At 44.1% G+C, this 141,451-nt stretch overlaps 5 protein-coding genes across 11 annotated transcripts; 3 read left to right on the top strand and 2 right to left on the bottom strand.

Moving 5' to 3' along the window:
* Positions 1–1,758: 1,758 nt before the first annotated feature.
* MAATS1 (MYCBP associated and testis expressed 1) lies at positions 1,759–33,702 on the bottom strand. The gene is made up of 18 exons (XM_030469230.1): positions 33,674–33,702; positions 32,670–32,746; positions 30,398–30,552; positions 27,256–27,339; positions 25,976–26,032; positions 24,885–25,066; positions 24,023–24,200; positions 23,569–23,726; positions 23,108–23,290; positions 22,854–22,996; positions 15,427–15,543; positions 12,702–12,773; positions 11,009–11,155; positions 7,824–8,045; positions 6,428–6,576; positions 5,149–5,240; positions 2,197–2,366; positions 1,759–2,116 (listed from the first exon to the last, which is right to left on the bottom strand). The coding sequence occupies exons 3-17, from the start codon at positions 30,538–30,540 to the stop codon at positions 2,215–2,217; spliced, it is 2,079 nt and encodes a 692-aa protein (XP_030325090.1). The 5' UTR covers positions 30,541–30,552; positions 32,670–32,746; positions 33,674–33,702; the 3' UTR covers positions 1,759–2,116; positions 2,197–2,214.
* Positions 33,703–46,636: 12,934 nt separating this feature from the next.
* LOC103532841 (cytochrome c oxidase copper chaperone) lies at positions 46,637–49,477 on the top strand. Of its 3 annotated transcripts, none has more exons than XM_030469231.1 (4): positions 46,637–46,740; positions 46,831–46,980; positions 48,804–48,914; positions 49,274–49,477. In XM_030469231.1, the coding sequence occupies exons 2-3, from the start codon at positions 46,862–46,864 to the stop codon at positions 48,886–48,888; spliced, it is 204 nt and encodes a 67-aa protein (XP_030325091.1). In that variant the 5' UTR covers positions 46,637–46,740; positions 46,831–46,861; the 3' UTR covers positions 48,889–48,914; positions 49,274–49,477. The 3 variants fall into 3 exon arrangements, with proteins under 3 accessions (XP_030325091.1, XP_030325092.1, XP_030325093.1); XM_030469232.1 differs by having other exon boundaries at positions 46,637–46,735; XM_030469233.1 differs by having other exon boundaries at positions 46,656–46,663.
* Positions 49,478–54,501: 5,024 nt separating this feature from the next.
* On the top strand, positions 54,502–66,045 carry POPDC2 (popeye domain containing 2). Of its 3 annotated transcripts, none has more exons than XM_008498624.2 (4): positions 54,502–55,424; positions 57,789–57,897; positions 61,238–61,693; positions 65,484–66,045. In XM_008498624.2, exons 1-4 carry the CDS (start codon positions 54,934–54,936, stop codon positions 65,556–65,558), a joined length of 1,131 nt encoding a protein of 376 aa, XP_008496846.1. In that variant the 5' UTR covers positions 54,502–54,933; the 3' UTR covers positions 65,559–66,045. The 3 variants fall into 3 exon arrangements, with proteins under 3 accessions (XP_008496846.1, XP_030321839.1, XP_008496848.1); XM_030465979.1 differs by having other exon boundaries at positions 61,238–61,748; positions 65,473–65,556; XM_008498626.2 differs by having other exon boundaries at positions 54,503–55,424; positions 61,238–61,610; positions 65,473–66,045.
* A 1,995-nt stretch (positions 66,046–68,040) lies between these two features.
* On the bottom strand, positions 68,041–87,539 carry PLA1A (phospholipase A1 member A). 3 transcript variants are annotated; one of them, XM_008498623.2, is made up of 12 exons: positions 87,054–87,539; positions 82,851–83,020; positions 80,860–81,061; positions 79,567–79,744; positions 77,964–78,072; positions 76,421–76,522; positions 75,470–75,559; positions 74,486–74,653; positions 73,383–73,472; positions 72,841–72,949; positions 69,992–70,156; positions 68,041–68,643 (listed from the first exon to the last, which is right to left on the bottom strand). In XM_008498623.2, the coding sequence occupies exons 2-12, from the start codon at positions 82,921–82,923 to the stop codon at positions 68,559–68,561; spliced, it is 1,371 nt and encodes a 456-aa protein (XP_008496845.1). In that variant the 5' UTR covers positions 82,924–83,020; positions 87,054–87,539; the 3' UTR covers positions 68,041–68,558. The 3 variants fall into 3 exon arrangements, with proteins under 3 accessions (XP_008496845.1, XP_030324091.1, XP_030324098.1); XM_030468231.1 differs by having other exon boundaries at positions 79,681–79,744; positions 87,054–87,244; XM_030468238.1 differs by lacking the exons at positions 73,383–73,472; positions 74,486–74,653 and having other exon boundaries at positions 87,054–87,244.
* On the top strand, positions 86,874–104,650 carry CD58 (CD58 molecule). The gene is given in 9 exon segments (XM_030450526.1): positions 86,874–87,133; positions 93,757–94,041; positions 94,715–94,969; positions 95,494–95,586; positions 97,806–97,859; positions 98,072–98,131; positions 103,572–103,643; positions 104,466–104,534; positions 104,637–104,650. Coding segments are annotated over 9 exon segments (942 nt in total). The 5' UTR covers positions 86,874–87,093.
* Positions 104,651–141,451: the final 36,801 nt, after the last annotated feature.

Genomic DNA, 141,451 nt, shown 5'->3' on the forward strand with positions numbered 1-141,451 from the left:
CTAGATTGATCTGCTGTTGTGCTGCATCAAGTTTTCCATGTCTCTCTCATTGCATTGGATCTTGTGATTCATGTTATGCCCCCCCCTTTCAACCAGGCTAAATTTGTCCAAGGTGGCCTGAGGCAAAAGAGCCGATCCCTGCACAGCTTCTCCTCCCACGCTGTGGAGAGCATTTCTTTTTATGCATTTCCATGTGCAGCCTCCCCTTTTACTGACTTGCTATGCACGCGATGAGAATTTTCCCAAGTCCCAGCAGCCTAACAGGATCATCCTTGCAAAGTCCTAACTGAAATTCACTGCCCATCTCTGACTCCTGCCAGATTTTGCAATACTTACAGAGGCTGCCTGACCCCACCAGTCACCTGGTACCCCTGGTTCAGTGATCTGGAAACTAGCAGTAGTTTTCTTGATGCAGCTCTTTCATTTTGTTCTTTCCAGTTCTTATTTACAGCCCAGTGGAATACAGGGGTATTCTGAATTCTCTCTTCTCCTTCTCCTTCTCTTCTCTTCTCTTCTCTTCTCTTCTCTTCTCTTCTCTTCTCTTCTCTTCTCTTCTCTTCTCTTCTCTTCTCTTCTCTTCTCTTCTCTTCTCTTCTCCTCTTCTCTTCTCTTCTCTTCTCTTCTCTTCTCTTCTCTTCTCTTCTCTTCTCTTCTCTTCTCTTCTCTTCTCTTCTCTTCTCTTCTCCTCTCCTCTCCTCTCCTCTCCTCTCCTCTCCTCTCCTGCCCTCTTCACTTCTCTCCTTTTCCCCTTCCCCATCCCTTTCCCCTGCCCCCTCTCTTTCCCATTCCCCTTCCCTTCTTCTCCTGTCTCCGTCTCCTCTCTCCTCTCTGAGCACTCACCTCATCCACAAAACCAAATCCTGGTGTAAAATTTTTCCCAAGAATGCATTAATGAGCCTGGTTTTTGCCTACCTGCTGTATTTTGAAGGAGCAGTGCTGTGTTTAGGATTAGTCAGCTGGACCACTCCTGAGGCTTTACAGACCCAGCACAAAGAACAGGCTATCAGTTACAGAGAAATAGAGGGTAAAACACAGAGATCAGCCTATTACCACGTTACCACTCAGAGCTAACACTGCCATTTGTTGCCTAAGTTGCAGCCAGCACACCAATGAGTAAGCATTTTGGGTGTGGTGGTGTGGCTGTGCCTGCTCCTCCAAAAGCTGGTGCCTTTCATGTTGCTATCAGTGTCAGTGTACCTTTCTGATGCTGAACCTACAGGCATCAGGAATTTTGACAGGTGGGGTGCTGGAGAGCTGAAGCAGGTCCTTGACAGCTCTCTGATCAGCAGCACTGCGCCTGTCTGCAGCCTGCTGATTGCTGACATCTGAGCTGGAGCACCCCCGTGCTTGTAAACAAGGCAAAGCCAGCATCCTTTCTGGCAGAGTGACTAACTCTGGTCTAAGAAAAAAATAAGATTCTTTCCAGAATTGTCCTCCTTTGGGATGATAAAAAGCAAGCAGAGGTCGGCTCAAAGAGTAACATTTCTGGAAAAGCTGTAAGCACTAGCTAATGGGTTCTTTGCACAGGACACATCAGCCCCTGCGTGTCATTCTCCTATCATTTAGCCTCAGTTATTAGTGCCAGACACTGCCTGGTTGGCAGGAACCACTCTGCTGAGGTCAAGGGTGCCTTTTCTTTATGCAAGGACTAATTATGTGAAAAGATGATGCAAGATCTGACTGTTTTTATTCAACTTCAGTGCTTTATTAATAGCAGTGCTAATGCAGAAGGCCACTCTTTGCTTTAATTCTCTAAGGAAACCAGTGGGACATGCTTTAGGAACGACACTATCCATGGTGTCAGCTCCAAGTTTACCACAAATATTTTTTCGTTTAATGTTATAGGTACAAGGAAATACCATGGAAAGCCCAGGTGCACATCTTTATTGGTCTGTGCTGGGAAAACAAACAGGGAATGCTAACACTGCTTCCTCATTCAAGCTTCTCTCAATGATTAGATGAGGAAAATTAGCTAATGAGGTTCAAAACTAGCTGGGGAGGGGCTGGACTAGGGCTCCCATAACAAAATGTATACAGTGTGGTTCCAAGAAAACATCTCTGGTAGGCAGGAGGAGGGACAGACAAAGGAGAGAGAGGATGTTCCATTCTGGGTGTCCTGAAAAAAGTAAATTTAATGTGCTTCCCTCTTGTTCATCATGCTCGGAGCTAAAATCACAGAGGGAAAGGGAAACTCACGTGGCTCATCTTCTGTCTCTAGGAGGCTGTGGGATCCTTGTCTGATCCATCTCCCTCTATCTTGCTGACAGGTGTCTCCTGATGTAGTGTCAGATCAGCCAGTACCTTCTCTGTATCCCTGTGGATGATCCGATGAGCAGCATAGATGTGTTTTCTCTGGGCCCGCCTCACTGCACATAAAAAGAAGTAAGATTTTTACTTGGAAATGTACAGCTAAGTGGTCTCCATAGGAGAAAAGGGAAGGATAGCTTTTAGCCTTCCTGCAGCTATGGGAAAGCCTATCTCAGTTAAAAAAAAAAAAAAATCACGCCCATCTAACTTCAGCTGAAAGTGTTCTACTGCCACCTAATAGCAGCAACCAACTCTGCATTTCACTTTGAAGACCAACCCCTACAGTGGGGCTATAAAGTCCCTTCTTCACAATTTTTTGCTCGCTCTTTCTTTCTCTAGACTAAAGATGCTGCTAAACAATTATGGGAAGTGAAATACTGGTTGTGAGGAAGGTGTGGGGAACACTGCAGGAATGAGCTCTCACCGTGTCACTTCTCTGCAAAAGTCCAAGACTTCCTTGTTCTTAATGTTGTAAGGCTGAGCTGTAATTGAACTGTGAGTCTGAACCACTGGTCTCTTTCTTGTTCTCATACATTTGCACAACATTACTAACCCATCCTGTTTATGTTTACCTATCTCCAGCCTCCATTTTGTTGACAGTGAATGCAACTGGATCTCACCTGCATTTGAAGACCTGACTTTTGCCAGACAGCTCTCGATTCCCAGACCCAGAGACCTTGTTCTACCCAAGGCATTTTGGCTTCAATCATGTATGCATGAAATGCATCAACTATGCCAGGAATACTCTCCTGGTATCACTGCAGTCCCTTCCTCCAGCCACAGTGAATATCATCTAAAAGAAAGCTGATTAAAATTGGTGAGTGACTCTTTTTAAAATCAGACTTTTTTTCATATCAGCACATTGACTTCCAGTGAGTGAAGGTTCAGAAGCAAGGCACAGGGTGGTTTCAGGATGTGCCAGTATTGAATAATCCCTGCTTTCATGATTAGGAGTGCAAAAAAAAAGGGGGGGGGGGGAAAAAAAAAAAGGTAATGGTAAAATAGAGGAAAGCTAAAGTGTGGGCAAAGACAAAAATTTGCAGGCCCTCAAATCTTTGCTCTACAAATAGATTTGCTCCTCTGGCAGGGCAGACAACTGTGATCTCAGATCACTTCCTGCTAGTTTCAAGGAAGGTGCATGCTCAAGCATGTGCCAAGTTGCTAAAACACAGTTTCATAATGCATAATCTGGCTGAATAGAGGAAAAGCTTTAAAAGCTGCCACAGAAATGCAATACACTGGTGTACTCAAGAGATCTAATACCATTCTTTGATAATATTTCCTTTGGATTTACATGGAATAATTACTGATTCTGCTTCCCTGAATGCATCACTGTGCAGGGGGTTAATGGCAGGGTGTGTTCATCAGAGCACACATTTAGTAGAATTCAGCTGTCTCTTAAGCATGTGAAGTCCCTTCCACTCCATGCCACAACACCAGAAAAGAGCATGAGCCAGGTTGCTTCCTGACATTTGCTGTCAGCTGTCAGAAGAATATGGTAGCAAATTTTAGCTGATCACATTTGAAGGAGCTTTTACTACATACCTATAGCTCCAATTCTTTTCCCCCAGAACCCACGTTTAATTTTTGCCTGGGTCTAGCTCTGCTTTCCAGGCAAACTCACTGCAGTTATCATAGATTTTGAAGATTTTTTTGCTCTGCTGCATGGGAGTGCTTTGGAGGTGCTTTGTTCATCAGCTGCTGCTGCATTTAAGCCCAGTCTTTTCTGGCCCGGTTTTTCCTTCCTTGCTGGTACCTCTATTTGTCCAGAATCCTAGACAAACTCCAGGTCTTATCTTTCTGTTCTCCCCTCTGAAACAGGCTAACCTGTGTGTGTTAGAGCTCCATGCTTCATTGACTAAAATTACATCACCTGCTTTGGCAGGCTTGCAGAAGCAGAGCTAAGAAGTAGTGAGCTGATTTAAGCTCACACAGAACTGCCAGCACACTGCTGCTGTGACAAATACACAAACTATGGAAGAAAGGAGTTTACACAATTCAGAGACCAGAAAATGCGTTTGCAGGTTTGTGTTTTCATTCACAAAGCAACAAAAAAAGAAAAGAAGTAAGTACCTTTGTTCTCAAGTCCTACTGTAAGGACCAGTTCAGACCCTCTTGTGCTACAATTGCTTTTCTTAGGATATACCCATTTTCTGTGGGTTTAGTTATGGTCTTCTAAGTGTATTGGTCAGTGGAAACATGCCACTTAGGAATAGCCATTTATTCATGACACTCAGTGCAATACATAGGTTTCCAGAGTCTTCTCCTCTGTATTTTGACAGATACTGTACCATTTTGGCTAAACAGAAGCACCCTTTGCAAGGTTATCTGCTTAAACCACAATGCCACTACAGCCAACCCTAAAACCTTATCTTTACTTCTTGCTCTCAACCAACTGGGGGGGAGGAGGAAAGCTTAGGAAAACAGTGTCTTCCTTTTGTGTATGGCATATATTCAAGTAATCTGCCTGTTACAAACTTGTAGTTTTTAGAAATTACCATATGACAGACAATGCTACCATATAATAGACATCCACGCTACTTTAAGACTTATCCCAGTTTGGTTTTGAAGGTTAATGGGCTGTTTCTTCTCATGTAGTTTTATTGTTGTAGATACACCAAATTCACATCTGGTTTGAATTCAGGCCACTATTTTAAAAGACTAAAGCTTGTGAGAAATTTGTGAAAAAGGGATGGAGGACTTGACTTTCTACCTGCAGAGTGCAAAAGTGGAATCTCAGAGAACTAAGACAATTCTTGGTACTGCATCTTTCCTTTCAGTGAGCTAGAGTGAGGAGGGTGAACCAGCTCACAAAGAAGATGAAGTTTTTGGACTCCTTACCTTTTTCTCTGATTGATGTTTTCTCAGCTTCTGGAATCAAGAAATCATAAACCAGCTCTGCTACAATCTCTTCTGACTGTAGGCGAGTTCTTCTACAAAACAGATGCAGAGTGGTATTAATATTTTGATTTTCTTTCCAGAAATCCTCTGCAAACACAAGATTCCCTTGTAAATATTCCTGATATTTTCAAAAGAGTGTATTGTCAGGGCACGAATTGTCAGCTGAGCCTCTCTTTATTGTGAGAGTGTGACTATTGCCCTTTGCACTGCACTGCCAGTGTGTTCAATACTGCATTGGAAAGCAATATTTCCAGGGAGATCACTCTGGATTCCTTACCCTCAAGGGTATTCAGGAGCCCAGTTCTCACTGATGACAAACTTGAGTTAGACATGCAGATATGTCTGAGGATTTGTGTCCTTGTCAATGGAGTCTTTGGCCCCCTGCTGAGTTTGCTAAATTCTTCCCTTCTGTGACTCTGCATTTGGCTGGTCCCTATGCTCTTTTCCATGCAAGTGTCTGGTGGGTTCCCAATTGGCCCAGGGGCTGCATGCATTATCTATGCTTCAATCTCCCCAAGGATTTCAACATTCTGCTTGTATTCATCTAGTTATAAAATACACAGCTGCTGTACCATAGGAGAGTCACTGTGTCACTGGGATTTTTATGGCTCAATTCCAAAACAAGAGCATAGAAACTTCACTGGAAGTTTGGCAGGCCCTAAAAAGTATTCACTGCCTATGCCCCAGCCAAACACAAGACTGTGGTGTTCTCAACAACTTAATCTACTCAAAGTGCCCTGTCAGGCAGCCATCAGTATGACTGACCCCCATGGAAATTGGCAGTTTCTTAAAGAACAGCCACCCCAGAATGAAAGACTGCTCTGTAGCTGTATCTTTTAGCATCTCTTTCAAACTAATTTTCTCTAGGAGTGTAAATAACTGAAAAGACCAATATGAATGGGTATTGCTTTAGGCAGTTCCCAGATTCACTTAGAGCTCAGTCACAGCATCACATTGGCACGGAGAGGTCTAAAAAGGGTGATTCACAGATCCCGCAAGTGATTTGCAAAGGGAATCTGGCATATGCTGTATAGAAAAAAAGGCTTTGATGGATTTATATGTATGTACCAGGTAGCAGCAGCGTGGTTCCCATACACCAGTTTCACGAATGAAGCCATCACCAACAGTTTTGCTCTGCCCTTCCCATCTCTTAACCACAGATGCAGATGGTCAGGCAGATTCTAAGCTGCTGCAAATAGTCTGCAGTTTAGTAACATACCGACTTTCCATTTCATAAGCAATGTCATTGATTTCTGCAGCCATTCTCTGAACCTCTTCTCTGGCTTGTTCTTCAGCTGTGTTCTCCATGGTACTCAGGATAATGTCTTCCAAGTAGGCGTCAATAGTTCTCTGCTGCATTTTCACTACCTGAAACATAATACCAGAATGTTGTTCCTCTGCCTATTGCTGTGCCAGGAGCATGGTGGAAGCAGATTTCCAAAGAAGGAAGAACAACAGATTTTCACCAGACTCCTAATTTCAGGCAGGACAGCCTAGAGATTTGGTTATAAAGCTGCTTTCTGGGAAGAGTAACTTGTGTAAAAATTTATTTTCTAATTGAACAAAAACAAGTGTGGGAAAGAACCAGTGGTGGGAGAAAAACTTATCCAGAGAGCCATTACTGCTGCAGCAGGTTAGTTCTCTGAATGCAATGGCAGGTGCTTCCTCAGTTCTCATGGTTCCCTGAGCAAGAACTGTCAAATAATGATCATCATTATGGACCTGACTAAATCAATCTGCTTTGATTCAAGCAAATCCTGAAGGAAAATATTCCATCAAGCCAGTCAAAGTAATATGAATAAAAGCAAGACAAAACTATTGGTTTCTTTATAACAGTTGTAGAGCAGATATTCTAGAAATGTGTCTTTCCCTTCTGAAGGGTGTAAACTTCTGGCACTTTGACCCTCCTTGCCTCCCACTCAAAGACATAGAAAAGGTAAGAGAAGCTAAAATTAAAAGAAAAATAAACATGATGCCAGACTCTCTTGGTATTAACCTCCTCCCACAAAGTTGGAAAATTATTGGTTTAGTCATTTAGGCTCCCACTCCTTCCTTTCAACTAGAAGAAAAATGCTTCATGCAGTCAGGAGTTAGGGAATAGGACTACAGAATTTATAGAATATGGCAATTCAGGATTTTTGTTTCTGGACATCAGGGTTATGTTATCCACTACCATTACTTCAGAATAATTTTTGCACATATTGGTATTTGCAGTCCACTTTATTATCTTTTCAAAACCTTGCTTAAAGGCATTGCTCCTGGGAGAACACTTAGTAGTTCTTCTGGACAGACCAAGTGCTGACAAAACATTGTTCCTGAAGATGATCCAGGTGCAACTGTTCTCCACAGAATTTTGTTATGGAAATTTAGAAAGTTACATCTATTAATGATATGACTAACAGAACTGTCTGCTGGGTATTGAGATCATTCTTAATTTAATAGCCATGACTCTTTTAGGAAGGAATTACCCTCTCTTCACTAAGTCTTCCCCCCTAAATTTTAAAACTAGCTATCACCAGAGTCAGAGCTGAAGCATCTCCTTCCCATCTGCACCTTCTCCAGAAGGAGGCAGTTCCTACAAACCACCCACAGTCCCACCAGTCTCCTTCTCTTGCCTGTTTGAAAATCTCATCCTCTTCCTGACGCTGCCTCTCTTCCACCTGACGCCGTCCGCTCTCCTCCGCTTCCCGCATCCGCCTCTGCCTCTCAGCCAGCATGACAAAAGCATGGATCTTCCTTTCTTCCTGCAGCCTCACCAGTTCTTTAGATAGGAAATCAAACATGTTTGCCAGTACCCTTCCTTCTTCCCTGGCCAGGTGTTTTTCTACTGATGACAGCTTTAAAAAAAAAAAAAGCAACAAAGAATTGTTTTACAATTTCCAAGAATGTTGTTGGAAGCCCCGGGACTACTACAGCCATGGGACAACCCCAGGAGTTTTGCATTCTTCTTGTTCTACATGTGCTGGCCTGGATAATGTAATGTTCCTGTATGCAGGCTTTGATGGCAATTGCAGGAATATTTCAAATACTGTAACACTAGGACAAGCAGCCCCTATGCTTGGGTGGGTGGTGATGAAGCACCAGATGCAGTATATTCTACTACTATGAACCACTTCTGTGGCTGTGAGGATATTAAGTTGATGAGGCCTTTCTGGGGAGTGCTCCACTGCCCAGACCAAGGAATGGGAGGTATAAAAGTGACAATGAAATAATTTCAGCTCACACCCTTTGTCTTTCTTGCTAAGCTTAGCTAGAACAGAACAGAAAAATATGAGCAAAAGTTACAAATGAAGCTTCTTGCTAGCATTTGGAAAGTAAACCCTCAGTCTTTATGAGTAGGAAGCTTGAGTAAAGGTTTAGAAAACTGCAATTGTGAGTACATACAACCACATTTCTGTCATTTCCTAAGGATTCAAAATGGTTTTTATAGTTCAAAGCCACCTCAGCAAAATGGTACATCTTTGGTTGGACATTCATGATGCAATCAAACTGATATAACTTGCTGAGGTAACACAGCAGCCATGAGTCCCTAAAATTTTAAGTACTGAGTCGCTACCTAAAACTTTACAAGTTACCAACTGCTAACAAGTTCAAATAAACATTAATTACATTGGATTTGCAGAAGGGCAAATAAGACTAAATTCCAAGTAGTGGAAAATCAGGAAGACTGTGACAGGACTGAGACTAGATTACAGGTGTTCAGCTGTGCCATCCACTCCTTACTCCAGGCACATCAAGTGTTACGGTTGGGTATGTGTGACTGCACTTCGGAAAAGGACAAGATCTATGGTTAAGTTCTTTATTTCCACTATGGACTATGATGCCACAGTCCTTGGCAGGAGAGAATGTTGGGAATGGGCTGGGATACTGTCTCTGTAGGAATCAACAGTCTGTAACAGAGTAGACCTCAATATAAAACTCAAAATGGAGCTGAAATAGGCCAAGAACAAGCAGTAAGAAAATGGCTTTCTTGTAGTGCTGCACCACTTGTTCATGCAGCATCTCAAGACAGTGGGATTGTCAGTGTTGCACATACCCAGAAGTGACAGTGCTTAGCCTGGGGTGGGGTCCTCCAAGATGAAGATGCAGCAATGCACTAACAGCAGGAGCCCACCAGGAGGGACAACATGGAACTAATTAATGTGCTGCTTCCTCTCTATCGCTCCAGGTGCTGTGCCTAAAACCAGTGTGAAATGGAGGAAAGTAACCCAGGAAGTTTTGTTATATACACAGTCACAAATTTTTAACCCCTCGTTGTTGATCATTTTATCTGGAGTTCCTATCTTCTTTCTGCAGGAAGCATTGCTTGAAAAAAATGTTTCTTTTTACACTAGACAGGTCAAAAAACTGAAAAAAATAAAATGTGAGCATCAGAACTGTAGAGCTCTGTGTCATCAGTGAAATTCTGAAATAGCTACACATAGAAAACTGCTGCACATACATACAGTTTTGTAGTTCAAAATGCTTGAAGACCTGAGCCTTGGACAAACATAATGGAAAAAAACAAGAGTAGAGGAGGTAAATACCAGCAGAGGGAGGTAGTGGCTCTCCCCATTTGCTTGCTTCTCCTCTGTGAAGGTCATTATGGTGTCTGAACTGCACTCTCCTTCATTCTCACCTGGGCTTCCAGGAAAGTAGCTTTTCAATTTTGTAATGCCTGAGGCTTTTTTGGTTGTTTTTTTTTAATTCCCCAGTAGAAAAAATCTGTGTTCCTGCATTCCACACCTGAGCTGTGTATGAGGAAGCATCTGGAAATGGTAAATTGTAAACTGCAGCCACCTGGTTCAATTTTTACTGAGATCTCATGGGTAATTTTATTGCTGCCCACCCATCAGGAAGCAGTGGTCTGACTTAAACTCCGCCAGGCCAGCTAGCCAGCAGATGTTGTTATTGTTATCTGGAACCTGCAAAATTGCTTTACAGCTGGTCATTGAAAAAGCAGGAATGCAGTGAAAACTATAGAAAAAATCTGCAGTAATGTGGGAAATACTTTATATCTGAGATGCAGTGAAGTCTGCACAAAATTTCTTTACAATCCATTTCAGACCAACATGTGCCATTTGATTCACTTTCCTCTGGAAGGCTGTGGCCCTGCAATGAACTAGGATGGAAATTTGCATCTTCAGCTCTCACATCATCCTTGGTAGAGGATGGAGACTAAATTTTTTCTTCTCTGCATAACAGTGGTGAGTACAACAATGTACCTTACCTATTGCTAAGGTCCTAGAAGTCTCAAGCCCAGCGATATTTACAAATTAAGTTTGCTTTAGCTTCTTCTGTGATGTTTTATGCCTAAGGGAGGGCCCTGAGAGGGTACAAAGCTAGAAAAGGAATATGGAAATGACAGAGCAGTAACACACATTCAGTAAAATATCTGACAGATATGAGTAACAAGCACGTATTGTGATGCCAGGTCATACCAGTCAAATGGATTGAAATGTGGGAAAATGGAGGTTATTGTGACAGTGTGCTTTGTTCAAAGCCTTGTTAATATAAATAAGTGCTGTGTCTGCAAACAAAGCCAAGTGCAGCCTGGGCAGCAGCTGTGGTAAGGGCACCTCAGTCTGTCCCTGAGATTCCCCAGAGACTCCACAGCAGTGAGAGCAATTTTAGCCCCTCAGGCATTCAAGGCTTGGCCTATGCTAAGAGAGCATTTTTGTAACTTGGAGTGCTTCCTGTACTGTGGATAATAAAAAACATAATGAAATTTAATGCAAGACTGTTGGTGGTACTGCAAGCACGGAATGCCTGGTTAGGGCAGTGTTGTGAATCAGCCTCCACAGATAGTATACAAGCAAACCTGGTGCATTTTCAAGTCGTGCTGTTGCTGTAAGGCCAGTATCATTTCCTTCTCTGCCTTCAAAAGCTGCCATCCATCCTCGTGGAGTGCGTGAGTTGTGCGCAGTTCTTGGATCAGTTCCAGCCGCTTCTCCTTCCCTTCAAACATCTTCAAAATAAAGTTAAACAACCAAGCACATTAAATGGGTAATACAGATCAACATGTTTTGCCAGCAGAGCACACCCTTTTTCTCCAAGTTGCAGGGTCAGCTCTTTCTGTCTAATACTTAATTCTCTACAAGAGATTTGTGGCTGCATTTAGGCAAACACTACTGCTGTCAGGTAAATCTTGCCTAAACCCTTCTGCATGGAAGATGCCAGTTGAAACCTTCTGCTGTGGAACATAGATGACACATTGCTACTTTATAATATAATAATTTTTTTTTAACTTCTGTTTGCCTTCACACCAAACTCAAACCACTGGAATGCAGAACAGCAACTCTACTGTCCAGCAAAAAAGGAGATATCCTTTCAGATGTTCTGTTATATGAGCATCAAGGTTAAAGCTTCCCAGGGTGAGCACCATCCCCTTTCCTCAGTTCAGTGTCAGATGCCTCCTTTTTCAATAGCTACTGTTCTCTGACCCTCCTTCTGAGGGATCTCAGCAACAGCTCTAAGCAGTAAATTACCAGGAAGGCTGCTGATTCTGGTGCTGTTCCTGTTACAGAGCTGTGATCTACCCCTTGCCTGACACATTTTAGTCCCCCTCTCTTCCAACATCCAAGAACAAAGAATCACTCAACCTTTGCTCACATCTGAGTCTGACTGAGTCAGGTACTTCTGATCTAGTAGTAGCTGGCAGGAGATTCCTAAAAATAATGTGCTATTTCATGGTGTGAAAGTCAGCAGTCTGGCAGTGGCATCAAGTATCCATCTTACAGACCACCACAGAAGTGGAGAAGACTGTGAAGTCTGTATTCCATCTCAGGACACTTTCATAGTATTGCATGTTTGCTATAGCTCTCATCAGGGTCCCACACAGGAACATTTCACAAACATTTTACAACTAGTGCAAGAGATAACATCAATGATCCAAAAAGAAGACAAGGATGCATCACACATAAAAACAACCCCTCTGGACTGGTCTGATCAAAAGTGAAAGACTTGTTTAATACAAAGCCCATGAGGCATGGTTACTCAATTAATTTTTACCTAGACCCACTTCTATTCCTCTGAATGTAATTGGGTCCTGTACTTCTGGAAATCATGTTGGTACTCTTCAACTGCTCCTCATCTTAGGAGATGTGATGCTCACCATCACAGGAAACTGGAAAGATGGTACGAAATAGAAGCTGCCCTGCTGGGGTGTAGGAGGTTTCTTATGCCTGGGATCTTGGCATAATTAAGGCAAAATGTAGTCTAGAATTTGCCATTTGAGTAATTCTGTTATGAAGTCTCTAATTAAACAGCTGAGTGTAGGGTATGGCAAGAACAAGGGGACATTTACAGATGTACAGGAACATAGAAGTTCCTGTAAGAAATTTGGCCTGGAGAGCAAAGACTTCAGCCTTGATGAACTTTAGGTAACAGGCAGAAGGACACGCTCTAGAAGCCTCATTACCTTTGATTAGATCTGTGGAATAAAGACAGCAAACACACCTTCGCTCATTCCCATAACTCTGAAGAAAGATAGTAAAAAAAGAGACACAGAATACCATGTTCTGAACTGCCCTGCCTCGGAGCAACTTCTGCAGGAAGATCACTGCCAGTTCTGTTTCCTCTTCCCCCTGCTGGAACACAAGAAAACACACATAATATTTAATTGTTTCTTTGGAGACTGAGATTTCTCTAGATTATCCATTTTCCTGTCAAAAAGTCTAACTTGTATCCAGCTTTTCCTCAGTTGTTTCTGAACACCATTCTTCTCATTTCTAGGGAAGTGAAGGTGAGTCAGAATAATACATATTTCTATTTTACAAAAAATTGGGGGAAAATGTGTTGTGATTAGTATCTATTTGAGATTTTAGAGGGTCTTTAGAGGGTAGTACCTAATAGTAAGGAGATGTTGATGGAGAGAATTACTGTATGCATTAGAAATACTATTTTATCTTGACTGACTCTGATGTTGGAAAATGGGCATCAGCAATATGAATTTAACAGGTCTAGACACCGAAGAGATGGAATTATTATTGAAGGAGGTGAAAGGAGCTATTAATCATAAATAAAGAGATAAATTAAAAGGGAACATACACAATTTTTCTTTTGAAATTTAATCCAGTGGTGGCCTTTATTATATATGTAATATATATTATTATATGATATATGGCCTATATTATATAAATATATTAACTCAGTATATTTAAGACCTGGAAAGTGATAGTTTGGAAGTAATTTTAAGTAAAAGTACAATAAAATTAATGACATTATACTATGATTTGTCTCTTTGAGAACTTTGCTGGCCTACTATTATGTGACTGATACCAGCTTGGAAGAATGATGGAATATAGTGGGAAATGGAAAGTGACCATGGGGCAAGGGGGAAAGGCTTATTTTAACACAAGGAAGCATAACTGGCAGCACTGTTTCTTGCTGACAGGTCTAGTCTTGAGTTGACAGTATCAGAATGAAAGAGCCCATTGGGTGCCTGGGAAAGATAAAAATAAAGCTAAAGAAAAATGCAAATAAGATTTTTTTAATAAAAAGTCTCTGAGGTCTGTTTTGAAATGCGGTATTTTAGAAGTGCCAGAAAAACAGGGAAGAGTGTGGGATGAGAGAAGTGGTGTGGGCTTGAATCTTTCTCAAGTGTTACAGATGAAGTTTTCCAAAAGAAAAAGGAAGTATTCCTGCCGTTCCATACCACCACCCAGGAGGAGCAAAGCAGAACTAGCCAAAAGACTGCCTGATGATTTGGTATGTTCTCTTTCTCTGAAAAGAAAGGATGAATTTCCAGTCAAGTTAGTGTTAGATTGTACCACATCTCCTGGCTACATGTGAAACCCCTTCAAGACAGAAGTTTGAAAATGGAAATGACCCATATACTGGACACATAAGCCAAACTCTTTGGTTTTAATTTAAATTTTTGTGAGATGCAGTTTTCTGTAATTGTATTATCCACTGTTGCAAATGATGCCTTAGTAAGGGCAATCATCAGCTTCCCCACCTCCCTAGTAGCAGGCAGAGAAGCAGGAAAGAGGGAGAGGAGACAAAAAGCCTATCATTCCTGCAGAAAAAGGAAAAAGAAAAGAAAAAGGGGAATTTAGGATATAGAAGGCTCTAGGAGCAGGCTGAAAACTAGAGAGGGCTGGGAGAAAGTGATAAACCAGTGAAGGAATTCAGAAGTGCTCTGCTGTTGTGGTTAGTTAAGTGTATAAGGAATGACTAGGGAAGAGGAATTCAGAAGGCCTTCAATATTGCCTCCACTACTCTTTCTTTTATATCCTTTGCTGCACATGTCCTCAGCCTGTCACTCTGGCATACTTTCCTTTTGAGATCCATAACTGCAGTGGAAAGAGAGTGGTGCACTTAGCAGTTGGTATCTGTGTACAGCAGGAAGGGAAATATTAACAAAGAAGAGCCTTGCTTTCAATGCTTCTCATAGCCAGCTGGTAGGAGAAACCTTACTTGGATTCTGCAAGGCCAGAGATGTTAGTGCTGCTCTTCAGTGGCTGAAGTGGCCCAATTTTACAGATGGAGCTTCACTGGAGAGCTCCACTCTTTTATGTGTTCATACATAAAGATACTTGAGAAGATAACAGATGTTGACAGAATTAATTTAGGTGGAATTCTGTTGTATTGGAGCTCCTTAAAACAAAACTGAAATCTGTAATCACTCTCAAGAATGACTACAACTGGCAGATAAATCTGATTTCTTTCCATACTACCTGGAAGTACTTAAAGATCTGCTAAACAGGTAATTTTAAATAATGTAAATCTACCACTGCAATACAATATCTAATATCTAATAGGAGTTACTAACACTGGGGAAAGCTCTTCCCAAGGAGATATTATTTTTTCAGTCATCTTAAAATAGACTGTATAAAACAGGATACCACACTATACAAAAGAACACAGCATGGGTGATCTAGTGAGGCTTTCTCTCACTTTCGTGGTTGTGGAAAACACAACAATAATAATCATCTGCCTTCTTGTTGCCCCAAAACAAGGAAATAACATATCAACTAACTTATGACTTTATAAAATAAAATTTAATCAAGGAATTGACCAAGAATATTTTAAAATATTTTTAATAATTTGGCTGCTATCATCTTTATAGAACAAAGATAGGCTGAAAGAGTCTTAGGGAAATAGTGATGGCTATTTCTAACATGAATATCCACAAAAAAAAAAAAGCTCCCTTCCTTCTCTGAACCTTCCTTTAAAAATGTGTAGGAAATACTCAGGGATCAACAGAAAAAACAGTGCTAAAACCAGCCCACTTACAATCAATGTTTTTTCTAGGTATGGAGTGGGTGGCCGGGGAACAGGCTTTTCTACTTTTTCAAGATAACGAAGGGGCTTCTTTGGCTCCTTGATTTTATTCTTCTTCTCCAGTAGTGCCTGGAATAGAAATACAACTTAATCAGAATTGGACTTGAGAGAACACCACAATAAGGCCAGTTCTTTAGATGCTGACTGTTGCTGATCACAGGGACTACAGGGAGCTTAAAATATTTTGGACTTTGCAGGATTGTGGCTTCCATTTCCTACTGCACATCAACTGAAAGACTGGATACGGTCACCAAATGAGGCTACTGGGTGGTGAGAAGGTACTGTTAGGAGCTTCAAAATACTATGTAGAAAGGAAGTATGAATTATTTTACCCTTTTCACAAATAAGTCATCAGCAATTGTGTAGAGTGAGTCACCTAAAATCAATCCAACATTGGTATTCTCTAATACATCCCTAAAACAAACTATTTCAGATTTATTTTTTAATTTTAAAATGGGAATCTCATTGAACTAAGTTAAACACTGACAAATATTCAAGCAGAGGCAGCTGTGTGTATTACTTTCCATTTGTAATGATGAAAACAAAAAAAAATTTCCTACAAGATATAGGTAAGATTCTTTCAAAAATGAAAAATGGGCAGGAATATCACAATTTTATTACAATTTACATAGCACCAGAGAACGGTTCTAACTCTTTGCATTTAACTATAGGTATAATGCTTGTTACTGCAGGTTAGAAATGTGTAATCAGGAGGTTTTATGAAGAGGTCACTTGAAGAGTGTACTGTCACAGTTATGTGGCCCTTCCTTAGTGAAAAGTCTTTCTTTGTATCATACAGTGTTACTGTGCAGGGCTGAACTGGATGACCCTGCACCTCTTCCTTGCAAAACATTTCTGAAACTTTTCTCTGTTCATCTGAAATTGCCCAGCAGCCCTGTGGCATCCACAGTAATTTGTGCAGATGGACTTGCTTGAGAGCTTCCTCCTACCAAGAAAACATAGAAGTCCATTAAAGGTGGAGTTTATCTTGCTCACAGCTGTTTGGTGGCAGACAACAAACCTTGTCAGTAAAAGCAGGTGAGGAGAGAAAATGCCAGCACAGCCTCAACTCTTTCAACACATTTTCAAACTGTTTAGAGAGCCCAAGTCCTGCCAAGCTACTTAGAACAAGATATGCAGATAATCATTTCCAACTGCATGGCAACGCTTGCCTGCTGTAGGGCATCACACTTTGGCTCACAAAGAAAAGGGAAGAGAGTATCTACATTTAAAGCTCTTTCAAAATTCTAATCCTACTGCTGTATGGGTTGGATCTGTAGTGTTACTGAAAGCACAGACCTGGAAGGAAAAGTGCACCTTTTATTTTCTTGCTTGCTCTCTCTCATATGTTCAAATACAGTGTTTCACTAGGGAGGGAAACAAAAGAAAAACTTAAGAAAAAAATCCCATGCTGAATCTCTCTATCCAGTAACAGGGAATTGATGGCACTTGCAAATAATTTAATTGCAGAATTAATGAAGTTTTGAAGCTCCAGTGGTCATTGTACAAAACTCTTCTTGCATTTGGAGCTGACCTTTCAGGCTAGGATAATTAATGGCTCCAGAAAAGGAGAGAGATTTCTAGTGAAGGGAATAAAATGCTTTATTATCAAAAACTTCTGAAATTGACCACGTTACAATGCAAGGATGAAAGCCTATAAACTGCTTATAAGCCATGTGAAATGGTTATAGTTATGTTGAGAGATTTTTCTGTTTCTTGTATTTTACAACCTTTGAGCTCTCTGGCATGAACATTATACCAGTGCTTGCTATGATTTGTAAGGTGGTTTGCATGCTGTTGGGGGGGAGGAACTGAAAGAAAAAAACTACTGTAATTGTGATTCTTTTGAAAACAACAGATCCTATCTTACATTTGTAAGAATTTTTCTAATAAAACCTTAACTTCCAAAGAGATTTCTTGCTACCCAGAAAAACAAAATAAAACCAGTGTAACAACTTCTAAGGATAGAAAAATCTATTGAGCACTTCTGACAAGAGGGAGTTCTTACTATCGTAGACTTGAGAAATACTTCAGTTTCCAGAAATCATTTTACTTCATCATGTCAGCATAGTCTTTGGCCCACTTTTCTGTCTTTACTAAGTCAAATTGCTTATCACTTCCTTTCTCTAATCTGAGGTTTTAAGTTATTGTAAGACTTTAATGTAAGAAAAGAAAAAAGTGTTTTTTTGCACTAACTGGTTCTGCCTATCCTAATAAGTTACCCTTCTTCAAAACAGGGAGACCAGGGCCCCAGAATTGCTGTAAAATGCTTTCTTTAAAAAGAAAAAAATTGCTAAATTTCTGAAAACCATAATTCAAATGTTACTGCCTACATATCACACTTGAATTTTTCTGAGATGGACTACATTACTTTTTTCAGGTAATAGGTTCAGAGGTAAGGTATGATCTGGCTGAACTGGGCCACCCAACAAATCTCCTTTTCATTTTTCTGGCAAATGCAGTGACCAGCAAATGGCACCCATGCTATTTGCCATACACTTTAGCTTGTTTGCTAGTTTCAGATAGTAGCTTTAGAAACAACTCTGTTCAAAGAAATCATTCTTTAGATTCTTTCCTTACCTTCTCTGTGATCCCCTCCTTTTCACAAGACACTAGGTGTATTTTATTTTCATGTACAGCATGCACTATACAGTTGTGTTTCTCCTCCTTTGTCTCATGAATGAAGAAAGTGAGACCATCAGGGACAGAGACTGACTACCTATTTTGCAATGCAGCATGGATGCTACATCTTTGCAGATCAAGACTGACATAACAGCTCTTAGAGCTTGTCTGAGCATGAGCCAACTAACTATGTGCAGGAGATCTCTTCTTGATGAAATAACTGCTTGAACAGGTTTTCTTATGCTTTGAAGTTCACAGATTTTCTCCAGAAACATTCTTGGGGGCCCCCATCTCCTTCCTACTCAACTGGATAAAGGAAAGCCCACATGACATAAGTTGCACTTCATGCTTAGGTGAGAGATTCTTTGTACTGACATCATCCTGACCTAGCACTTTGAAACTACTTGACACTTCACCCCCCTTAGGTCACCAGAGCATATGGAGTCAGCCTAAAGTCACACATTGTTCTGCACTGGGATTTCTTCAGCAGCTCCTCCATTCCTTGCTGTATTCAGTTACCTAGTTGCATTTCTTTCCTATAGTAATTACCTGTATCACTATACTATCTCCTTAATGCCTTGGATTTTCACACAAGGCTGTCTACATAATGGCTCACTTACATTCCTTAAAGCACTGTCATCTGCCCTGGCTATGAACTTGCTTTCCTTGTCATTTTACAAATCTGGCTTAAGACACAGATCATTGTTTTTACTGTATATCTTGGGTCACTCCTATTTCAGCCATGTTCTCTTGTTTTAGACAATTATTCAAGGAATACTGAATGCACATAATACTCTTGCAAAAGGTTTCAGAATGGTCCTCCGAAAGTCTGCTTCTGAAATCACTTATTTTTTGCATAGTTTCAAGTCTGGAACAAGCTGTTCTTATTCTCAAGAGATCTTCTTTGTAGCTCCTTGGATAATTGCTTATTCTTTCTTACAAGCTTTAAGCTTAAACCCTCAATATCATAGGCTTACATAATAGTTTGGGTTGGAAGGGACCTTAAAGATCATCTAGTTCCACCCCTCCCTGCCATGGGTAGGGACACTTTCCACCAGACCAGGTTGCCCCATCCACCCTGGCCTTGAACACTTCCAGGGATGGAGCAGCCACTGATTCCCTGGGCAACCTGTGCCAGTGTCTCACCACCCTCACATTAAAGATTTTCTTCCTAATATCTAATCTAAATCTACCTTCTTTCAGCCTAAAACCAATTCCCCTCATCCTATTACTGTATGCCCTTGTAAAAAGTCCCTCTCCAGCTTTCCTGCAGACCACCTTCAGGCAGTAGAAGGCTTCTATAATTTCTCCCTGGAGCCTTCTCTTCTCCAGGCTGAACAACCCCAACTCTCTCAGCCTGTCTTCATAGGAGAGATGTTCCAGCCCGCTGATTATCTTCATAGCCCTGCTCTGGACTCACTCAAACTGCTCTGTGTCCTTCCTGTGCTGAGGGCTCCAGAACTGGACACAGCACCTTAGGTGATGTCTCATGAGTGGAGTAGAGGGGAAGAATCTCCTCTCTTCACCTGGTGGTCATACTTCTTTTAATACAGCCCAGGATATGGTTGGCTTTCTGGGCTGCAAGCACACCTTTCAGCCTCCTGTTGAGCTTCTCATCCACCAGCATTCTCAAGTTGTTCTCCTTAGGACTGTTCTCAGTCTATTCTCTGCCCAACCTGTAATTGTGCTTGGGATTGACCCGACCTAGGTGCAGGATCTTGCACCTGGCCTGACTGAACTTCATGAAGTTTGCATGGGCCCACATCTGAAGCCTGTCAAAGTTCTTCTGGATGGCAACCCTTCCCTCCAGTGTGCAGACCACACCACACAGCTTGGTGTCCTTGGCAAACTTGGTGAGGGTATGCTCAGTCCTACTGCCCATGTTGCCAACAAAGATATTAGACAGCACCAGCCCCGATAAGGACCCCTGAGGAATGCCACTCCTGAGTGGTCTCCATTTGGACATTAAGCCATTGACTGCAACTCATCCACTAAGACTGCCTTTCTCCAATTTAGAAACAAGTTTATCATTCAGGTCAGTCAAATGCTTTGCACAAGTCCACACAGACTACATCAGTTGCTCTTCCCCTATCTACCAATGCTGTAACCACATTGTAGGAGTCCAAATTTGCCTGGCACAATTTGCCTTTGGTGAAGCCATGTTGGCTGTCACCAAGCACCTTCTTATTTCCAGGTGCCTTAGCACAGTTTCCAGAAGGATGAGAGGCTACATAACCTTGTGAGGCACAGAGGTGAGACTGACTGGCCTGGGTCTTCTCTGGCAAACCAAGAGCAACATAATAAGGAGGACTAAGTCCATCCTGACACTTGCTTGGCCAGTGAAGCAAACCTTGGAAACTTCCTTTATTAAGATTAGTTAATTCCAAGGCCAAAATCTAGCATTACTCCTCTTTTTACTACCTCCTACCACAGATTACCCAGGGAAAATCAAACTAACTCATTCTAGAGCTAGATCTCTCCTTACTCCAAATTTTCTAGAGTTCTGCTTTATTCGTAGCATTACGGGAGAAAAAAAATAGATTAAACATACCAGGACAGCACTAAAAAGAGGCTTTTCGAAAGTGATCTACCTGCTCAGCTATAGGAATAATGCAAAGCAACACAGTGCCCTTCTAAGATGATTTCTAATTGCCTGCTTTAAACCTCTTTCACAATGTGTGTGAAGGAGGTTGTTGGTGTAACTGCAACTGCTTTGCCAGGTGGTAAGAGAGCTGTCCTTTTAAATGCTAAATGCTGTTAACTCAAGTACTGTGCACTCCTGTTCTTGACAGCTCCAGTAGCTTATGAGGTGAAAATGTCAAGAGAGGCTCTGCTAAGGCAGAACATTCTATAGTCACCAAACCTAAGAAGCAAAAGCCTTTGATAGGAGAAGTGAACAGTAACAGCGCCACAGAGTTCAAGCCCTAATCAGGTCAGTAATTTCTTGTTGCACCGCACAGAAAGCTTGTTGAAATCTAACAGTGGCCGAGGCAGTCTGGGTATTTCACAGTATCAGTACTTTCTGCTTGTCTGAACCAACCAGTCTGGTGTCTACTTCTGTATATCTAAAAGCAACAGTAAAATTTTGCATTTTGGATTTATCATCTTTGCCTGCAAAGGAAATGCTTTGTGATTTTAAAACAGTAAATCACAAAATTTTGCATTTCTGTGGTGGAAAAATTAGTATGAGTTTTGATAGCCCCTTAGCTGGTATAAATTAATGTAGACCAAGTGATCTACATTGATTTAAGAGAGAAAATATGCAGAACTGTCTGTCTGTATTCTGCATGCCATTCATCTTTGGCCACCAATTTTTCTTTGAAGAGACATAATTGTGTGAGCAGCCAGCATTAGGGCATACTTCTTCCACATGATTACATTTTAGACACTTCACTGCAGTTTTTCAGGCCATGAGAAGTATTTTAAACAAACAGAATACAATTGCTGTAATTGGAGTCCAGGTCTGAATGCTTGGGCTAACATTCTGCTGCCTGAGAGAACTGTGCTATGATCCAGATTATACAGAGTCATTACTTGAATTTCATGCAAAAAGCACCCAGACTCAAATCCTTGTGATATTACTGCGTCTTCTTCTCTAAAACTATAGTGAATCCCTGTCCTTAGTTCTTGAACACTTCCCATAGCACTTAAGATTTTCTTTGAAATTTTCCTTCTGGATAACAATCAAATGCAATGTTTCATCTTTTACAAGATCCAATGGAATTTACATTAGAGACAATACAATTGATTTTGCAGAACAAGATTTCTATTTAAAATTCATTAGTAGAAAGTTACTATCTATATTGAGAGTATAGTTAAATTACACTACAAGAAAAAAGCCATACAGGTAACTTCCAATAAAAAAATATTTCTTCACTAAATAAAGCACAATTGAAAGTTGACAAGCTTTACAAATGAAAAATCAGTATTTTTCAGAAATACAGCAGCCAGGCAAGAATACACGTGATTAAAAAAAACCCCAAACATAACCTTCAAGAGCACCACAAGAAGCACACTTAAAAGTGCACGTAATTTACAAATATTGTGATTGTAGATGCAAATGAGGTCCTTCTTTCCTTAGTGGTTAATTGCATAAATGGACACCACATCTGCATGAATGGTTGTGATATATTAAGATATGCAAAACGCTATTAGCATGTTAGCAAATCAGCTGCTGTTGTTTGGGAACAACAGTGATGGGCATTCACCATTCTGATCCCATTTTATGAGGGGGGTTACTTTAATCATGTTTTGCTGCAGGTGTTTTTACAACATGTAGTTAAGATGTACATGTTTTAAAATGTACAGAACTTTTAGAACACGAACCCAGATTTGGTTTATTTAATTATCAGTAGCTTTATGGTGTAAGCAGAATGTTTGCCACATGTGCATTATAAAAGCAAGGGAGAAATGAGAACAAGCAAACGGCAGGAGAGAATTTCTAACTTACACAATAGGTTCTGATTCAAATACCTGGTCTGTAGGAGACAGAAGCAGCTATGCTTGTTTTCTAGGGTTGAAGCAGAAGTATAGATGTGAGGGAGACAGGGTACTGACAAGCTGAGATCCAGAACAATACTGATCATTGGCCTACAACAGTCTGAGTGTCTGATCCATTCTGTCATTGAAGTTGTCTTACAGAAAATTTTAATTTAGCACAGGAAATGGGAAGAAAGCTTACACGTGTTTTCCTGACTGCAATTCTGAGCAGTTCAAATCTAAAAGGAACTGACATGCTGGTGGATGCAGCTCCATACCTGGTGCACCTGCGCCAGCTCCACCTCTAGCCTTGCTGATCTTTTAACATATCCAGTCTCTGTGATCATGCACTTAGGCTTTGGAGCTTTAATCTTGACATGGGTGACAGAATCTGGAAGGCATGCTTCCAGTTCACACAGTCCTATGAAATACAAATGAACAATTAAGTCATGGAGGTGGGGAGAGAAATTTGAGTTTTCTTAATATTTTAAGTACCTATCTCATACAAATCAAGTCTTCAAAAATGTCTTACCTGCAAAGGTGTTAAGATATAAATTTTCTACCACATAGCGTTGAGAATGTTTGTCTGGGAAATAACCAGTTCTAGACAAAGGAGCATATGTTTGTGATGCAAAGTCAGAATAGTCTCTAATGATATCTCGTCTCTCCAGCTTCCCCATCACATTCTTCCTCTTAGCTATCAGTTTTCTGAGCACTGAAAAGGAAATATGAATGTGAGAAGGTTCTTCAAACAAATAGTTCTAAAAAATTGTTTCTTTGGAAAATCACAAGAGCTTTTGCTGCTTAATATAACTACATGACCTGCTTGACCAAAACAAATGCTGGCCATGCATATATATATATATATATATATATATATATGGTGGCTGCAAGCTATTTCACTTTGCATAAAGATAGTAGCCCTATGAAAACTGAAATGGCTCATCCCAAAACTAAGTCTCATGCTGCTCTCTCCCTGTCTTTCAAACCTACTCAGTGCACAGTCATGCTCAATTTTTTTTATTTTCTCTTCTTTAGCCTTCTGATGATTTTGCCAGTGATCATCCAAGCGCTTGGACCGCAGCTCATTCTGAATCTGCTCTTGCCTCCACAGCAGCTTCTTAAAGACTTCCAGTCGAAGCTCCTGCAACCTGAAAGGACAGGTATGACCTACTGTATTCTGCAGTCTGTTGTTCAATGCTGTCACCATCAAATCCTACATAGCAACTGACTACATATTGCATATTGTCTTAATATTTAATTTTAAAAAGTAAGTATTGTGGTAGCAATATCTTGTATTAAATTTCACAAAAATATTCTTTCCCAAAATCAGGGATCTTTTACAGAAACAGAAGACTTGTGCCCTTCAGCCAATCCCTTAAACCTTCATGGTTCTTCTCCACTAGCCCATACTTAAAAGAAATAAAGACTACAATCAGACTCCTACTTTTCTATTTCCTTTTCTCTAAAGGCCCACTCCTTCCTCTCCATATCTTCCATCATTTTCCTCCACTTTGCAATTTGAGAGGGACTGTCCAGGGGTGGAAGAGTTGCTTCCCATGCACGTTTTTCCCGAGCACGTTCAATCATCTCCACTTCATCTAGTCCTGCTGGCAGCCCCCGACCTATGTAAGGACAAGAGGCATAAGATCTTCAGGAGAATGGTGAATCCAGTAAATAACTACCACCAAGAAGGTATTAGAACGTTAGATGGGCACAGTCCTCTATGTTAAACATGAGCAGAACAGTCAATAGCAGAAGCAAATACTTGTAAGGCCAGTAAAATTCTACAGTATGACAAAAGGTAGGACCTACAGTTGCTATAGCTTACTTGACATTACAATTATACTAGCACTTTATTCCTCTACTACAGGCTGCAAAAGAGTAAAAAATTTTCCAGGAGACACTTTCTGAATTGAGCACTTTCTTTGTGTCCATTTCTACTGCAGGTATGACAAGGGGAGATGAGGATCACAGGTAAGCAGTTTTCATATTGTTTTTTTACTAATGTCTAATTGAGATCAGCTGAAGAACTCCAGATAAATAGAAAAACTGCTACTAGTTCACACTTGTAAAACTTTTGACCTTTTTATATTGAAAAAGTTCAAAACTTTTTATGAAATGGCCCCAAAATAGCACTGTTAAGTAGGTAAATATCATACTGATTTCAGAAATAGAGAAAATAAGTGCCCCAAAAGGAAGACTACAAAGGGCTGCCAAGGCTGGGAATAAACCTGACACAGAAAAAAAGAATCTCCTGCTGAAGATGGGACATGATTACTATAATTTATCTTGTTTTTTCAACTCACCCCAAGTGAGTGTAGCAAGTGTCAGAAGCTCAGGGACTGAGCTACCACGAGTTACATATTCAGGGGAATAGGGATCTGTCTGAGCTTCACCATCCCTGTAATCTGTTTGTGTGCCCAAAGTTCGTGACTTGGGACCAAAGACCTTGCTGCCTCTTGTAGCTGAAGGGACATAGGGCTCTGTCCTAAAAAGAGATGCAAGATGGAAGAAGATGTATCACTTTCTTTAAAAAAACCCAAAACAAACAACAAAAACACAACAGATACCCAAATGTAGTTTGTTTTATATTAGCATTGCTCAATTTGATGTTAACTCCATCATGTTTAGTAAAAGCAGACTGAGGCTACACCAAGCCCTCTCAAGTCTCCCTCCTTAGGTAAGCCATCCAGAAATCTTGTGGTTTCAGCCCTCACAAGTTACTACATGCAAATCTTCCTTATGTACCCATTATGTAGCATTGCTTTTAAGGGGCACAAAAAATTTAACTAATGGTTGAAGGTAAATTGAAACTGGATTGCTTCAATTTAGCTTACAGTTTGTCTTTCCAGCACTTCCTGAACACAAATTCAATTCCGAAGCAAGCATGAGCAGCTTCCAATTACTCTAGTAGGAAATTAATCTTCTTCTGTTACCTCAAAATTTGATGCTCACGGAAAACCACATTAGATTACTTCGTGGATGCTCTACACCACTGAACAGTATTCCAACTATCACAGAGATTGTCATAAAATATCAGAATATTTTCCAAAAACCTGGCTGTACTGGAAAATCTTCTTTGTATTAGTATCTCTTCTAGGGTTCAGGGACAATTGGCTTTCTGGTTCAGGCCTCATAATCATAACACATTTGACATGCATGTACTTTACCCACAAAGCACTGTTTTTAACTGCAAAGCACTGCTAATGCAGTACTACAAACAAACTCCTAACCAGTCAGTCACTTGTTTCCTTGGGAATTCTCAGTGGTGAGCAAATTCTGCCTTACCTCTGAACAAGTTTTTCCTCTTGGTAACCATCTCACTGGTTACCCAATCTTTTTTTCTGGTTGAGATATAACCCATTACACCAGTATTATTCCATGACTGATTACTTACTTTGCCATTGTGTAAGCACCATATAGTGGAAGCAGCTTACTATAAGTCATGAGAGGTCTGGAGAGAGAGAATGCAGGTATAAGTCAATGCCATGAGCTTAAAAGACCATTACAGTTTAGAAAAACTGCAGTTCACTATTTTCCGTGGAGTTACACTGATTTTCCACAGCTCAGGTTCTGTACTTGTGTATTTAAGAACTGTGCCTGAATATTAAACAATTCTTTCACGGCTAAGCAGCACCAGAGAACATTTCACCAGTAGGAGTCGTATTCTTCTCTCAAAGTAAAAAGTAGAACTTTAATCAATTGTCAAATAGACAATTGTAGAACTTGACAATAATCAAAACAAGTTGGGTTTGAGCATGCTTACCACATTTTGTGTTTCACTAATTAGTTCACTTTTTTGAGCTTTAGAAGGAGGTTTTTTCCATAACCTCTTGAAATCCTGATATGAATTCCTACCATCAGCTGGTGGGGTAAATTTTTCACCAGTATTTTATAAAGTATTTTGAAAATTATATGGGCTCAATAATGTATTAATAATGCCTTCTTAGGCATTTCTATGGTTTGCACATTGCAGCTGACTATCAATTTCCCTTAGCCTTTAAGAGGATTTAATGTACAACTTCAAATGGTAGAAGATTGCATCACTGCTGTCCTCTTTTTGTTGCAGTTAAAGAGCCAAAAATTTTCAATTTATTAAACTTGGCAATTTTTTATATTTAAAGTGGACTGGCTAATGGTTGTTGACTGTAATAGTGAATGTAATTCAAGGTATATATCACTAAGCTGAGAATGTTTGTACACCAGCTGTTGATTTGGAACTTGAGTCCATTGCTGACCTGCAGTGTCATTCTGGATGAAGCAGAGCAATCCTGCAGTACAGAACGTTGATAAAAAGGATTCCTTTTTCTCCCTTTCTGCCAGAAACTGGGAGTTAAAAGGTTCCTCCATAAAAAGGCAGCTTTCCAGGAGCCTGTAGAACCATGATGGCTTTGTGACCATCTTCTTCCATTGTATTGGAGGATCTATAGCTTTCTACAACTACTTATTAAGTACAGAATGCCTGGTCTGTTTGCCTATATGGTAATTCATAACCTGAAAATTATAGCATGATATGAATTTTAAAAGACTTTGTGATTTAAGATTACTATTTTCTACAGCAATGATAAAAGAATAAATAGAAAAGACAAAATAAATAAGTCTCTGGTATATATAGGTGCTCTTTAAACTGCACAAAAGCAAGCTTCAAACTTTCTTTCAAATCAGTTCATTTCTTACCGTGCAAAATATTTGTAGCGATTCCTTCCACTAATTCCAGGATCTTCATGCACAACTTTAGGGATTAGAAGAGAAGGTTGAAATCTAAAAGCCAAAATACAGGATTCCTTACTATCATTTAAGAAGTACATTCAGAGAAGTTCTTAACTTCTTTTTCTTATGTTTTTTTGTTTGGTTTTTTTTGTTTTTTTGGGGGGGGTTGTTTTTTTTTTTTTTTTTTTTTTAATTTCCTTCTTCCTCTACTTCTCTGGTTGCACAATCAGACATTCATGCTACACAGTCTGCAAAATCCCCATACTTATATAAGCAATTGTTTTACTTTTTTCATACTTAGACACGCAGAAAGACAGTTTGATACTTTATGTATATTCCCCATCACGTGTGAGCAAGAAACAGTCATTTTTTGCCTTTAATAAAACTTTCTTTCGTGCTTGTCATGAAAAATTCGGCCACTTGTAAGTGCTTGACCTTGTAAAGCAAACTACTTCTAATGGGAGAGAGGAAGCAAGCTTGTTTCCTTAAGAGTGAAAAACTTTCTGTAACAGAAAGTATGTGTAAAGGAGTATGAGGAACACAAGGGAAGACTACTGCTGTCTACCTTTCAAAAATAGCTACAGAGATTTTGAGCATATGCAGAAAATTTTAGAATCAATAATTTCAATTTGAATTCTCCAACAGAGGAGAAAAAATAGGCTGGCAACATGAATTTTGAAAACCTGTGCTGAAACAAGTGTAGCTTTTGCAAGAACAGTCTTCCTTCTTTATCCTCCTTTTTTGTATTTAAAGTAGGCAGACTATTGAAATTTTTCACTGTGATACCCCGGACGTTTTTCTTTATTTTAAAACTTCGTAAGACCTCATGAAGGCAGTCACTGAGAGAATGGATATAAATTAGTCCTTTGAAAGCTATGCACCATGAATGCTATTTGATTTCTTGGTCATTTATACTCCAGTCTTAGAATCATAGAATCATAGAATTAGCCGGGTTGGAAGGGACCTCAGAGATCATCTAGTCCAACCCTTGACCCACCGGAGCAGTTGCTAGACCATGGCACTGAGTGCCACATCCAGTCTTTTTTTAAATGTCTCCAGGGACGGAGAATCTACCACCTCACCGGGAGTCCATTCCATAGCCTGATCACCCTCTCCGTGAAGAAATTCTTTCTAATATCTAACCTAAACCTCCCCCGGCACAACTTAAGACTGTGTCCTCTTGTCTTGTTAACTGGACACTTGTCTTAAACTGGACAACACAAGAAACGCAACTTCTCATTTTTTAAAAAAGCAGTCTACGTCACACCATCACAAAGTAATTTGCTTAATGATAGACAGACAGACAGACTGATGGATGGCAAGTCCTGAAGGTCATGTTTTCTGTAAGACCATTTTTGGCAACTTGTAAGAATCTTTGCCTCATGGGATTGTGGATGCTAGAGTTGGTTGCTGCTGCCTGATTTTAAAAGCAGAGGCATATTTACAGAGATATGGTTAAAAATATGTGTAATTGCTCAGCAGCTGGCATCAAAACACAGGACTGCTTCCTGACATCAGTTGCCATCAGAGACCTCATCTAAGCCCTGTGAGCTTCACTGTGAAACTCAGGGAGCCACAGTCTGGCTACTCACTAGAGCAAAGCCTATAGAGAGATGCTTCATTAACCTCCCGTGACATACAGTTTTCTGCCAAGATAACTTTAAAGTTATCTTTTCCCAGCCACTTTCAGTCATGTAACAAAAGAGAGGGGAAGGTTTTCAGATGCAGTGCAGTAACCTGAGATACTTGCTCAGCACTTATCAGCCTATTACTGTGAAGCTGTGTTTGTAATTCAAATGACTAATTGAGCTGATGGCGAGTTCCACTGGCTGGCTCTCTATGTATCTGACTGTTGATCCACCCTGATGGATTTGTGTTTCATTCAGCACAGGTAAGCACTTATTCTTATGATCTAACTTTATTAGCATAAGCTGTTCATCCTATTATAGTTATAGGCACTATGGGAACCCAGTGAAATAGCTCCTTTTATTCGACTGATCCTGCTTCTTGCGTGTCCTCGACTTATATTTGCTGACTTAACCAAAATAAATGAGCATTTATTCCTGGTAACCTTGCAGAGGCAATGCAAGTACTGAGAAGACAGCTGGGAAATACTCTATCTTCTGTATCAGCAATACTGTCAATCAGTGCAGGGTAAGACAGAGGGTATGTATGTCTCATTTTTTGTTAATTTCAACACTCTTCGCAAATTCATATTGTTGAAATGTGAATACACTTTAAAGCAGAGCAGGCATCGAGTAAGCTCTTGTTACAGAATAATGGGCAAAATACAAGAAGCCGCTGAGACTTTCATTTGCTGGGAACATTTCTAACTGCTGAAAATAAGGTGGAAAAAAAAAAAAAAGCTCCAAATATCTTATTGTAGAAGTGAGAAAACTAGGCTTTTCAAACTGAACAAAACCAGGTAAGAAATGCAACCTATCACTTTTAAATCATATTTCATTATTGCCTGACATGGTGGTAGAACTCCATCAACCCCAGAACATACATCATATTAAAAGCTTGTGGTCTGAAGTTTGTTAATACATCAAAAATCTCTGAAAACAACTATTTACGCTGATGCTTACGGTCTTGAATACAGCTCCAAGACTCCAAACAATGGATGGTGTGGCGAAACACACACATTTTTATAATTTTTTTAGTATTTTCTGAAGCCACAGTGAAAATTCAGCAAAGAAACACCTGCACTAAAGATGTTGTGCATTGGTTCCGGCCCCATAGACCCCTGAATGAGCAGCAAAAGCAACCTAACCATCTGCAACTGCAGAGGACTAAAAGGAAACAACACCCACTGAAGTAACACATGAGTCACTGAAGTCTTCATAACTTATCTGATTTATAAGAGACCGAAATAACTCTTTTCTCTTTCCTGGCATCTGCTGCAAAGCAGATAGCACAGGGATGAAGGAATGTGCAACATTCACCCTCTAAGAAACAGATGGGCAACCATACTCCACAACAGCTGCAATTTCTTAATTTCAAGGGAAATATAAGTAGGAGCAAATTGCAGTCAACTCCACTTCAGTGCGCATAAGGTTTTGTTCACTTTGTTTGTGTGTTTTAAATTATCCAACCAGAGAACACTTACGTAGCAAGCTGATAAAGAGCCGTCAGGCGCTGCTGAGTCCTTCCTCTCCATCTTCTGTCAATAAATGGCACAAGATCTTTGCCCTCCAAGCACAGACTGTACCCCGGGAAATGGATCAAGGTACTAAATATACTTCTGAGCATTGGTGCCTTTACCTAACATTTGTGTGGACACAAAGAAGAGAGGTGGTAATGTAACCATTTCAAATAGCATTCAAGAGATCAGAACCAGTTTGCCATGATTTACAGGACTGTATATTTGAGATGGGGAAAGAAGGCAGTATACATATGCTAATGATGTCAGCTGGTTAGATGTTACTTCTCAACATGTGGAGCATACCGGACTAGCAGCAGATGCAAAGATATATCTTCTGGCTGTTTTCCAGTGTCTAAACTTATACTTAAAATCAAAGGGTTACATTCAAGGGCTGTTACATAAAGTAGTTAGCATGCAGTAACTCTGAATGTGCAGTATTATGAACTTCTAGCACATTACCTCATGTAACTCCTGTTCTGTGGGCTCTAGAAGTGAAGCAACATATTCCACTTGCAAAGTTATATTATTTTAAACTGTGACAGTTTTAGCATACATTAAAAATATCTCAACAGGAGTTAGAACACAAAAATGATCACATTAAAAATCCACACCCTTCCTTCCCTTCTATGCACTCATTTCCCTGGGCAGATATGCCTTAAACGCCTCAATTTATGGCTGCCAATAAATTTTTGCAATAGTGACTCAAGTATAGCTATATAGGTTTGAGCTTCTGTAAAGCCTGTGAAATCAGATTTGAATTGTGAATCACCCCTTTCATTTCAGCAGGTGCTAACTCAGATGCATATAAGGCAGTGGTGACATTTCAAGTCCACTAACTCACCACAGTGTAAAAAGAGTGTCAGATGATGAAGATCTAGGCAACCTACTATGAGTACTTGATTGCTATGCATGAGACTGCATTTTTGTTTCCTTTCTCTTGAATGGGAATTCAACACTTGGGTTTGGAAAACCCAATAAACTAGTATTGTCACAACCCCTGTCCACCCCATTTTGTGATGCAATAGATTGTACTGTTTTCAAGAGCATATTATGCTATTGATGATTCATATGCTTAAAACATGTTTTCTGCAAGTCAGAGTCTGTCACAATACCTTTTTGCAACACCTGTGGTGTGACAACATTGGTGACAGTATTCCTGTTCACTTTAGCCTGAAATGTTAACATAGCCATATTGTTGCAAGGATCTCTATGATGACAGGCAATGTTTCCAGTTCCATGTGTATACCTGTCTTCAGAGAGGCAGACAGACATTTCTTTCATGTAGATATATATTTTTATAAGGAAGAGCCTAAGACAGTGGGGTAAGAGACAATGAAACCATTATTCAAAAAAGTGTTCCTTGATTCCACTGTTGGAAAGCTGCTCAGCAAATTCCTCCTTGCTGTACAGCAGTGGAGCTTCAGAGTTCAGAGTATCTGTTTTGAAGGCTCGGTCAAGTGCATAGCTTCAGGAGGACCCTCTGTTTAAAATCCCATAATTTACTGTGCAGTTTAACCAAGTCTGTTTTCTTTTGGCACTCTACCTCTATGTAGCCTGGCTAAAGGTGTGACTGCAGCTCCCACAGAAATGCCCACAGAATTGCTGGTTTTAAACTACCTAGGGTGAATACAGACAGCAGGGGAGCAATTGCAGCAGGGAGCTAAGCCTGAGGTAACTAGCTAAGGGCTTAGCTTAGAAGCTAAATTGTTCTAGCCTATTATGAACACACTCAGGATGGGTTTTCAGTCTTTACAGGCTTAGTCTTTCCAGTCTTTACTTAGCTGTTGCTATCTAGTTAGTTTTAAACTAAGTATGCTCCTTGAGCTGTAGTGTAAGTACATCCCAACATGAGAAGGCACTGTGTAAAGTAACACATTTTAACTGCTCAGCTTTAATGACTGCCCAACAGTTGTTCAATTCTTGTATTAGATCTCAGTAACATAAACAAGCTGCTGTTAACACCATTTGGAAACATTCTATTAAAAATAGTGATACACAATTTAGGAAATTACCTGTGAATGCCATGAAACTGGAGATGCCTAGGCTGGTGCTACAGGCACCCTAGGCCAGAGATTATGGTTATTCCCCGTGTTAAATCATGTTTTAAATAAAACTACTTCTTTTGCTTTGCATATTTAGGGAGCTGCTTAGAACTGAGACAGAATTTCTACCCACATATATGCATATACTCAGAAATGTAAGGTGCACATATGAGCTATCTTTGGCCAACACCTACCACTTTACCACGGAGAAGTTGAACGCAGCCATTTGACTTTGAATGGTCCTTCTTACTTGACAGTGTGTATAGAAGGTCTGGAAGATAAGTGAACAAGTGGAACTAGTTACATACTTGAGGAATCAGCACAAAACATCAGACTCCACTTCCCTCTTCAGAAGTCTCTCATATATGAGAGACTATAAAACAAACTAGGAAAGAAGAAAACCTGAAATATATCTCCGTACTGAAAAACTCCGCCATCAGACAAATGAGCCTCAAGGCTGAAACACTACAGCTCTGTGGACCATGCACTCGACTGAAGAAAAATCTACTTTCTTTCAGTTTTTGAAAGCTCTGACAACTTAACAGAAAATAAAGACGTGGAACAGAAAAAATAAAGCACAGTGCAATTGCAGCCAGTGGAAATACCATACTGTACATGCTGCTTCTCCCTGGGATATAGATCTTGTGCTGGCTTTCCTACAGCTTGCAAATGTGCAAGACTCCCAAGCCTTCCCTCCTTACTCATCACTCTTACTGCTGCCAAACCTAAAGCCGTACCCCTTTGTGGCTCTGTCCTGCTCCTTGGGCGACACCCAAGGCCCCAGACCTGGGGCACCTTGGGCCCCAAACCTGTTTTCCCTGCCTTGCCCGCTGCCAGTCCCTCCGTGGGAGTCCTCCGGCCAGCTCAAGCGCTGCGCCTCGCCTTGCGCTGCCACTGCGGGGCGAGGTGCGTGTGTGTGTGCGTGTAGGGGGGGGGGAATGGGGCAGGCTTTTCGCCCTCCTGTCGCCGGGAGAAAACTAGGGAGAGGCGACAGGCCTTCTCGGGCAGCCCAGCCGCTTTACGACCGCCTCCCCTCACCACCTAACTTCCCGCCCCGGGACCGACCGGCCCCGTTGGACGCGGCCTTCCACCCCGCAGAAGCTACGGGGCCTCGCCGCAGCCATCCCCCGGCCCCGCAGACAACAGGCGGGTTAGGAGGTGCGGGGAGGACGCTGGCCCTCCCGGTCGGGGGAGGTACCGTAGAGGCAGTCGAAGGTCCCGCCGGTAGCCATTTGGCCGCGGCAGCGGTCCCCGAGGAGCGAGGTCTGCACCGCTCCGGTCACCGTGCGGCTCATGGCGCCGCCGGCTGCCGTTCCCATGGCGACCGCCGGAGAGCGGAGGGGGCCGGGCCCCGGTGCAACGCCTCTTTGCGGTGGGACCTTCCCTCCGAGCGCCGAGATCCCTTTTCTGCGGGGGTGTTGGAGGCTGCTGGGCGTTTCCCGGGGAGAGACCCGGGCCTCGTCATTTCACACCCCCCCGTGCCGCTCCCGAGGCTGTGCCGCCGTTCCCTCCAAATCAGGGGTGCCCAGGGGTGTCCTTTCAAGTCATCCCGGAAAGCCCTGAAGCCTGAGAGGCGGCGAGGCCCGCCCGCCTCCGTCTTGTTCCATCGCAGGCGGACCGGGCTGGAGCCTCCGGGAGAGCGGCGGTGGTGCGGGTGGGAAGGTGAGGTGGCGGGGAAGGACGCCCAAGGCGCTCCCGCTTCAGTGTGAAAGACGGGGACACCAGCAAGTGCTGCTCCGTAGTTGTCGTCGCTGCCTCTGAGGCTCGTTACCGGGGCGGCAGGGTAGCCCTGGCGCCAGCTTCGCTCCCTTCCCCGCAGGTGACTGTTCCCCCCAGCGAGGAGCCACAGAGAGCCCGTGTCATGGGCTGGGCAGTGAGAGAGGTGTAGGGGTGGCTTGGTGAGAGCGGGGAACCATCGCTGGTTCTGGGAAGGACAGGGCCCAGGTGGTTTTGCTTTTGAACAGCTCTTGCTGAGGCTGTTTGATTTGATGCCCTTCAGTTCCCCCGCATCCTCACGTAGTGCTTAAGAAAATTGGTTTAGCAGTTAGAGCTGGGGACTGGATTCATCAAGCCTGGATATTCTTGATCCCGGCTCTGTTTATTACTGCTTTGGACTTCTGCTGCTGTTAACGTGGTGGAAACAGTCTTGGGATCTACCTACAAGGGAGGCCTCAGGTAGCTGCAAAGCGTTACAGATAAATACTACACTCTTCATAAGATGCATTACTGTTTTTACAAGGAGGCCTTTGTCTTATATGAGGAGCAAAGTTAGACACATCTTTGTGCTGTTAGATAGGAAGGACCAATGCTTTTGTCAGCCTGAGGAGATTTGGAGGCAATACTGCCAAGGCTTTTGGTATAGGAAACCAGTTTTTCTGTATAAAACCCAGCAGAACTGCAGATGGGCTTCTCTCTGCCTGTAATTTTGAAGCAGGTCTGGTCGTTTGTTTTAGTTATTTCAAATCTTGAAGTGGTCTCTTGTGTTACTTATTTCATGTATAAAACTGTAAAGCAAAGAATTATTCACAGTTTGCCATGTCTGACATAAAATTTTGGCTCCTTTGGCTCAGGAGCAACATTGTGTTTCCAGATTCCTTGACTGCCAATTTTCACGAAGACATTTTAATTCAGTTTGGATACTGGCTTACTTTCTCAAAGCCCCATCACTTGTTTGACAACTTCTTTCTTCGGGTACTTGATCAAATGGCTTAACTGAAGACTCAGATGTGGGTCTGAACTAAAAAATGCTGCCACAGCTTAGTTGCTGACTGACATCTGTAGTATACTGTTTTCCCCAATGGACTGATCCATTCCCTAAGGATACTCAGCAGGCTACAGTGGCCCTCATTTTATTAAAGAGTTTTACAAAATTATACTTCTATAATTACTGGCAGGGGCTGTGAAGGTCAATTGTTAATAGAGTTGCCCAACATTTCTCATTATCATGTTCAGTTTTCCTTTTTTTATATCATTTCATTCAAACTTTATAATTTCCATTGTGAAGTCTTCCATGCTGAACATCTGCCTTGAGGTAATGAGGTGTGTTAACTGTATTTTAGCCAAAAAATGACTCATCACATCCACCCTTTCACATTTTTACACTTTAAGGTTTTCAGAGATGCCTGAATATAGGTGGTCTGTACTTCTGTTTTTCTGATGAGGCACGGAATTGGATAGAAACTAGATAGAGAAAAAACAACGAAATAATTATCTGAGATATTGACAGAGTACAGCAAAATCCTAGAATGTAGTTTAACAGATGAGTACTTCCGAGTTGTGGAAGATCAAAGAGGAACGGTCTTGTTATTAACTTTAACTGCATTAAAGTGGACTAAATTTAAGATGTTGACACCTTGTTTGTTCATCATGAGCTGCCCGTCCCTACTGCTGTAGATTTTCCAGAGCAAGACTGATCTGGGGTGCTGTCTACCTGAGGATTATTTTTTTTTTCCTGCCAGTTGGCTCTAAGGGGACACCAGGTGCTCAGATATATGGGTAAACTCTTTGCTCCTTCACTGAGTTACAGTACAGTGACTGAGTGGACTAAATTTGTGCCAATGCTTAGCATGTTGCAAAATTGTAGTAAAGTGCACTAGTTCAGCTGCCCGTGAAAGAGGCTGAGCCAAATGCATTTCTACCTCACATTAACCTTGAGATAAGACAGTGTAATTTGCTGCAAAATGAATTACTGCTACTCTACTGATGGGTTTGTTATGCTGTGATGACTTGCTGATGTGTCTGTAAAATACAGACAAAGAGAAGTGGAAAATTTAGACAAGGGTGGCTTTAGACTTTAGTTGAGAACAGAATTATAGCTGCACAGAGAGAAGGTGGATTGGATGTGAAATTGTAGATTTAGAGGAAAAACTTGTCTGACAGAGGAAAGAAAAGTTAGTAGGGGAGTCGGGCGGTAAAGAGCCAGCGTGCAGGGGGAGAAGGGAGAGACAGGGTGAGCAGCAGAGGCGAGCTGGAGTGGTCAGGAGAGGGAAACCGAGATGAGGAGCTGAGAAAGTGGTGAAGGGTGTGGAGAGGGCTAAAGGCAAAAAAGTTGAACTAATCAGACGATGAGTTTCTCTACTTTGTCCTCCTTCTGTCCTCCGAAGCCTGGGGTGGAACTGGGTTTCTTAAATGTAACCTTTCCTCTGCAGTCCCCCAGGATCTGTGAATTCCCTGACGAGATATTATCCATCTGGCTTTAAGCTCAATTATGTAGATAGTCCTCTAATGCACTCTGTTAGCAGTTGTTGAATGGCAGCACTGTTGCGGTATTGGGCGCATGTGATAATTCGTGGCCGCTTTTTCTACCAATGTAAAGAATCTAAGTTAAAGGCAACAAGTTATAAGCATTAAAGGCACTGTTGAGCCTTTTGATAGCAGGAAATGCCGGAACTGAAGCAATCCATTCAAAATGAGTATCCGCTAGCGTGTCATTTCCCATTCTTGCCACAGGATGTCCCAGTTTCTCCATGTATGGTTCTTTACAGTCTAACCTGGGTGGCTCTAGTTCAGCACTTCTGTTAAATATGAAATGACATAAAATGAATTTGACTCTCGGACCCATCCAAGGTAAACCCTAATCCCTATGCCATGTCCGATCTCCCCAGGGTTTAAACTGTCTATAATAAACATCTCTTTCCAGATGTGTGATTCAGAAGGAGCAGGAAAGCAGCAGCACAAGATTGCAGACAATGTGGTTGCTAGGTTTCTAATCCAGGAGAAGGGGGCCCTCCTCCCAGCCCATCAGAAGTGACAGTGAAGGAGAGTGAGGAAAAGAGGAAGAGGAGGAGGAGATGATGAGTGCTCCCAGCAGGATGCAGTGGTAAATCTTAATGAGAGAATTCAGGTGCTGTGAAATATAATGTTTTGTGAAGCTAGACCTTGTCTCTTGGCTGGCTGTTGGCTATAGTAAGGCATTATATCCATTGAAGAATATCTTCCTTGTAACTGGTGAGATCTTTTGTAAAAATAGCCTTGTAGTAGTGATTATGGTAAATGGAGCTTTGCCAATGTCATCTTTGGTATTTTTGTGATGTTTTTACTTGGAGCTCTCCTAAGAGAGGCATCTTGAGATACAGGTACTGAAATGGAAAAACAGATGAAAGTCTTTGTAAGACCTACTCTGTCTTGTGTTTCTTTTCTTGGCATGACCGTTGGCACATTTCCTGTATCTAAAGCAATCTACAGATGAGGGTAGCCTAAAAAGTCAGTTCAAAGAAAATGAATTAGTAGTATTTTGTGATCACCGTTAAAGGATTCACGTCAAAGCCTGCTGCAACAATGTAATGGCTTTCATTAGCATAAAAAAAAAAAAAAAAAAAAAAAAAAGCTGAATTAAGGAAATTTTCAGCCCATGGTTCAGAGAAGTTAAATTTGTGACAACACCCCAAATTTCCCAGTACTTCAGGAATCCTCTGAAGGACATTAATATACTCAGTTTCACTTGGATTGGATGAGCTTTGGTTGAGCTTCTCAGTGAGCAGGGATGACATTCCCACAACATCCATCTTTCTAAATTGGAGATACAGATTTGATGGATAGACTGTTTGGTGTATGAGGAATTGGTTGGATGGTTGTATCCAGAGGGTAGTTGTCAATGTCTCAATGGAGACTGATGGAGATCAGTGATGAGTGGTGTCCTTCAGGGGTCCATACTGGGACCAGTACTCTTTAATATCATCACCAGTGACATAGATAGCAAGACCCACTGACTGAGAGAAGGCATTTGAAATGCAGGGAGGGAAGGAAGGCAAGAAGCATCTTTAACTAGAAGGAACTTTAGGAGGAATGTGAGATGCAGAGGGACCTGGACATACTGGAGAGTTGGGCAAATTCCAACGGGATGAGGTTCAACACGGCCAAGTGCCGGGTCCTGCACTTTGGCCACAACAACCCCATGGGGAGCTCCAGGCTGGGGGCAGAGTGGCTGAGAGCAGCCAGGCAGAAAGGGACCTGGGAGTCTGGATTGACAGGAAGCTGAACATGAGCCAGCAGTGTGCCCAGGTGGCCAAGAAGGCCAATGGCATCCTGGCCTGTATCAGGAACAGCGTGGCCAGCAGGTCCAAGGAAGTGATTCTGCCCCTGTACTCAGCCCTGGTGAGGCCACACCTCGAGTACTGTGTTCAGTTCTGGGCCCCTCAGTTCAGGAAGGAGATTGAGGTCCTGGAGCAGGTCCAAAGGAGGGCAACCAGGCTGGTGAAGGGACTCGAGCACAGACCCTATGAGGAGAGGCTGAGGGAGCTGGGGCTGTTCAGCCTGGAGAAGAGGAGGCTCAGAGGAGACCTCATCACTCTCAACAACTACCTGAAAGGGGGGGGTAGCCAGGTGGGGGTTGGGCTCTTTTCCCAGGCAACTCTCAGCAAGACAAGAGGGCATGGTCTTAAGTTGTGCTGGGAGAGGTTTAGGTTGGATATTAGAAAGAATTTATTTACGAAGAGGGTGATCAGGCATTGGAATGGGCTCCCCAGGGAAGTAGTGGATTCTCCATCCCTGGAGATATTTAAAAAGAGACTGGATGTGGCACTCAGTGCCATGGTCTGGTAACTGCAGCAGTAGTGGAGCAGGGGTTGGACTTGATGATCTCTGAGGTCCCTTCCAACCCAGCTGATTCTATGATTCTATGTTTCAAGGAGTGGAAGGAGTTCCAGCCACCATCTTCTGGTTCTGGTGGTATACATTTCTGTATCTGCTAAGCTGAGAAAAAGCAGTTCTTAAAAAAAAATTCCTAAAAAAACATTTAAAGCCTGTTAGTAATTTGTGTGGGATAGATGTGAATTGCTCTATTTTATTCAGCCAAGCCCAAGGAGAGGCCCTACTGCAGCACTGGTCTCCCTTACACTTGGTGGTACCCATTCATCCTGCAGAGATGAAGGGAGGATGCTGCCACCAGAAATTACCATCCTGCCCAGTCCAGTTGATCACATTTTCCAACTCTGCTATCTCCCTGACTAGACAGGGGGCTGGCATGACTAGAAGGGGTGGTAAATCTCTTAAGAATGTTAAGGGCTGTACAGAGAAGTCTATCTCCTTGAGCCAAGGAGATCTCTACCCAGAAGCTCAGGAGTTCAGTAGTTAGATTTTTACTGGCTGCTTGATGGTTGGGTTGTACTGAAGCCTGCGGTAGCTCAGGGTGGTTTAACAGTTCAGCAGACAGAGAGACACATAGTATCTATTTATCTGCCTTGTCAAAAACTATGGAATGGAGTACCTTGCTGATCTCTGCAACATTTCTGCTCTCCTTGCTCTTTCTCCAATTGTTCTTGACGGTGCCTGGTCAAATCTGGCTTCTAACTAGTTGGGAAAATGTTTCCAGCAAGTGAATGTTTGTGCTTGCCTGATATGAAGGGGGGGAGCACTGGGGACTCTTCATTTTTCCATGACGTTTTAGACACTCTCTTTATGGAAATTAAGTAGCTGGACAGAAGTGCTATGGAGTCTCATTTCAGCTTGTTATTATAATATAGTATAGCTATACACTACACTTTGATTTCCTTTTAAACAATTAGTGCAACATGATCTTAATCCTGTCAAACCTTTTGAAAATGTTTACATATCATCCTTTAATGCACTGGACAAGGGTCAGCTGAGGGCTAGCACACACCTGAGGACTGGGAAAGGCCTGCCAGAATTAATAGGGTGAGTGACAAGATACTCAGGTCAGGGGAATAAAATAGCTAGAATTAAGTGGAGGCTGGAAAGAGTCCTTTCAAAGATTGGGGAAGGATGTATAAGTATCACTTCCCTCATTCTATAAAACGTTTATTCTCTTTCTGGCCTTGAAAGTTCCCCTGACTTTCCCCCCTGCCTTTGCCTGCACGCACACAGCCCTTCCCACTTCATTCCCCAGTCTAAGATGGTGGAAACTGAACAGAACACAGGACCTCTTAGAGCACATCCCTGGTGTCCTGTCATATCAACTGTGAGAGCATGACAGGAACTCAGCATCTAGAGTGTTCATCTGGAATAAAGGACTAGAGTAGTTGAAGCTAATGATGTGCCAGTCTGGACACAATGTGTTGAGTAAAATTTAGTGGTTGCTACACAGAGTAAGTACCAACCCAAGACATTCAGGACTTGGAGTAAATACTGCACAGCAAACTGTAATACACAGTATGCACAACATATTAGAAATAAGGGCAGAACAGTCAGGGTATTGGTTAAAGACAAAAGCTTAGATGAAATTTTCTGCCAAGGAGATTGCTTGTATACCCATGTCACTAATTAAAAAATAATTGTACTCTAGCTACATAATGTATTTAGGAGGATGTCAATGCAGATAGACTCTTGAGAATCCCTTGACCTGCCTATGGAGATGCCTTAGTACTTCTTGAAATCTGACCCTCAAGCACCTGATAGTCAAGTCCAATTGATTTTTGGTAGGAGTAACAATTTTAAAGGTCTTTCAGAAAATTCAGTAAGTAATGCTTATTGAACTCACTTACAAATTAATCTCCAGGGTCAATGATAAGAAAAGCAGAAGGAAATAAGTGCAAAGGAATTAAATGATGAAAGCCAAAGTCTAGCTTGACAACTGATGTAAAATAAATTATTTAAGAGTTAATTTTCTACACTATTTTGTAACTTTGCAAGCTGTGGGGATTTTAAATGGATTCAGAAGATTCAGTTGCAGGCTCTTTAGAAGCAGCTTACAGCACTGTACAGCATATGTCTTGATGCAATATTTAAAAGGAGTGAGATGCTGGGATGTGAGTACACAGAAGTATGAAGGTGCAATCAGTGACATCTCAAAAATGAACTGAGTCATATTTGTAAATCTAATGATTCCAGTTAGCTCTCACAGTTTGTTGTGAATGTTGAACTATTTGCTGCATTGTAGCTTCACATTTAATAACACATGATAAAGAAAGACTTGAATAGATTAAAACAAGCCAGATTTGCTACCAATACAGATATCAAAATGGCATGCCACCAAGCAGAATGAAATTGTTAACAGGGTCAACACTTTGGGGAAAAAAATGATGACTGGAATGTGTGCATTGAAAAAGAAGTTATCAGATTGTTCAGCTGTCTCATTGCTTGGGGTCACCTTCTGATCAGTTCTGACAGTTCATGTAGGGTATGCAGAAGTTTGAGAGCCTTACTCTTTCAGGTCATGAGAACTGAGAATGGAAGAGGCTTCCTGTTTGGAAGGAACTAGATAGGCAGCTGTCTGTTAGTTCTGCAGTGGAGGAAATAAAAAATGTCTGAGGATAACAGAACTTCCTTGAGTAACTAGCATGTGTCTTCTTCATGCCTAAACACTTCTAAACCTGGGCTATTTTTTTCTGTGGTTTTTTTTGTTTGTTTCTTTGTCTTTGTTTTGTTTTGTTTTTGTTGATTTGTTATGTTTTGTTTTTAACTGAAAACAGAGAGTCTGACTGCACCTGCACCAGAGGGGTAGGCCTTTGAAGATTACTTTCTTTTGGAGGATTAGTGATGTTATTTTACAAATCCACGCTAGGATTTTCTGAATTATAGAGACTGTCAGACAGCACATACTTGTCTTCTGCAGCCATGCTCTTTTGTTGTATTGGTAGCATGTGCAGCCATGCTAGTACAAACACCTGGCCTTTCTTTACCACCAGTATGGACAATGGGATCTATTCCAGAATGCTTGGTTTTTCATGAGTGTTCCCTCCATGAAGGGGAGCAGCTGGTCAGCCACTCCAGCAAGCACTGGGGTAAGCTTGACCATGCTTGAAATGTGCATCCAGCATCAACAGCTGCATAAGTGTAATGTGGAAAAGCTGCTGTGTTGCCAGAGGCTCAATCGTCCCTGCCTCGAGTACACGCAGAACAGGCAGATAACTTTGTGGCACGGTATAAAATGCCAGCTTCCTTCTTTTGCCAGGTTACCAGGGAGACTGCACACTGAATTTGCTAATCTGGCTTCTCAGTGTTGCATGGCCAGTTCATCTTTACTAATGTTTGGATATGCTTTCAGTGGGCAGTGAAAATAAGAGTCATGACATGAAAGTGATGATCATTGTAATCTTAGCACAAACTTAGGATCCTTTAAGTTTATACAAAAACCAAGCAATTGTGTATTTTTTTTCTATTCCTGCACAGGCATCCAGACTTCATTGCAAAAGTCATTCATCGCTGGGAATAGTGGCTTCTTAGCAAAAGCAAGTAGCGGTGGCAATTCTTGAAATTAATTTTGATGCAAACTTTTGATTGGAACAAAAGTTTCCTCTCTGCCTACTAATGTAGGTAGGTCACTATCTTTTTTACTGTACCAGGCCAGAGACTCCTGGTCCCAGCATGAGACCCCAGAATTTCTGGGACTCTGTGGGCCAAGTCCTGCAATGTCAGAGACAGCAGTTCTGTTTCTAAAGTGAAAAATGACTGCATTCTTGTTTCGAAAGTGGGAAGTGACCACAATCTTGTAAACTGACTTATGTCTCCAACTGACACTGATGGGGGCTTACCCTACCTAACAGCAACAATGTAAATATATTCTTGAGTTTCCTTTAAAAGTCTGTTCTGTCCATTTGAGTCTTTCTAACAAATACTTTTCTTTTTTTGACAACCATTCTTTTAGTGTGCTGAAACTGAAGATACAAGGACCCAACAGCATAGACTACAGTGCTACTGTGATGTTTACACATCACAAATCACTGCTATATGTTCTTTAATTCTATGTACAGGGAAAATAATTTGGAAACCCACTGCAACAATAGTCTCCTCCTATCTCACCCATTACTCCTTGAAACATAGAGCTGGAGCTGCAAATGCCCAATGCTATCTGTAGTCCTTGTACTCTTACGTGTGGCACCAGGCTGTGAAAGTGACATGGTAGATTGAGGGAGGGCCTTTTTTCATTATTCTTTCAGAAGCTCTGAGATTTTCACTAAATCTCCTTTCCTGGGTCCAAAAACTGTTTCCCAACAGGTTCTGAGCAGTCTAAGATCAGTAGCCTGCCCTCAGCCATTCCTCTTTGATGCGCAGATGAATTAGTTCATCCTGACACGTACTCTTCATTTTTTTTTCTTTTGCTACCGTCAGCTGGCAGAGGACAAACAGAAAAAAAAAGCACCAAATTAACATTCAATCCTTATGCATAGTAAAATGTCAAAAAAGGCTGTGATCTCTCCTCTGCACTGTGCTCCAGATCTGTACCATCAGTATGAAAAAAATGCGTTAGCTGTGCTTTAATGTCAGTTAACTTCCTTTTCCTCCTTCCCTGCCCTGTCATCCCACTAAGAAATAATTCCTTCTTCCAGGGTGATTCTGCTACAAACTGTCCCTCCTTAACATATTTGGAAAGCTGCTGGAGCTAAAATGGAGTGCTGCTTGCTGAGGGTGTTCAGTCTCCACAAGCCGTATCTTTGTGCAGATGCCTTCAAAGTCTTCTCCCAAGATGACTAAATTTTAACCTCCCCCTATCCTTGATATAGCAAGACTATAAAGTATGTTTTGTAAAGAGGATGTTAAATAAAACTATTCACTTGCAGTCTTGGGAAACCCCCTTTGAGGTTTGTTTTTTTTGCCTCAGGTTTTCCCTCAGAGTTTGCGTTGCTGTCTGCAGGTCTATCTAGACCTTTGGATAGTGGCCAATATATAAAGCTTTAGGAAGAAAAGACACAGCTAGATAATTTGAAAGGAAGACATGCTTAATACATTAAAACAAGCTAATAACAAGGCACTGTTTTGGAGAGCTGATGCATGCTGTCAGTAGGCATTTCAGGCTCTGCTCCATCTTTCAGTATGTCTGTGTGCTGTTGGGAAAAGCATAGACTGTTCAGTGCCGACCCTGTGCATCTTACAGAACTCATCGTGTCTCATGCATTGCCTCCCACTGTGTTCGTGTTGGACTGGGAGGGTGCCTGGGTGCAGGTCAGTCTGAACAGTTTTCCCAGCTAGATGGGATAGCTGGGGGCAGGCTCCTGAGCTGAGATTCATGGATAACTACTTAGTTAAGTAGGTGATTGATTGGGTGAGTGAATGTTACATGATGTCATTTCAGAGGTGAGGCATCAGCAAACTCCTCAGGAGCCTGGGTTGCTGAGTTGCATTGACAGGGTGCCACTGCAGTGCCTCAGTGGTGAAAGGAGGAGAGCTTCATCTACTCATGCAATGAAAATTACGACCTTTAAACTTCTTGAAAAGACCTGGGTTTTATTTCTCATCTCTCAATGGGATGAGGAGACAAAAAAATAATCCTCTTCTATCATTTATATGTTCAGGTAGTATGAGTCAGTGGTGCTGGAATTCACCTTGATGATCCAAAGAAAAAGAGCAAAATCTCTCAACAGAGAATGACCTCACTTTTGGTCAGGCTTATTGGAAGGGTGAATGCTGAAAGCAACAAAATAATTCTGTCTTCCCCAGGGCAAGCAATGGGATTGCTTGGTACTTTGTTCCCCTTATAGGGTGGGACCCTTTTTAATCCTTAATCTGACTGGAGTGTTCAGATCCCAAGCAGATATTTTGAGCCTCCTGAGTTTTACCAAGGCCATGTAACATTTTATAGGAGCTAGTGCTATTCTCTTGTCATCACAGACAAAAATAAATACCTCTGTGATTGAAAAGTACAGGATAACCTGCCCCAAGTGTAAAAAAACTCATCCTGGAACTCAGAAATTAACTTAGGCTTTCTCTCCCTGCAGATTGTCTTTTTAGCATTCCTGCAATTTTGGATTCCCATAGTACCTGCTATAAGCTGCCAATTCTTTAACTCTTGCTGAAGCCCATTAAAAGGCACAGCAGCAGCCTAGTGGGCACATGCTTTTCTCATTCCAGGCTCTCAGCACTGTTGCTCACATTCACTGATGTGCAGCCCTTCCCACATTACCTGCATGGGGTGTGCCTTTGCTTTGCAGTGTGTTTGCCAGTCTATATATGTGCAGAAATAACCCTTTCATCATCAGGGCTGGTTGCAGGCACAGCTGTAGCATCCTGTTTCCTCAGAGAGCTGATTGTGGCAAAATTATACAGATTTTTCAAAGACAAGAGTAACTGCTAATGCCTGTTTTGGGGCAGACTACAAAGGAAAAGCAGCTCTCTATCTTTTCCCATATTGCTTATGGCAGGGACAGGCCAGGCCAGCCCCCAGCCATGGAACAGCAACACTTTATGTTGATAATGATGATGGTTATGCTCCTGTGTGCAATACCTGCATAGCCCTGTGTTCATCACTCCCACAGATGGGACAGTGTTCTGTGCACAACTGCGATAAAGGACTGAGTCCCAGTTTTCCCAACTGCTCGGGCAGAAAAAAAGAAAACTCCCTTGCTCGAAGGAGTTTGAGAATGGTTACAGCTGGGCTTAGTTGCAGGCGTCACATCTTCTACTGGTCCTGCTGGAAACCTGGAAGGGTAACTCAGCTGACATCTGCCCTAGCACGGCTGGGAGCTCCACTCACTCTCACTCCCAGCCCTGCCAGCTGGAATAACCAACCCGGGGTAGTACTTAATGGTCAAACAAATTATTGCCTGGTCCGTGGATGCGAGGCACTGGCTGCAATCTCTTTTACGAGTGTAATTGTAGGCAAAGCTCAGCATGCTTACAGGGGGCTGGGAAAGCTACATCTACCCTCTGGCTATCACAAACTGCGTAGCCCACGGCTGTCAGTATCTGGGCACAGCTTGGGCGTGCTCCGAGGGGAGCTGCCCTTGCTCTCGACAACTTTTATTTTATTTTATTTTATTTTATTTTATTTTATTTTATTTTATTTTATTTTATTTTATTTTATTTTCAGGAGGCATCTGGTGATGATTACTATAATCATGACCGTCACCCACAAGAGACAGGTGGCTAGGCCCGGACAGCATACCCGGTGCCACTCTGTTACTTCTCTGGCTATAACTTTCTGACCGTGGATCCCGGCTGCGGTAGAACAGAAATCCCCTCAGCCACCCGCTGCTCTGCATAAGGGGGTGTCAGGTGCCCTCAGCTGCCGGCGCCATTTTTCAGCCTTCCTGCCGGCTCCTCCATCCCTTTTCTTTCCATCTCGTTAAGTACCGAGTGTTCCTGGGGAATGCCTCTTTCGACACGCCGACTCATCGTTGGAGAAGCGAGGACCCCTTCCTCGCACAACCGGTCGCCCTGGCACCGCGGGGGTCACGGCTGAGTCCGGCGGGCAGAGGCGGGTGGGCAGCGCAGGCGGAGGCGGGCGTCCCCCTCCGAACTACAACTCCCAGAATGCCGCGGGCCTCCGGCGTGCAGGACGGGCTGGCGGGGGAGGAAGGTGACCCGGAACGGCTGTAGGACCGCGCAGGACGCCGGCTCTGCGGTGTCACACAGCGCTCGCTGCGGGGCAGGCAGGTTCGGGCCGGGTCGGGGCTGCCCGGTCCTGGGGGGTGGGGGGGGGAGGGCTGTAAACGGCGATTAACGGCGTCCCCTTCTTCCTCGCAGGGGGCTGCAGCTGCCGGAGAAGCCGCCCGCCATGTCGACGGTGGCTGCCGCCAGCTGTGACGGGAAGGGTGCGGGGGAGGCGCGGGAAGAGAAGAAGCCGCTGAAGCCTTGCTGCGCCTGCCCTGAGACACGGAAAGCGCGGGACGCCTGGTGAGGGCACAGACCCCCCTCTCGCCGCAGAGAAGGGGAATGGCCTCTGGGAGAGCTCCCTGAGGCGGGTGGAAGCTCCTGGTCTGGTATTCCCCTTCCCTGGCTCGGCCCGGTGTAGGGCTGCTGAAGCGTTTTAGCCAGCCCTCCGCCCGGCCCGGCCCATTTCCCTTGCAACCGTCTAAGAGTTTCTGCTCCTGACAACCTGCCCGGGTGACTTTGTGAGCCCACCACGCACCGAGGGTGCTGGAGCATCCAAGAATGGTGGGAGTGCATAGGAGGAGGAGAAAATGTCTTAAAGGGATAATTAATATTCGTAGCAGTAGTTTAAAACAGGTTTCAGACGTTAGCTTTTAATGCTGCTTGCACGTCTGCACTAGTGTTGACTTACTGAAGCAACAAGTACCAGCAGGTAGTAACATTTCTGTTGTTTAATTGGTTGCAGAATCATAGAGTTTTTCTGGTTAACCCAAGCACACTGCCAAATCCACCACTAAACCATGTCCCTAAGCACCACATCTACTTTTCTTAAAAATCTCCAGTATTGGTGGCTCAACCACTTAGCCAGCACTGAAGTGCTTGGAACTGTTATAGTGCTGTTGTTATAGTATCTGTTCTCTTTTAAATAAAGAAAAACACTTTTGGTTTTTAGATCTTTCTCACAGAGGTGCACAATTTGACAGTTATGTGTATAACTGCATTCTTAGTTATAACCATAGCCATTATTATAGGAACTACAAAATAGCATGAAATGCACCTCTGAAATACAGTTCCTTTGTCTGTAAATTATTTAGTCTGGTGATGAAACATTTTTACCTAACAGGTGGTACACATGGCGTTCAGTACGTTCCATGAAGTTAGAGATGTGAGTTTTTGCTGAAGTTAAAGATGTGAGTCTAGCTCTGTACTAGAGGGAGGTGTAGTCCTGGGCCCTTGTAAGAAAAGGGAGGTGGGATGCCAGTCCTGGGTCAGATGGAGCTGCCCTGGGCAGCCAGCACACCTAGCCATGTTTATTGTAATAAAACTAAAGTGATTTAAGAAAACAAGATGTTTTATTCACATTTTGGTAGTTTTCTCATTTGGGAACAAGAATAGCATAATGTGGCAGATGAGGTTTGCTCAGAGCTGTGATTTATGCTCTGCAGTGTGATGGTAGTGCTGGGGACAGGAAGTGCTCTGCAAGTCTATCAAAGAGTGAGTCTGAACTGCTTTTATGGTATATGTGATACATTAATGATGGTAGGCTTTCACCACAATGCGAATATATATTAGATGCTTGGATGGATGAGTAACACCAAAAAGTTACTATAGGTGTCAAATCATGTTGCAGAAGAGTAGGTTGACAGGTTGTAGTATTGTTTTTTTTCACTTCAGGTTCCCTGAATACAGATTGAAGCTGGACTAAAATGTCATTAACTGGTCAACCTATTCTGTACTGGTCTTTTATTGGAGAAATTTTGTTGCTTCCATATTGAATGATTTGAAACTGGGCGCTGATGAGATCAGCATACTTGATGGAGTGATGTGACAGCATTGTATTCTGTAACAATCCCAGTCTAAACTTGGCCAGAATAGACACTGGCCTTTTAATAGGAAATGCTGTTACACATCTCAGCAGAGTTTTAAGTGCACTGCTCCAGGCTCAGGCATCTTTTTGACATAGTGTACTTTCCAAAACAGCATTACCCTGGACAGGATGGGCAAAAAGATCTCTGGAGCCTAATAGGTTATTTTAATTGTTCCCAACAGTTTGTCAGTCCTGTGGGTTTGACTAATAGTAAGCTAACGTTTTGTTGCTGAACCTTGGATGTGTTTTTGTTTTGCAGCATCTTTGAGAAGGGGGAAGAAAATTGTGAGCACCTAATTGAAGCTCACAAGGAGTGTTTGAGAGCTCTGGGCTTCAAGATATGAGTGAGATGAGTGGGGCTCTGAACGTGGTGAGTATAACCTTCAGGACCTCTATCACTGAAGGGCAGGGGCATCTCAGCTGGTGCTGCTGGGGGGCCCAGACTACTGTAAAGGTATCTTCCTTGTGAGGAGGCACTGGGGTAAGTGCTGCTGGCCTTGTGTGGGTGGTGAAGCCTTCTAGCAGTAAACAGCCTCTGTGAGTAGGTCTTCAGCAGCAGGGAATGGTTCTGTCTCTGATCTTTTAGTAGATCTGAACTTCAGCTTAGATTTCTAACAGTGTGGAGGGTTGGTTTTTGTGGGATGTTGCTGGGGCTTTATGGTTAAACTGTCCCTCAGTATCCAGTGAAAATCTGTATTTTAATGAAGATGTTTTCCCTCTCTTTTCCAGATGGTGACTGTGGTGTGACTGTGTTCTGGGAAGCTGCAAAATAAATTATTTCTACAAATTACTTCAAACAACAAATATAGACAAAGATTATTTATAAAGAGTCTCTAATGATAGTCTGTGCATCATGTCTATAGCTTTTCCACTGTTAGCTCTTCTCCACTATAGAAAATGTATTTTTTCCTCTTAATAAAAACCTGAAAATGACTGGTGTTCCTGACCTGTTTCTTATAAGTATAGAAGTTACAGTGCCCACCTCATTCAAAGCACTGGAATGGAGAGAATGAGAAGAGCCTGCTACTCAATCAAAATGAGAACAGTGATTACTCTGGTGGTGTGGCTGAACAGATGGGCCTTTGGTGGGTTTTCTCTCTGATGCAGGCTGAGGAACCATGCTAGTAACATGGCACTGTTACTGCTTTCAGCAGAGTCATGCTGAAGCTTGTTGTGGTGTTTGTGATGACAGGTGTAACTATAGTTGTATACAAAGATGTCTACTGTTTTATGAAATGAACTTTTCTCAAGAGTCAAAACTGGATTTGCTTTCCCCTATTGAAAACTACTGGAAGAATTCTAGCAGCTTGATTCTACGATTCAAGCTTTGTTACTTATAGTGAAGAATTAAGCACTTTCCACGTCAAACTCGAATTCGTGTGCCAGTTGTTCTTCAAGGGAAGAGAAGCAGTGGACTGCCAAGGTATGTACAGGTCATTTGCCGAAAAGAACTGTTGGTTTGTTGGGGTTTTTTTTATGCTCAATTTTTCTTGTCTTGGTCTTGGGCTATGGGTGCATGGGGTTTTGTTTTCTGTTTTTTTTTTTTTCTTCTCTGGGTGATATGACACTGGTGAAGTGATTGTGGCCTTTTGATTCCTTCTTATAATCTAGAGCAAAATAAGTGCAGTTGGTAATTTTTTGCACAAGTGGGACTTTGGCTTCCTCCTGTGGCTTTGTACAATGTTTTTCTTCCTTTGGTGAGCTGACTGCTGAAGATGGCATCACTGATTATTTCCTCTTCTGCTGAGTTTTCAGAAAACGACTGCAAAATCTGTGCTTTGTCTTGATTGTTCTCTTGGCTTTGATTCTGCTGGGGAGGGATGGGTACAGTTGAGGTAATTTCTCTGCCTACTGGGACCTGCATATTCTCAGTAATGAGGCTGTGAATGCTTAGGATGGGACACTGAGTACTCTGCTGAGACTCACAAGTTGAGTGAGAACATTCCAGGAATGTTTCACAAAGGTACTGGACTCTGAGGAAATGGTGTCTAAAAATGCTTGCAGGGGGCGAGCAGAGCTGTCAGACTTAGCTTTGTGCTGTTTATCTACCCTCCTGAGGTAAGGGCTGTGCCCATGTTGGCTTCTAGCCTAAGAGAAGGGACACAGGTGTCCTGGCAAAAAGAGTTCAAAGCTGCCTGCAGTGTTGTAGCTGGCTGGGAAGCAGGACCAGCTGCTCCACTCAGTGTTTATTTCCTTGATGTCTTGACTTGAGTAAGGCTGTTTATTGTTGAGTGACTGGGCTTGAAATGAAGAGAATGTTAAAAGTTGGATGAGACCAGCTTTTGTGGTTCCCCCAGTCTGGGGGAAACTGGAAATGGTGCCACAGTTTTCAGAGGTGGGCAGGGGATGCAGTGGTCAGGTAACAGAGTGCCAGTTAAATCAGGTCGAGAAAATTTAAAAATGGACCCCCATACAATTTTACACAAATTCTAGAGACTTGAGGAGTGGGGCAGCTAGGCCTGCATGAAGATAAAAGCATGGTAGATACTTTAGAAAGCTTTTGGAAGATGATGAGTAAGATGCTGTAATAACCTGTGTGAAGCAGGTACAGAAAAGATTCTGGAGAACTATATACTCAAAAGCAACACCAGGAAAACCTCCTAATCAAAAATCATGTTTCTTGCTTAGGGGATTAATTTCTATCACAGGATTTTTGTGGTGTGGATTCCAGGCTTGGTTTAGGGTCTGGGGGCTACTGGCACCATGTTACTACTTAGTAATGGAGCTGGGGGCAGATACTGCCCTGCACAGTGTTTGGTGTAGCTGCAAGGGCATAAAATGTGGCAGTAGCAGGAAATCTGACTGAAGCAGTAGTCCAACTAAACACAGTACATCCTTGTCCTTTTGCCATTCACCATGAGCTTGTCTGGAGCAGATATTAGACCTCTCCCAATGGTTGTAAGCTTGAAACACTAACTCGATATTCTGGAGCTACAGGGTTTATTAGTGAGTTAACAAACAATTTTGCAGACTAATGTCAGTGATTTACTATTTAATAAAAAAGCAGATAATTTATTATGTCCTTTCTGACTTAAAGCCATCAAGGTCTTGGTGCCCTCAGCACAGGTGATTAGACTACTTTTCAGCTTATGAGATCAGCAGTGAACCTGTAGGGTTGAGCCATATAGCCAGTTGTTTAGCTGCTGTGACTGACATCTGGGACTGGCAATCTCTCAGTACTGGGCTGCTCTCAGGGGCAGAGGATTTGTTTGCCAAGCATAGTGCAGGCTGCATCTGGATTGCATCACTGAATGGAGCTGAGTATCAGTTGCTACTGGCTGAATTCATTATATGTGGGGAAATCAGCAGGATAACTATTTACACAGTGCTGAAAAGTTTGATGTGTCTTTTTTTGATTCATCACAGACTCATTTTCTTGTAGTGTCTGCCTTCTTCCAGGCCAGAGTCACCTGAGTGCTGCTTAGGTGTTTTCTATGCACTTACTTGATTACCAATCAATTTGGGCCTTAGTATCTCCCTTTTTTGGCTTTTGCACACTCAGATGAACTCCAGCATCCCTGGATGAAAAGCCTGTATTGGAATTCAATGCAAGGCGTGACAATAAACTTTTATCTTCAGAAAATTAAAAAAGCTTTCTGAACTCTTGCTAGGTGGAAAACTGTGAATGTGCTGTGGAAGTCTATATGGCCACAGTACTCAAGAGAGAAAGGAAGATGTGAACTTTGGTGGTTCAACCATCATGCAACTCTTCCTTTAAAAAAGTGTGCCTGAAAATGCCTAAATTGATTTCAAGAGTGGGCTCAGAGATCTACCTTTTAAAAATTGTATACTTTTCTACAATGTCACATTCACCTCCAACAGAAAAGCTGTGTAGTTTCTAAAGTGATAGCTTTGTGCTGTGAGTTTAAAACTTCCTGTCTTCCTTCCACAGGGAAGTTGCAACGACCTGTTCTCACCTGTGGTGCTGGCCCCACCAACTCTGCCACTGCCCATGTACTGGAAGATGCCAGAGAAAGCATCTTCTCTGTCCTAAGGAGTCATTTACATTTTCTTCTAGAGTACCTTCTAGCTCAAGAATTTACCTGCCTGAGCAATGACATTAATAACTTTTGGGGTTTTAGTTTCTTTCTCTGCTGCTGCAAAAAAAAAAATTTGGTAGAATGGAAAGGCAGGAAAAATTGCAATGCAGCTCCTGAGAATGCTTCCTCTACTGCAGTTCAACACTGCTATTCATAGCAGTTCAGTTTTGTCTTGCAGATCTTCATAACATATCTTTTTCTTAGAAGTCTTCCCAATCTTGATATCACAACTCCTCACTATATCAAATGTCAGTATCTTGGAAAGAGTGCCCCTTATAATACTATTTTTTCTGCAGGGGCCTAAAGGTAGACAAGGTTTTGGGATCATCTGGCAAGTGCATGGCAATGGTATGAAAACCAGAACTTGGCTCCCAATACTTTTACAGTAGTGCTTTGGCTATAAGACCATTCTTCTTTCTTTGTAGATAAGGTCAAAAGAAATGAAGTTTTTAATTTCCCCAGAGCCTTGCTCTGCTTCATTTAGTAGGATTTACCTCTTCCCTTAAATAAGGGATCACTGGAGACAACGTTCCCTGTCTCATTTCACCCTTAACAGAAAGCATCTTTGAGTGGCTCGTACTCACTCCCTGTGCAAAGCCTAATCTCTCTTCCTTCCTTCCCACATGGCATCTTGTCAAGATGGCACAGCCTTTGCTCCTCTTCAGAGCTCCATGTTGCACATGGGATAATCATTGTAGAGACAGACTGTGCTGTCCAAGACTATGATGAATTCTTTAAGGTTGCCATAAAGCATTGCTTGAACCTCTCCCAATAGACAGTGTTATTCCAGAGCACTACTAGTAGAAGAGCCAATTAATGTGTCTTTAAGTGAATGGTGCCAATGGGAATGGCATGCTAGGCAGGGCAGCTGCAAGCTTGGCCTGAAACATGACCACCCTGGAAACCCTATCTCTACTCCACAGACCCATGCAGGCTGACTTCATCCTGTTGACTGACCATGTGGGTTGCGTCAATGCCTGAAATGTAGCTGCTTCCTGGCAGCAAGGAAGATCCTGTCTCTGTGCCTGACAATGTGTTACTCGAAGCAGAGGAAAAAGTGCATTTATTCATCTTTTCTGTAGCTGACCACAGAGGACTCAATTTAGTGTGTTCCTCTCATGCCTGCAATCCCAGACAGTCTGAGGGGGAAGTGTTCACTTTCCTCTTTGTGCTAAGTGAAGGTTTGGGGGTTCCAAATAGCTATTAAAAAATGAAAACATGGAATGATATTTCCCAAGGACTTTTCCCAACAGAGCTTGTTACCCGTGGGGTGGGAGAACCCTCCCCCAACTAGGATTTCCCTGCAAAACACGCTTCCATGTGCTACATACCTAAACTTCTACGCAGGACAACGCTTCCCTCTGTGAGAGAGAAAGCTGTGTCCCTGCAGCTCATTTGTCCCTTGCAGTCCCAGCTTTCTGCTTGTGCAGAGCTTTACCTTGCACCCCTTGGTCTAAAATGCCCCTTGAGACAGAGCTGCTTGATGCAAAGAGTGTGGGGTGGAGTGGGGGTGTCCATGCTGCAGTGCCTGGAAATTTTTCTCTAAGAATCAGCCCCTCTTCTTTTGCTAAGTCCCTGCCACTGCTCTGAGCCACACTGGGAGAAGGATGACCTTTCTCCTGTTTTGTGCTGGGTGAAAGTCACTCTCACAGGAGGGCAGAGGGTAGCAGAGCCCCATGTGTGTCTGGAGCTCCCCATGATAAGCTGGTTGTTTTCCCTTCTCCTTTCCCTTCCTGGCGGTGCATTGGGCTTATCTGCCCGCTTGAGTTATGTTAAGTAGCGAGTGCACGCCTGCTCTCTGTTCTCCTCACTGCTTTTGCTCCTTGGATTTCAATTCCAAACATGGTTATCCATTTGGGGTCTCAGTCCTTTCCGCTGCCAAGTGATACACATTCCACATTCAACACCAGCTCCCTCCGCTGCTCTCTCGCAGTCTCTATTTCCAGTGCCAGGAGGCTGGTGAGAAAGAGGCAGCACAAGGAGACCTCTGTCCTGTCTGCAAGTTTTCCAGCTAATGGCCTCCACTCTTTCTTTGACCGAGCTCTTTTGGCCTCCTATTTGCCATTTCCTTTTCCCACTGGTGTGGCTAAGGAGGGGGCCAGCTGCCAGTTTGTGAGCCACGAAGAGGAGAACTGAGCCCTTTGGGGATATTTTTGGGGGGGCACAAAAACATTCAGTGGCACTTGAACATGTCGCTCTGAAGGGCACTGCTGTGGGACCGCCTGACGCTCAAGAGGAGGAAAAGGAGGAACAGCTACTCCCCAGCAGCTCTGGTTTCAGACCTCTGCAGCAGCCTTTTGTGTATGACAATTTGTTCTGAGCACAGGACGGCTGGGGAGGGTGGGGAGGATGAGTGCAAGCAGTCTTCCTTGGGACCAGGCTATTTTCCAGCCTCCGGTGTGCCATGCCTGGAAGGAGGTTATGGAGGAAGCAGCCTATCATCTGGCCAGCTGCATCGTCCTCCTGGGTTACATGGGGGGAAGTGGCATCTTTGGGTACCTCTATATCTTTGGCCTCCTGGCCCCGGGCTACTTGTGCTATGCTCTGTGGGGCTGGCTGAATGCCTGTGGGCTGGATATCTTCACCTGGAACATGCTGCTTGTCCTCCTCTGCTTGCTTCAGCTGGCTCACCTGGTTTACCAGCTGCGCAGAAACACCATCCTGGGAGAGTTTGACCTTCTCTACAAGACCATGTACCTGCCCTTGCAGGTGCCCCTGAAGGTCTTTAAAGAAATTGTGAAGTGCTGTGAAGAGCAAGTCCAGTCACTAGCCAGAGACCAGAATTATGCAGTGGAGGGCAAGACACCCATTGACCGCCTCTCCTTGCTGCTGTCTGGCAGGTAAAGGCTCTCCTTCTGAACAAAGTCTGTGGCTTATTTTTGTGTTTTCACCCTCTGTAGAAACTAGCATGATGATTGTTTCCTTCACTCTGAAAGGGCTTTGATATATGCATCTGCTTGTTTGGGAGAAGGGTAATTTGCTTTTGGGCATTGTGTGTGTTTTGGTTTTTTTTTTCCTAAGTTAGAATATTTCAGGGAACAGTTTGCAGAATCAAACTGTGTGCAGTGAAGCAGCCAGCTCAGCCTTACTTGTGATCTGTTTTGGGGGCCCTTTACCTCTTTCTCTGTCATTTTAAAGTGATCTTATTTCTGATGGGAGCAGTCTGGCTGCAAGAGAGCGTTTCTCAAGGCAGGAAGGTGGTGTGTCTGGTGATGTGGTCTCTGGGGGTGCCAGACATACATCTCTGATGTGAATGGCTGAGTAGTGAGTACACTGAGTAGGAGTCGTTGATTCACCTGCTCCCCCTGACCAGCAGTATTCAGGGAGATGTTTTCATCCCTGTTCCCAACATCTCAACCCCCTCAAGGCTCCAAAATGTTACACTCCTCAGAGTCATTTCATAAAAAGAGAGCAAACTGTCCTGTGGTGGATCCTGCATCATGAGGCCTCTTTTTTGCCCTGTGCTCTCATAAACTACTGATGTTCCTACTACTGATGTTCCTTCCTCTGGACCAACAAGAAGGACCTCAGAAACCTCGAGATAGTTGCACTGGGGATTTGATTATTGAGTGGACTGTGCTGATAAAGTTCTGGCATTTGTTTGCCTGAGATCCTCTGGCATGCCTTTATGAACATATCTCTTAACCTCTTGCAAAATCCAAGTGCAAGGCAAGCAGTAATGATACTGGCTTCCCAAGCTGCTGCCAGGTGCTTGGCACCTATGTCAAGTGAGACTGGGAAAGAAAGGAGATCTGTAAATGGGAAAAATGCTGAGCTATAGAAGGTGTGCCCCACAAGGATTTTCTTTGGAAGACAAACAAAGCATCACCTGGAGCTCATGATTTACTGTTGTGGTTCATCTTTTCTCATAAGGGTGAGGGAGTGTGTAAAGAAGGGTTGTCCTTTTTTTTTTGGTGTCTGTCCCTTTTATAGGATGTGTTAAGAGCATTGTAGGACCACTGATAAGTGCTGAATGGCAAATGACTGGGAGGAAATTGGGTGTGTTTCCATTAGATGTCCTGCCCCTTACCAAACATCTGTGCTGAGCAGCTTGCTCTGAAGTTTAACATATCTGCAAATAATATTGGTAGGGAAGAATTTGTGCTGTCTTGCCCTGCACTGCATAATATGATGCTGCTCTGTGGGCATGAAAGTGCTGCAATGGACAGGAAGGCAGTGCTAGTGGGAAAGTTGTTCTGCTCCCTTTTGCAGTGGGAAGTATGTGCTCTGGCTGGCATAGGATCCTCTATGGAGGTTGAATTGGATCTGCATTTCCTGGTGTGCACTTTATTAATTTGTGAGGTCCCTGCTGACCCAGCAAATCACTGCTGCTGTTGTGATGCCCCTCCTTAAACCGAAAAATAGCAGGACAAGGAGGGCTTGGAATGTGCCTGGATCAGGACACCCGCCTTGCAATCTCTGACCCTTCCAGGCAGCATTCCCAGCTGGAAGTCAACAGTGAACTGAGCCTTGTGACTTCTGAAAGCTAGAATTTCCTTTGTGCAGCATACAAGAGGGGCATGTGGCAACAGTGAGGCAAGAGGCCCCAGATCTGGTGGTGCAGAGCTATGAACAGAGAGCTTCAGAGTGCTCTGCTGCTGCTCCAGCCCTCTGCAGCTCTCCTCCTCTGCCCCCACAACAGAGTTGGGTGTAAATTCAGCCTTGCTATTTGGTAGATAATTTTAGCAAAACCAGGGGAAAAAGGACTACTCAGAAGGCAAAGAAGCCAAGAAAGATTGAATAGTGATCTGCAGAAAACTATAAGCTGATGTGCCAGGAGTGATGGACAGTGTGATTTTGGGAGTTCTGTGTATGTGCAGCTCCCTATCATTGAAGTGGGGAATGCCCTCTGAGTATGGAAGAAGATGCAAGTATAAAGAGCCACAGGCTCTCTTAGAAGTACCCAAAAAGCAGCATCAGTCTTGCAGGCTAAGTTCTGGTTTATGAGGGAGGGCTGGCTTTGTAGCAGGAAACAGAAAAGAGATGCAGTTTGGGGAAGTGGCAGCAAATATTGTTTCCCACAAAGAAAAGGGGCCAGCCCCACAGGCTGGGGTATTCACAGCTGTCCCAGCGGAAATGAGTCATGTGTGAGATAGGCAGAAGTCCTTTCCTCCCTAGTGGGAAGGGTTGCTTGAATGATGTATGAGTTGATCAGGTTCATGTGGCATCTATTTTGTGGTGTACCTCACCTGTCCTCTCCACAGGGTCCGAGTGAGCCAGGATGGACAATTCCTTCACTACATCTTTCCGTACCAGTTCCTGGACTCTCCAGAATGGGAGTCATTGCGACCTTCTGAGGAAGGAACCTTCCAGGTAACCCTGCACAGCCCCACATCAGCCCAACCTCACTCCTTGGTGCTTTGTTTCATGCCTGAGAAGGGGATGGAGGGTGCTCATTCTGTAATTCAAAGCTAACCAGGAATACCTCCCTCCCTCTCCTTGTGATTTATCCAGGACAAAATTGCACTATCAGCTGTGTGATCTTTTTTCTGCCCTCCTCTGAAGAGCTACCAGCAGACAGCAGGGAGAGTGGAGTGTGGTGCCCCTTTCAATTTAGCATGGGGATGAGGTATTGATTGCTGTCTTCCTTCTATTGGAGTTCTCCCTAGTATCTGTAACAAAGTATTTGCCCTGCACACTGCTAAAAGGGTGCATTGTTCGAGACAGCAGCCATGGCAATATGTGGCAGTGATGTAAATCTGTAAACATCCTTTTCCTCACAGATCTTTCTGATGCTGATGTGTTTATGGTAGAGATGCAGAAAGGATTATTCACACCCGAATATGGTTCTTTCTTGAGCAGGCAAATCCCTTGCTGAGAGGCCAGACCAGTTCTTATTTGCAGTAACTCAAAGGATCTTGCTCTTGCTGTCAACACCACACTTGTTACTTGGCTTTCCTTCTGGAGGAGATTACTCAAGCTCACATCTCTCTGCCTTTAACTTTCATCCAGGACAAGCCAATCCCTGTCTGGATGTCAAGGGATAGAATATGTCAGTTAGGACATATAACGAAGGATTTTGCTAGTCCCTTGGGAGCATGGGATGGTCATGAGGGAATTATGGTGCTTTCTCGTGAGTGCAGCCACATTCAGAAATGGTTAAACCAGGGCAGCCCTCCAAATCTGCTCTCCTTGGATCTGAATTTGGCTCATGTACTGTGTGAAAGGGTCCTGGGGGTTGCTTCTGAAAGTGATGCCATTGCTAGCGATAAAAGTCTTGTAAGAACAGTTGCAGGCAATGGCTGACCATGTGACTGTGGCACAGGGCTACAGCTTGTGAGCAGAAATAGGGATATTGGGCCAAGACAGAGAGGGCAACAACAGCACAGCTGTGCTAGGTATTGGGGTAACACATGTTTTGCACAGAGCTCCAACCCAGCAGCAGGTTGCTGCTAGCTCTTGGATTGTATTTGCCTAAGAGTTGAGGAGGGAGAAGACCATGATGGCTGCTCAGTGCTCCTGTTGAGGAGATATTGCCTTTAAAGCAGGAAATGGATGTTTTGGTGGCACACAACCTGCAAAGACATCTGCAGTGTTTTCTAAGCTCCTATTTGTGGGGCCTGAATGTTCCCAAACATCCTGAGTGTCTTTATCTGTAGTGTGGGAGATAGTCTGGGAGCAAGCTGGTGCCAGACTGCACCAGCCCTGCCAACACCACACTTTTGGCCCCTTTCCTGCTCTGCAAAATAGGGGTGATCAGGGAGGTCAGCTGTGCCTGGCACTTGAATGGGTAAGTAGAGTCCTAAGTGGGGAAAGCCTGCAGCCATGTGGTGAAAATGCCTAAAACTTGCATTTGCTAACTGAGAGGCATGAAGAAGTCCCAGATTATGTGAGACTGGCATCCATCAAGGGAGATTTTACAGGTCCATGTTCCTGGCAGCACATTACCCTTGATGGCTGTGCTTAGCCATGATGATGTGTTGCTTTTGGCAGCTGTTTAACTCACCAGTCCCTCTTACTGGAGTAGTTTATAAAACCGTGGCATAGCTCAACTTTACTCAGCATCACAATAATTTGGTTTAAAAAAAAATAATCCATGCTTGACTCTGGGACTTTGCTGGAGGAAGGCATGGAAGTTTTTCCTTGCCCAAGTTTTCCCTGTTGCAGTTTCGGTCCTGAGCCCACTTAATAGTGGCAAAAGCACAACTCAGCCTACAAGGAGAGTTGGTTTCCTTGTGCTTTCTGCTGTGGCTGTCTCTTCTTCCCATAGAACTGCTGGTTCCCAGTGGCTGAAGGAATTGTGTTTCAGGGATCACACTTTCCCCCAGAAGACTGAATTATGGGTTATGCCTATGTCAGAGCACTTGTGCTGGGGAGATTCATGACTGAAATCTGTCCTGCTTTGGTAAGGAGGAAGGTTTTCTTACTACATCTCACTTAATTCCTCATGAGAAGCAGAGGCTTTTGATTGTCATGCCAGAAATTAGTTTGGAAAATGAGATTCTGTCTGTTCCATGGTCTGTGTGACCCTTCCTCTTGCTTGCCTCAGGCTGGGAAAGTTCTCAGGTTTTATCTCATATATTTCTTTCACAAAGCAGCTGCTTGCATGGCAGTGGCATTAAATATCAAATCCAAGGACACACACGCATCCAAGCCGTGTTCAGCTTCCCAGTGTCCTTCTGCAATGGTGGTTGGACAAGGAGACCCCGGGATATAGAGTGAAAGGGAGCCCCCAGGATATTTTGGCTACCACACTCGTTCACATGCCAGTGTCTCCATTACACTCAGATCTCCTTCGGCCCAAGGCAATTCGACCCTTCCTGTGTTTCTTACCTTTTAATACTACTATTAAATATATATATATTACAATAGGCACTCATACCGTATAATGGTTTTAATTATTAATAGTTTGGTCTTACAGCTAGGGGGAAAAATGCCTCTGTTTGCACTGGCAAAACGCAAAGCAGAAATGACTGTTCTCTAAAATCAAGCCAACACAATCTCAAGTGAGTTCCTCCTTTACATGCAAACATAGTAAAACTCTCTCTTAAAATTAACTCTCACACAAAATGTTCTCTCTCACTAGCTGTGCCATCCATCCCTCAAGGCCATTCTGTCCTACAGCACCTAGCAGAGCTGGCAAGGCAGGATTTCCCTCTGGTGCAGGATGACCAGGCATGGTCAGGCATAGTTCTTCAGGTGGCCCTTCCCATACCCAGGGCCTTCTTGGAGCAAGGGTTGTGCAACCCAGTGGCAGGACAGAGCAGCATCCTGCTGCAGGCCTGCCCATGGGTGACTTGGGATGGTTGGGCACATCAAAAACACTTTCCTCCATAACATTTCTGTAGAGGGATAAGGCCATCTGTGCCACCATGCTAAATATTTTTTACGTCATCCAGATGTTAACAAGGAGCATCATCTATCTGACAGTGAAAGGGTGAAACGTAACTGGTCACATGGGTAAATTAAGCAAGGACATGCAACTAATTGCATAGGCAAGCTTGGTCTCTGGCTCCCTGGGGAGTGGAAACAGGCAGGAAATGATTTATCTGATAGTTAGGTTTGAGTGGCCTGTCTCTCCAGCCCCTCCAGCCGCAAAGAGAGCAGGCATCAAAGGGGCTGGGGTCCTTCACTGGAGAGAAGCATGCAGGCCCAATGCAGGTGACCCCTGCCTGGGTGTTAGGGCTTACTCTGCTCCTTCCCTGCCTCACAGGTCACACTGACAGCCGAGACTGACTGCAGCTTCATCACCTGGCCGAGGAAGAAGCTCTATCTCCTCCTGAGGAAGGACCGCTACATCGCTCGGCTCTTCTCCTCCCACCTGGGCTATGACATCTCTGAGAAGCTCTACTCCCTCAACGAGAAGCTCTTCGCCAAGTTCGGTCTCCGCTTTGACATCCGCCTGCCCAGCCTCTACCACGTCCTCGGGCCAGCATCCTCTGAGGGGGAGCCAGAGGACTGCGAGGAGCCACCACCTGCCTCCCCCATCCAGGCTGCTGCCTCCGAGCCCCCTCTGCAGCCACCACCACCACCTCCTCCACCAGCTCCACGGACCCGGTCGTCCCGGCCTGACAGTGATCTGCTGGGTGAGGACTCCACCAGTCTTGTCTTGGAAGATTTTGCTGAGTTGCCGGGGTCTTTTATGGACTATGTGAGCGAAGGGGAGTATATGAAGTAAGGGCACTCCAGGCACGGGCACACCTCACCCTGTGTGGGACCCCTGCGTAAGTACCTGCTTGTGGAAGCAAGTCCTTCCCGTGATGCAACCTCCCAGGCAGAGCAGCAGCCCCCAGCCTCTTGCCCTTGTTTGCTGTGGATTTGCTCATCTGCAGCATTTTTTTTTTTTAAATTTTATTGCCTGCTGCTCCAAGGCATCCTGGGAGATGGTCCCGGCGGTGTGATTTTCTTAAGGAAAAGCAAGAGGGGGAAGGCTCAGCTCCAGGCACCAGCCTCATGGTGGGGTGGAAGGGACAGTAACTCAGCTGTAGGAAGTTCTTCTCTGCCCTGTCCTCTGCTCTCACCATACAAAGGGGAGACAGAGAAACTGAAATGGTGTCTGGTCTGACAGGTACTCTGCAGGTACTCAAAGAGTACCTATAAAGCTTGTCATGAGGTAGAGGTGTGTGTGGACATACTCCAGGGTTAAGTTGATCAGGACATTTGTATGTGAGAGCAGACAACCCAGGGAATGCTGACAGGGGCAGGAACAGCTCCCAAAATTGCAGCAGATTGATAGTGGGCAGTTGCTGTATGCCTTACAAATGCTCAGTCTGGGCAGGGAGACAAAGTTCAGAGTCCCGCCTCTCTCTGTCCATCACTGGTCATCCAAATTTGTTCTGTCTTCATTTTTGCTGCTGAGCTTTGGCTCAGTCACATGAGTAAGGTATTGAGAACACCTAACCTGGGTGGTATAGCTCCTGCCTCCAATGGCCCTGGTCAGACTGACAGGCTAAACACTATTTTAACACTCCCCAAACTCTGCTTTTCTGGTAAGCAGGAACAAGATGCTTTCTTCTAAAATGCCAGCTCTTTATCTCCTTATCCTGCAAGGGAAAAATTCTGAGCCTGGTAGATATATGGACAGAGGAGCTAAGTAGGAACCAGAAATAGATAGTGGGGTAGCTCATGCTTGAAATTCATCTCCAAGTGGCCAAGACAGGAATTCCACACTGAGCTACTTTTAGCCAGCTGCTGCACACCAGCTGCTGCACACCAACTGCAGACCCTGAAACACACGTTCCTGACACTGCTTCATAAATAGCTGCTTTCTGGCATCCAGCTGCAAGACACCAAGCCTGGGACTGGGATTTCTGTCCTAGAAGTGCGCACTGCATGTGTCCCAGTTTGGCCTGTGTGTCAGGAAGGAAGCTGCAGGGCTGGGCTGCAGATAGGGAGATGAGCCTGGAGGCAGGCATCCTTGAACATGATGCACCATCCCACCCTGGTTTTCCCTGCAGGCAGGACACAGCGACTCCTTGCAGGAGCCCTGACAAATCTGCAGTGATTTTCCATGCCGTGCAAGTGCTTGTTCACAAGCCTCACCACCATCACAGCAAGGGGACCATCCCTCCTAACTGCTCTGAATTAAAAAGCTGCTTGGGTCAAGCAGCACTTGTTATTTGCAATAGGGCTCTGGTGGAAGAGGCCTTTTTTTGCTGTTTTGTCCCGTTGCAGTTCTTAGTTTTTGAAAACCATGGAACTGGAAGATCTTCCTGTTTTGTACAGTTGTGAGTTGAGTCACATGCCTGTTCCTGTACTGCTTCCATGCCTCCAAATTTAGAATCTGGGATATGAAGAAACTGGCCAGGGAAGGAGCAAATATATTTGGGTCTGCTTGAATCAGATAAAAAGTCAGCAAGGATTTTGTTTTGTTGTTTGGTTGTTTTTAAAAAGGAGACAGAGAGAGAGGAAAAAAAAATCTAGCTTATAAATCTCAGGAATGGGAAATCCCAGGTTTTGGTGGTAGACTGCTAGGGATATGCATTTGTAACTTTCTCATTCCTTACTTGGAGAGGCAGGAATACTAAATGATTTATGAGATAGCTATCTTCCTGTCAGGCATGTCTGTTTAATAGATGCAATAAAAATGCATGACTTAGTGTCCTAGAGATGGTGAAGTCACTTTGTCTGTGCTTGTATTTTGTCTTCTCAGCAGAAGGATATCCATTCTCTGATCAAGCTTAATAAAATTGTAATTTCAAAAGTAATTATATAAAAGAGGAGGCACGGAACTCTAGCTTTTTCTGAACTTTTTCCACCTGGTTTTGTTAATGAGTCAGTACTGTGAACATACACACAAGAGATGTGTGTGTATGTGTGTGCTGGAGCTATACAGCTATTCTGATTTTCACACAATCCTTTTAGAACAACTTAGAAGCTGGAAGCCTTTCTTTTGCTAGATCTTGTGAATGAGGCAGTGTCAGGGTGTGCTGATACTTGCAGTGGAGACTGCAATAAAAGCCCAGATGTTTCAGAGGCCAGTATTTGGAGTGGGAGAGGGGGATGATCTTCCCTGTCTGTCAGTCTTTAGCCAGTAGCCAGTGTGGTATTTTGATTTCTAAAGTACTTAGACACGAGAATACACAAACGCTGTTAAGTGTGTCCGTAACAGTGGAATGAGCACTTCCTTGTTACTCTGCTCACTGCTTGGGTATCCTAATCACATCATGTCCCCAGAGCATAACAGCAATTGTCACAGCTGGACAGTTTTCCCCAGCAACTTGAGCACCTTGCCACAAAAAATGGTGATACAGAGGGGCTGCAGTTTTCTCTTCTGGCCAGGTGCTTGTCACAGCTCAGCAGATGATCTGCGCAAGTCTGCCATGGCCCAGGGAAAGCACTTCCCTAACTTTTCCCTTAGAAGTGGCAAAAACATCCATTGTAAATAGGGATATTCCCTGCAGTATTGTTCCAAGAAAGTGGTAGCTGTGGTTCCAGAGGTCCTCAGGGGCTTTCCCATGGTTTGTGCTCTCATCTCCTTCCCCAGCAACTTTCGGGCTGGGAAACACTTTCCAGTTCTCTAAATTCCCCAGGCTGAGTGCTTCTATGGATCATGTTCCTTTTCATTTTCTGTCACTGCAATGGTCATCTTGTTATGCAACAGTGCAGGAGGCAACTTTTGAATGCCCAAAGTGCTGTGAAGGTCATATAAAACGAAGTATTCCATATTGGCTTACTTACAAGCAAGACAGACTAAGGTATCCCACTGATAAGCACATTCTTTCTCCAAGGAGGAGAGATGTTTCATTAAATTACAAGCTGCTTGCTTAAAAGAGACAGGTTCAAAGGTGCTGTTCAAAGCTTGCTTTAACAGTGTACTGCTGTGCAGTTCAGTGTGCCATAGCAAACTAAGTTTTATTCGTTGCATGAAGATTCAGACAACCAAAACCCACCTGCTTTTCCCCCCTTTCATATTGGATTTGATCTATTTTTTTTCCTATCAAGTGCTTACAAGATGTGGGGATGCTGCTAATTACATTTGTAGAGTTAGATCTGGGGGCTGGTTTTCTATTTGGTGGGTGAGGTGAGCTGATGAATGGGTGGACGCTTGATAGCCTGTAGCTTGGTGTCCAAGTAGGAATTTTTAGACTTGCTTTGAGAGCAAAATCAAAAGAGCTGTGGGCTTTTTTTTTCACTGATAGCACAGGAGCTGCTTCAGAGAGTTTGTTTTTTGTAGTCAGGAGGGGTGTGTAACCCCATTTTCTATCACATGTTGAAGAATTACACAGTTTTGCATGATAATTTAGGAGGGGAGAAGGATAGTTAATGGTGGGCTCCATGAAGTCTGTGTTAAGAAAGTTTGGAAATAAGAATTATATATGATATATATTATATATGTGATGATAATAATGGTGGTCTCTTTCTCTCTCTCTCTCCCCCCCATCTCCACTCCACCCCCACCCCCTCTGCTCTCATTTTCCTCCGTCCTCCACTGTTTTCTTCCTGCAGCCTCTGGAAACCACCTCCGGAATTCTCCCCGCCCTCTCTGCAAAGGACGAGCCCCTCTGGCTCCCACCCAGACCCCAGAACTCTAGGGAGCAAGAGGCTGTTTCGCTCCTGAAGCCCCTCCAAGGGAGCCTTATGCTCACACAGGTTTCTGACCAGAGAGACCACTCTTTAGCAAGCACTGAGATGTCTGCCTGCAGACACCTACACCCAGAAGCACGTGAAGCACACGCGTGAGACTGCGGTGCAACACTCCAGCACACCCCACCTCACGGCTGTTCACCAGAGCTGCCTGCCCCAGTGTGCTTCCTTCCCCAGTTTGTTTTTTCTAGTCCTGCCCCTCTGGGGCACGTTGGCAGCTCTGATACCAAGGTACACCGATACCGCGATACCCAACCTGCTCGCAGAATCTGTGTTCCCTTTGATTTAATGATCACCATTAAAGTCAGAGATGAAACGAGTGCTGTTTGAGGATTTGAAGAGGGAGGGGACAGTGTTTGAAAGGCTTCCAGGGGTTAAGATTTCTCATTTATGACAAGCTCCACTTCTCAAAGAAGCTGCCGATTTCTGATGAAAGGTCAGCTGTTTAATCGATTCATTTGCAAGTAAGAAAGGGGAGGAACTGGGACTGTGGACAGGTGTAGGTAAGAAGGAGAGACTCAACCCTGTTTGGTTTGGGTTTTTTGGGGTTTTTTTTGGTGCTCAAAAAACAAGGATGACCTCAGGTTGCATGCATTGAGTGAAGAAACGAGTGAGTACAAAACACTTCTGGGGAGAGCAGCCACTGGTAGGAACGAGTACAGTCTCTTAAATGAAGACAGTGTGGAGATGGAAGGCATCTTCCAAGCTCAGCTGCAATAGGGTTTGGCTAAAGAGCTTCCCCAGACATTTCTTCTGTCAGGGAATTGAACATGACAGTACTGGTGGAGGAATCCTCTGTTTCACAGAGCCTGGTGCAATCATGGTGTTCATAAGGGTGGGAGCCTCTCCAGAGTAGATGATTCGGGGATGGAGCAAGAAGTGTCAGTCCCTCCACCAGCACACACAGGGCAGGGTGCATTCCTCGGTGTCTCTTGGCATGGATACACAGGGGTATGGTCACCCTGCCTATGGGGCTGGGTCTGTGTCAGCCTGGCTGGTGGAGGCAGCCTTGGATTGCTTACACAGTGTCTGGGGCCCACAGACCGGTTTGGCATGTCTTGTAAGTCTCAGCTGTGTGAGATCTATACTCTTGGAACCTGGCAATCTTGCTGAGGTCTGGAGAGGCCTCTGAAGCAGTGGGTATGTGGGATTCATCCTGTACACTGCTCCTTGAGCTGCTCACTTTTGCTGTCACTCCAGGGTGGGAGAATGGGGCTGCCCCTGGCCAGTGGATCATCCTGCCTGTAATTGTTGCTATGTTCTGTTGCTGCATTCTTGCTTCATCTTGACCCCATTGCCAGGAAATGCCAGGAAATACAGCTAGGAAATGTCTCTAGCAAATTCACATGAGAGCTGCTAGGGTCTCTTCTGCAAACAAACTGATAGGCACAATGAAACTGAGTCCACCGTGGTGTGTTATACACCTCCCTCAAGTTGTGGACTGGGTTGGGCTGAATTACTTACTGCCCTTCACAGGTGGTTGCTGAGGTTATATTCCAGTCTTCAATAAAAAGCTTCCTGGAAAGCTCTGAGTCATGGCAGTCACCAGCCTGCATCTCTGGCAGGTTGTCAGAGCCCAGCTCTAACCCTCTCCCAAGTGTATGCTGGAGATGGTGTTTGTTAGCTGGCCTTTCAAACAGCCACATGGCAGGGACCAAAAACTTGGATGTGAACTGGAGGCAGGAGCTAACTCTGCTAACTCCCCACTCCCTAGTGGAGCAGCAGTGACAATTCATGCCAAATTACTGAGGCTTCCTTGTGACAGAAGTGCCTTTAGCATGTCCCTCTCTCCTGACCATGATGTTCCTGGTGCACCTCTCTAGCACCCAGTGAAGCTAGTCCTGGGAACCAGAGAAAATGGTCTACAGAAGATGTGGCTTATGGACAGAAGTGGTGTAAGACTTTCTTCTCTTTAATTTGCATAGGCATCAAGGTGATGGAAGAGGTGTGGATGGGTGAGGGCTACCTCTACATATGTGTCTCTAAAGTTGTAGTCTTTTATCAGCTACTGCTAAATATTGGTTACTTTTCCAGCTCTGAAAGGTTATTTGGTGTTCTTGGGATTAATTTGTGTTAAGTGGCCCTGTAGCTATGATGATCCATTCTCCTTCTGTTACCTTCTGTTCTGGGCAGTTGTTCAAAGCAGTGCAATGTTGGATGCAAGAACACTGCTGTGCTCCTGGTGTCTGCTTCACTTCTGAAGAAAGCCAGAAGAGCTGCTCTAGGCCTGTTACAGGCAGGAGATTAATTCTGATTATTTAGCGGGAACACCTGCATGACATTAACAGGACCTCATTCTCAAAGTGTCTTTCAAGTAGGACTAGTGAGTTTCCCATTAGAGCACTGGCAAAGAATGACTCCATTCTGTGCCAAACCTGAACCACATAGTTTTCTCTTAATGATAAAAAATAATACTTCTCATCTTTAGCATGAAGTTATCAGGACACTTTAATGTAAAACACAAATGAATCATCCCAATTCTTCTGTTATAGGAAGAGCAGTATTATCATCTTTCACACAGATCTAAATCTTGAGATTACGACTTGCCCATCCACTTTCAGAGATGGGTACAGAATCCGTAAGATAAAATCCAGTCTTTTAGCTGAGAGGTCTTGATGTAACTAGTCAAGCTTGGACTCTCCAATCTGCTGCACACTTCTTTCCCTTGACATCCTGTCCCTAATAGAAGCCTGTCTTGCGTTCAAGGCCAGGTTGGATGGGGCTCTGAGCAACCTTATCTAGTTGGAGGTGTTGCTGTCCATGCAAGGGGTGGAACTAGATGATCTTTAGGGCCCCTTCTGGCCCAAATCATTCTACAATTCACTGATAAAGCAGGAAGTAGAAAATTAATCTGACTTTATGGTGGAAGTATAAACTGTGAGCAGCAAGCAGCAATAGCTTTAGGACTCCTTTCTGATGTCTGATGTCTGCATGCTCTGAAGGCAGTGCTAAGCACAAGCAGTGGGTGGCTCATAGGAGACGTCTGTGTTGCTGGGAAGGGTGAGGTTCCAGGGCAGGCATGATGTTGTCCTGCTGTGGGAAGAGCACAGGAAAGTCAGGATGTGCTTTAAAGAGGTGAAGGCTGCTATCTTAACACAGGGGCAAGCAAGCTGTAGAGGGACCTGTGCTGCTTTGGGAGGGTATGATGAAAATGGTACTGTGCCCTAGCTGGGATGAGATGACTGGTGGGGTGCATTTGGGGTTGTGTCCTTCACCTTTCCACTGCCTCCTTCTAGCTCCCTGATGCTCTGAGTGTTCCCAGTTTAGTGATAGCAGCATAGTTGTAAACCTGTGCATCTCTCCAGCTTTCAGCCTGAACCACTGTCAAGTCCAGTGCTTCCAGGGATACAGCTTCACACACCTTTAAGGCAATGTGCCATGCTGTCCCATTTGTAAGTGATACAAAGCCATGTATCTGCATATCCATCTTGGCTTTGAAGTGCTTTGCTATGCCAAGCATGCTAGTAAGGAGAAGTTTTTATGCTGTAGGGAGTGCCAGGTGTTTACATAGTAATGCCTGTTTTTTCTCTGAGCCCACTAGATGATTTTTCTACTGCCTTGTGCTCAATACTCCTTACTTCCCACCTGAACAGAATTTGAATGTGAGCTCAGTCTCTCTTCTGCTTCTGGTCCTCCCTGCTTTGGAACACATACTAGCTTGCTTCAGCCTGAAGCCAGCATAAGACTCAACTCAGAAGCAATGTGGACTGAGTTTCATGTGTCAGTATAGGCACAGGTATTTTTCCCTGCCCATAAGAACTCTGGATCTGCAAAACTCCTGGCAGGAATATTATTGAGAAAACCATTATCTCACTAGGGATGAGGACTTGGCTGCTTCTACTCTGGATAATGTAATTGTGGCTGAAGGCATATACTCAACAATGCCTGGCCCAGAAAATGCCAGATTGGTTGTCTTTAACCTTAGCATTTTATAAACCTGTGCAGTATAAGAAGCAGAAATTTATTGCTGGTTATCTGTTGTCTCATCCTGAAAAATGTGTGACTGTCTTATTTCAAATGTGGGCCCATTCTAGATGGGGGAAGATGGAGAGATCAAGGACAAAAGGAACGAATTCTAGTTAGTACAAGCTACTGCCATGGGGCTGTGACTTAAGCATCTTCAAGGTCATGTGAGCTACAGCCATTTTCCTTCCATGGCACAGCACTTTCATCCTGGGGGAAGAATCATAGGAAACTTCTAGAAAATGAGCTTGGAAGTTTTTCTCTGCAACAGGTAGAAAATTATCTACACAGGGACAGAGAGGGAGTGGGAGAGACCCATTTACATGTTGATCTAAATAGGAGAGAGCATGCCGTGTTTCAAACCACAGGCTGCATCCATAGGCTCAGTGGATCCCTCTAAGATATTCCTGTGACTTACTTGCTGTCAAGAGGCAGAGGGGCTGCACAGAACCTGCCAGCAATGAATGGTGCATCCTTCCTCCAAAACCGATTATGGGGGAGATACCTCAGAGTCACGCTGTTTATCTGGCACAAGGGAACTCTGTGGGTCAGCAGCCGTTTGCCCATCTCCTGGTTCTTAGCTCTGCAAGGCAAAGGGAGAGATGGGAAGAAGAACATTCAATCAACCTGCAGACAGACACTGTATGCAGATATTTTGAGACACTGGAAGAATCACAAAGGGGCTATCACAAAGCCCCCATATACTAAAATGGAGTGAAAACTGTACTCAGCACCAGTGAGGCCACACCTCGAGTACTGTGTCCAGTTCTGGGCCCCTCAGTTCAGGAAGGATATCGAGGTGCTAGAGTAGGTCCAAAGGAGGGCAACTAGGCTGGTGAAGGGACTCCAGCACAAGTCCTATGAGGTGAGGCTGAGGGAGCTGGGGGTGTTCAGTCTGGAGAAGAGGAGGCTCAGAGGAGACCTCATCACTCTCTACAGCTACCTGAAAGGAGAGTGTAGCCAGGTGGGGGTTGGTCTCTTCTCCCAGGCAACTCTCAACAAGACAAGAGGGCAGGGTCTCAAGTTGTGCCAGGGGAGGTTTAGGTTGGACATTAGAAAGAATTTCTTTACAGAGAGGGTGATCAGGCATTGGAATGGGCTGCCCAGGGAAGTAGTGGATTCTCCGTCCCTGGAGATATTTAAAAAGAGACTGGATGTGGCACTCAGTGCCATGGTCAGGTAACCGTGGCGGTAGTGGATCAAGGGTTGGACTTGATGATCTCTGAGGTCCCTTCCAACCAAGACGATTCTATGATTCTATGAAAAGAGTCAAAACAGAGCATTGTATGTTTGTTTTCTTGGCTATGGACCATGATGTCATGTGATGTGTGAGCAATCGTAAGGCAGCTGGTAAGTGTGCTGTATACCAAGCTTCTTACTCTGTCAGCCCCATGGCAGCTATGGGGCCTGGGGACACCTCTCTTGGGGGACTCTGAGCAACCTGCATGGGGTAACAGCATCCTAAGGAGTGAGATTGGATTTGATGGAAGAAAGGGCAGTGTGAGGTGAGACTCAACTGTGCGAGTTGCTTGCTGAAGGATGAGACTGTGTGAACACTCCCAAGCCCCTGTGCACTTCTGGGGAACTGCAGGATGACAGGCAAGTCAGATCACCTGAAACAAGGTCAATGTCTGAACTTTGATCTGAGAGTCCGTGTTTAGATGTGCTCACTTGACACTTGCAGCTTGACTGCACTGGAGGGCTGAGATTTGCCTAAAACAGGAGGTTTCTTTACTGCAGTGTGAATTAAAAGGAATATCTTCCATTTTACACTCTCAAATCTGTAGGTTTATTGCTGTAAGCACCTTTTTCAGTTTAGCCCTGTGGTTCCTGGGAAGGCACTTAAGTGAAGCACAGCTGCTGTTCTCCCAGGGTAAAGGGTATCTCTGGATAGGTTACCCTGACATCTACTTGTCTCATTGAAACTTGGGGGTACAGCAAAGCCTTGGGATTGCCTGTCTCTCTTACCTGAGCAGCCTTTCCTCATGGCGTGCACATGCCTTCTGCCAGACACCTATCAAAGCTGGTGTCCAACAATGTAGAAGCAAGCACTGCGTGTCTTCCTAAGAAAACTACAGGTCCTGCTACATAAAACTACAAAACTACATAACCTCAGTGTTATGATTTCATTCGTCCTGTATCTTTGGAAAAATAAGATTTGGCTTCCATGGTGGAGAGGGGTTGGTGAGACTGAGCTCCACCAGGATTGAGTACAAATGCTAAATTGCAATACTTGGCTGGAAAATCTGTGAACAAGCAGCTGTGTCACAGTGGAGAACACCCTGGAATGTGGCTTCCCCTTTCCTGGTTCTCACCTCTACCTTCCAGTGCCCAGAACTGAAGCAGCAACACAATTCAGGTCACATTGTTTTGGCTTAGCAATAAGGACATTGTGGAAGCCAGTGCAGGAAACCCTCTGGTCCAAGAACACATGGCTGGCGCTCTTCAGCAGACTGTTTTCCTGCTTTCTGAGTCAGCCAGCAGCATGTTCTAGCTGCTTGTCTATTCTGCAGTTCCAGACCACAGTAGTGGGTAGGAAGACTTCTGGGGAATTTCTCTGTGGTGGGGAGATCCCCCGATCTCAGAACAGAGTCTGAGTCTGGTTCTTTAATTCAGACATGGTTTAGAGGAAGGTGGTATTTTCAAGAGAATTCTATCTGTCTACATATGTAGTTTTGATCCCATGTCCCTAGACTTTTCCCTACAATGGGAGTCTGAGTGCTTTGCTGCATTTACTGAGGTGGCAAACAGCTACTGAAGACACTTCTGCCTGTGCAGAGATGCATTGCATCCTCTGGAAACAGCTGTCTCACTGGGTATCAAAAGAAATGTCTAAGCCACAAAGTCCATCAATCTGGAACCTCTGGTGGGTGGAGTCTTGCTGTAGCCATCTCTGGCAGATCAGAGCTAGCAGCTATCTGACAGTGATTGTGGTTTGGATTGGCCCAATCAAGGGTATGTTGTAGAAAAGAAGCCAGTGTAGCAACAAAATATGCAAGTTTGGGGATCCTGGAGTACACCTACTTCTTTATGCACTCAGGAAAGAGGTAGATCTAGCCAGAGTTACTGAGTAATGGTAGCACATGCCTGATTCTTGAGAGAATTTAAAGTAAATATGGAGGGACTCTAGAAGAAAGGTTGTGGTTCATCACAGAGTGACTGCACTCAGGGAGTTATGTTATCCTTGTGCCTTTTCTAGATTGGTATAAAAATCCTTACAAACAGAGACAGGGGTCACGCAGGCCAGAAGGGTGTATTGTCACTCACATAGTGATCTTCGCTGTGTCCTTGGTGGTGTTGCTGAAGAAGGTGATCTCAATGCTGGTGACTGTGTTTCTTCTCTTCTGCAAATGGAACTCAACCAGGCTGTGGTGGACTAAGCAAAAGGTAAAGTATGTGGGAGTGAGGGCAGGTACTATCAGCTGGACCTGCCCCTGCCAAAAGAAGTTCTCTAGCACTCATTCCTTGGCCCCACCAGCAGAAAGAAGATTAAATAGGAATAAGAAAGAAGTATCTGTGATATGGGAGGCAAAGGCCAGAGTAAATAGACAAGCATTTTCACTACTCTTAACTTCAGTCCTGAAGTACTTCAGTGGTTGTCTTAATCCAGGGCCCACACTAATAAATCTCTTGGAAATGGCTTTATGGGGGAGATGTGCTGGGTTATTGCTGTTCAGATGTGCATCCCAGACCATCTGGAACACAGCAGCTGATTTTGATGGGGTTGGTGGGTTGTAACTACCTGGCCTCCCGAGAGAATCTGCCTCACTTGCTCAACCCCCTACTTATTTTTAATCATTCCTACTTACCACAGAATGGCGCTGAGGAACTGGTCTTTAAATAAACTTTCACTTCCTTGGGCAGCTTTGTCATGTTGACACCTGCCTGCTCCAGCAGGCCTGCAGGAGAAAGCAGAGCCAGTGCAGGGAAAGCCATGAATGACCCAGAAGAGAAATAGAATTGGCCCAAATTTACCCCACTCACCCCAACAAACTCTGCTGCCTTAGAGGACAGACCCTTTCTTTATACCACTGCAAATGAGAGCAAGTGTGGTGTCTATTTGACAGGTTAACATCCTCTCAGAAAACGTACTCTGGCTACCCCAGGTAATTATCATCAGAGTACCTCTTGGTGGCTTTGTTTAATTCCTCTGCTAACAAACTGTGTCATCAGTTGCACCTGTTCAAAATGATCAGGACTAAAGACTATCATGTCAGGGAATCAGTGCAGATATAAACAGAAATACAAACACAAGGTGTGGGGAAATTCAATTTCTTGGTTGAGTGACAGGACCACCATAACCTGTGGCCTGCACCACTGACTAGCTGACAATATGGATTGGTGAGATGGGGAAGGGGCAGCTGATGGGACAGCACCTATACTAAAAGAGGCTTCTGCTTATATCCCTCTGGTACCAGACAGTAAGCAGCACCAGAGAACAACTCTCCTTGTGCCAAAGACCCATTTCAGAAGCCTAAAACAGGCACCTTTCACTCTATCCCAGCCTGGGGGATTCATCTTTGGGGTGGCCATGGAAGGAATTTATGAGAAGAAAGTGACACAGCAGCAGCGAGTGGTTTGCAGAATGGGAGTTCAGGCTTTGGTTAAACTTTCCATCTGCTTCCCTAAACAAGATGTTTTTTTAATTAATTGTCCACTTATAAGGCAGGTGATTCCCAAGACTCTCTTTCAACTCGTTTGTGGGCCCTGTGAAATATTTATAAAGACAATAAATGTTCAAGATGTTGGTGTTCTACCTTGGGCAATATATTAGTTTTTAAAGCATTCCAATAGAAATCTGAAAACTAAACATCTTCTCACTATTCCCAATGAGATCAAAAGAAAATCCTGCTCAGAGAAATCTGAACAGGATTGTCATCTGCTCCAGGAAGGTCTTATGTTGATACCATACCTATTCTGGGACAGGAGAACAGGAAGGGGTCAACACAGTCCAGGCAATGACCATTTAAAAAATCTTGATGACTTGCACAAGGGAATCCCACCATCGGACATGAATGTTTCAAGGCACTGACATAGAGATGTACTGCCCTCATGTGATCACAGATCAGATACTTGTAGCCTGCAAGAAGAAATGAACCCAGAGAAAAGCAGCCATGGCTTCAGTCTTTCTACCTGTTCCAAAGGAACTGAGGATCAGGAAACACTCTTGCTGATTATGCAGTCATTACCCTCCTATTAATAACATTTTGCCGAACATCTCTATTACTATATGCCCAGATCCCACTACAAAAGAAGTTATGCAGGAAGGTAGAAGTGTTTCTCCCAGACCAATGGAGTCCCCCAGAAGAGGAGGATCACAGGGCTGCCATGTCTCCATTAGGGTACCATTGATGAGGCCCCAAGCTCTCTGCAAGGGGGTACAATAGCTTTGACTGCCACTTGCACTGGGACCCCATGTGAGGTACCATGGGTGTCCCCTGTAACAGACCCTCTATGCAGCTGACTCATCCAGAACATAACTGAATATTTACACTATATACTGTGTAAAGTCTTACTCGGTAGAAGGAAAAGACAGTGGTTTCATAAACCATCTGCAAGTACAGATAAAACTTGCAGGATGAAAACCAAAAGAAGCTTTTGCTAGGGCCTAAGTAGTACCTAAGCCTTTCTATGAAAATATTTTCTTTGTTGATGCAAGCTCTTGCTCATACAGAATCACCAAAATCACACCTCTTAACAGAGAGGCTGCCCAGTTTGTTGTGCTGCTGAGGAGAGATGTGGGCCATGAATCTCTGCTGCCATGTGTCCTTAAAAGTACATGTTGTTCTGCTTTGGTAACTGCCTTGACTATAGCAAGAGCTGGCTGCCAAGCAGCATTTTCACAGGCTCCTAAATGGCCAGAAAAGCCCTTTGCTTGGATACAGAGTGTTCTCACCTGCCGAGATGAATCGGGGGCATCCTGGCTGATCTCTTCCTCCATTGACAAAATAATCGATGTGGCCTACAGGAATCCGGATCCCAAAATCTGAAAGGAGGTGAAATGCCACTTCAGTCTTAAGCTTAGCTCTTCTATAGCCTCTCCCCTACATGGTGTCTGACAGGCCCCAATAAATGATTGAACATTAGGACCCAGCTCCAGTGTTGGAGACAAGGACAGATTTTCTGTTCCTAAATGCCTGCATTGTGCAGTTTTGCTGCATGAAGCACAGAGTGCTCCAGTCTCTGGCATCAATATGAGTAGAAGCTGTGGTTTAATCACCACCTCAGTGACTCAGGTTCTTGGTTCCGTATCAAGGACAACACCACTCACCACAACCATAATGGTGGCTCTTAAGATTGAGATCCTGATTGAGAGTTATGTTTGTAGACATTTTCATGATCTCCAAGCAAGAGGTGTGACTCAAAGGCATCACATTATTCTTCAGCATATGTTATGCCCACGTAAACCCTACATGTTTTAGAAGTTACCCTGTTTTTGCACCAGCTGTTGGTTTGACTCTTACTTTCCATTACCACTCACAGTGGCACCACCAGGTGAGAAAAAGCAAACTGAGACCAGACATATAAATTCCTTCAAGGTGGTAAAAGCCGTGCCGAGCTGATTCTGTATGAACTCACTCTGCTGTAGCAAAGTTAAGGAAGAAATATCTGCTGGAAGAATGTCCTCTGTCTAATCTGTACCTGTCTCCTGCTGTGAGGTGCTCTGGGGTATGGATACCTGTCAATGAATTAATCATTAAAGCCTATCTAAACAAGAAACCTTCTCAGAACGAAATTGAACTCACCATAATCTGGCATACAAGGGACAATAACCTGCACATTCCCTAATAATAATGATGGCAAGAGGAACAGAAGCAGAGACTGAAGAAGAAGGAAGCCAGCTTACTGTCAGAGTCAGTATGAATGGCTTCCACAAAGAGGGCATCTCCAGGATCCAGGCGTTCCTCAGGGCTGGCTCTGGTGTACTTAGGACCTGCAGGATCCAGGCCTGTAACAAAATCAAACACCTCATAACAAGTGCTCTCCGCCTCCTCTTTCTTATTTCTGGGCCAGTTATTTTTGCCAAAACATTAAGAAATGTTGCTAGGCAGAAGTGATACATTATTACCATGTCCCAACACTGATTATACTCCAGAAAGGGCAGTCTGAGAAGTGTCACTGAAGACAAATTAGGTGATGAATTCAGTGTCCTGGGCATTAACCAATTGAAGCATTGCAAAAGTTTGATACTATCAAACATCCTTAAAACAAAGCAGTTTCTGAGCCCTCTCTCCACAAATAAAATTGAGTCCTTAAGCAGCCATCTACATTTTTGCCTAAACTTGTTCCTAGAACAATTTCTGTGAAGTCAGAAGAATACAGAAAATTATTGATGTCAATAACAAGGAACAGGTTAAAGATAATTTATTTGTTGGGTTTTTTTTGTTGTTAATTTTTATAGAAAATTAATCTCACAAGCTTATTTTTTTCCACCCCTCAGGAAACAACAAACAATTAAGAAACATCTCTGCTCCACATGCCACTTCCTCTCAGAATCAGTCAGTTTCACTGGCTTGGACTCAGTCCGTTTCTATGGAGAAGGCAGTATCAACAAGATACAAATTGAGGTGTCTGTGAGGGGGGAGGGGAGGAGGAAAAGAAAGAAAAATATTCTTTCTTAAGTCTTTCTATAAATAAAAGCTAATAGAAGCCTCATCTGGGGCCACTCAACGTCAGCTCAGGCTATTGCCTTTGGTCCTTGACTGAGCAGTGTTGTAGGAGTGCCCTGCTTAGCTCTGTAACTTGCTGGTCCTGCTTGTATCTTGCTGACTTGACTTCCTGGTTCAAACTTGGGCTTGCCTCTTCACTACAGACTTGCCTGGTAATCACTGGACTGTGGATTCCTGTCACTGGACCTGTTTCCTGGCACTGGGCCTCCTCTGCTCTTCTTGCCCAGTTATGGTAAGACTCTGCTCCACGCCCATGAGGCCACTGCCCCTTCCTGCTTCATTGTCACCATTGGCTCTCAGCTCACTTTGTCCTGCAGAGCAGCTCACTTGTGCAGCATCCCCAAAGTGACATGCATTATGGCTTTGAATTTTAAAACCCACAGAGGTATACATGCTATAAAGTGGAAGCAAAGCATGTGGGTGTTATGGGATTTCATTAATCATGAGGCCTTCCATTCTTTTAAGCTGGGATCAATTTGAAGAGTGGAACAGATACAGAAGGACCCTTTTGCAAATATGGGCATTCTTTAGGGGGTCTAAGGGGGCCTGATGGCTGGAGAGGCATTGTTAGATCCTTCTGAAGCTGGGAAGAGAGCCATAAGCTTGGATCTAATGACCTCCTATGAAATTAAATGATCACTGTGGATGACTGCTCTTCTGTGCTCTTTCATTATCTCCCTTCAAGAGCAAGTGAGGACCCAAGACTCAGTTTTATGATACCTGTTATCCGTCCCAGCTGACCGCCATGGAAGTGCCCCACCAGGCCCCCAACATGTGCACCAAGGCTTACCCCAATTATGTGGATGGATGTTCCTGAGACTCCCAGGGCCTGCGGATTGATGATGATACATATTAATATTGCTGTAGCAGCAAAGTGGAATAACATATCCCAGCCCACACTGCAGATCCTCAACTTTTCTAACACAGGATTGCTTTTGAGGTGTATGCTGGAGAACCACACAGTTGTAGAAATGATGGGTATTGCTCTATCTAGTTTTCAGACTCTTTCTTAAGGTTCACGGGTGCAAAGCTGACCCTAACCAGGTCGGTCAGATGCTCCTGTTGATAAGTACATAGACTGTAGCTTCTCTTTCCTCAGCTTGCTTCAGACTGAATTCCTCCCTCTCAGCTGAGTGATCCATGGCCACTGTGTGAATAATCTTTCAGTAAAGCAGAGGAATATTTTTTTCAATTTTACACCACTATTGTATCAATGTGCTGATTAGTATTTCTAATTACTAATACTATTAGTATTAGTAATCTTTTGAGAGAGTAAGGATTTGTCCATGGGAAAGAAATCTTGCGTGATGCAAGATTACCCTATCCAAAGGAATCCAGCTGCCTGCAGGCTAGTCTGTGTGATGCAGTGCCATACAATGGGAGGGCATGGGGTACATGAAGTTGTGGGGGCAAGATGAAAAATCATAACCTTGAAAGATTATGAGGCATTATCTCGGAGCAGCACTGAAACTCAATGAGAAGTCTAATATAGTCTTCTGTGGTGCAGTGTTCCAGGAGAGGCTGGACAAAAAAAAGTCCTTAAGGAGCTGGACTAGAGCTCAGCACAGCCACAGAATGAGTGGTGAGCACACTGTCCAGCTCAGTCATTTGTTCACTGTGTGACCTACTTAGCCATGAGGGGAGACAGCCCTCATTCCCATCCTCCTAATGACACAGAGTGGCACCAAGGCTTGCCATACTTCTGGATGGAATCTCAAAACTGTGCAAATGTGGCTGCTTACCCACGGGCTCTTAAAATGTGCAGCCTGGGTCTTCACTGCAAACATTACATGGAGAGTTTATGCATAGCTGGTTAGCACAAAGATGTGTCACCCGCATTACGTAGCTGGTGGTGTGCTCTGTGTGAATGAACTGGGACACATCTGGGGATTTCCAGCTACTGACTGGAGCCCAAAGCAGATATGAAACAGGCTTAAACCCCACCCCATCCAGCTCTCTGGACTAAATTTCTTCCAGGCAGAAGAAGACTGTCCAATGAAGAGTGGACATGAGAAGACTCAGCATTTTTCAGGTTGTCCTGGTCTGGAGAGGCAGCTGGTAACAGGAATGGTTTTCCAGAAAAATGTCAAAACTCAAGAGAAAGAATAAGATGAATAGCATGCTTAAGCCTGGACTGAGATGCAGGGGAAAAATAAATCTCTTTAGTGCTACACAGCATTCACTCTGGAATAGAGGGCCCACTTGCTCAGCACCTGGAGAGGTTAGGTTGGGAGCAGCTCTCTGGGTTGCTCCCATGAAGTGATGTTCTCTTGTTCTCTAGCTGTGCCACCTCCACCCCCCCCGGAAATGCACAGTAGCTTACCAGGAGCTTGCTGATAAGTAGTGAAATGGCAAGGGCCAGCTGTGTGACATTTTCCACTGCAGAGGGATAGGCTGCTGTAGACCCATAAACCCAGTCTACTGCAATCACATTCACCTGGTTTGTGTGCAGTATGGCATGGACAAGCTCTTCAATCCAGGAAGGTTTGGTGCCCAAAGCCCTGCAGAGTCATCAGAAACAAGTGTGTTAGGTGTCTTCCAAAGCAGGGCATATGCCAACAGGTTGTTCAGTTGTGTTGGTGCCTCACACATCTTGGAGGAAGATGCCAGACAATAGCTGAAAGTTTCTTCTGTTGCCAGGCACTCACACCTGGCATTTCTTTGTGGTGGTATTATAACATTTCTCAGAATGGGCTGATTCAGAAGGGAGCCAGATATTTCAGTGAATGAGATAACAGTTGCAGGGCTCAGGCTGAGATCTCAGTCTTGCTGTGGCACTTCAGCTAGCCTCCACAGAGCCCACCTGGAGTAAATGACCTGACCAGGAAAACCTGGATCCTGCTCTGCTACCAAGAGGCAGTAAGTCCTTGGATCAATCACTCAGTCTTTCACTGCTACATTTCCAGTATGAAATTGGAAAAAAAAAAATCTACACTTGAGGAAAACTGAGAAGGATATGTTCTACCCACTATTCCCCTAATACCACCTGGTAGGGGTGTGCTATGTCATATGAGGGCAACAGATGGTTTTCTGAAAAGACCTTGTAATAACACAGTAAAACAAACTTACAAAATAGTGACAGCTAAAAAAACCCCTGCTCAAATATGGAGGGAGGGAGGGCGGGAGGGAGCGGAGGAGAGAGGGAGGAAGGGAGGAAGGGAGGAAGGAAGGGAGGAAGGAAGGAAGGCAGGAAGGAAGGCAGGAAGGCAGGAAGGAAGGAAGGAAGGAAGGAAAAGAAAATTCTATTTCTGTATTTCTGTTTGTGGGGGTTTTTTGCTTTTTTTTTTCCTCCCCTACAAAAATTTTGAAACAAACACAAAAGAGACAGCTGGTCACAAACTAAAGGACTTGAAGTTTTGTTCTCATGAGAGCTGTCAGCAACATTTTCTGTGCCTCTGTCACTGGTCCATTATCAGTCTCCCAGACAATTCCCACGTTCAGTTTGGGGCTGAGCACTCCAAACTTTGTTCTTAGCAGGTGTTTTGTGTGCAGCCTCTCTGCTGGGGCTACAGGAGCAGGGGGTTTCTGTGCCAGTCCCACACAGTGCTTGCCAATGCCCCAGCAGTGTTTAATTTACCAGTACAAACTAAAGACACAGTGCTCTTCTTTCTCTCACCTGAAGCCATGGATTATGATCTTGGTTTCCAGGCTCTTGTTGAAGCTGCTGTTCTTGATGTCATCCTCAGCTAAAACCAGCTCCCCACAGCTAGGGCTTGAGTGGGTGAACAGAAGAAACTGGACCTTTAGTTTACTGCCCCGTAGGAAATTTGCTGTTTGGAAGTCAGTGCAGTTATGCCCTGAGAGTCTGCCTGTGTTCCCTGCAACAGAGAGTGAAGAACATATTTAGTCTGTCTGTGCAATGGAGAAAAAAAAAAAAAAGCTCATTCTAATTCATTAGGAAAATGAAGGTAGCAATCTCACTTCTATTGATAAAGATTAAAAAGAACAGAAATAAAAAGGAAATAACATTTCCAGCATATTCTGGAAACTCTGTCTGCCTGATAAAGTTGTTTCTGTCCTTTGATGGAATTCCAGCACCTTAGTGGGGAATAGAACTGCAGATGTCATGGTAGCTTTGACTTCTGAGAGTTGCTCTACCAAGACATGACTGACATGCTGTTGGAGGTTTTTTTCCAAGTTGGTCACACATGCCAGCTACTAAGTACATTTATGAGCTGGCTATTAGATCTTTAAAAAAAATATTGACAACAAGTAGTCACAGCTGAATGGGGATATTTCTCTTCACATTCTGGTAGGCTTTGTAAAAAGTGCAAGTCTAATTGACAATTGAATCAAAAATCCAGAAAGCTACATAAGAATGCTGATGACACTATGTATAAATGATAATTTGTGACTGACTCATTTACTGGACGAAAATGCTTTATGGGAAGGAAAAGGCAGCTACTGGAACAGAATCTAATCTAGACAGCAAAACAAACAAAAAAAATCTCAAACCTGTAGGTAGGAAAAAACTGAGCAAATTTAGGCTAGAAAGCAGGCATAGAAGTTAAGAAGTATGTATAGCTAAGTTACCCAAGGAAGAGCTGGGTTCTTTTTTTTATCATTTCAGAGAACTGCCAGGTATGTTGGAAGTCTTGTTGAAGGTAAGATGTTGGATTTACTGAAGGATTAATGGGGTGAAATTTATTGACCTGTAATGAGCAGGAAGCCTAGTAATTGATTAAATGATGCCTTCTGACCTAAAAAGTGTTACTTTGAGGTGACATAGTTGCATTCCACTGCAACAACAATGTATGCACCTTCCCTTTCTGGACTGGAAGAAGTGAAAAACCTTGAATCTGCATATACAATAATAATAAAAAACCAATAAATAATGATAATAATTTAAAAATATAAATAAATAACACCATTAGCTTTGTAACTGCTGCCTGTTCCCACAGAGGATACTTGACTCTAGCTAGGCAGAACGTGGCTTAAGGGCCAGCACAAAGGAGTGATATTCAACATTCAGATTCGCCCTTCTGGGATGTGACTAACCCTTGCAGTTGTTTATTTCAGTCTTCCTGTACAGTGAAGGCAAGAGAGAAAGAGATGTCATCTGAGATAAATTTGGAAAAAATGCAGCACATGAGACAGCGTAACTAGCAAGCACAGGTTCGGTGGAAGCATGGTGTATGTCAGAAATGGCATGAGAATTGTGAGTAAAGGTAAAGAAGGAGGTGCACTGCTGTGAAGGTGCAAGTGATGTGGTAGTGAGGACCACAAAAGCAGTTTCATTGCCAGGACAATTGAAGAAAGACATGCAGTGTCTGTTTATTTTCTTTGAATTACTGCAGACAACACTTGCTAACCTTTCAAAGCAGGAGATGCCAGTGTCAGAGGTCAAGTGCTCCTTTTTCTGCTTTCTTACAGTTCAGGGTAAATGCAGACCATTCTTTTAAATCAGGTTAGTGGAATTAAATCACTGAGGCTGATTAAATCAAAGCATGGGAGAAGAAAGGGCCATTCTTGTTCTACCCTTTCTCCTGGCACCTGACTAGATCATAGCAAGGACCTCTTGACATACAGGTTGCTTAGGGAGAATTGAATTCTGATCCCTCTGTGTAAAAACTTCAATCCCTTGCCGGGCACTCCTGCTTTTCTTACCTGCTTGTGCTGAGCTGAGCAGTAAGGGGACAGCAAGAACAATGAGCAGCTTTCTCTTCAGATCCTCAACCATCTTCCTGTTAGTCCACTATCAGGCTTGTACAGAGAAAAACAGCAGTGGTGGATTGCTCAATCAGCTTGACTCTGTTAATGATCAACCAGCTTGTGCTCTTTTGGGAAAGAAAAAGGGTAGGGAAAATTACCTCTGTTCTTGTTTGACCGACCATTAGCTAAAGTCTTTGCCATCTTCACTGACTCTTTGGTTCAAAAAGATGCTGACAACCCTTCCTCTCCTCCCTACCTCTATTTTCTCAAGGCAAACTTCTCACTTCAGAAATTACCTTGTGAAACCAATCCCCGACAGCATCAGACTTGCAGTGGTTTTTTTCTTGCCACCTAGACCTGTCCTCTAAATTCTGTCTGGGGACATTGATTTGTCACAAGATTTAATAGTAAGTCCATGCCAGAAAATTTTATACCAGTCTTGCATCTGTGTATTTTCTTATTGCACTGCAGTCTCTTTCCTCTATTTCTGCTTTCTCTCAGGTTCTTGTAACATCCAAAAAAGGCAAAGCAATGGACTGCTTCTGAAAAGTGAGGGGAAAGAAAGGCTACAATGTAACTGGTGGCCTTATCACTAAAATATGCTTGGGATGTACACTTTTTTTAGGGTGCATATACTCTACTTTTCCTTTGGAAACTGGACTTCAGATACAACAAGAAATAAAAGTATGGTCTCAGGAATGTACCAGTATCATAAGCATGCCAATGCTTCAAATGATCTTTGAATAAATATTTACTGCTTTGGTGTAAACAGATAGAGAAGCGTAAGCACACAATCAAATGTGTTACTGGGAGTCCACCACACAACATTCATGAATTGGTGGTACCATCTCCCTGGCTGCACTAGACTTTCAGGTAAGTCTAGTTTCCTACTGTTTCCTAAATCTCATTGGTGCATCTTGGTCCTTCTTGCAGAAGAACAAGGCAGCTTTGTCCTTGACTGTGTTAAATGGCAAGAAGAATAAGAAGCAAAGGAGTGTTCCCAGTCCAGACACTATTCTTCAGCTGCTTTATTAGAACAACAAAATGAAGAAATTCCTGCAGTCTGTTCAGACAGGTGACCAAAGGCTTTTCCAAAAGACATTATCATCCTTTAGTTACTGGCAATATAAGTATTTTTCTTACCCCAGTCTGCCCCAGCCAAAGGCTTTGGGGCTGTTTTAAGCAGATGATCTCCTGAGAGAAATTTCTCTGATCCTCACAGGAAACTTAGGCAGCATCAACTGCCTGACCTGGATAGCTGCTGAAATGCTACCCCCATCTGCATCCTCCCAGAGACACATAAATACAGATACATTCTGATCCTGAAATACTTGGCTCCATGATCATGCTGGCTTTTTGTCAGGTAAGTAGTTGTATCTTCAGATACATGACTGAATTTGTTAACCCAATCAATTTTCCAAGATAGGAAGCTGAAATACAAATAACTATTAGCTCACTTTTTATCTTTCCAGCCTCAGCATTAGACTCATATTGACTATAAAATTCTAAAAGCCATGGACAGCAACAGACCCCCTCTTTCTTCATTACACCTGTAAATTCCACTGATCTGGATAATTTTTTAATCAGGAAAAAAGAAACTAAACTTGAAATCATGCTGAGAATGAATCAGGGATAATGAAAGAAAACAAACATGTTTTTATGCGCAAATTCATTTAATTTAAAAATTTGAAAAAATCACACTGTCTGGGCATGCAATTAAATGCTAAAAGTGCCCAGCTCAGCTGAAAATGTCATCTCCCCACAGAAAGCAACAGCTGGCAGAGGCATACAAGCACTGCATGTGCCCAGTACTCAAGGGGAAATCCCCTAACAGGCAAGTTCACTTAGACTAGAAAACTTGTTCACTCATACCAGAAACCACACAGTGAAGAATTTTGGGGGAAACCAAGTGTGAGTTAAGAAAATGATGAATATTTAAAACCTCTGTCTGTGGTCTTTGCATTCGAGGGAGGACATGAAATACATGCAGAGCTTAACTCACTCCACATTAAGGCCTAGATCCACTCTACTACTGGAATACTTGTCATCGCAGCTCTTGTACTTTCTGTCCTTCATCCACAGGGTAGAAACTATGGCTTTATGTTAAACATCTAGACTCCTGTGTATTGTTCCCAGGACTGAGGGTTTGTTCTCCCCTCAGCACAAAGCGATTCCTGACTTTCAGAAGAGTGTCCTAATTATGATATAGGAGGAAGAAAACATTAAAGATTGACTTGGCAACTGAGGAAGGGAAAATATGGGCAAGTCTGATCAGGAAAGGAGAAAACCCAATAATTTTCTTTAGTCTTTCACACACAGAATCACACAGAATTATCACAGCTGGAAAAGGCCTCTAAGATCACTGTGTCCAACTGCCAACCCCCTCTCCCCCCCCAAAAAAAACCCAACAAAACCAAACACAAACCCACACACCACTACCACCCCACTAGAGCATGCCCTGAAGTGCCTCATCTACACTGTTCTTTAATACCTCCAGGCATGGTGACTCCACCCTCTCCCAGGGCAGCTCACTCACGAGTATTTTTTGGACCTTCTACCTAGTATGACTGCATAAATATGAACAAGAAGGGAGAATGCATCCTTTCCATGTATCCCTATAGTGCCCCCAAAATAGAGAAGCCTAGGTGAGGGCACCAGCCACCAGGCTCAAGTTCTCTCTTGAAGGAGAAGATGAAGCAATTCACTGTAATTGGATTTTCTGAAGTTTAAAAATAATTTGGTACTGGTAATTCATCACAGTTCACAAAAGAGAAAATCTAAATCATAGGTTAACCCCTGTATTTATGTGTGTATGTGATTTAATTTCAGAACCTGTATATTTATGGGTGCAGATGTGTGCTTATACATGTGTATTGTGATTTAAGAAACTTTATTTTAATGCTTGTGTGAACCTTGCCATTCTTGAGTCTTTAACTAAGTTGCTCTTTGAGTATAACAGTTTTTGTTAAATCACCCTGTTATTTGGCTGATGCTCAAGAGTCATACAATCTAGTCTTGTGATTTAGCTAATAAGAAAGCCTAAATTGATGCTGCCTCAAAGTTGTGTAAAATCTCTATTTGTGACAAACTACCTTTCACTCTCCCATCTGTGACACACGATAAAATAAGCTGTTTCTAAGTGAAAAGCATCAGTCCCTGCTTCTGGTTTCTCCCTGCTAACCCCAAAGATCTCATAACCCACAGGCAAGTTGTAGTGTGCAAGGTAAGAGGTGGTATCCTTCCAGCAATGAGGTTCAATCTGAAGTCTCTGACATCTCAGGAGGACATTGTTACCTGACAGGGAGCTAGTCAGTGATAGTGAACAGCTGCTCAAGCTACCTGGATACAGGAAGGTGGTCATGGTACATTTGTGGTGTAAGCACTGTGACTTGGAGAAACTACAGGGTAGGGAGCTCCCTTTGACACATGACAGAGATTGAGAACAGAGGGGGAAAGTGAAGAAGACAGAAAGGCTTGTTCCAAGTTTCTGTCACCAAATGAAAGGAATTTATGGGATGGGCCTGATTCCATTTGGAAGCCAGTTAAGTGTCATGTTATTCTAACTTAACTATGGAGAATTAATCAGTATTACAAGACAGCATTGCTAAATCCAAGGTGCAGTGTCTTGCCTGCAGCAATGAGACGAGGGAGTTTACAGCAAATCCTAGATGGAGGGAAAAAAACGCTTGGCATTGGAATACCTTCAGTGTGGATTTTGGAACAGGCTCCAGGGAGCGCTGAGTTTAGATGACCGTCATTTTCTGAGGCGACAACCTGCACGCTACCTGCCGACACGTGTCCCCACCCCCCACCAAACCTCTGGGCCTCCCACTCCCCATTAAACTGCTTCAGTTTCAGCCTCTCAATCAACACAGCTGAAACTTCCCTGCAGGGAGAGCACCACGACGAATTCTACCTCCAGCGCTTGCTGGCGCTGAAACCCCCTTCCGCAGCACCACCTCGCACCCCAGCTCCTCTCCGGCATCCGCAACCCACCGAGGAGGCGGCCGAAACGGAAATCCCCATACCCAACGGCGGACTTTCCCCAGGAACTCCGCTTACTCAGCACCCTAGAGGAGACACCCAACCCCAGGCCCATCCCCGGAAGAGAGGGCTGAGACGGAGCGGAGAGGGATGCGGGCAGCAGCCGTCCCTTACCTTCGGCTGGGATTTCTCGTAGGGGTCAGTGCCGGCAGCGATGCGGCTGCTGGGGTGGCTCCTCTTTGGTTCCTGGCTGGGTAAGTAGTGTAGAGGGAGGCCGAGAGGACCCGTCCCCGTCCTCGTCCCCCCCCGGCTCCCTTTTTATGGCGGGAGGGAGCGTGGCGGGAAGCGGCCCTTAACGGCGGGGAGCGGGCACCGCACCCTCTCTCCCTCCCGCCCTCCGCTCAGCCCCCCCCTCCCCGGTGACCGGGCTGGTTTGTGCCGCCGAGGGGTGGGCAGTCGGGAAGAGAAGGGAGCAGCGGCTCCGCAGCCGCAGTTCGGGTTTGTCAGCGGCGGCGGAAGGGGGGGGAAGGGATGCTGAGGGATGCGGTTCCCGCCTGAACACCTGCCCCTGGCCTAAGGGGAGCCATGGGGCGGCCCACCCTACGCCGAGCTCCGAGCCGGTGGCGAGGAGGGCTGTTTCCGACTGTGCATTTGTGTTCTGAAGTCTAGCAGGCAGAACCAAATAGCTGCTTAACCCTCCACCCCCCCATTCGTTTCGCAGTGTGATTTCTTCTTGTCACCGAGCATCACGTTTAGGATCTCTCCCAACCCGCGCTCCCGCGCGTCCCGTTCATGGCACGGGTAATACTCGTGCGCAGTTTGTCTCCGGCTTGTGTCACGTTTCACCTTCCCCTTTTCCTGAGGTGTTACGGAGCTTAGGAAGCTGATTTTTTTTTTTTTTTTGATTTTTTTTTTTTTTTGGTTATTGTAAAAATATTCTTGTCACCCCTGTATATGAAAATGCTGTTTGTTTTGTATTCTATGTTACTCTAGGCTCAAGGAATAATCAGAGTTCTCAATGGTTTTGTTTTGTGGTGTGGGGTTTTTTTTCCTAGTATTTTTTTTTAAATTTGTTATTTTTTAATTATTTTTATTTAACGTTGTGACTTTTCCTGTAGAAGTAAATTATTACTTTTAACTTTCGGTGAAATTCTAAACAAAGCCCCTCTTAATCCAGCTCTACCTGTGTGCCTGAGAAGCAGAGCCCTCACGTCCATAGCTCTTGCATAGGGCTATGAATGAAAAGTACAAGCTAAACTCACTCATTTTTGAAATTAAAGATAGCTGTACAAAGTCCATTTGTTCACATAGATACGTAAAGACTGTGCTGGTACAGCATGGAAATGCTCTCTGGATTCTGGGAGCAAGTGTCCAGAGGATTTGAACTCCTTGGTTTTTTCAGTTCTTTATTCAGTTGAGGTCAGATGTCATGGTGGCATCCCATACCAACCTCTTGGCCATCCCCAGCCTGCTTTTATGATTGGGCAAAGTGAGAAAGAGAGAAGGTCTTGATGCTGTGCAAGCTCTGTTCAACTGTAGGTTAAACACTGGTGTGTTATCAGTGCTGTTTTGGACACAGACCTAAACCACAGCACCATTCAGGTTGCTATAAAGAAAATTACCTTCATCCCAGTCAGACCTAGTACACAAACCCATGGTAGCAGTGACCATGGTAAAGCAGCAGGAAGACAACTCTGGGCAAGTAATGAGGGAACAAGTTGTGTGGAAGAAGTCTGGCCAAGGAACAAGGTGGAGGGAGCTAGAGAGAGCTGTGAGGTGCAGCAAATGGAAAAAAATGTCTAAGTGGGAACTGGGCAGAGGAGATGACTAATCTGGCTACTGTAAAAACAAACAAATAAATAAATCTCTGGAACTTAACTTCAAAAGTTGCTGGAGTGTTGCTCCTTCCTCTCCATTCTGATGTCAAAGTCAGCAAGTGCCTGACCCTGGTGGCATTTTATTCCTGTGGAGTTTATGTTTTTGCCCTCTGTTGTCCCTGTTCCTCAGCTTCTTTCTCTGGAGTTGTTTAGGACTGCTTAGTCCTTGTCATAGGTAAGTTTTTCTGCACCTTGCTTGAACCTAAGCTCTCCTGGGATCCACCTAGTCCTTCTGAGTGTCATGCACCAAGGCTTTGATAATCCTACAATGGTATGGCTTTCCTGAGCTGTACAGTGGAACACACTCTTTCTCCCTCCTTTTCAGGCTGTGCTGATGTGCCTGAGGGAATTAGAATGCAGCTGGGCTCAAGAGGGTCTGGTCTGGTCAGAACACTAGTGAGAATTTTATAGCTGCTTCCTCAGCCAACTCTTGCTTTTTAACAGAGAAAAATGTCTTGAACATGTTATCAGACTTGCAAGTTACTGGAGAAAAAGCTCCATCTCTGACAGCATTTTGGAAGGCTTTACCTCTGTCCTAGGAAGGTTTTAGGGCTGTGAACCCAGGGTGAGGAGACACAAAGCACCCTCAGTGAAGTGGGTAAACAGAGGGTGTTTGAATGAAGATGCATCTCCCTCCTCATGCTTTTCTGGTGGCTATTTTAAGAAGGCCTTTCCAGGGTGTGGGTATGGTCACTGCTCTCTGAGCCCAGCCTGGGCTGCTGGCCAAAGGGACAGTCATGTTCTTCCACTGCTCACTTCCTTCCATTACATCCCACAGAAATTAATGTCTGGGTATTACGATTCCTCTCTAGGTTTTTCGGATTTGTTGGTTTGTTTGCTTGCTGATGGTGGTTCTGTTTAGGGTTTTTTGTTTTTTTTTTTTTGTTTAGGTTTTTTTTTGTTGTTGTTGTTTAGGGTTGTTTTTTTTTTTAGGTTTTTTTTTTGGTTTAGGTTTTTTTTTCAGTTTAGGTTTTTTTTGTTTAGGTTTTTTTGTTGTTTAGGGTTTTTTGTTTAGTTTTCTTTAGGTTTTTTTTAGGTTTTTTTGGTTTACTTTTTTTGTTTAGTTTTTTTTGGGTTAGGTTTTTTTGGTTTAGTTTTTTTGCTTTAGTCTTTTTTGCTTTTTTTGCTTTAGTTTTTTTGCTTTAGTTTTTTTGCTTTAGCTTTTTTGCTTTAGTTTTTTTTTGCTTTAGTTTTTTTTGTTTGCTTGTTTAGGTTTCTTTTGTTGGTTTAGGGTTTTTTGTTTGTTTAGGGTTTTTTTTTTTGTTTTTTTTTGAGTGAGGTGACTTTCGGGCACGCTCGATGCTTGACTATTTCATTGTGGGCACAGGCAGACAAAAAAGAGAGAGAGAGAGAGAAAGAAGGGTAGGTATGTCATCCCCACACTTTTGGTCAGCAGAGTAGCTTTAAAATGACTGGGTGACCGTCACATGGGCATGCTGCCTGTTGTTAGTACTGTGCTGAGGGATAGAAGCAAAAGTATGGATTCTGTAGTGGGAAGGGACCCAGGCTTGTTGGTGGGTGCCACCCTTATGTCCTGCGTTTGCTGAATGTGTAGAGCTCTGTAGATGCAAGCAGCTCTGTGTTGTCCATGAGTAGCAACAACCACCTCTACGAGCTTGCTGCAATCTGCAAGTGAAAAGCTCGGGTTTGGACGTTACATGTAAGATTTGTAGTCGTTCCTGCACAAATCTGATTTTTTTTTTTTCCTCCAGCAGCCTGAGATCCTGCTACAGTTTACTGCCATCTGCTACACTCTTTCCTAGTGTAGCTTTTGTCCATGGTTTTGTTTCACGAGACTAAGTGCTTTCTTATGGGAGTGCGAGAAGCAGCTTGTGTTTGGGGCTTATAGGGAAATGGGAAGGTGAATATTCTGATAGTCCTTACAGGGTTCCCTCCTCCTTACAGGGAGGGAATAGAACTCTCCGATGTTTACAGTTGCTTGGTTGATGCCTGCTGATGTGGAGCCATGACCACTGTGAGCTGAGGTTACAGAGAGGTAGAATTTCACTGTGGGTAGAGCAGGGAGTTTTTCTCCATGATAGGAATACTATAGGTCCCTAGGCAGTGAGAGATGACTTCTTGAGGAAAACACATGCCTAGAAATTGCCTTGGGGAAGTAAAAGACTCCAAGCTTCATCAGATCAAAACAGTGTTTCGTCTTAGTCATCATCCTGCCTTCTTGTGATCTCCAGACACTAACGTTGGAGCTCCTGGTTTCTTTTTGTTCATTGAGATGGGTGGAAAGAGATGTGGTCATACAGGAGCAGCAGGAGAAAGTTAGGTGTTTCAATCTGTTTGAACAGGATAGAAGATAGCAGTTGGATTTTGCTGAAAAGGTGTGGAAGTTGTACCTGAGCTCTTACTATCTAGTTTACTTTTCCAGTTCCTGTCCAAGAAAGTCTTTGTTTCTATGGTGTGACATTAGGCAGAGGAGCAGGATGCTCAGTCCTGCACTGGTGAACAGTGTTCTTGGCTGATAAGAAATATAATCTTTTCAATGACTGGTCTGGCTGACCTCCTTCCAAAAGGAAAAGGAGATGGAATGTGGAGCAGGATGGGCTGTAGTTTGCTTTCTTTACTCATAAACGGTGAAGTCACTTATTGTTTTGCTGTGATAAAGCTGTATTATCCAAATTGCTTTATAAGTAGTAGTGAGTTTTTATATGAAATTGACATGGGAAGCAAAGGAATCACAGAATGATACAGGAATTGGTGGAATCTTTACTAGATGCTGTTTAGGAATTAAAATCAAAGCCAAACCAAACCCAGAATAGTAGCTATCATTTGGGAGCAGTCAGCTTGAGGAGCAGGCTTGTGAAATACTTATTTTACCATGTTCAGCCCAGTTTAAAGTTTTCCATAGAGCATATTTGGAATCTCACCTTAATATGAGACCTGATTTGTATCTTAATCGTGCCCTTCCTTCAGCTCCTCTGGGGTTGAATACAGTCCTTAATACAAGTGTATCTTGCAAACAGCATTGACATAAAATATTAGAATGGTTTCAGTTGGAAGAGACCTTCAAAGACCATCTAGTTCCACCCCCCCTGCCATGGGCAGGGACATGTCCCTTTAGACCAGGTTGCTTAAAGCCCCATCCAGCCTGGCCTTGAACACTTCCCGGGGGGGACAGCCACAGCTTCCCTGGGCAGCCTGTGCCAGTGTCTCATCACCCTCACACTAGAGAATTTCTTCCTAATATCGAATCTATATTTACCCTATTCCAGTATAAAGCCATTACCCCTTGTCCTAACACTCCATGCCCTTGTCAGAAGTCTGTCCCCAGCTTTCCTGTAGGCCCCTTCATGTACTGGAAGGCTGCTGTAAGGTCTCCCTTAAGCCTTTTCTTCTCCAGGCTGAACAACCCCAGCTTTCTCAGCCTGGCTTAACTGGAGAAGTGCTTCATCCCTCTGATCATCCTCATAGCCCTCCTCTGTACTTGCTTTAAGAGCTCCGTGTCCTTCTTATACTGGGGGCCCCAGACCTTGGACACAATACTGAGGGTAGGCTCTCATGAGAGTGGAGTAGAGCAGGATAATCACCTCCCTTGACCTGATGGTGACTCTTCTTTTGATGCAGGATACAGCTGACTTTCTGGGCTGCAAGTGCACATTTTCAGAAGTGAGACTGGCCAATAGTCTCCTGGATCTTCCTTTTTTCCCCTTTTTGAAAATGGGGGTTATATTTTCCCTTTTCCAGTCAGTGGGAACTTCTTCAGACTACCACACCTTTTCACATATTATAGAAAGTGACTTTTCAGCTTCATTCACCAGTTCCCTCAGGAGGCAGAGATGGATCTTGTCAGGTCCCATGGAATTGTGCACCTTCACCTTGTGCTTCCACCCCTATAGACTTTATTTTTACATCAAGGTATGGCTATGGGCTCCTTGTTCATCAGTGCAGGCCTTCTGACATTTTTGCCTGCCTTCCTCTTTGTTGGAACACATTGCTTCTGGGCTTGGAGGAGGTGATCTTTGAGTACTGACCAGTTTTCTTGGGCCCCTCTCCCTTCCAGGGCTTTATCCCATGGTATCCTTCCAAGACATGTTTATGTCTATGTGCACATATGTGTCTGCCATGGCAGCAGACTTGTGATTATCTTTCTGTAAAGCCATTCAGAGCTATTCAGAAGTAGGAGGTGGTCAATGAAAACATAAGCGTGGACACAGAGATGCTAATGGATTGCAGTATCCCTTCCCTACAGCAGACTTTTGTCTCATCTGTTAGGCAAGTAGATTTTTTAATTTTTTTTTTCTTTTTGCACCTTTAGCTATTTTAAATAAATACTAGGGAAAATCCTCTTATGTCTCTTCTTTTCTATTGATGTTTGCTTATTTGTATTGAATGTCTGGGCCTCTTTAGCAGAATATGATTGATTCAAAACTGATAGCAGTTAAGGTTTCCAGACAGCTCTCATTTCTTGCTTGCAGCTCTGCTAGATCTCAGAGGCTTGAATGCTATTTCCCATACTTTGGCTGTGAAGTATACTTGCTTGAGTGACATTTCTAAGCCCTACCAGCCTCATGATATTGGACAGATGCTTTGAACCGAGTAGCATTTTTGTGTAGTGGGTGTGCTTCTTTACTAACTCCATGAATATTCATGCTGGAAAAATTGATATTTATTTTCTTAGCTGGAGCTTCAGCCTGGGCTTTCTGCAACAAAATGATAAGATATATCTTAACAGGAGGCCTAACTCAAGTGAGCAGAGAGGAAGTACTGAGGACAGAAGAGCTTAGGATAGGGAAGAAGATCAGGTCAGTAATTCTACATGGGACCAGAATGTGGAAACTGGATCCTTTTTGTGGCACTTGTCACCCGATTGTGCAGACAAGGCTGGGTTTGGATAATTCTTAACTGACAGCTGCCTTACTTTGCCACATTTTGGTGTGCTTCTAACCTAGATTTGAATGTGTCTGATAGTGTATACAGGATTAGTCAAGCAATAGTTTATAAAAGAATTGTTATAGTAATTTTTCCCTCTTTTTCCTCTGTAGTAGTACACATTGACTCTGAGGACATCTTTGGCATCGTGGGAGAAAACTTTACTTTTCCAGTAGAAATAGAAAAAGAAATGGTGGAAATTACTTGGAAGAAAAACAAGAATAGAGTGGCTGAGTGGGACTTGGAAACTGAAACAATATATTATAGTTCTCTCCGTAACAGAAGCTTGCTTCACACGGACACTGGGTCCTTGACAATATTTAACTTGGAGAAAAGTGATGCTGGCACATATGTGTTAGAATATCTACATTCTAAGAAAGAATTCATCCTTGATGTGTTTGGTACGTAGCAGAAGAACTGCATGAAGAGTTTGCACCACTATATTCACCTTAAGAAGGTTAAAAAGGGAAATTTTTTTGTTGTTTTGTTTTGGTTGGTTGGTTTTTGTTTGTTTTTCAGGGAAACAAACAGAAAAGAACAGGGCTGTTATTTTGCTCTACTGTGAAATTTCTTAGTCACTTTAAACAAATTTTCAAAGGTGTCATCTGTGTGACCATCTCAAATTACCTTGAGAATGACTTCTAGAATTTGTGTAGATGGCACATTGTACTTTCAGGTAGATAACTTGGTCATCTTGCTCAAGGACTTTGGTTATCCCAGGCGTTATATGTCTCCTAAAGATGCCCCTGCAAGCATACCATAATTGCTTGAGTATCTGTGGCATCATCTAGTACAAATCTATGCAGATTCACTATTAGTCTTTGGGAAATATAGTTGACCAGTGGGTACATTAGTCCTGTTGAAAATGAACCATGAGGACCCTCAAACCAAAGAGCCACAAAGAGGGTCACTTTTCAGAAATTCATTTTTCACACACGTGGAAATAGAGGCACACCTGACACGTACACTTTTACCTATGCACTCTCTGGCTTTTGTTGCTCCAGCCCTTGGCCTGTGCTAAAACTCAAGGCAGTTTTTAACCAAAGTAACGCAGAATGTTTTCTTTCCTTTTAGCTCCCCCTCCAGAACCTAAAATAAGTTGCAACATCTGTGGTGATGACATTGTGTTAAGATGTGCAGCAGGTCACCCGAAACCTCTGCATTATGCTTGGTATCTTGGTAGCCGTCTAATCGCTGCTCAGACTCAGGAGCTCGCTTTCTCCAGGAAGAATGTTGCTGCTTCAGAGAGAGCTACGTGTTCCATTAAAGTCTCTCAAACGGAAAGGAGCTCTACAATCTCTTTAACTCAGTGTTTTCCAGAAGAAACAGGTAATCAAAGGGTTAGATTGTACATGCAAGTCTGAGAGGCGAGGTTGGGAAGCAGCATGAACTTTGTAAGATGTCTACTTACTTTGCAGGATGTTGAATTTAAAGACTAGAAAGCATCAGAAGCTGCATGAGCTTCTTTCATCTCACAAGAGCCACCCCTGCAGCCTCCCTACTACCAAAACCTTGCTGTGAAAACCCAATACAAGATATTTGCTTGTAACTTCATTTGGCTAAGATCTAGCTCAGTCTTTCATAGGCCAGAAAATGGAATAGCCATCACCTTTAAAGCTGTGATATGCCTTCACTGAAGTAAAGGCTACCATATAACTTCTGTGGATCTGGCTTAGGGTTTTGCTAATAATTGACTCTGGTGCATTAATTTTTTTAAGGTTACTTTTTTAAAAAACAAAGAACTATAAAATATACATAGTGTTGTATTTCTATTGCAGTCATGTGTCACACTGTTGCTTTTTAACTAACTGGTCACTTTTTTTTTTTTTTTTTTTTTTTTTTAATTTTTGAAGGAGACAGCCCTGAGGAAAGAGGCAGATATGGTCTAATTGCAGCTTTTGTCATAGCTCTTGTTGTGTTCATAGCAGCAGTAGTACTCACAAAAGGTTTGTATAGCTCAGTTTCCTGATTGAGCTCAACATGTTTCAAGAATATACTGGTCTAAGGTTCTGTGGAATGTAGGAAAGTTTCTGACTGTGGGATGTATTGTAAATGCAACAGTAGAAACAAGTGCAACTTATGCAAAGGCATAGATTTGAAGGAAATAATGTACTGAACTTTCTGGCACCCAGACAATGGGAAACACTGTGTTTGCTTGTATCTCCTTCAGACTGGATGTTTCATTTACTGTGTTTCTATTTACCCTGTGTCTATGGCCTCTCCCATTCCTACATGAGTGTGCTTTCACTGCCTTTTAAAGAGCATCAAATTTCTTGTGGGGACAGTCTCTTCTCAGGGGCTGCTGAATACCTTATCCTGAGTCTTATCTGACAACTTGGTGTGCTCAACAAATACACAGGGACTTCTGTGCCTCCTGTCAGCCTGTATTGCCATCCTCTTGGAGTTCTAGTTTTGTTTCTTGACCCAACCCTACGATAAATTTGAGTATTGTTTTTGTAAATCTAGCATTTTATTTGGAAATGGTAGTTGTAGGCTATCAATCTTGCTGCCACCTTTTTAGGTTAATATGTATTGTATTCAGATTGTATTCTGGCTTGAAAAATAGATGCACACCATCTCTTCACTTTTATTTGAGAAAGTCCTAAATAAAAATATATTGCCTCATCCTAAGGGTGCTCTGCATGGAAAATACCTGTTGGTCCAGGTGGGGTCACCACTTGGGAGTAGCTGCAGAGTGAAGAATATAGGATGCATCTCCTACGTAGGTAGGAGTAATTGATAACATTCTGAAGGGAGGCTCTGATCAGAGAATACATAGATATTTATTGCATATAGATCTTATGCTTTCCTGATTATCCATGTAGTCTATGTTGGCATGGAATCATAAAATGAGGTAGGTGGGAAGGTATCATCCAATTTCCTAATCAAAGCAGGACCAACTTCAGTGCTAAATTAGGTTGCTCACGGCCTTTTCCAGTAAAATTAGAATATTTCCAAGGATGGAAGTTTCCCAGCCTCTTTCCACATGTATTCCAGCATTGAATTGTCCTTGTGGGAAAGGATGTTTTCCTTATTTCTGTTAAAGCTTTCCCTTTTGCAGCATGCAGCTATTGTCTCTTATTCATCTGTTTGGACTTCTGAGAGGCGTTTCCTTTATTTTCTATGTAAGTTAGTTCTAGACTGCAGTTAGCCATCACCTTAGACTTCTTTTTCTTCAGGCTGAACAAATACAATTTTCTCAGTGTGTCCTCAGGCAGTTCCTGTCCCTTAAACATCTTGCTGGGTATATGCTGGGCTAGCATAAGAATGTCAGTGTCTTTTCAATAATTAGGAGTCCAAAACTGGACACAATACTCCACGTGTGGTGTCACAAAAGCAAAATAGAGGGGAAGAATTATTTTTGTCATGTATGTGCTGACTATGCTTCTGCAAACACAGCCCAGTATCTTGTAGGCTTCTGCTACAAGGATTCAATTCGTAATCCACCTGTGCTTCCAGATCCTTTTCTACAGAGCTGTTTTCTAGCCCAGCAGAGCTCAGCCTATACTGCTCCATGGGTTGATTTCAGGAGGTGCAATACTTTGTTTACTTTTGAACCTCATGTCTTCCAGCACAGTACTTCAGGTTGAAGTCTCTCTGAGTGGTAGCCCAGCCCTCTAGCATATCCCCTACTCCTCCCCAGTTTTATGCCATCTGCAAATTTTCTGAGGGTGCTTTCTGTGCCTTTGTCTGTTGGTGATGCTGAGCAACACTATGTTTAGTATCATCACAATGTCACATATGAGTGGCCATCACTTGGACTGGAAACCATTCACTTACTTCCTTTGAAACAACAAAGGTTTGAACATGCTAGAAAATAAAGTTGTTACACCTCAGTCAGATAAGTACTGCATGGGAATAATCAGACAGAAGATAGTATTTGCTGATTAAATATAAGACTGAATCATGAACTGCTAAATTCTGCTTTAGATTTGGTTAGATGTGTCCTCACTTGTTGTAGGAGGCCCATTTTGTTGATCTTTTACTAAGTATTTTTGCCCCCAAATGATATTTCACTCTTTCTTCTTTTTTTTTTTTTTTCCATTTTTTTTCATTTCTGTTGGAGTAGGAGTTTGGGGAATCAATAGTGGCTATCAGCTAGGTTACAAAGGTACAGAAGTTTTTCTTAATAGTTTTTCCATATATTATATTTGTTTTGCTGCAGTTAAATGTGGAAAAGGAAGACCTGCTCTGATGGACAGTCCAATGCATGGCTCAGGTAAGAAAGCTAGAGTGTCAAAAATGTATAGAAATCAGACTAGTGCTTTAATTTGGTCAAGGCTTGTAGATTATTTCTCTGCAGCAATATAGCCTTTCCTTGGAGAGGTAAAGGAGTAAGTTTCCATTCAGGCCTTAGCTGTTTTGCAGAGAGTACTTATTTCTTCTAGGTCATTAATACATACTTTCTAAAATAAATAAATTTTTTTATAGGAGAACATCATCTGCTTCATTCTGTCGAGAACAACACAGAACACCTTACCTCAGACAGAGGTAAGAAACCCTTATTAGTGTATAGAAGTTTTAAAATGTCTGCTGTTGGTAGAGCAACGAGTCTGGTCTGAATTTTTCCTTTTTGTAATGTGTAAGCTTTTGAGTTGATTTTCAGTGCACCTGTAGCCTCCAAGTTTCAGTTGAGGATAGTCATAGGGACCTGCACTTAGTGGATCTGTTCATGGGGCTGGCAGAATTACTGACAGTGAATGGCCTGAAATTTTCATGGTCAGCAGCTCTCTTTAGAAGTGAATTATGCTTATGACAATTGAAAATGGAGCGGGGGAGGTGGTGTGGCATCAGGATGAGGGCTGGGAGAAGTGCACAATGTTGCTAAAGCTGTCGGAGAACTTAGCTTAATCAGTTAGGACTGATTTATGGGCTGACATAAGGTTAATATTTCTTCCATCTCATTTAATCTTACCTGCCTGGTAAGATGAAACTTCTTTCAGAAATTTGGCTGAATTTAGCAGGAAGTACTGTCCAACATGGCAATGCACATACCATTGCACCTAATGAGCAAGTAGACCAACCACAGTGATAACAGATGCTCCTTCCCTAAGTTTCTGAAGTGTCTATATACCAATGCAAGAAGTGTGGGGAATAAACAGGATGAACTAGAAATCTGGGTGTGGTCACAGGGCTACGATCTTATTGCTCAGATTGCTTTACTTATTGCAAATAAAGAGATATAGTGGAATAGCTCAAATGATTGGAATGTGGTTATGGATGACTATGTACTTTTGTACTTTTTAGGAAGGGTAGACTGCCAAGGTGTGGTGGTGGAGCTGCTCTTTTTGTAAGCGACTAGAATGCATTGAGCTTAACCCAGGGGGAGATGATGACAATATTGAAAGTTTATGTGTAAGAGTTAAGGGACATGCAACCACTGGAGAAATTGTTGTGGGTGTCTACTGCAGACCACCAAACCAAGATGTTGTCCGTGAGGCCTTCTACAGGCAGCTGGAAGTAGCCTTAAGGTCACACGCCCTGGTGCCCATGGGTGACTTCAATGAACCTGATATGAGTTGGAGAGGTCATACAGCCAGTCATAACCAGTCCAAGAGGTTCCTGCAGTTCATTGATGACAATTTTCTGCTGCAGGTGGTTGAAGAACCAATGAGGAGAGGTGCAATGCTGGACCTTGTATTAGCAAACAAAGAAAATTTGGTTAAGACTGGGGGAAGTCTTGGCTGTAGTGACCATGACATGTTGGAGTTTAGTATTGTTAGAGAAAGAAGCAAGGTAATAAGTAAAATCTCTACCCTGGATTTTAAGAGGTCTAATTTTGTCCTCTTTAAAGATCTACTCAGAACTGTCCCATGGGCTCTAGAATGTAGGAGGGCCTAAGTGAGCTGATCAATATTAAAACATTACCTGTTGCAGCTTAAGGTAAATGTATTCCATAAAAACCTGAGCGGTGGGTGTCAAAAGGAAGGGGCCAGTCTCTTTTTGGTGCTGCCCAGTAATAGGACAAGGAATAGTGGGTTTAAGAACATGTTGTTCCACCTCAACATGAGAAGAGTAAAGAAGAAACTTCTTTACTCTGAAGGTGACCAGAGCATTGGAACAGGCTCACAACAGAGAGGTTGAGGAGTCTTCTTTTCTGGAGCCTTTCAAAATCCAGCTGAATGCATTCCTGTGTGGCCTGGGGTACCTTCCATCCCCTAACATTCTAGGACTCTGATTTTTCTAAACTCAGTGTTCATATGAAGTGCTTAGAGCTGGGAATGAATGTAATACGTTGCTCATTCCCTGTGTTCCCCAGGGAAATTTCTTTCTAGCTGATCTTGGAAATTGGGTAGCTAGCCTTTTTCTCCGTTCATTAAATTTGCTTTGGAAAGCTGGTGGTTCCAGTGGGTGGGGATTGATGCTGTGCATGTAGCAATAGATGTAATGATGATTATTGAATCATCACATCACAGTGGCAGGAGTTTGAATCATAAAATGAGTTGGGTTGAAAGGGACTTTTAAAGATCATCTAGTCCAGACCCCTGCAGTGAGCAGGGACATCTTCAACTAGATCAGGTTGCTTATAGCCCCTTCCAGCCTGACCTTGAATGTTTCTAGGAATGGGGCATCTGCCACCTCTCTGGGCAACCTGTTCCAGTGTCTCACCACCTTTATTGTAAAAAATCTTTTTCCCCATATCTAGTCTGTTAGTTTAAAACCATTACCCCTTGGCTGATCACTAAAGGCCCTACTAAAAGTTTGTCCCCATTCTTCTTTTAAGCTCTCTTTAAGTATTGAAAAGCTGCTGTAAGGTCTCCCTGGAACCTTGTCTTCTCCAGGCTGCACAACTCCAACTCTCTCAGTCTGTTTTCATAGGAGAGGTGCTCCAGCCCTCTGATCATCTTTGTGGCCCTCCTTTGGACACATTTCAACTGGTCCATGTGCTTCCTGTGCTCAGAACTCCATAGCTGGACATGGTACTCCAAGTGGGGTCTTATGAGATCACAGTAGAGGGGCAAAATCACCTCCCTTGACCTTCTGACCACGCTTCTGTTGATGCAGCCCTGGGTGTGATTTCCCTTCTGGGATGGAAGCTCACATTGCTGGCTCATGTCCAGCTTTTCATCCATCGGTACCCCAAGTCCTCCTCACAGGGCTGCTCTCAAGCCCTTAATTCACCAGCCGGTATTAACACAGGGGGTTGCCCTGACCCATGTGCAAAGACCTTGCACTTGACCTTGTTGAACCTCATGAAGTTCACATGGGTCCATTTCTTGAGCTTCTCCAGAGCCTCTAACTGGCATCCCATTCTTCAAGTGTGTCAGCCACATCCATTCAGCTTGGCATCATCTGCAGAGTTGCTGAGGGTGCCCTCGAACCCACTATCTGTGTCACTGATGAAGCTATTACCATACTGCTCCTAATAGGGACACCAGTTGTCACTGAAAATCTATCCAGACATTGAGCCATTCACCTCTACTCTCTGGATGCAACCATTTGGCATTTGCTGTTAGTTTACCTTGCTCATATCTTGAAAATCCATCCAAGAACTGGTGAAGATGTGCATGTTGCTAGACTGGTGTGTAGATCTCCAGTCCTGGCTTTTTGTATGTGACTGGTACATTCTCGCATTCTATGGGTCAAGTTGCAATTGTCTCTTTTACTTCCTCAACCCCCTTTCAGTTCTTTCAGGAAAAAGTCTGTTAGCAGCACCTTTTGCTTCACCTTTTGACTCCATTTTGCACACACATTTTCTCCTTGTAGCAGTCAATATGAGGGAAGGAGACAATGGAGGAGCTTCTCCCTCTCTTTCCATTAGTCTGCTGCTCACCCATGATTTCTTTATGTAATGCCATTCTGCAGGCACTTACAGATTCTGCATTCCTATGTTCCTATTTAGACCTCCACTTGTGCTTCTGCTGTCCATTTTAATCCTGCTTTGTTGTTTTTTTTTTCTTTTCACTTTTTTTAATTTGGTCCTTGTGAAGGGCTTGGGAGGTTTTTTGTTGGATTTGGTTGCTTGGTTTCCTCCCAAAAGATGTGGTTCTGTCCCATGGTTCAGAAATCATTGAAATCTAATTAGACTGCTGATGTATTTGAAAGTGAAAAAAGTGAAAAAGGGGTGTGACCCTCTTGACCCCTCAAATTTATGCTGAATATGATGTGTATGGGATGGATTACTCTGGTCAATTTTGGCATCTATCTTGTCCGTTCCTCCCCAAAGGAGGGTTTCAGGTGGGACCTTTTCACTCCTTCTCTCCTTCCAGTGGGCAAAATGTTCCTCAGAGCTGAGCAGTGTCCTTGGTTCTGCCACACCAGTCTGGCTGTAATTATAAACATCGAGTGTTATCAGTCCTAGAAGCAACACATTGACTGAGAAACTTTGCTGTGAATTTTCAGCGCTTACAAGCTTACTTTACCCTTGTTCAGCTACTTACAAGAGACTTAGCTGAAATCAAAAGTACAAGACAGAAAATCCCCTTTATCCTGGCCCAAACCAGGGCACCCGGAAAGGCATTAGGAACAGTAAATGTTGATGGGTCAGTCACTAGGTGAGAAGTCAAAAAGACCTGGATCCTTGTGTGTTAAAGAATGCTGAACAAATAACTTCTCCAGGCTTCATCTTCCTTCTTGATGTGATGAGAATTATGCTGCATGCTGTGTTTGCTAATCACTTCCCTACCTGTGGAAAGAACTAAGCATGTATGAGGGAATCCCTATCTATAATAAGTAAGCAAATCAGCCTTTTGCATGCAAAAGAGTACAAGGATAATTTATAGCCTTTCACCATGGGTAGGTGATCTCTACTTTCAGATGGAAAGAAACCCTGACTTAAGGCAGGACTTTCATGCCTAGATTACAAAATGCTGGGGCTTCAAACCTCTGTTTCTACTGATGGCAAATAGATCTGAACCTCAACACAGCAGTTTAGATGTAATGATTACAAGATTGCAGATTGCTAATTTGAGAGTTACAGGAGGCTTCTTTCCTTATAGAAGCATCATTTCTTGATGTAGTGTCTTTCACTTTCTTTATGCTTTAGGAAAGTGCTTTCATCAGGCAGCTAACAAAGCCCCAGTTTTGCTTTCTTAGTACAGCCAATATATATTCTAAAGAAAATTCTGGGACCTGTATGTTTTTCTAGAAGCTCTGTTTACTTAAGAGAGATAGTGAAATACAAACATTATAGTTCAAGACAGCAATTTTTTTCCCCAGGCTATTGCACTGATGATTCATTTGCTCATTAACTCTTCCACCAGTTTCCACAAGTGACTAACAATAAGGGGGGTTGGACAAGCCAGAAATTTTTTCTGATTAAGGGAAAAATCACTAATGATGACAACAAGAAAAAGGAAACCCAGAAGCCCTTGGGTTGCTGCTTATTTTTCCTACTTAAATTTTAATGGCTGTAGAACATTTTTCCTCATCTGAAGGAAACAGGGGTTGTGTAGGTGGTGGCAAAGGTTTGGTGTACTTGAGGGACTTTCTTACGACTAGGTGAACTAGTTCCACATATATAAATATACATATAGGAGAAGGACTTTTTATTTTACGCTTATCTTGTGGAAGAAAGGAGGGAAATGCACAGTTCAGACAGAAGAGAATCAGGTTCACAGATAAAGATAGTGATATTGAATTCTAGAGGAACAAAACAACAAAACACATTTTTACCAGGAAGAGGAGTCAGTGCACCTTTGTCAGGTAGCAGCAAAGCAAAGGTACCTTGCAGCACCTGGGTATCATGAAATCACTTCTGTACAGGTGAGAAACAGGAGTAGCCAAGGCAATGATGTTCTCTAAAAATGTCGTGTACAAAGCAGTTCCAAACAGGGCTTTGGCTGGCAGGGACAGTGGTAATTAACAGCTGTAGAGGAGGTGTGCTGCTGAGGTTCAGTACAGCACAGAGCAATGACCTGAGGTGGTGTGGGAAAGAAGCAAATGGAATGTGCTCCTGAAGGGACTGAGGACTGCTCTGATCTATTTGTAGACAAGGAATTGAACAAGGAGAATAGTCATCCGAAAGACAAGCATGCAGTTTACAGTGATGTAAATCAGGAAGGTAAGTGCTTGTTCAATTTCCTGAAAGCTCAGAGTGACTTCTGTGCAGTCTTTCTCAATGGAGGTGTTGGGATGATTGTGGCATGGCTGCTGTCCTCTGTGTAGGTGTGGTGGGTTTTGGATTTAAAACTTTGGCTTTTGGTGTGTCTAGGGTTTAATTTTTTTATTTTCTTTTTTTAAAATATTTCCAGTCAGAGTTAGATGACCATACTGGCCAAGTGGCAGTCCCTACTTCAAATGCTGGTTTCTGCTCTTCTAGTTAATGCTGCCTCTTGGGAGAGGACTTCAAGGGGGCCTCCAGTCTTGCAGTGTTGGCATGAAACACCTAAAGGAGGAGCAAGAGCTGATGTTAGCTTTCTGGTGTTATCTGATGATGTGGGCAACATGTTGAGTTGTAACTAGTAACTCACTCTTATGCCATAGGCACTACTTGGAAGCTGAGTTCTGTAGCTGTCCTCTGGTTTCTCTTCAGATATGCTTTAGGAGAACAGCAAGCATTCAGATGGCCATTGTGCAAATGAAGAAGAGCAGTGACTGTTCTTTAGAGCAGGGATATTTTGTGGTGGCTTTTGCCTAATGCTTCTTCTGTGCTTGTCCCTTCCAAAGTCTGGGAGGGATCACGAGGACCAGTCAGAGTCAGGTATGGAGAAGAGTGAGGAGGTGGTGTATGTGACATTGTGGGGTGGGGACACTGGCTAGGGCTATTATTGATGCCAAACAACTGGCCCAGCTCTCAGTCAGGTTAATTTGGATCCAGCTGGGCTGGAGAGGGTGAATGTTGTGAGCTGCAGAGTTGTCTGAGTCTTTCCTGTTGTCCTTGCAGAAGTGACCCAGGGTGCAGAAGGTGGAAATGAGGAGGACTAGAGCAACTCTCCCAGGTGCAGTAAAGAAGGTAGGTGAGGGATAAAGTCCCACACATGGTAGAGTGTGCCAGCTGGCACAGAGGCTGGGAGTAGCACACAGGCTGTGTGTGACTCTGACCCCTTTTGCTCAGGTGGAAAACAGTGAGAATTACTCTGGGGCAGGGTGGGGCACAATCGTGTGTTCTGGGGAATTGGATGTTTGTGGTGGCAGACTGGCTGATTTAGCCAGTTTAAAACTGCAGGATTAAATGCTCCTGACATTCATTAATAACACAACTCTTGCTCATGCTTGCACTTTCGCTTTATTCCATGCCCTAACTGATAGGCTGACAGGGGCTGAGGTACCAGTAAGGAAGTATGTTTTTGTGTTGGTAGATTTCTGAATTAAAGTCCCACCTTGTTATTTCTGATTAAAGTTGACTTTGTGTAACACTGTTTTTTTTTCTTGCTTAGGTATGCAGCTGTGCTTTCTTTGGTCATAAAAATGCAAAGTTTACTTAATCTCTGTGTTTCTTGTGGTTTGCTGTTTTAAAAACCTACATGAACAGGATGGGAAAGCTCTTTTAAATAACCGGACCTGTGGGTCTGGGGCCTAACATATGGAATGAGAAGACTGATTGTTACCCTGTGGGAGAAGAATTGATCTCCACTACATCTTCCAGATATTGTTGAAAATCAGTTCAACAATTTTTTCATATTCCATAAATTAGTTAGAACCTTTACTGAGTCATCAGTTCTGTATGTTACATTTATTATGGGGGCATAACAGGCCTCCTTTTAGAATCATAGAATTATAGAATGGTTTGGCTTGGAAGGGACCTTTGAAGGTCATCTAGTCCAGACCCCTGCAGTGAGCAGGGACATATTCAACTAGATCAAACTGCTCAGAGCCTTGTTCAAGCTGATCTTGAATGTCTCCAGGGATGGGGCCTCCACCACCTCCGTTGCTCTCTGGGCAACGTCTTCCAATGTTTTACGACCCTTATAATAAAGAACTATCCAGCCTTTCTCATTAATGGAGTGTCTGCAGAGCTTCCCCAGATTAAGATGATACTGAGAATTATTGCTGAATTTAGAATCCATCTAATGGGGGCACTCAACTTCCATGGGTTTGGGAGACTTGCTCTAATTTACCATAGTTTAAGCATGCTTTACTCTGACTCTAGAAAGCTCTAAGTGAAACCTGTTCCACATCAACTGTAATTTGTACTATGCCCAGAGCCTATCTGGCCACTTAACTCTCACTAAAAGTCGAGGTCATGTTCTTTGGGTGAGCTCCAATGTTCACACCCCTCTGTGAGCCAGTTTAACTACCTCATGTAGCAGGGTATTGATCCAGCAGGAAAATCTGGGCAGTCTTCTGCTGGACTTAAAGGTCAAATCTTATTCTAAAGGGATGTGCAAATAGGTGGGCTATAGCAAATAAACTGTGTGAAGGAAGAAAGGAATGGATGGGGAAAAAAAGTTATGCTATTTTTTTAAACGAAAGGGGTGACCGCGTTGTATTCAGCAACTTCCTCAAGGGGGAGATGCTGATCTCTCTTTGGTGGTTAGTGATAGAACATGAGGAGATGGACTGAAGCTGCTTCAGGAGGAAGTTCAAATTAGACACTAGGAAAAGGTTCTTCTCTGAAAGGGTGGTCAGTCACTGGAACCGCAGGGAAGTGGTCACGGCATCAATCCTGACAGAGTTTAAGGAGAGTCTGAATGATCCTTTTATTCATAAGGTTTAGCTTTAGGTAGTTCTGAGAAGAGCAGGCAGTTGGATGTGATGATCCCTGTGGGTCCCTTCCAATGTGGGATAATGCATTATGCTATGGAAAGCTTTTGTTTACAGATATATTAATTGAGTCACTAGGAACTCCTTGTTTTGAAATTTTTTATCTCACTTAAATGTTTAAAGTAAAATTTAAACAGCTTTTTGAGAAAATGTGTACTATAAGCCAGTGTGTATAAGTGGTATGTTTGTTTGGTAGGAAATGAAGTTTTCAGTGTGACTGAAAATAATTTTCCTTTCCTCAAAAGAAAAGGAAAAAAATTGTTTTATCTGTCATATACCCCCTAGTTTAGTGATGTAACTATGGGTGTTTCATACTTGCATTGATTTCTGCTTTTTGTGTTGTAGATCAATGGTCTCTGAACCGCTTTGTTTGGGCATCCCTTGAGTAAAATGTTTTGAACATATGCACCCAATTTATGTATATTTATTTATAAATTATATACATGTGCTACTGCACTCATGTGCATTAAAAACGTGCATAAAAGCAGAATTGAACAAGTATAAGGATAAAGTAGACAATATTTAAATTTTTAAATTTTATTAATGATACAGAAATGTTTTCTTCCTGCACCGCAATGGATTGCTTCATGCCCACCCCACTTTGAAGACTACTGATGCAGATAATTTATTTAAAGATTCACAAAACGCACAGGAGTGTGGAAGCTACTGGCACCTTCCCTCTGCATTTTTTTCTGTTCTGCCAGGTTTGATTCTTCTGTTCAATTACCAGCTCAGAAATCACATTCAGATATTTGTTAAAGAAATGTTGAAAAGAGTGAAAAAAAACTTATTATCTCTGAATCTGAGAAAACATGGATGAGTGGAAAAGTAGGAGGGAGCTAGGGAGGGAGTATAAGAAACCCTGCTCTGTCGTGCAGACAAAACTGCCAATGGAACTGTCATGAAACAAGGAAACAGACTTAAAACAGGGTTGTGTTGCTAGAGAGGAAGCTGTTGTATCTTGTAACACCCGAGTCAGATCCTGTTGGTTGCTGAGGAGTAATACTGAAGACCAAATGGAGTAAGTCAGTGTATTACTCCTGGTCTGTGTGATGGGCTACGTACTTTTTTCAGCTGTGCTTCTGTGTCATGCTTGAAGGTTTAGCATCTAAAATAGTTATGTTGTTAAGTCACTTCAAGACATCAGATGTAGCTGCGCTTTCTTTGATGCTGTTTGTGAGCTGTGTGGGGACAGAACATTTTACATGTTCTGTGGGAAGTGTGAAACATGATGCCTGTCACCATAGCTATAAATTGAAAGAACACTAATTTCATATTCAGGTCCTCTTACTGCATATAAGTACAAGCGTATAGCAGTAACACCTTCCCCCAACTGGGTTCTTGATCAGGTTCTTCAGCCTTGTCAGCCATCTGGCTTAAGTCAGCCGTAGGTAAAGCAATAAATCTCCTTGGATTTTAAGGATACAAATCATAAAAACACTTCAGACCTATTCAGGAGGTCTTGTGAGAACCAGGGTAGGGACATCTTTAATTTTCTCATTGACTACAGAGATGAATGCTAATGTGTTGCCATATGCTGCTTACCTAGACTACCTCCTGGCATCTTGTCCTGGGTTGGAGTGATGCTGAACTAGAGGCTAGGGAAGGGAGAGGTAGTGCTATCAAAATAGGAGCAAAGACTGAATGACAGTGCCATTGAACAGCCAGTGGGTTTGCCTTATATTCTTGCCTTAAACTATGTGCACCAAGACAGAAACTCCCATGTAAGTGGGCCTTGTGTGTGCTTTATCAGAAATCAGCCTGGTTAGAAGTTGATGCATGTTGCATGCAGTGGCTGTGCATGTGGTCTTGAACTTGCTGCATTCTAACTCCCTGCACTGTGACTTTTCCTACAGTCTCCTTGCTTGTCAAGCAAGAGCTCTATTTGCAGTCCTCAGAAGGAGAAGACTGCAAAAGCAACTGGGTAATGTGTGAGGGAAATTGCAGCAGTATCACGTGCATGCGTGGTGCACAGCTGATACTAAGAATACAGACCCAAAACTTTTTAGGAGTGTGTTGTCTCAAGAGCCTAGTTACATGATCCAAAGTCACAGAGGCAGAACAGCCTCACAGGTTGCTGGCTACTTAGCAGATGGCTGGCAGTAAGTGATAAACCTTCTACCCCAACTGCATAGGAATATGTCTAACCATGAACAGATAGTTTGGGTAAAATGGCTAGTGACTATCAGATGCTACGTGTTGTATAGGTGCTATAATTGGAGTGGTTTGGATCATGTGACAGTGTCTTACTTCATCTTCACACTTTGTTAGTATTTAAAGCCTGCAGTATTCTTGTATAACTAGTGCAATTTTTAGAAGGGAAGACATAATAATTTACTTGTGTCCTTTTTTTTGTTTTGCTTCAGATCTTAAATCACAAGTAAATAGAGGCCTTGTGGACCAAGTGAAGGATGTCTTTTCCCTTGGAGGTTCTCCACCAGCACTGAAATAATCGATGAAGAAGTTCATGAAGACCTGATGAAATATTTCCTGTGCTTATTTTTCTTTTCTCAGAAAGGTCAACCTGCTTTTCTAGTGTCACTAGATGAGGACTGATAGGCCAAGTGATGGACAAAACCTTTTGTCTTCCTCTGTATTGAACAGTGCTCTACTAACACAAAATATAAGAAGGGCTGTTTTTATAGTTAGAATTTAGAAATTAACAAAGTCATTGGTTTGCATGAATATGGATAGAACAAAAACTAATCATCTTTCTTTGCAGTTTTGGATCAGTACATTTCCATAGAGTCATAGAATCATAGAATTGGCTGGGTTGGAAGGGACCTCAGAGATCATCGAGTCCAACCCTTGATCCACTACCGCTGCAGTTACCAGACCATGGCACTGAGTGCCACATCCAGTCTCTTTAAATATCTCCAGGGATGGAGAATCCACTACTTCCCTGGGGAGCCCATTCCAATGTCTGATCACCCTCTTGGTAAAGAAATTATTTCTAATGTCCAACCTAAACCTCCCCCAGCACAACTTAAGACCATGCCCTCTTGTCTTGCTGAGAGTTGCCTGGGAAAAGAGACCAACCCGCACCTGGCTACACCCTCCTTTCAGGTAGTTGTAGAGAGCGATGAGGTCTCCTCTGAGCCTCCTCTTCTCCAGGCCGAACAGCCCCAGCTCCCTCAGCCTCTCCTCATAGGGTCTGTGCTCGAGTCCTTTCACCAACCTAGTTGCTCTCCTTTGGACCTGCTCCAGCACCTTGATCTCCTTCCTAAACTGAGGGGCCCAGAACTGGACACAGTACTCAAGCTGTCGCCTCACTGGTGCTGAGTACAGGGGCAATGGTCAGAAGAGACACCGTTCCTCCACCAGCAGTTCCAGATGGACACAAGTTTACATTCGCTCATCTCAGTTCTCCAGCAGAAACTTGGTGCTACAGACAAATGTTCTCCAAGGTAGCTATCACCTGGGCATGGCAAAAGACTGGGAAACTGATAATCTCCTGATGGTGACTGGCTGTGTGGTAGAACTACAATTCAATTTGTTGTTGCACTAGAACAAAGCTGCTGCTATCAGCAGTGGCTTAGGGTTTTTTTCGTAGAACTTCTGATACTTTTTGAACTTCTAGGGTTCTTTTTTGTGTCTTATCTTCTTCACATCAAGAGATGTGAAGCAGCAGCTAGCTTTCAGAGGGCAGGCGTGAGGCAGGCGCGAGGGCAGGCAGGGAGCAATTACTAGCTACATACATCATGGTCACAACGCGGCCAAAAACCTTAGTGAAAAAGAATGTGGGGACTCAGACGGAGCTCCCAAGCAGGCATGCAGCAGTGCAGGTCTCTGGCTGCAGTGAATGCCTGTGCCTGGCACTGGTATCAAAGGGAACCAGTGACAGCGCATGTGTGCGGTGTGAGCAAGTAAATGATCTCCTCAGGCAGGTGGTTAAACTGACAGAGGAGGTGGAGAGACTGAGAACCATTAGAGAATGTGAGAGGGAAATAGACTGGTGGAATCACACCCTGAGGCAGGGGCAAATGGGAGAGGTTGAGGAAGTGATGGATCCCCCCCCCTCCTGTCACCAGATAGAAGGAGAGGGCTTAAGAGATATAAATGAATGGAAGGAGGTCCGGCCTCAGAAGGGCACGAAAAAATCCTCCCAACCCCCTCCACCCTCCCAATTGCCCTTGAAGAATAGGTATGAGGCCTTGGAAATTCAGGGACAAGAAAACGTAGTTACAGAGGTAGACTTACCTAGTGAACCACCTAGGACTCGTCAGTCACCCCATGTCCTTAGGACTTCTTCAATCAAGAAGGAAAGGAGAGTAGTTGTGGTGGGTGACTCCCTTCTGAGGGGGACAGAAGGGCCCATCTGTCGACCGGACCCATCCCACAGGGAGGTCTGTTGCCTCCCTGGGGCTCGGATTAGAGATGTTAAAAGGAAACTCCCTAATCTTGTGGGTTCCTCTGATTACTATCCACTGCTGATTTTTCAGGTTGGCAGTGATGAAATTATCACAAGAAATGTAAGGGCAATGAAGAGTGACTTCAGGGCCCTGGGACAGCTAGTTAGGGGGTCTGGAGCGCAAGTAGTGTTTGCCTCCATCCCTCCTGTAAGAATGGGTGGGGAGGTATATAGGAAGAGTTTACAGGTCAATGAGTGGCTAAGAGACTGGTGCCAAAGACAGGGTTTTGGTTTTTTTGATCACGGAATGCTATATGAGACACCTGGCCTGGTGATGGCAGGTGGGATGCACCTGTCGCAGAGGGGGAAGGGGCTTTTGGGGCAGGACTTAGCAGGGCTCATTGAGAGAGCTTTAAACTAGATGTGAAGGGGGAAGGGGAGAAAACTGGGTCTGTCAGGGACAAACACAAGAGGAACGAACCGGGGCCCGAAGGCAGGTGGTCTAGGGAGGATTTAGTCCCACCAGTGTGCTCTGTTTGTTTCCTGAAATGTCTGTATGCTAATGAACGCAGCATGGGGAATAAGCAAGAAGAGTTAGAGGTCAGTGTACGGGCTAAGGGTTATGATCTGGTAGCGATAACAGAGACATGGTGGGATAGGTCACATGACTGGAGTGTGGCCATGGATGGTTATGTGCTTTTTCGGAAAGATAGGGAGGGGAAACGAGGTGGTGGAGTTGCTCTTTATGTGAGAGAGCAACTAGAATGTGTTGAGTTTTGTGCAGGGGCTGATGAGGGGCAAGTTGAAAGTTTGTGGGTAAGAATTAAGGGGAAGGCTGGTGTGGGTGATACAGTTGTGGGGGTCTACTACAGACCTCCTGATCAAGGCGAGGAGGTTGATGAGGCCTTCTCCAGGCAGCTGAAAGCAGCCTCACAACTTCAGTCCCTAGTCCTCATGGGGGATTTTAACTACCCCAATATCTGCTGGTTGACTCACACAGCCAGCCTTTCACAGTCTAGGAGGTTCCTCCAGTGCATTGATGATAACTTCTTAATGCAAATGGTGGGCAAGCCGACTAGAAGAGGAGCGCTGCTGGATCTTGTACTAACCAACAAGGAGGGCCTTGTTGAAGCAGTGGTGGTCAATGGCAACCTTGGCTGCAGTGATCATGAGATGGTAGAGTTCAGGATCCTGTGTGGAAGGAACAGAATACCCAGTAGGACCAGAACCCTGGACTTCCACAGGGCAAACTTTGGCCTCCTCAATCAACTGTTAAAAGAAATCCCATGGGACAGGGCGTTAAGAGATAAAGGGGCTCAAGATAGCTGGTCAATATTCAAGGACCACTATTTGCAAGCACAGGATCAGAGCATCCCTATGGTTAGGAAATCTAGTAAGGGAGCTAGGAGACCAGCATGGTTAAAAAAGGAACTGCTGGGAAAACTTAAGTGGAAAAGGAAAATCTACAGATCATGGAAGGGGGGGCTGGTCACTTGGGAGGAATATAGGACTGTTGTCAGAGGATGTAGGGAGGCAATTAGGAAAGCTAAGGCCTCCTTGGAACTTAACCTTGCAAGTCAGGTTAAGGATAATAGAAAGGGCTTTTTCAAATACATAGCTAGCAAAACTAACACTAGAGGCAATATTGGCCCTCTAAGGAATGAGCTGGGAGCCCTGGTGACAGAGGATATAAAGAAGGCAGAGGTGCTGAATGCCTTCTTTGCCTCTGTCTTTACTCCTGCAGGGTTTCTGCATGAGCCCCAGATTCATTTAGCCCCAGAAGTAGTCAAGATAGATGAGGAGTTTGACATGGTAGATGAGGATTGGGTTAGGGATCAGCTGAGTAATCTGGACATCCATAAGTCGATGGGTCCAGATGGAATGCACCCAAGGGTGCTGAGGGAGCTGGCGGAGGTCATTGCTAGGCCACTCTCCATCATCTTCAGTAAGTCATGGGTAACAGGAGAGGTGCCTGAGGACTGGAGGATAGCAAATGTCACTCCAGTCTACAAGAAGGGCAAGAAGGAAGACCCGGGTAACTATAGACCGGTCAGCCTCACCTCCATCCCTGGAAAGGTGATGGAACAACTTGTTCTTGTCACTATCTCCAGGCATATCAAGGACATGGGGTTATCAAGAGCAGTCAGCATGGTTTTATCAAGGGTAAATCATGTTTGACTAACCTCATAGCCTTCTATGAGGAAATTACTAGGTGGATAGATGATGGAAGAGCGGTAGATGTGGTTTATCTTGATTTCAGTAAAGCATTTGACACCGTCTCTCACAGCATCCTTGTAGATAAGTTGATCAAGTACGGGTTTGGTGATCAGGTAGTGAGGTGGATCAGGAACTGGTTGAAAGGAAGGAGTCAGAGAGTTGTAGTCAATGGGGCAGAATCTGGTTGGAGGTGTGTGACTAGTGGAGTCCCTCAGGGGTCAGTACTGGGACCGGTGTTGTTCAATATCTTCATCAACGACTTGGATGAGGGTATAGAATGTACCCTCAGCAAGTTTGCTGATGACACTAAGCTGGGAGGAGTGGTTGACACACCAGAAGGCTGTGCTGCCATTCAGAGAGACTTAGACAGGCTGGAGAGTTGGGCAGAGAGAAACATGATGAGATTCAACAAGGGGAAGTGTAGAGTTTTGCATTTGGGGAAGAACAACATGATGTCCCAGTATAGGTTGGGGGCTGACCTGCTGGGGAGCAGTGTAGGTGAAAGAGACCTGGGGGTCCTGGTAGACAAGAGGATGACCATGAGCCAGCAATGTGCCCTTGTGGCCATGAAGGCCAATGGCATCCTGGGGTGCATTAGAAAGGGTGTGGTTAGTAGGTCAAGAGAGGTTCTCCTCCCCCTCTATTCTGCATTGGTGAGGCCGCACCTGGAGTATTTGTGTCCAGTTCTGGGCCCCTCAGTTCAAGAAGGACAGGGAAGTGCTTGAAAGAGTCCAGCGCAGAGCTACTCAGATGATTAAGGGAGTGGAACATCTCCCTTATGAGGAAAGGCTGAGGGAGCTGGGTTTCTTTAGTTTGGAGAAAAGGAGACTGAGGGGTGACCTCATCAATGTTTTCAAATATGTAAGGGGTGAGTGTCAGGGAGATGGAGTTAGGCTTTTCTCAGTGATGACCAGTGATAGGACAAGGGGTAATGGGTGTAAATTGGAGCATAGGAGGTTCAAGTTGAATATCCGGAAAAATTTTTTTACTGTAAGGGTGACAGAGCCCTGGAACAGGCTGCCCAGGGGGGTCGTGGAGTCTCCTTCACTGGAGACATTCAAAACCTGCCTGGACACGTTCCTATGCGAAGTGCTCTAGGTGGCCCTGCTCTGGCAGGGGGGGTTGGACTAGGTGATCTTTCGAGGTCCCTTCCAACCCCTAGGATTCTATGATTCTATGATACTCATTTCTAGGCAGTAAGAATAATTCTAGGTTGTGACAGAAAGGAAGACTCGAAAATTGAGTTTATATATACATTGAAGCTCATTATTTATTAAAAACTTTGCAGTGTCTTTTTGTTATATATACCTACATTTTTTATTTAACATTAAAAGTCAGTAAATAATCCCCAAAATAGTATTTAACCCAAAGAAATTAATTTTGTATGCATTTTTTAAGTCAAAGCCACTGTTCTCCATTGCACTTTCAATAGGTTCATCAGGGTGATAATCTCTGCTTCTTAGTAACTTTTTAACAAGCTCCCACACAAACCCAACTTTTGTCATATGTATTGTAGCTTGTTTTCCTGTTTGGTCAGAGGTTTACTTTCTGTTATTGTAAGAAAAAATAGTGAGAAAAAAATTATTTGGAGGAAATGGCTGAAATTGCTCCTCAAAACTATACCCATTTATCCAATACACTGCATTCATTCTGTACAATTTAATATTAAACAGCATTCAAATCTCATATAGGGTGCAGTTTTGGAAATTTCTTAACATTTGATATCATTCGACTTTGTTTCCAAACCAAGAAAGCAACAGCCTTCAAAAATAGTAAGCAACTGTGGTTAACTAACAACAGTTGTTGGGAGTCTTCAGTGTAACTAATGGAATTGTGAACAGAAGCAGAAAAAAACACTCATGTGGCAGGCTGATTTAAGACCAAGTGCTACAAGCTATACAGTGTCTCACTGCCTGCTTTCACCCACTTGTTTTGTACAGTGTTTGCTGGGCATAAGAAATTTATCCAGTGGTAAAAGTACAGACTTAACAATTTTGAAAGCCAGGGTGAAACTCAGGGCTCTTTTACTGGTACTGTTGTTTCTTTATTTAAAGATAATTTTTTTCCATATGGATATGAAGTTAGACATTTGGGAGAATAAATTGACCACTCTTCCTGCCAGTTTTGGTGGCAGCATTTACTGTGCCTGACAACAGCATTTGCTGTGCTGTTCTGCCTCTCCCTCTCCCCACATGTCTCCCGTGTGATGACTAAAGAAGAATAAAGACCTTTTTCTTCTGTAAAAAAAATTGTCTCCAATCTTATTTTTCAGTGAATGCAAAAATAGGTAGTTTTCCTGGACTTGAGTCATTGCTATTGAAATACTGACTGTGTTCCAAGAAGAGAGCCTGCCCTCCAACACCTCGGAGTCCCAGCTTGTGCTGATGTTGTAGCAGAAACTCCCAGCAAGAAGGAGCTTCTGCAAAGTATTTAAGCTCACAACGTCAGATCCCAGTTGATTCCTTGGTCCTGACTCACTACTAGCTTTAACCTACCACAGCAGTGCCTGCAGGAGATGTTGCTCCTCATCCCCCAACAAATGAAATCAGAGCTCGAGTGCTGGTGTAGAAGTGATCTCGTGGATTTTGGGCAACCAGCTCAAACCACAGTTGTCAAGGCAGCTCTATGTTGTGCTGACGTGCACAGGCTGGCTTTCAGTTGTTTGCAGACACCCTGTCCTGGACCTAGCTGTGCTGGTTGAAAAGTTATACACTTTATTTTGTCACTTTCTGTGCAACTGTTTGGTACAATCTTTAATAGCTTGCAGCATGAGTTGAAAGAGCCTTCAGTGGTGACCAAAAGCAAGCTTCATCTGGGGCTCTACAAGTGAAGTCTTGAGGAGTGGCTCCCAGGAGCAGGATTGCATCAGAAGCTAGGGACAGCAGGAACACCAACAGGTGGCACAGTTGTCTTTTGAGCAGACTCACATCTAAAAGTGGGCTTGGTAACACCTGCCAGACGACAGATTTGCAATGCTCTTCAAGGAGTAGCAGATCGATTTACTGACATCCAAAGCAGCAAGGGGGAGGTGAGCCTGTGTGCTCCCACAGTGCAGTCTGAACTGTGGCATAGGCACAAGGACATGAAATGTTTCTGTGTCCCTAATGAGTATGTGAACAAAATTCTGAGGAGCTTTGCCTTAGGGGTTACTTGAAGGGGACCTTCTTCCTGAAAAGGTGGTGAGGAGAGTTGACTGTAACACACAGTACGGACCACTGTGATTTAGCCAGTGGTCATGAGAGAAAGCAGTATTTCCTTCTCCCAAGAACATATCTAAATTTCTACTTTCTCAAGTTTTATATGACCCAAATATAAAACCTGGGTATAATGCAGTATCAGCTTCATCGGTGTTGTATATCTGAAGAGGGGCCTGCATGTCCCAAAACCTGGCAATTTTTTCTAGCAGTTAGAGAGACAAACTGCCTCTCCACTTTGTAAAAATTAATTCCCACCCTTAGAAGTGTCGAGTTTCTTTTCCATTTAGACTGTGTTTTCTATCATACCTCTTTTTGCATGTTTGCCATTCATCTTTCCTGGGGGATTTAGTGCTATTCAAGTCGGTCTTTTTGATCCTTGTTTGATTCCTGGTGGTGAGGAAGCAAAAGAGAGTGGTGAGCTGGACCAGGAAGATGGGACAGAGGAGAACTGATATGGAGAGGGGAATAGTAGATGGAGGTAAGTGCAAATAAGGTCCAGTAATTCTGTGTACAGTACTACAAAACATGTTTTTGTAGGACTCTAAGGGTAAATTTGTCAGAAATCATATCTTGAAATGCTTATGAAATTTGCCTTGTGCTGCAATAGGCTCTGCTGTCTTGCAGTCTTGGCGACAAAGGATTCATGTCTTGAAATTGATACCATCATTTTCCTGCCAGTTCTGGTTGAGAATTACATGTTCAGAGGTTTCCCTTCAAATTGCAAGCTCTCAGTTCTAAGTGAATGTTAAGCTAACCTAAATAACTGATTTCACTAAAGTAACCAAGGAAAGTCCTTGGTGGTGATGGTGTCTGTCACTGAAGCCACAGGACTGCCCTAAGGAGGCAATATTTGAAAAGCAGTCTCAAAGCTTTAGGTTCCAGAGTGGCAGCCTGAAGCTCTGTGTGTCTGGGTGGTGTTGCTCTGCTGGGGCAGGACTTGCTTTATTCCCAGGTTCCCTCTGCTGTGCAGAGAGAGAAGTTTTCTAAGGAAGGCCATTGATTTAGAATGAAAGAATAAGGTTCCTGAAGGTGATCACTTATGGATTAGCTGGTTTGCATCAAAAGCTTTAGGCAGGTTGCTGCCCACTTAACCCAAAGGGCATTTACTGAGCATGGGGATGGCTTACCCTGTGGGATGCCACAAGTATTGCTGCAAGTGTTTTCAATGCCAAGTAATTTTTTTATTATTTTTTTTTAAGAAAAATTAGAAATTGGTTAAGATATATTTAATTTTATATTGCCTTTAAAATATCAGGAACAGGGGCCTGGACACTTGAGAGAAATTACCTCAGTCGTAGAATCATGATTTAGGGTAAAGCAAGGCCAGTAAGCAGAGTGGGCCAAAGTTTGGATTTGAGAAGAAAAAAGCCATGAGAAATGGGCTGTGGAATTTATAGGCTGAAGGCCTCAAGGGCAAGCCCATGGGTGTGGGGCACTTGTTCCTTGTAAAGAGATGTGACCCAGACATGCTGTGGATCACATTTTCCAATACACAAAAACTGCTGGTGTCCTGTACTTGTGTGCTGGGTTCTGAAAACCCTTTCACTTCCTTTCTCCACTGCTTTTTTTTTTATCTCCCCTTACCAGCAGGAGGAGAAAAATTTTATCACTGGGGAGGGGAGTGGGTTCTACACAGTTTTATTGCTCATTGCCCTTGCACAGTTGCTAAATTACGTCCGCTCTGACACGTGCCAGCATCCTGTGAAAAGTTTCACGGGCATCCAGTGGGTATTGACCTGGTTGGTTCCTGGGGAAAATCTAGCAGGAAAAGAGGTCACAGGAAATAATACCTAATTTGGGACCACTGTTATATGGTTCCCCAATGTGTCAGTGGATTGAATGCAGCTGGACTGTTTGTTGTTCTTTGGCTCTGTCTCATGAAAGTTCTCTGGTTCAGTTCTGCAATGTACCAACCAGAACTCATTTAATATCCTTTTCTAATCACCATGGTGTCACAATGGAAACAAGTATATGGTGAGCTGAAACATTGTAACCATAAAAAATGTGCTCCATATTGATAATTATTTATCATCTGATTGTTTTGAAATTCTCTATTCTGGAGCCAAACAAACTGTGACAAGTTCATTGTAGTGGAAAAATGAAACACTGGAACAGTAGAAAATGCTGAAATAAGATTTGCTGCACCATCTTCCATTATTTCCTCCATACTGAATGCATTTTTAAAATAGACTCTTATTTCCAGCAGATTCCTGTTGCTGATAGTAAATGGATCCTGCTTCAGCATGAAATTTGATTTTTTTTTGCATTAACTTTGTAAAATTCCCCTGGTATTCTCTTTTAGGCATAGTCCAAGATGTACTTTAAAGCCATTCACTTTATTTCAGGTGTTTTTGAGTCATAAATGTTTACAATACAGCGTCTGACCATTTTGCCAACAAATGTTCTACCTTCCAAGACAGCTGGTGGTACGGTCCTCTATTTACAGATGGACCAACTGACACGGTGAAATTATGGCTGAGTCTGTGGCATGGGTTTTCTGATTACTTGACAAAATCTTGACTTTCCTGCATCCTTGCATAGTCTTAGTGTTTTCATGTGGTTAAGGTAGAGCTCAATTCACTTCTAGCTGCAGCTACAAGTTACTAGTAAGATCTTTTGCTGCACATGTGGAGAAATGGAATGCACAAGCAACTTCAACATGGCAATTTACATATGAATTATGTTTGGGTGAAATTCTGTGTTCAGGTAGCAGAGAAAATGGAGTTCCCTGTGCTCTTGTCCACCCATTCTGCTAGAAAGAGAAACAGTGCATCCAGGAGACAAGTTGTTTATAATTTTAGGTTAGACCTTAGAAGAAGCTCTTCACTGAAGAATGTGGTGAGAGACTGGCACAGGTTGCCCGAGGAAGTTGTGGCTGCCCCCTCCCTGCAAATGTTCCAGACCAGGTTGGATAGGGCTTTGAGTAACCTGGTCTAGTGGGAGGTGTCCCTGCCATGGCAGAGGGCTTGGAACAAGATGATCTTCAAGGTCCATTCTAACTCAAACCATTCTGTGATTCTACGACAAATAAGCTGTACAAGCTGGTGCTTTGACTTGTGGGTAAAGACCAATGATGTCTGGAAATCTTGTGCTTTGTCTGTGCAAAAATATTTATATTCTCTGTATGTGCATGGAGGTGTGTGCACCTGTGTATTGTGCACTGCTTGTACAGGGGATAGAAATCTGCTGGAGCAGTAGATTATTATCCTCTTATTGTGCTGCAGCATTTAGAGTGGAAAGGGTTTAAGTTACTACAGTACTTGTCAGGAGAACAGGACTTGCCCTGGAACCTGAACTGTTTGGGGTTCAGGTTCCCTACATGAAGCAGTCTCCACTGAATTGTGCTGGTGAGGGTGTGGGGAAGAGGGGTGCTTTCATCTGCTGAAACAGTAGGATTGTTAAAAAGCTGTGCAGCTGCTGCACTACCACAGACATTTGGCTGGTGTCTACCTTAAATGCATATTCAACTGATCCTTTTTGGCTTATGTACAACACGGGGAGCTCAAGCAGCAGTACAGATAGCATCCATTTCTTCAGAAAGGCATTTAAAAGCCTTACTGTTGTTTTTGTTTGCCTACCCACCTCCCACCCACATCTCCTCTATTTCTGCTGAGGATGTAAAATGTCAGCCTGACAGTTCAAGTATGGCAAAATAGCAAACAAATGTGAATAATGGGAGGACTTTACCTGAGGCTGCCTAAAATGGCACCACCTGCCATCACTGAGAAACTTGGGTCCAAGAGAGTTTGCTGTGCTGTTTCAGCCCCTGGAATACCCATGAGGATGAATGCATTGCTTTGCTTTCACCAGTCTTATCCATTTTAAACTCCTGACTTAGGAGCAAGGCTCTGTGTGCTTATCTGTTTGTGTATGGAGAGGTGTGTGGTTTTTGCCTAGAAGTGCTTTAGACTCAGAGGGACATAATTCCAATCTTCTTACAGAACTCTGCTTCATACTGTAAATTCAGAAACTACATTATGACTACCTATTTTCTACTGTTCTTATCTAAATTTTCTTCAGATCCTGGGACTGAGGGTATAGTCTAATATAATACATTGTAGTACATCTGGGGAGGTGACATAAGAGTGGCACCATAAGTAAGCTGAAAAGTACTTCTTTGGGATTTCATCTGTTTGGTATTCATAATTTTTTATTCATAACTGCCTCTGATGAGAGCTTTTTCACCCATAGCATCATTCCTCTCCCCTAGCACATTGTAAGAATAGTAAAATGACAGTGGTTTTGGCACCCATTCCATCCACTTTGCCTAACAGTGGTATTATTGACATTTTGAGTATGTTTCCTTATGTAGAAGACATGTAAAATGTCAGATATTTCAAAACCTCTCCGTGATTTGAGGTGCCTTATGTTCTTAGCATCCATCATGAGACAGGTTAAGGAGTTTGCTGGGGTAATGCTGCAAAGAATCTGAACTTTCACAGGGAGCTGCACTATCGAAACTGCATTACATAACAAAGTAAAAATCTGTTACCTTAGGATTGGCTTAAAATTAAAAAAAACTTTAAAGAGTGAAGAAAGACAAGAAATGGCATGGGGACGGGTGTCCGACAGAAATAAATACCAGCCTGGTTCACGAAACTAGGACATTTTGTTTGCAGCAGATGAGAAATTGGATGCCAGATCTCCGGCAGGAACACGGTGGATCTGAACACAGCTCTTCCCTAGAGATGTTTTCCTGAACTTGACTGCAAATTTGTCTTCTGGGGAAGCATTTCCAAGTGCTTCTGCTACGGCCGGCCAGCAGGCACCGCTCGAGCATCAGGAATTGCTTGGTTGCTGTGGCATCTGCTCGGCAGAGAGCTCCTTGCAGTCCCTGCCAGCTCCCTATTACAGGTGTGTCTGTAAAGCTACAGCTTGGGCTGGAAAGCTCAGGCATGGCCCGAGAGGGCTGTGAGTGTCTTCACCTGCTCCCTGACATAGGGAAGGGGTAACCGCAAGATTTGTGCTTGGTTACTGCTGGCTGTTCGTGGACTTCTCCTGGGTTTCAGTACACCTAGATGAGGGTGTACTGTGCACATATGGAGTGTTACCTCCAGGTAGTTGGTCACGACAGAGGTAATTAACATATTATTATTTAATGCTCTGTACTTGGAGGTTTCTGGACAAGCTACCCAAGTGTGCTTTCAAAGAACTGGGAAAATAAGATTCCTAAGGAAATGTTTTTCCTTGCTGAATTGTATTGTAGCCCTTGGAATACCCAGTGACTTCCTACCAAGTGCTCTTGTGCAAAGAGAGTTTGCATACCTCTCAGCCACATCCAGACTCGACCTGTTCTAATGTGCTCCTTTCAGCACAGCTGCAACCCCTTCACTCTTGCCTCTACCTTCCCATCAGGAAGGTTTCAACCCCAGCATATGCCTCAGTGCAAAGCCTGAATATCACAGACTGGTTGGAATTGAATCTCCCAGCTACAGAAGTGTATTTAACCAAGTACAGCTAGAATTGCCTGAAATTTTTCCTTATTGCCTTCTGGGCTTAGGCTTGTGAGGAGCTCCTGCTGCCTCCCTGGAACAGATAAGGGAGGGAGGTGTAGAAAGAGGGCAGAGAAGGGGTAGCTTTGTCAGCTAGAAGCCAATGGAGTGACCTTTCTGCTCTCTGGACTGGACTGGGACCATTTCCTCTGTGTGCTGACATTTGCTCCAGCCCTGTCCTTCTGCTGCTTTCTTCACCTCTGCTTCACATTGTAATTGCCTTTTGTATTGTTGGTTTACCCCACCCATCCACATGCTCCTTCCCTTCAGCATCTCCTCTCCAGGGATTCTTCTGCATGAGCCTGGCCAACACAGGAGGCACAAAGAAGACAGACTTGGCTGCTTTTGCTGTTCAGTTCTTCCCATTCCTGTAGGTTGGGTCTGCCTTATTTGAGATCTCATGCTACTTCTGATTTCTGTTGAGAGTAAGAGAAAGGTATGAGGATCTTTTCCTTTTTCACCTTTTCCTCTTCCTGGGGTACTCAGAGTTTGAATTCTGTGGGTTCTCACACCCTGGTTGGAGCTGCATGAGAGTAACCTCTATTGAGCACATAATTTCTCACTGCTATTTTGTGCGTCATTGTGTTACTGTGTTTATGCAGTTGTTACTTGCAAACAGCACTTCATGAGTTTGGCTCGATTTCCCCTCCCCTCTTCTCTGCCCCGTTCTTGCCCTCTTTCATTTGTTCCTGGTTTTGTCATGATCTAGGCTAGACAGACTGGAGACTATTAGGCTCCCAAAGACCTGCATTTCTAACGTAAGAAAACAAGTGGAAAAACACTTAAATCTTTTTCCCTTGGACTGAAATCCTACAGGCTCCTTAATCTATTACAAAGGCACATAAAGGGCAGAAGTGGCATTTCTTCTCCTTTGGTGGTCATCTTTAAAAGGGGACGGGGGCTGGAGGAAAGGCAGTTCATCTGATAAAACAAGAAATCAAGAGGCAGGATTCTTGATTTCTGCTCTTGGAAAACTGCCACTTGTTGACTCTCTCACTCAGAGCTTGCCACTTAAATTTTTTGTCAAACTTTACCTAACTGTTAAAGAATAGCTGTTACTACATTTTCTCAGGCTCTTGCCTGCAGGAGGTGATTATGGAAAAGGTAATGTTTCCCTTAATGGCTGAGCTGCAGTGGATTTAATATGCAATTTGTTACGAAATGGTAGGTATTGTTTTACCTTCCTTCATCCCCGGGCTGAGGGAACAGGCACAGTGAGTTCCAGAGATAAATGGCAAGCCAAATAATTATGGGCCTGGCTCCTAGGGGTAGCTTGGGGATTAATGGCTGTTTGTACAGATCCTTAGCTGAAATGTGCTTCTGACTCTGGGGCACAGCAGGCTGGAGGTGATAGGTACCTCCAGGCTCTGGCAGAGGTCAGCACTGTGAGGATAGTGGATCTTTCAAAACAGAGGTGCAGCTCCAGGATTGTGGGTAGCCAGGCACAGGGGGAGAGGTGTTTATGTTAGATCTAAAAAATGCTCCTATATACGACTGGAAAATGGGAGGGAGAGCCTGCTCCTTCAGTCTCATTCCTTTTAAGCAGATGTGGTTGCATGGAAGAGAGACCTGGGGAAGTAACACACCCAGCAAATGCTTCCCTAGCCATCTTTCTGATCTTTCTATCAACTAGCAGTGGTAAGAAGTCAGTCCTCAGCTGTCACAGATCTAAGAAGAAAACTGCTTGAGTTGCCTGCTGATACCAACAAGAGCCTCCTTGTTCTCTTCTTGGGAACCCATGGGTGACCTCCATAGGTTGCATTAAGCCAGAACACTTCATTTCAAGTATTCTGGAAGTAATATGCCACAAAGAAACACAACTCACCTAGATGGGGACATTCACTGTCATTATCACAAGTGAGGAAACTTTTCTGTCATGTGCCTGCACAGTGTCAGAGTCCCAGCCTGGCTTTTACAGCCCTAGAAGGCAGTGCTGAGTGCATTGCTTTCTAATCTTGCCAAGGAGTTTTTTAGAGAGGAGGCCGTGATGTAGGAAGCAGTGAAAGATATGGATGGATCCAGCCAGCTTGGGCTTGTTTGAATCCACAAGCAGCTGCCAATGGCCAGGCACTTGGTGAAAGTTCTCCCTGTCCTGTGGGAGGAGCATATGCATTTGGAAAGACCCTTAAGTGCAGCAGCTGTGGCTGGTGAAGGAGGAGACAATTCCTCCCTGGGTCTCAGGAGTCCTCAAGTGGATGCAGAGAGTAGTTCAATGCTCCCGGCACCATTCTAAGCAGCAGCCAGTGGTGCTATGTGACAAGGCTCTCCTAGTACCAAGCTACAGGGACATGTAGGGGATTGACTATGTTAGCAACCCTGCTGACCATGAGGAAATGGGATAGGTCAGGTTGTAGCTGGGGAGTCTGCATTGTACAAATGCAACAAGTCCCTCACACATCCTTCACTACTCCTCTTGTACTGTGGGGGGAGGGACAACTGCTTATCTCCTCTCTGTAGCATAATGTTTCAGGGGAACATCCAGCACCTCTGAGCTACAGAGTGTCCTCTTTTCTGTTGTCTTTCTGTAAGAGGCATGTTTTAACTGCATGTCCTTTCAGTGCTCAGCCCACCAGGAAACAGCAACATACATGTAGCCCTCCATCTGGTATGACTGAGTTCCTTCTACTGAATGTCCTCTCCTTAGTATCTTCAACTCCCCTTTTGAGTTTAGAGATGACATTGATCCATGCCAGTTCCTATCTTGCTAAATCAGTACTCCATGCAGTAAGCCCAACATCTTCCTGGTGAAAAGTCTTTTTAAATGCCTGCTGGTAGTCAGGGACCTCACCAGTGTCAGTATTGTCTATCTAGTCAGGGAGAATTTGATGAGCAGACCTGTCATCAGATCTTTGTCAACTTTTTTTTTTTTTTTCTCTTTGAATCTTTAACTGCTGTCAATGTGGATAAATGTGCAATGTGGATAAAAGTGGCCATCCCCACCCCCCCTCCTCTGGAGAGCAGAATGCTGAAGAGGAATGAAAGGGCCATGGGAATGCTAAACATCATTTTATTATTACAAACTTTAAGGATACAGTGGGGAGGTGGAGGAGGAACACAAGGAAGACAGTAAGACAAGACCACACAGATAGCACTTGAGGGGAGAGCAAACCCATAGGGAATTGAAGAGACAAACAAATGAGAAGGAAGGAAGAGAGATGAAAATAGGAGACTGAACAAGACTGACAAAGAATGTCACAGCCACCTTCTTCCACTTTATCCAGGGAGTGGCAGGAGCAGACCTGGGGCTCTTCATCCATGAAAAAACAGCCTTCTGCACACCATTCTCCCATTTTACTGAAATCTCTGCTTTTTCTCCTCCAGGCAACCATTAATCTAATATTAAGCCCCTTAACCTCTCTAATTGTTCCCTTTCAGTGTCAGCTGGTTTCCTATTAACCTTTCAATCTCTCAGTAATGCAGTTACTTCTGACTCCAGCCAGACTCTGCTCTAAAGCTTTACCTCCGGCAGTGAATTTTCCAAGCTTTCACTTTTTTTTCTCTTTCTTTTCCGTAATGATTATTACTGCTGTTAAGGAGCCAGTTTGAACCAGCCTCTAAGTGCACAGGGCTGAACGAGTCGGAGTCTATAAATAGCCCTTCACTAACCTTGCGCCTTATTTCATTAAGTTGATTGGCTTTCCTCTCCCCACTTCATTGCATCTCTGTCTCTCCCTGCCCTCTCCATTATTGATGCTGGTTCTTTTGTTGCTATCTGAGACACCTACATATTGATGTCAGGGTTGATTAGTCCTGCGTTTTTCTCTCCCGAACGAAACAGTGTTGTTGCTGGAGAAGCACATCTGGAGTTTCATTACCAGAGGGAAAGCAGAGGGTGAGGCAGGCCTAAAACAGCACATGGGAAAATGTACCATGCAATAGGAAATCACATAGCTGAGCACCAGTCACAGGGACAGAGTTTTCTGCCTGTAGGCTGCTTTTTTTTCTGTGACACTCTGCAATTGTATTTGAATGAAGTCTCCTGTGCAAATCCTGTTGTGCGATATGAAAGCCAAGGTGTCTTCCCAACGACAAATGGTGCTGCAGTTCCAATTTGGCCTAAAGCATATAGACAAATCCCAGAACACAGTGTGAAATGTCTGCTGCCTCTGAGGCAGTTTCTCTGGAAACTTTGACATGGTCATTCTATATACTACTGCTGCTTGAACCTGTAACCTGGCAGAGCATAGTTTTCTTCATTGGCCATCATCAAGTCACAGCCCATCAGTGTCTTGACACTGTGCCTCCTCTAACTCACCTGCTTCTTTTAGTGCTGATGCAGCTCCTGAGCTCTCCCCAGGGCCAGCAAACTGTTTATTTTTCAGTAAAATACCACAAATGTTTGCAGTCAAGACTGAGTTGTGCATGAGATGACCTGAGATCTCTAGAGTCAGTGTAAACCACAGCTCAACAGTACAGGGCTGGGTCTGAACGGCAATTGTATATTGCTTGTGTGCAGTGATGCAGTGGGCAAAGCATCTGCTGGTGTTTCACAAGTACTAGGGGTGCTATTTCAGTGCTGTAACAGGTTTTATTTGCATTGCAACTGCAATGGCCTCGACAGGTGGAGAAGCGCCATCTCGTCACAGAAGAGCTGGGATCAGGGATTCAGCCATGCCTCTGCCTTGCTGCTTCCTGGGTGGCAAGCTGTTTCCCTGTGGAAATCAGTTCCCTTATTTTGCCTGAAGAGAGAGACTCGGAGGAAACTTTTCCAGAGTGCACTTAGGCTGATGCTTACAGCCTTTTGCCTCAGCTTGAGAGAAGGATTTGTGTGTCTAAAAGCTCCTCTTTTTTCTAGCGGTATCATTTGTCTAACACCAGCTGTTACCTTTCCCTGAGAATCCTGCCTCCAAGTCAACAGCAACTTACCAAAATAATAGCAGCTATTCTATTCAGCTCTCTGTGAAGCTCTGTGTGTCCCTACTTGCCCACTTACTGCTATTCCTTGTTGTTGGATGGCAGATTCTGGCAGCAACGAGCCTTTGTCTTGTTTTCTGGCAAACAACCTCAGTCTGCAACAAAGCAAGAAAGATAAACATTGAAGAAATGAGAGCTGGTAAAACTGTGATTAAAGGAGAAGGTCAGCTTCTAGTGGCTTCTTTTTTAACCACTGAATATAAGAGGGGGAAAGGTTTCTAAAAATGATGTATGTGTGGAAAGCCTCCCTCCCCCTGTCACTGCCCAGGCAGGTGGCAGCTGGCACTCACACCTGTTTAATAATGCAGGTTCTCCAGGACAACTGCACGCTTGCTTTCCATTACTCACAGCCTCCTTGCCTTCATGTTTATCCTTTTCAATCCTTAGACATTGCCTTCATGTCTGTGCCTTTTGGGTGCCAAGGACCCACAAGGGCAAAGGAGGCTCCCTGGGTGCTGCAGAGAGGTCTTGGGGTGGTCACTGGGGCAGTGCCTCTCTCCCACCTTCCCCTGAGCCCTCCCACCTCTACCGCTTTGGATGCCATTAGCCATGGGGGGAGCTCAGGAAACTTCACGTCATGAATTCCATGTGAACGAGTTGGCAGCTGAGCCAGGCCGTGGCCACGCTTACAAAGAGCCTTGTTCCAGCCCAGGATTTTGCCCCTCATTTATGGAAGAGAGGGAATCCCAGAGTCCTCTCTGATGCCCATGGAGCCATGAGGTGATAGAGGAGGATTTGGTGCTGCTTTCCTCTCCTGCACCTGCCAGTGGGTGCCAAGGTGGGACAGGCACCACCTTGAGATGCTCCTCTTGTCCCTGAGCCCTTGGTGGGCTTTCTGGGGCCTGTCGTGGCAGGGAATCTCCATGAGCTTTGCAGGCCACTTATGAAGAAGGGCAGTCATGTCGCAGGGCCTGCCAGAGGGGGAAAGCCCTGTTGGGACTGCTGTAGGGGCTCTGGAGGGGGTGGAAAAAAATCCCCTGAGGATGGTACCTAACAGAGATCCAGGGGAATGAAGGATGCCTGTCCCTAGAGGAGAGCTCAGGGGCTGAGGTGAGTTGGGTAGCGCTCTGAGATAGGGGCTTTAGCTCCTCAAAAATTCATGGAGAAGAAGAAACCCCCCCACCCCAGGCCACACCAGGAGGTGCTCGGACATGGATGCAACTGAGCCTTTTAGTTTCTCACAGTTTGTGTCCTTCCCACCTTCACTCCTCCAGGAGGAGGTGTGGCAGTGGGGGGAAGGCTCAGGGAGTGTGGCTGACACCGCTCCCCTCACACCGCTCCCCTCACACCGCTCCCACACGGGCAGGGTCTGGGGGCTCCCGGGAAACATTTCCTGAGGCTGCCCGCCCTTCCTAGGGAAGGGGAAAGTCAAGGCCCATGGAGAGCCCACTCAAGTATCTGAGGAGCATGGTGCCCCGGGAGCAGTGGGCACTGCCGTGTCCCCAGCTGCCAGGAGAGGGGATGGTGGGATGGTGGCAAGTGGTTTGCAGAGTGACATGTGGTGTTTCCCACCTGACAAAAAAGCTGCCTGGTGTGGGATATGGAGACCCAGGTCTGTGGAGCTGAACACGTGTTCAGCGGGGAAGCTGGTGGGAGGTGTAATTCAAAGCAAAGCAACCCCTGATTTTTTGATCTGCGTTACAACAGGCAAATGGTATTAGACCCTCCCAGTTGCCCATTTTCCCTGACTTCTGTGTCATCTACTCCCTTTCCCTGGGAAGCTTCCTAAATATTTAGCTTAGTGATCAATCATATGACCCCACTGTAGCAATGTGATACGGCTTTTGCTGTGCTAATCAGCTTAGCTTGGGCCCCTGACCCCTGTCATCTTATTTTAGGAAAAAATTTTACACAGTGCCTGGTGAGGGCTGTTCAGTCCAGAGGATTTAAATCCAAAGTGAAAAAGAGCAACACAGACTTTCGGGGTTTTATTTTGTAGCCAGAATTCAGTTTAACAGAATTCAGTTTAACTTCTGATTTGACACTCCTATGGGAGGAGCTGAGCTTTGAATAATACACAAAGGTTTCAGTTGCATGGTAAGATATTTGACTCTTCTGACTGCAAAAAAAAATAAAAAAAAATACCCCAAATAGTAAATGTTGAGTGCTTTGGCTGAAGCACTTAAGTGATGCTGAGTCACTCAAGTGCACTTGGACACTCAATCTCTTCCCTCCTTCCTCCTCCCAACTTTAAATTATGTCCTTTCAAGCAACATGTGTTCAAGAGAATAGAATGGTGTTTGGTGCAGGGGACTGGAAACATTTACATTGAACCTCAGGGGGGGTTGTGAGGAAGGCACTAGAGCAAAGATGGCCCTAAAGGTAAACATATTCTTGGAGTGCTTTTACTTCACAGAGAGACATCTCTGCTCTGAAGCATCAACAGAAGTCAGAGATGAATGGTCAAGAAGTAGAAACTAAGAGCTCAGCTCACCAGCTGGTCAGCCAGTGATGCAGACAGAAGGAGGTATGCTGATAGCTGAGTCTCTTTCCAAGGCTTCAAGAGCACAGTGCAGGCCCTAAGAAAATATGAACTACATCACGTGTGGAGAAGCTTGTTTTATTATAGAAATGAGTACTAATGAAAATTAGTATTCTCTCCACTGCATGATTTCTGAAGGAAACAGACTGGTTTTGTGTGGAAGAGGCAGATGGAGGAAAATCGACTATATTGGGGTAAAAGAGTAACTGGGAATATGTTGTGTAAGAGGAGGGTCTGGCAGAACTGAGCAGTTTCCAAAGCCTGATAATAACTACCAGTGACAGCTTCTGTCATCAACCCTGCAGGTGAGCACCAGTGTGCTGACAGGACACGAAACATCTCCAGACCAGCCTGAGGGCTCTCCCAGCCCAGCCCAGCCCAACTGCTGCAGCAGCCTCTGCTGCCAAGCTCATGGAGCACCATCCAGGTGCAACAGGACCTTCAAACCCCCTTCTCTGTGAAGTGTGTCCTTGAGTGAGATAATCACCCTGCTCTTGTAGCAGATGAAAAGATCATCCTTTTTAGCATCTGAGGGGAGACATGGCCACTGACCGGGCATGGAAGACTTTGAACATCCTCAAGGTTTTGAACTTGTATTGTCCTCCTGACACCTGTGACTTAAATATAATCTGGAACTGATTAACCCAGATGCTTCAGTCTCTGGAAGGGAATGTTCTTCATGCAGTTAAATATTTACTCAACGTTGCACGTGGACCAGGCATTACAGACCCTAGAGCTGCATTTGCATTTTCTCCTCATAAACTGAATGAGGAAGGAGCATCCTCCAGTATTTCAGCCCTGCAACTTCCATCCTTCATGTTAGTCCAGTCATGCCCAGTTCAACCTAGCTAGCCTGTTAGCTTTAGCACCATTCCTAAACCCGATGACAATGAGATTTGCCACGAAGACCCACAAAGACCTCTCACTGCACACCCAGCTAGTACCTTGGTTCCAAAGTACATCCTCAGAGAACAGCATGAATTGTGTTTCTGAAAATCACGTCTCTGCCACTTACAGATGCCTTTACATGACACTGCTGTAGGAGAGGTAGACCTTCCCCCTCCTCAGCCCTCCATCAGTAGAAGGACTTTTATGATAAAAGTAATTTCTATCTTAGGCAGTGAAGTGGTTAAAACGGGAAAAATCTGAAGAATCATTACAGTTTTTTAGAAATACTTGGGTATCCCCAGCTCCTTCCCAGCTCCTACCTGCTGTAAATTCTGGTGCATGTGCCTTTGCTATGTTGATATAGCAAACAGATTCGTATCACCCCCTCCACTTCTGTCCAGCATCTGACTGCTCCATCCTGAGAGCATGGTAGGGCAGAGAGAGATGCTTGCCAGCTCCAGGACTGTGTTTGGCCCTCAGGATACTTGCAGGCTGGCACTGCTAGATCTGTGGCAGGGAGAGGAGAGAGGCTGGGAGGTGTTTTGGCTCTGTGCTGAGCTGAGCAAACACAGCAGCTTTTGCCTGGGAATAGGTGCAGCCCCTGGCCACAGTGGTGATGTCCCTGCTGCTCCTGGCAGAGAGAGTCTTTTATTTCCCCTGGCCCAGGCAGACTCGCTTTTTATTTTTATTTCCCCATCTCCGTGGCAGCTGGCTGTTAGCTTACCATTTTAGGCACCAATGACAGCAACCAAAAAATAATACCACTGTACTCAGTCAGTCCATAGGAAAATCCCACACTGGCACACAAAATGCGGAGATGGTGCTCACACATTTTTCCCTCAGGGCCTTGGGCAATGGAAATTTTCTCAAGCTCCATTCATTAACAAAATAGATGAGCAGTTATGTAAGGTCATGTGAGGGATGTGGTTGGGCTTTAGTCAATGAAAGAGTTAGTCGCACATCATCGAGCTTGATGGGCCTGGGAGGAAATGTAGACCCACCATTTGCTTGTTCCTAGCTGAAGAGGGAGAATTTTAGCCATAAATCCTCATTATCCTCTGAGCTTGGGCACCGTCTTTACAGAATAGGCATTGCAGGAGGCATGTCATGGTGCTAAGCAAAAGCTGTGGTTGAGATCTGTTGAGATCCTCCCCACCTTCCTCTTCACTCATCCCTCCTCTGAAGGAATTAAGCAACTGATGATTTTTACAAAGGTATGTAGTGATAGGCGAGTAGCTTTAAACTGGGAGAGGGTAGATTTAGGTTAGACATTAGGAAAAATTCTCTAGTGTGAGGGTGGTGAGAGACTGGCACAGGTTGCCCAGGAAAGCTGTGGCTGCCTCTGCCCTCAAAGTGTTCAAGGCCAGGTTGGATGGGACTTTGAGCAACCTGGTCTAGTGGGAGGTGTCCCTGCCATGGCAGGGGAGTTGGAACTAAATGACCTTCAAGGTCCTTTCCAACTCAAACCGTTCTATGATTCTATGAGTTTGAGGTGCAAATGTTCTGTTGTACATCCCCTCAGACAGTCTGGTCTGAAAGCACTCAGGGACAGTGTTCTCAGTAAGAGAACATTGTATGATTTGGTGGTCACAGGGCAGATAAGATCTGCATTGAGGGTCTTGGGAACCACTACAACATTACTAGCCCATTAAGTTGGGGGAGGATTTTCAAGGATCTCTTCTGAAACTTGCCCTGTGCCAAAGGTTTTGCTGGTTTGGACTGTTGGCTCTGCTACTTTGAATCAAAGATGATGCCATAATACAGAATTTCCCTGGCACTGCCTGTAGGAGGTAAGACAGGGCATTGACTGGGATCCACACTTCAGTACCCAGGTAGGCATGGTCTGGAATAATATTCTCCCACTTCTCACTGGCTCTTGTCCTCCCATCTGGCATCCCAGCCAGGAGTTCTGGAGACCCCTGAATCTGGGTTACCTTGGCCTTTCACTTTTCTTTGCAAATGCTCTGGGGCTTGCAGATCTGGCTGTTAGATTATGATGTTTTCCAAAAGACAGTTGTACCAGCTTTGTTTCCTCTCATTTGCTCTCATCCCTGGATGCCAAATAACCAGCTTCAATGTGCTTGTGTACTTTCACCTTGGAGCCAATCTCCTGAAGGTCATTTCAGACTGTAGGACTAACAGGCTGGCAGCCTCCACGGGACATGGAGCAGAAGTCATCTGGCACATGCTATCAGCAGGAATTGTGACCTGATGAGTGCAGAGGGTGGAGGACGCCTGGAAAGGAAACTTGTGGGGGGGAGTTAGGGAGGATGTGGGTGTCTGGGTATATCCAAAGCATAGTTTGATGCCTGAGGACTGTGAATAAGAGGGAACTGTGTAAACCAAAGTCTCTTTCTGTGTTCACTGGTCTGCCTGGAGTGCTGAGGTTTTGAAATACTGGAAACCTGCTGGGAGGAGCTGCTTACCCTGAAGGTATTCCTCAGGGCATCCTAACACTTCCCGGGAAGGGCTGCATTTCAGGGTACAGATTCATCCCTCAGTAAAAGCCCAGCTGTCTGCTTGGAGCACAGGAGTTTCCAGGAGGAGCCACATACCTGATCATGAGGAACTGAAAAGACCATGGACAGGATATGTCTTAAAATAGACAAAAAGATGGGAACAGAGTTCGGGTTCCAGGCAGCATGGACTTGCTGGCATCTCAGGCATTTGTTCATGAAGGGAAGTGTTGCTCAAGCTTAGCTGCCTCAGCTTTGGCTGTAAGTGTACCTGGTAACCCTAGGGTCATCTTCACTCAAGTAAAGGATTCTGGCTGAGATTTTTTTTCCCAGACAACTTAATTTCTGTTTTATTATTTTCTGCTTCTCTAAAATCCCAGCTGAGTGAGAAATAGATTACCCCTCTCCCAAAGGTTTTAATTATTCAAAGATTTATTTTGCTAGGAAAAAATCTCTTTTTGAAATATTTTATTTCAGTAACTTTTAAATGTTTTCTTCTGGTTTTGTTTTGGTTTTTTTTTAACAACTAAGGATTGTAAATCTGTGGTGATTTTTTCCTTTTTGCTTTAAAAATGTCTAAATATTATGACACTTAGAAAAGGAATCCCCTCAAAAATATTTCAAGCTGAGAAGTTCTCTGAAAGCAGCTCCTCCCTGCAAATGGTTTGGTTGTGAGGAACTGGCATTGAAACTTGAGAAAAGTTTTGCAGAAAATTTCCAGCAAGTTCTCTTAAAACGTGTGTCTTTGAGGTGTAAAGCTGCTCCTGTCAGTTTGCAAATGAGGCAGTGACAAGTTGCAAGACAGAGCTTGATGGCAGCTGGAGAACTCAATGATACCAATTTCCCTTGGCTTCCTTTCTTACACTTCCTATATTGTTTGGCTTTGGTCTTTGAGGTTGTAGTTGTAGTTGAAGTAATACACCACAGTGTCAGTTGTTTGTGTAAAATGTTCAGAGTGTGCAGAAGATTCAGTGTTCAAAGAACTGTTGGGACAGTGTGCTGCAGGTAGGAAGAGCCAAGCACCAGCAGGTCAGGGCACAACATCAGTGAGCAGAAGAAGGAGAAATCAGTTTTTCCCTACTGCCAAATTTGTGCTTAGCTCTCTAGCCAGCACAGCTTGACTGCCTTGCAGCATCTGCTGGAATGTGTGGCACCAGGCAACCGTGTGAGTTAATAATTAAACAAAATGGAGCCATTATTCCCTGTGCCACCACTGTTCCTCACATAAATCTGCTACACAGTAGAAAAATTATCCTGTGCAATGAGAACAAAGAAAACTTTTCAGCTTGAGCAGACTTTCCATTGCTGGGGAGCTGATTCCACTTCACCTCATTTGAGCTACGAGAGTGATGCACTTGGTTTGTATAAAGGTGGGGTCTGGGAAAGACACATGAAAGTGATACAAAGACTCGTGGCACTGATTTCCATAAATAGTCTCCCCAGCTGTTAGGCTGGGTGCAGAGCCACATCCCTGTGAGAGAATACATGTCTACTAGCAACATTTCGAAATCCGGAAGGAAATATTTTAAAGTTACCTTTGGCATTTCAAGGCTAGCTCGATTTCCACTGAGCTTCCCTGGAACTCTAGATAAAATATTAACTCCTGGACAAAGTGCAGAGTCCCTGGCAGGCTGTCAAGCAGGAGCACAAATGAGGAGATACTCTCTTAGAGAGAGATAGTGAGATAGAAGGTGGTACTTTAAAATCACTTGTCTGACACACAGGAAAAAACAAAGGCTCACAGGTAAGATCCACAGATGCCAACCACTCAGGAAGGAGTTTTCTTTGCTGAAGCAGCTGGTCACTTTAGTGCTGGGAGGGGATAGCAGTGAGTTTCTCCGCTGGTTTTCTCTGTCGTGAAGTTTCTTTGAAGTTCCTTCTTTCACACAGAGGGGGAAGGTTCTCTCCTCAGTGGCTGCTAAGCCTGGCAGAGGTGGGAGGTCCAGGAAGGGCACACACTGTGACAAGAAGGGTGCGTGGGCTGAGACCACCACAGAGCTGTGGCATGCCTGCAGGCTGCTGGAGGGCTAGGCAGATGAGATGCTGGCAGTGGGGTCAGGTTAAGGGACTCATGCGTTGCTTAGATGTTTGATTCACATCCATAATACAGCGTTCAAGTGCTTAAGCTACTGTGTGGAGAAAGATGACAGAGCCTCTCTGCATTTCTATCACCTGGCAGAGCAGGTCCCATGGAGGCAGAGCACTGCAGGGTGGCTGGAAGGAAGCAGATGGCCAACGTTGTCTATTTCCCTAGGGATTTACTTGCTGAAGGACTGTGCTCCAAGCACTTTGGCAGGCAGCCTCTGTACATGACATAGGCATTATGCTCTCCCTTCTTCTCTGGTCAGTGCCAAGCTGAGTTGGTCCTTTGCTGCTCTTCTCAAAGGGGACAGATGTCTTGTGGAAGGAGTTCATTCCCTTTGCCATGCATTGCAATAGCAGAGAAAAAACCCACAAAGGTCCTGTGGCCTCAGCAAAACCAAAATGTGAGGTGCCTGACAAGGCTGGCCATGAAAGCCAGGACTCCTGGCTTCTGAGAGCCAGCCAATAGTTTATATTTCTACCCTGAATGTTGTTTAAAGGAACAACATTAACTACACACTTGCTCAGGCTCAGTCAGGTGTGTTTGTGGTGGCTTTTGCTTTACTTCAAGAGCTTACCTTGGCTCTTTCCCTGTTGCTTTACTGGCACCCTGTGAAAGGACTGCTGTGAACCTGGTTGTCCCCTGGTTGCAGAAGGATTATCTGCAGTAGACTGAGGGGTCAAGAAATGTGCATGCTCCAGGCCTTGCTGTGGGCTGGGTAGCTGTTCTGGCAGTCCTGCTAATGCCCAGCCAAAGCTGAATGTGAGGCACACAGTGAGGTCCTGTCCCACTCCCTGCATGTATTACACACCCCTGCAGCACTATGCTGTGGCCACCTTTCTCACCTCTGACCCCAAGGGCTGCACATGGCTGCCCAGCTGAGGCTGTAGCCTCCTGGCTGTGATGTTGGGCATCATCCCCTGTGTGGTGCAGTGTATTGCTGCATGCCTGTGACACAGCCCCTTTGATGAGGCACCTGCTTCACTGATGGCTCACGACTCCAAAGGCACTCAGCCATACACAGGCCTCTGCTCCAGGGACACAGACACTGTGGGAAAGGTCTGTAGTGGCTTGCAGAAGACACTACAGCAGGATGCTATAGGGAAGGAATGCTGATGAGAAAAGGGGCTGACACTTGGCACTTCAGGGCTGTGTTGACCATTTTATCACTGACTCCTCCTCACTCTGCTCCCCCATCCCCTTCTCCAGACAGCGTCATGAGGATATGGTACAAAAGGGCTCACATTTGCAAAGACTGGAGAAAGCTTGGACATGAGTAAAAGGCATGGCTGACTGGCTGATCTTCTGCACTATCACTGCACTCTTTCACTACTCACTGCAGCAAGCAAGAGCACATCTCCACAGGGAGGGAGGACAAAGCCCAACTCCTTGCCTCTGCTCTGAGCTGGCTGGATGCGAAATAGCTCCAGTTCAGGGGAGACACAGGTGCACAAAACCTGTGGCTGAGTTTTGTGCCCTGTCTCTTAGTGTCTGTGGTCTGCATGCTTTCCACTTCCATATGTTTACTGCCGGTGTGAGCAATAAGGGAGCTTTCCTCTCTTTTTCCTCTCCATTTCCTCCCTGTCTCCCTCAACAGCTCAGAGGCCATTTGTGACTAACTGACTCAAAACAGGAGCTAACTGCAAAATGTGTGAAATTAATATTGGCCTTGTGTTTACAAAATCAGTTGACCCAGAAAGCTGCCTTCTGGTGCCTTCCCCAGTGGGGTTTCTTGAGAGTTCAGCTGCCTGAGGATACAAGGGCAGGCTGGTTGCTCTTAGGTCATTCCTGACTGGTTTACAGTGACCCCCCTGAGCTGCATTTCTCCCCTCTCCTGGTTTCCCTGCTTGCCAACCCTTGCAGAGGAACAGAAACCCCTCAGTAGCCAGCCAGCCTGTCTTGCCTGCCTATGGGCAGGACCTTGCAACTCAGTGTTTTGTGGACTCAGCATCTCCACTGCTTCATGGGCAACAGGCAGGCAATCAGTTTCCCAGGACAACTTTGTGTAAAACATTCAGTGTCCCAGCAAGAGTATGACGTCTTCTGTATGTGTCATATCACATAGGCTCAGCTTAAACATAGGTCTAAGATGGAGTTTCTTTACTTAGATATGCAAGTGAATCTGGTTCAAGGGTAGAGTTGAGCTACAAAGAAAATGCACAAATGTCAGGCAGAAATAGAATTACTTTCAGCAAAAAGAAGTCCCTTCAAATGCTCAGGACACTGTCTAACTCATGAGGCTGACTGGTCTGTGCCCTAAACCAAGACTAAAATGCATGTTCCTAAAGAGTTCTAGAACTCTTGTTCCTTGAGTTCCTAAAAGTTCTTTTCTGCCTTTGGCATTAAAGATGATCGAGGAGACACTATGGGCAGCTGGCACCTTTTTTCTCCCAAAGGGGAATGAACAAGACTTCTTAACTTGCCTCTTGCAAACCTTAGCTTTCCAAGCCGTTGTGTTGGGAAAACACACTAACTTAATTAATTTTGTCTTCCCTCCTTCCTAAAGAGCCTTTATTTACTATTTCTACTTTACTCCTTGACTAGATGTTACTCTTGAGTTCGGATGCTGAAGTGTTTTCCCATGCCCATAGCCTCCCTCTGACTGCAAGCTGCAGATTAGGAGAGAGGAATGACAGCAGGGGATCCGGCACAATGCGCGTCTTTCTTCCTCTGCTTGGAAAGTGAGGGGACAAATATTAGTTTGAGATGAAAGTGAATGTCTTCACTTTGTTAGGAACAGGGCACTGATAATGCCTCTGCTTCACATGCTTGGCTAGCCTCGTGCCATGCCCTGGGAGGCTGCCAAATTTGCATTCAGCTGATCCCTCGCTATCTGCAAGGGAAGGCAGAGCCAATGCCCACTCAACGGGACTTTGTCCTCCTGATGGCAGGCAGCTTATGAAACCTCGGCCTTTGCGTGTGCTGGCATGGCAGGAAGGCTCTGGCCCTCACAATAGCAGCGTTCTCTGTGGACTCAGCTGGGAAAGGCTTAGCACAGAGTTAAACCTGAGCACAGACAGGCTTAGAGCACTTTTCACCAAGATCTCATCAGTTACCTGAGGCACAGGCTGGATGGGCTTAACACAGCATGAGTGTATGAACAATGGTGTGTGCGTGCATAGATGTATGTCTGCATCTGCATGTATTTTCTGTACTTGTAGAACAAAGCCACACCTGAAGAACTGCTAATAATAACCGACCACTTTCCATATACTCAGTGTGTGGGGGACAGAGGAGAGAGGGGAAAAAGGACTCCTGTCCGGTCTCATGGAGTTTTATCCAATCCGGACACTATGTCTTGGGCTGTTGCTATCACAGTGCTCTGTGTGTCGTTGCCACAGACCCTCTCTGTGTGGAGCAAATCTTTGCCAATGCAATGAAGTCTCTTGTGTCCAGAGAACATAGAATCATACAATGGTTTGCACTGGAAGGGATCTTAAAAACCATCTAGTTCTACCTACCTCTGTCGTGGGCAGGGACACCTCCCACTAGACCAGGTTGCTCACAGCCCCATCCAACCTGACCTTGGACACTTCCAGGGAGGGGCAGCCACAGCCTCCCTGGGCAACCTGTGCCAGTCTCTCACACTAGAGAATTTCTTCATAATGTGTAACCTGAAGATCTCCCTGTTTAAAGACATTACCCCCTGTCTTATCTCTAGATGCCCTTGTCAAAAGTCACTCCCCAGCTTTCCTGTAGTCCCCCTTCAGGTACAGGAAAGCTGCTGTAAGGTCTCCATGAACCCTTCTCTTCTTCAGGCTGAACAGTCTCTCAGCCTGTCTTCCTAGGAAAGGTGCTCCAGCCTTCTGATGTCTTTGTGGCCTTTCTCTGGCCATTGTTCTCAGCTCAGCTGCTGGCAGGATCAGGTGCATCTTCTGAGCATGTGTTGACAATATAGCTGTCTATAAGTAAGGATTAACAAGGAGGTGGGACTCTAAGGAGCGTGACCCTGTTCCTGCCAAGGTCTGAGCTGGGAGACTTAACTTTGAGCTTACTTTGTGTTAGCTACTTGCAGAGGGAGCTCTGCCTCTGGCCTTACAGACAGCAAGGGCATGGTACTTGAGACAGCCCTTTCTGGCTAGTGAGAAGGCAGTTCATCTCTGGGGCTAGGGTTTCCAAACCAATCTGCCCTTTTATTGGGAATTAGACTAGCTGACACAGGCAAGGGGAAGTGTTTGTTCAGTGTGTGATCAGAGGCCCTTGTTTTGAAAGCTGGGTTTTATCCTCAGTCCTAACTTTTCTCCATACAACATTAATCACTGGTCTGGGAACAGAGGATTTGAGCTGTCTCCAGAGCTATACAAGCAGATTTGGTGGTTCTCAGTAGTACTCTGCAAACAAGTCCCACCAGGCAATTGTGTAAGTAAACAGCTTCTTTGCAAGCACCAGTTCCTTTCTCAGCAGGTTACATAGCCTGGCCGAGGGTGCAAAGGAAGGAGTCTACTGGTTTTTGCAGGAAAGCACCTCACACAGCCAGCGGGGACAATCTGCAGCTACCAAGTGACAGTTTTACCACCCGCATCGCCGCAGCTCAGCAAGAGCAGGATTTCTATCAGGGAGCCAAGAAACCAGCTGTGTTGCAGAAACAGCTGTGCCATGACATCATCTTTGTCCCTTGTGTATGTGTTTCGACACAGGCTTTAATTACACAAGCATGAACTCACCTTACCTACAGGGCCAGGTTTCTTAAAAAGCAGTTTGTGCCTGCTGGAGGAAAGGCATGGCTTTAGGATGAATGAGTGAAGGACAAATACTCTTTTAACGCTTCATGGTAGACTTCTAGAGAAGGACGTTCTAATGCAACTGAGAGTAATAAGTGCCTGGTGACCTTCTCAATATTTGTTTTGGTATTCCTCTTATAAAATGACTCTCTTTTTTAACCATTTGCATAGACTATTTCAGAAATTCTTTGTGCACACCTTTGTACGATTTTAAAAAAATAGAGAAAAGGAATGTATTGGCCTTTAAAATATCCTTTTCCATTCAAAGGATCTTTTTCTCTTAAGTAATACCTGTTGTTCTTTTTTTTTTTTTTCCTCCAGCTAAAAGACGCTGCCTAGCCCTGGGTGACCTGATGCTATCAGGCAAGACTGAAATTATTGAACCACCAAGGATATAAATAAATGCTGCTAAATGGCTTTGCTCAATGGCCTTTGGCCTTCCTGGGGGATGGAGCTCATGTTACATCAATATAATTAGAGGAGGAGATTGTGTATTGATTAATTGTCCAAACTCATTTCTCATTAGCTGTCAGTAGCCTGACTGTTTCTACCATAGTCAGAGAAGTGTGTGGCTGGGTGTCCATATCCTTCAAGTTCAGGAGGGCCTAAGCTATGAGGGCTGTGTCAGCTATGTCAGTGAAGGTAAACACTCCCCCAGTCTCCTCTGAGACACCTCTGGGGTGGAGATGAAGCTGCCTGGCAGGTGGAGGGAAAATGCCCTGCTACTCCCATGCCTCTCTGGGGGTAGCCATCCCTGACGTGCAGACCTTTGCAAGGAAAAAGCACAAAGTACAACTCGGCGTGCAGGTGTGCACCTTGGAGAACACACAGCTCACGTGTTGGCCAGCATATTGCTGAGAAGGCTGCTTAATCACCCCATCTGGGCATTGTCCCTAAATTGGTGTTTTCCTGCCGGGGCTGGAGCGCAGTCAGCTTGGCGCTGCTGCTTTCCTGGGGAGGAACTCGTAGTCCCACGGGTGAGGGAGTGCTGGTACAGCTGGATGGGGCCCCAGTGTTTCCAGCACAACATGTCCCCAGACCTGCAGAGCCTCCAGAGCCTCTGGAGCTGGCACTTCTTGCTGCCTATTGTGTGTGCGCAGGAGCTTCAGCGCAAGCGTTAACCTGTTCTTGAGCTTCAACTTCTTTGTTGACCTTCCAAAATGTGTGTATTTGGCACCACAACACCCGGGCACTGCTGCTGCACTTGGACAGATAATGGCTTTTTCCCAGCAGGACCTGGCCCTGGAACAAGCAGGATGAGGAGGTGGGATTCGTGAGCTCTGTTCTTGTTGCTGCCACATGGCGTGACCTTGAGCAAGGCTGGCGGGGAGGCATGAGGAGACAGACGGTCCCAATGTGTCCTTTGCTGTGCTGTGGCAATTTGCTTCTCAGCCTAGCAAGTGGGAGCTCCACCTCACTCTTTCTGGACAACACAACCCTATCTAGGATGGAAACTGAATGGAAGAAACACAAATGCTCCACCTGAGCAATGCTACCCTGGCATGCTGTGCTGAACACTGCGGCACCCAAGTGAAAGAGGCAGGAGAGCTGTGGGATGGACTGTGGTTCTGGTGTTAGCAGAGGGCAGTGGGAGGTAGAACGTGTCCTGGAGTGCTGAAGATGTGTCTGTTCTTTCTGCTACTGCCTGAGTTAACTGCCCAGGACCAGGAAGTCTAAGCAGCACAGTCAGGTGGAGATACCTACAACAGAGTCTCAACACTCAAGTCCCTTAACCCCTTGACAGCTCTCAGTGCCAAGAGGCAGGTGGCAGCGGTGTCTATAGCTATCTGCTGTCAATAACAACAAGTGGGTTACTTACCCTTAGTCTGTCACTGTGATAGATGGTGCAAGTAGTGATAGCTGGCCTACCTCCTGGGGGAATGAGATTCTCAGCTCAGTCTCGCAGTGGGAAATGCTGTCTTGAGGTAAAAGCTGTTGTATATTCCAGCCTTGTGCTGCTGCAGCCCATCCTCGCTGCTTTAAATCATCAGGTCACTTCAGAGCTGGGACCTGGGTAAGACTAAACTTGGATGACAGCTTCTGTGCTGATGAAATTTCACAGCCTTTTTTGAGAATTCAGGTTTTCAGTGTAGAGACCTTACCATATTTTTGTAGAGACTTACTGTACCTTCTGAGCAAACATCAGAATAGAGCATATCATGCACATTATCAAGTTCTTCCCTGCTACTGCATCGTCTGAAATACAAGAAAAAGCTTGTGGACTGGGAATGGGGAAGACAAGCAACACAGAGAAAGGAAAAACTAAACTCAGCAGAGAATGAAAAGAGGAGATGGGAATAGCTCAAGGTCAGAGGCCAGGGAAGCATGATTCCAGGAACCTGCAAAGGAGGAGAGGCTGCAGGAG

This window comes from Calypte anna, chromosome 1, assembly GCF_003957555.1.
Source record: "Calypte anna isolate BGI_N300 chromosome 1, bCalAnn1_v1.p, whole genome shotgun sequence".
Taxonomy (NCBI): Eukaryota; Metazoa; Chordata; class Aves; order Apodiformes; family Trochilidae; genus Calypte; species Calypte anna.

What these genes read in the sequence shown, in the direction of transcription:
- LOC103532841 (XM_030469231.1), top strand. Translation starts at nt 46,862, where the DNA reads ATGTCGACGGTGGCTGCCGCCAGCTGTGACGGGAAGGGTGCGGGGGAG. An exon ending in CGGAAAGCGCGGGACGCCTG is followed by an intron (nt 46,981 to 48,803) that starts GTGAGGGCACAG and finishes TTTGTTTTGCAG; the next exon opens with CATCTTTGAGAAGGGGGAAG.
- MAATS1 (XM_030469230.1), bottom strand. Translation starts at nt 30,540, where the DNA reads ATGCTCAGAAGTATATTTAGTACCTTGATCCATTTCCCGGGGTACAGT. An exon ending in GGTGCTTACACAATGGCAAA is followed by an intron (nt 25,067 to 25,975) that starts GTAAGTAATCAG and finishes ATCTCTTTTTAG; the next exon opens with GACAGAGCCCTATGTCCCTT. An exon ending in TGAGCATGACTGTGCACTGA is followed by an intron (nt 23,291 to 23,568) that starts GTAGGTTTGAAA and finishes TTTCCTTTTCAG; the next exon opens with TGCTCAGAAAACTGATAGCT.
- PLA1A (XM_008498623.2), bottom strand. Translation starts at nt 82,923, where the DNA reads ATGGTTGAGGATCTGAAGAGAAAGCTGCTCATTGTTCTTGCTGTCCCC. An exon ending in TACTTATCAGCAAGCTCCTG is followed by an intron (nt 78,073 to 79,566) that starts GTAAGCTACTGT and finishes ATCAATCCGCAG; the next exon opens with GCCCTGGGAGTCTCAGGAAC. An exon ending in CCTCTGCCTCTTGACAGCAA is followed by an intron (nt 68,644 to 69,991) that starts GTAAGTCACAGG and finishes CTCTTCCCACAG; the next exon opens with CAGGACAACATCATGCCTGC.
- POPDC2 (XM_008498624.2), top strand. Translation starts at nt 54,934, where the DNA reads ATGAGTGCAAGCAGTCTTCCTTGGGACCAGGCTATTTTCCAGCCTCCG. An exon ending in TCCTTGCTGCTGTCTGGCAG is followed by an intron (nt 55,425 to 57,788) that starts GTAAAGGCTCTC and finishes TCCTCTCCACAG; the next exon opens with GGTCCGAGTGAGCCAGGATG. An exon ending in CTGAGGAAGGAACCTTCCAG is followed by an intron (nt 57,898 to 61,237) that starts GTAACCCTGCAC and finishes CCTGCCTCACAG; the next exon opens with GTCACACTGACAGCCGAGAC.